This window comes from Balaenoptera musculus, chromosome X, assembly GCF_009873245.2.
Source record: "Balaenoptera musculus isolate JJ_BM4_2016_0621 chromosome X, mBalMus1.pri.v3, whole genome shotgun sequence".
Classification (NCBI taxonomy): Eukaryota; Metazoa; Chordata; class Mammalia; order Artiodactyla; family Balaenopteridae; genus Balaenoptera; species Balaenoptera musculus.
Window position 1 is genome coordinate 60,172,478 of NC_045806.1, and position 144,179 is coordinate 60,316,656.

The 144,179-nt window shown below is 36.1% G+C and overlaps 2 pseudogenes; both read left to right on the forward strand.

The window, feature by feature from the left end:
* Positions 1-38,216: 38,216 nt before the first annotated feature.
* Positions 38,217-55,101, forward strand: LOC118888481 (annotated as a pseudogene).
* On the forward strand, positions 54,593-101,058 carry LOC118888483 (annotated as a pseudogene).
* The last annotated feature ends 43,121 nt before the right edge of the window (positions 101,059-144,179 follow it).

Below are 144,179 nucleotides of genomic sequence, written 5' to 3' on the forward strand. Positions count from 1 at the left end.
AAAACAAGGTACAGAGATTTCCCATATACCCCTTCCTCTACACATGCAATGTTGCCCCCATTATCAACATTTCCCACCAAAGTGGTACCTTTGCTACAACTGATGAACCTACATTAACACATCATCATCCAGGGACTTCCCTGGTTGCGCAGTGGTTAAGAATCTGCCTGCCAATGCAGGGGACACGGGTTCAAGCCCTGGTCCGGGAAGATCCCACGTGCTATGGAGCAACTAAGCCCGTGCACACAACTACTGAGCCTGTGCTCTAGAGTCTGTGAGCCACAACTATTGAGCCCACGTGCCACAGCTACTGAAACCTGCGCACCTAGGGCCCATGCTCCACAACAAGAGAAACCTCCGCAATGAGAAGCCTGTGCACCGCAGTGAAGAGTAGTAGCCCTCACTCGCCACAACTAGAGAAAGCCCGTGCACAGCAAGAAAGACTGAATGCAGCTAAAAATAAATAAATAATAAATAAATTTATTAGGGAAAAAAACCACATCATCATCTAAATGCATAGTTTACATTGGGGTTCAGTGTTGCTGTTGTACATTATATGGGTTTGGACAAATTTATAATGACAATACATCCAAGATTAAACTATTATACAGACTCTCTGCCCTAAAAATCCACTGTACTTTCCCTGTTTATCTCTCCCTGCATCCCCTAACCTCTGGCCACCACTGATCTTTTTACTGTCTCTATAGTTTTATCTTGAATGATGGTTTTTTTCCCTCTTAGTTTTTCACCTTACTTTGGAGTTTCTGTCAACCTATGTTCGAGTTTCCTGATTATTCATTTGTGTTGAGTCTACTTATGAGCCCATTAAAGGCGTTCTTCATTTCTGCGTTTTTAATTTCTACCATTTTTATATGACTCCTTCTTATAGTTTCTACCTGTCTTCTGATATTACCTATGTGATCTTGTCTGTTGCCTACGTTTCAAACATATTATCCTAGTTATTTAAAATTCTCTGTTAGTTCCCACATCTCGTATCTGAGTCTGGTTTTGAAGATTGCACTTTTTCAGACTTTTTTATCACTTTATTTTTGTTTACATTATAATTTTTGTTGATAGACATGTTATGTAAGATAGTAGATACTGAAGTAAATATTTTTTATTCTTTGAGAAAAACATACCTTTCTTTTGTCTAGGCTATTAATGTGGAATTTTATATCCAATTAGTGAGAATTGGGTTGGTTTTGAAGCTTGTTACTATGGTTTCCCTCAGTGCACCAGAGATTTTGAACCATGTAATGATACTTTGTTTTCATGTCCCTGCTTGGCTTTGGGTTTCCTTCTTTGCACTGCTTCCCAGAGAGGGTCTGTCTCCTTCAGTTTTCCCCTGTGTATTATTTTAATTTTAAGCCAGCACTGTGATTCTGGGTCTTAGAGTATGGCCTTCACAAGTCTTCTTGCACCTTCATATTTAATGCTGTTCCCAGCTTGTATTCCTCTTCCTCCTCCAGGGCTAAAACTTTGTTTTTTCTCCCTTACCCAGATGTAGTTGGTTTCCACCACTGGGCTTCCCCACGTTGTGCATTTAGGCTTTTGTTCCTTAGGGGAGATAGGCTTGGTATTAATTTTTGTCTGCCCTCTATTCCTCTACCCAGTGCTTCAGGCCACAGGTTTTAGTGATCTTCCTTTGAGATTAAGAACTTTTTCTTTGGTAAGAGAGATAGGAGAGATGCTTCTGGGCAGGATTTCAGCCATAGTTGCTGCTCCCCTTCCCCAGATAGTACAGAGGGAATCTTTCTCTCTGATCTTCCTTGTGGCCACCTGTTGATAAAACTGCAGGCCAGTACGGCCTGACCCTTGGTTTTGAAACCTTGAGGGGCTTCTCCTTCTTGTGGAATCCCGCACTTGGCCATTAGCAGTTTATTATAATTTTTAGTTTAATATTCCTACCTGCTTTTATATGACTTACTGTGGCATTCGTTCCAGTAATCAATTGCTCATTCTATCTTTCCCTGTAGGCACCTTCCTTTCTCTAAATTTCTTTATAATTCTTTGCCACAATGGCTTAACTTCTGAGGTCAAGAAAATCAAGTTGTCAAGCTTTTTTCTTCTCCTAAGGAACATAGTGGTGCTTTTTCTAACTTTCTACATGTCTGAGCTTTGTTGTCTTTGTTAATTTTGTTTGTTGATGTTTTTCATTTTTTTCTTTTGCATTATTTGACCATTTTTTTTAGTATTGCATTTTAATGTTCTTTTTTAAACTTTTGGTTGCATCTCTTAAACTTGTTTTGCTGTTGTTGCTGTAGGGATTAGACTATACATACCTAGCAATCACCTAACAGTTTGTATAGATTTTATGTTTTACCACTTCAAGTAAAACACAGAAGCCTTAACATTCATATAGATCTCTTTATACTCCCCCAGTGGTTTTTTTAATAGTTGCCATGTGTCTTACATTTATATATTTTGAAAGCCCACCAGACTGTGTTATGATTCCTTTCATATTTTAGAGTCTTACATATTTTAAAGAATTTAGGAGGAGAAAAATAATCTGTTAGTTATTTACCAGTTCCATTGTTCTTCCTTCATTCCTAAAGATCCTAGCTCCCTCTGGACATTATTTACCTTCAAGAGTAAAGAGCTCTGTATCATTTCATCTCAATGCTGCTTGAGATGAATTCTCTTCATTTTCCTGCATCTAAGAATGTGTTCATTTCACCTTCATTCCTAAAGGACGTTTTCACTGGATAAAGAGGTGTTAGATAATGAAACCATTATCTACTTCTTCTTTCAGCACTTTAAATAAAGATGTTTTTCTACTATCTATGTCCTCCATCGTTTCTGATGAGAAATTTGCAGTTTTTTGAATCATTGTTTCCCCATAAGGAATGTGTTGTTTTTTGTAGCTGCTTGCAAATTTTTTCTTTATTTTTGTTTTTTAGCAGTTTGACTAATATTTTTGGGTGTGTTTTTCTTTCGGTTTATCTTGTTTGGGTTTGCTGAGGTGGTTGAATATGTGGATTTATCTTTCATCAAATTTGGGAAATTTTTGGCTGATACTCCTACGAACATTATTTGCCTGCACAATATTTATCTCATTCTGGCATTCTGAAGACTTGTATGCTAGACATTTTTATAATGCCCCATAGGTCCTGAGTCTCTGTTTTGTTTCAACCTTTTTTTTGTTGTTCTGTTGCTCAGAACAGTAATTTCTGTTGATCTGTCTTCAAATTCAAATTCAGTGACTTTTTTTTCCTGTCTCTATTCTGCTATTGAGATCTCAAGTGAATTTTTTTTATGTAGATGATGTATTTTTTAGTTAAAATTTTTCAATTTGGTTCTTTTTAAGCATTATTGAGGTATAATATCATACCATAAAAATTATTCATTGCATTTGCACAATTCACTTATTTTCAGTAAATTTGTATAGTGTGCAGCTGTCACCACAATCCAGCTTTAGGACATTTCACTATTTCCAAAAATTCCCTCAAGCCTGTTTATATTCAGTCCTGTTCCTGTCCTCAGCCCCAGGCTACCACTGATCTGTCTAAAATTAGCCTTTTCTGGATATTTCATATAAGTGAAATCATATAATATTTATTATACTGAGTTTGATCCCCCTTCACTTATTAAAATCTTTCTTCTTTTTTTTTTGGCCGTGCTGCACAGCTTGCAAGGTCTTAGTTCCCCAACACCAGGGATTGAACCCGGGACCATGACAGTGAAAGCACCGAGTCCTAACCACTGGACCGCCAGGGAATTCCCAAAATCTTTCTGAGGTTTATCCTTGTGGTAGCATATATCAGTATTTTATTCCTTTTTTAGAGCTGAATATTATTCAATTTTATAAATATACTATATTTTTGTTTTTCCATTTAGCACTTGACAGAAAGTTAAATTGTTTCCCCTTTTTGTTTTTCTTTTGGCTATTAATAAATGCTGCTGTGAACATTGATGTACATGTTCTTGTATGTTTTCATTTCTCTTGTGTAGATTTTTTGGAGTGGATTACCCGGGTCATAGGGTAAGTATTTATTTAGCTTTTAAAGAAACTGCCAAATTGTTTTCCACAGTGGCTGTGCTATTTTACATTCCCACCTACAATATATGAGAGTTCACATTTCTCCACATCCTCATCGTCACTTATTGCTGCCTGTCTTTTTGGTTATAGCCATTTTAGTTTGTGTGAAGTGGTATTTTGTTGTGGTTTTATTTTGCATTTCCTTAAACTCTAATGAGGTTGAACATCTTTTCATTTGCTTATTGCTCATTCATATGTATTTGAAGGAATAACATTTAAATCTTTTCCATTTCTAATTTTTTCCTTATTGCATTGTAAGAATTCTTTATATCTATAGAGTTTGGACACAAAGTTATCAAAAATACGATTTTCAAATATTTTCTCCCACTAGGTGGCTTGTCTTTTCATTTCCTATAGTGTCTATCTGAAGCACTAAAATTTTTAATTTTGATGAAGTCCAATATATCAGTTATTTTCTGTATCTAATCTTTTATCAATGTTGCACTGTCTTGATTACTGTAAATTTAAAGTAAGTTTTAAAATCTGGTAATGAAAGACCTAATACTTTTGTTGTTTTCCAGAATTGTTTCTGGTATTCCGCATTCTTTGCATTTAGGATCATTTGCCATTTTCCACACACACACACACAAAAGCCTGTTGGGATTTTGATATAGATTGCATTGACTTTATAGATCAGTTTGGTGAGTGTTGTCTTCATAATAATATTGCATGTTCCAATCCATGAACGTAGATTTCCATAAATTTCTTTCCATTTATATATCTCAATTTCTCCAAGCAGTGTTTTGTTGTTTTTAATGTATAAATCTTTTCTTTTGTTAAATTTATTCCTAAATGTTTTATTCTTTTTGATGCTATTCAGAATGGAGTTCTCTTAATTTCATTTTTGGATGATGGTTTATTGTAGTATAGAAATACAATTGATTTTTGGGTTTAAATCCTGTATCCTATTGCTTCCTAAACTTCTTTGTTAGTTGTGTAGTTTTATTATGGATTCCTTAGGATTTTCTACATATAGGATTATTTCACCTGCAAATAAGGGCAGTTTTACTTCTTTCTTTCTAATCTCATCTTCTTTAATTTTTTCCCCTTATTTACTGCCTAGAACTCCCAATACAGTGTTGAATAGAAGTGGTAGGAATGGGCATTCAGTCTTTCACCATTAAGCATGGTAGTAGCTATAGGTTTTTGTTTTGTAGATTTCCTTTATTAGGTTAAATCAGTTTCTTTTCTTTCTTACTTTTTTGAGTTTTAAAGTCTTGAATGAGCTTGGAATTTAGTCAAGTGCTATTTTTGTGTTCATTGAGATGATTATGTGGTTTTTCTTTTGGAATTCAATGTATTTAACTACACTTATTTTTGAATTATGAAACAGGCTTGTATTTCTGGGATAAACCTTACTTTGTCAAGATACATTACCCTATTTATATGTTGTTAGATTAGATTTGCTAAAATTTTGTTAATTGTTGCATTTACTTTCATGAGGGAGATTAGTTTGTGGTTTTCTTATGTCTTTGTGAGGTTTTAGTATCAGCCTGATTGTGGCCTAATTCATTAAACTGAGTTGGAGTGTAATACCTCTTCAGTTTTCTGAAATAATGTTGGAAGAATCCATGTTATTTCATCCTTACATGTTTAGTAGAATTCACCAGTGAATTCACTTAGCCTGATGTTTTCTTTTGGGGAAGATTTTTAACATTTATTGTAATGTCTTTAGGTTATATACATATATTTGAGTGAGCTTTGATAATGTGCATCTTTTAAAGAATATGTCCATTTCATTTCAGTCATTGAATTTATTGACATGAAGTTCATAAAATTCACTTATCATTTTTTTATATCTATGTAATCGGGTGATGTCACCTTTCTCATTTGTGGTAATGCTGTCCAGCTTTCTCTTTCTCTCTCTGTTTTCTCATCAGCCTGGCTAGAAGTTTATCAATTTTATTAATCTTCTCAAAGATCTACATTTTGGTTTCATTTATTTTCTTTACTATTTTATGTTATCAGTTTCATTGATTTTTTTTTTTTAGGCTGATTTTTTTTTCCTGCTTATTACCTTTAGTTTAATTTGCTCTTTTTCTAGTTTCTTAAGGTCAGGTCACTGAGTCAAGACTTTTCTTTCTCACATAGGGATTTTATGCTGTTTTCTCCTATGTACATCTTTGGTGACTTCCCACAAATTTTGATATATTGTTTTAATTTTTATTATGTTCAAAATACTTTCTAATTTCCATATTGATTTCTTCTTTGATCCATGAGTGTGCTATTTAGTTTGCATACATTTGGGGGATATTGGGGGATATTCCAGAGATCTTTCTGGATTATTATCTATTTTAATTCTCTTAGAGTCAAAGAATATGCTTTATATGATTTGCATTATTTTAAATTTACTTACGATTGTTTTATGGCCCTGATTATGATTTATCTTAAAAATGCTCAGTGTGTGCTTAAAAAAGAATGTGTGTTCTGCTGTTGGCTGAAGTGTTATATAAACATCAGCCAGGTCAAGTTAGTTGATTGAGTTGTTCAGTCTCTATCTTTACTGATTTTCTCTCCACTTTTTCTACCAATTATGGTGAGAAATATATTGAAATCTTTAAATATAATTGCAGTCAATCTGTTTCTCCTTGAAGTTCTATTAATTTTTGCTGAATTTATTTTGAGGCTCTGCATAGACTTTTGGCATTAAGTTTTTCTTAACCCTTTTATCATTATGAGATGAACTTCATCTGTGGTAATATTCTTTGGTCAGAAATCTGCTTTGTCTGCCCCAAAAGGCCTTGGTTTCTAGCAAATTAAGCCATGAAGAAAAAAAACTTGGAGAAAATGAGAATATGATCCAAATGATTGTTGATATTAAACTTGTTCAGGCTAGGTTAAGAGTGCAAGAAGTAGGAGAGTTGATGAAAATGTGAGGACTTTAAATTTTTTAATATCTCTGAAAATTCACTTTTTTTTCACTTGCGAAAATTACAGCCTCCAACTAAGGCAGAAACTTTTGAATCCTTTTTAAAGATAAATTTAAGTTTTAAAATAACTTTTATGGTAAAATACACCACAAACAGAATTTGAAAGAAAACTAATTTGTATTGCACACAAAAGGTAAAGGGTTTCTATCTCTGCTATTCCAAAGAGTTAGTAAGAAAAATAGTAGATTAATGGGTAAAAGATATGAATAGATAATTCCGTGGAAATGCCTATCCAAATCAATAATAAGCATAGAAAATATACTGAAGGAAATGCAAGTTATAAGTGCAATATCCTTTCTTATCTGCTAGATTGGTATAAAACTAAATAGACAACTACTATTGGCAGTGATGGGCAAAGGATACTTTTGTATGTTGGTTGTGGAACTGGAACTGTGAATTGTCACTCTCTTTTTTGGATCTGTAGGACCTTCCATATAGGAAGCCAAGCTCTTCTACTTTCTGGAGAGCACATTTCTTGCCTAGTATCACAGCAGTGGCTTTGAGTTCTGTCTTTGTTTCTGGTATCTGAGGAATTTCTTCTCTTCTCTTTGATCTTTCTTATGTACTTTTGTCAGTGTGTTCTATTTTATCCAGCATTTCTACTTTGAGTTGGGTGAGGGGAGGTTTCCCATAGCATTCTTAAGTTCACCATAGTGGCTGGAATTCATCTAAAAAATTGTCACCAAATTTGTTACCATATCACTCAGAGAGAGAAGTTGTCTTTCAGGTATTAAGGAGACAGGCAGAAATAATCAAATATAAAATTACTCATGGAATTAGCATTCATGAACCTTTCTTGAAAAAGGTATTTAACAGTGAAATATAGTCAACCACGAAGTAAATAAAAATATAAAAATTCATATTTTAAGGCAAGTCAAGGGAAATTTAAAACTAAAGCTTTTTCTCTGCCCTTTGACCTCCTGTCTCCCCTCTGCTATGCATTGTATATTTACATTATGCATCGACCAAACCTCCCCGTCAGCAGAAATACCTGCTCAGCCATAAAGAGCAACATTCTCCTAGCACCAACAAGACAACTCCTTAAAAGATAGCATTCCTTCTTAATCTTGTAAGGAGTCACAATGACCCACCACTTTGTACTTGCAGATCTGAATTGTGCAATCTATCTATGGCATTTAATGTACAGCTTTCTGTCTCAAAAAAACTGCTTTGACCTCTAATGGGTGGAACAGTTCTCAGAGCTTTCTGAGAGGCTGTTCCTCGGTTATAATCCTCAATTTGGCTCGAATAAAATTTTCCTTTTCTTTCAATAGTTGACTGTTGATTAATTTTTTGTCAATGACAGGAATAGAATTAACTGTTATAAAAGGGCTGGTGGTAAACATTGAATCCATGGTAAATGTTGAACTAGAGGAAAAACTGAGGGAGTTAAGGTTACACAACAAAATGTGTTATAAGCCCTGAAAGTAGAAATACACCAGCCACAGAAATTTGTCATTTTGTGAGTTGTAGAAGTAATTATCCTCATTCTTTTATTCTCATTCTTCATTGTATGGTGGTGTCAATACTTTAAAATTAACATGTGGTAAGAATATATATAATGTTTTACATGCTAATGATTTTTCATCCAAAAAAAATTAGGGTGTCATTTTGTAAGTTATATTTCTTGTGAAATAGCATGTGCAATTCAGCAAGTCCTTCACTGTCATTTTTCTTTCTCTCCTCTTTAAAACAAGTAAAATAAAATTGAACTATTTAAAATAAAAGCTCATATAATCCCGTTTTAAAACTTTGAGGTATAGTTCACATATATTAAAATGCATTGTCGGGAAGGAAGAAATTTTCCTCTATCCTTACAGGAAGCCTTTCCTCTATCCTTACTACACCTCTGGCTGGTCTAGTAATTAGATTGACATGATTTACAGGAGATTAACAGAAGAAAAATCAAACAAAAGTTTAATAACATGTATACATGGGACAGACCCAGGAATGTTGAGTAACTCGCCAAAATGGCTGAAGCCTTCATCTTAAATACCATCTTTAGCTAAAGACAAAAGAGGGTGTTGGGGGTAGTGGTTTGGGACTTCAAAGGGAAGGAAGGCAATTCACATGGAGATGGAAAAGCAAGCGTCTGGTATATAAATGCAGAGACAACCTGACACAGAGTGGACTCTTGATCCCTAGGCCCTTCTAAGTTTCCTCCCACCAGAGCTAGCTCATATTATTTGTGGATATCTTTGGTGATAGCTCTATTGCAGGAACAGGCCCTTGATCTAAATTCTTTAGGTAGTTTCAGGGTAAGTGTAATGAAAGTCTTCCAGAGTCTTCTGTTATTTAAAAATAATCAGCCTAAATTAATCCTCATGCCAAAGAGAAACATTTTGGGGTGGCAAATTTTGCACCCCTAAAGCATTGTAACCCTTCCATTTCCATCACCTGTGCAAGTTTCCTTGTGCCCCTTTCCAGTCAGTTCACCACTGCTTAGCAGCCACTTTGTGATTTAATCCTAGGTTAATGAAATTATTGGTAACTATGTTTTTAATCTACTTATTTTTTCTTTTTAATTTTATTTTTTGTACATTTTTATTTTAGTTTTATTGAGATATAATGGACATATAGCACTGTATAAGTTTAAGGCATACAACATAATGATTAGACTTAACATGCATCATTAAATGATTACCACAATAAGTTTAGTGAATATCCATATCTCATATAGATGCTAAATTAAAGAAATAGAAAAAAATTTTTTCTTGTGATGAGGACTCTTAGGATTTACTCTCTTAATAACTTCCATCTATAACATACATCACTGTTAATTTATGTTGTGCATACATAAATGTACATGTTGTAATGTACATGTTGTACATTACATCCCTAGTACTTATTTATTTTATAGCTAGAAGTTTGTAACTTTTGACTGTCTTCATCCAAACCCCACCCCCCCACCCCATCTCTGGTAACCACAAATCTGATGCCTTTTTCTATGAGTTACTTTGTTTTTGAAGTATAATTGACCCACAGTACTATGTTAGTTCCTGTTGTACAACATACTGATTTGATATTTCTGTATATTTCAAAATGATCTTCATGATAAATCTAGTTACCATCTATCACCATTCAAAGATATTACATAATTATTGGCTATATTTCCCACACTGTACATTTTATAGCTGTGACTCATTTATCGTGCAACTCTTAATCCCCCTCACCGATTTCTCTCCTCCTCTCACTCCCTACCCTCTGGCAACCATCTGTTCTCTGTATTTATGTTTCTGTATTGTTATGTTTGTTCATCTGTTTTGGTTTTTAGATTTCACTTAGCATAATATCCTCTAGGTCAAGATTTCATTCTTTTATTATGGGTAAATAATATTCCATTGTGTGTGTGTGCGTGTGTGTGTGTGTGTGTGTGTGTGTGTGTGTGTGTATCGCACATCTTCTTTATCCATTCATCTGTTGAAGAGCCCAGCGTGTCCCAAACCTGGTGTCAGCCAGCTGGTGAGCAGGCTGGATCCTAGGGCAGCTGACTGAGGGGTCCACAGTGTCTCAGAGCTGGTGTTGGCCTGCTGGTGGGCGGGGCTGGGTCCCAGGAATCCTGGGACTAATGCCAGTCCATTGGTGGGCAGAGCTGGGTCCCGGGGTTTTTGACTGCAGGGCCCTGGGGAATCCTGGAACTGATGTCAGGCCCTCTGGTGGACGGGGCTGGGACCTAGGGGGTCCCTGGGTTGATACCAGCCTCCTGGTAGGTGTGGTGGGTCTTGACACTGGTAGGCCATGGGGCTGTGGTGGTCCTAGCACTGGTGTCTGCCCACTGGTGGGCACCACCAGGGTCAAGGGGGTTCCGGGGTTGGTGCCCACCCACTGGTGTGTGCAGCCAGGGCCCAGGGTGTCCTGGGGCTAATGCCAGCCTGCTGGTAGGCAGAGCCAGGTCCTGATGTCTCTGGCTGCAGGGCCCTGGGGGTCCCAGAGTTGGTGTCTGCCCACTGGTAGGTGGGCTGGGTCTTAATGGCTGGCTGTAGGCCCTCAGAGGTCCCTGGGCTAGTGCTGGTGCACTGGTGGTAGCCCATGTCTGAGGGTGGCTGGTGCTCAAGGGGTCCTAAGGCAGCTAGTCTGCTGGTGGGTGGATCTGTGTTCCCATCTGAGTAGCTGCTTGACCTAAAGCATCCCAGAACTGATGCCGACAGGCTGGTGGGCGGGGCCAGTTCCATCCCTAATAAGCTAGAGGGAAGATTCCAAAATGGCGTTTTCCAGCACCAGTATCCTCCTGATAGAATGAGCTTCCCAAAATGGCTGTTGCCAGCATCTATGTCCTCAGGGTGAGCTCCAGTTGCCTCCTGCCTCTCGTAGAGCCTCTCCAAGATCAGCAGGAGGGTCTGATCCAGGCTCCTTTCAAATTACTGCTTCTTCCCAGGGTCTCAGAGTGTGTGAGATTTGGGGTGGGCCCTTTAAGAGTGGAGTCTCTTTTCTATCCTCTGGTTCTTCTGAAAGTAAGTCATCTAAATTTTTTAAATGAAATATTTCAAACGGAATATATTGGGAATGAGAAACTGCGTGCTTGTTACTACTACCCTGCTTTAACATATCTTAAATGTTATATTTGTTTCAGATTTTTAAAAACTTTAAACAGTACAGTCGAAGCCCCCTCTTCATCACACGCCACAAGTAAGTCCTATTCTGAAGTCGTATATCCTTACCATGTGTTTTTTTTAATACTTTTACTGCTTAGTTATATAGTAATGGTTTTTCCATGCTATTAAACTTTATTAAAATTCTATCATATTTTATGTATTCTACAACTTTGGTTTTTTCACTCATCATTATTTTTGAGATACAGGATATTCAGCCACTATGGAGTGGTATAGCCATAGTAGTTATTTACAATGTCTTTTCTGGTTGGTGCCATACTAGTTGTTAAATATTTTTAATATCTTACCCTGGGATTTATCTATACTGATAAATATATTAATCTAGCCAATTCATTTCAATTACTGTACCGTATTCCACTTGGTGAAAATACAATGGATCTATTAGCCTGTTGATGGATGTTTAGGTTATTTCCAGTTATTTACTATTAAATACGAAGCTGCAGTAAAATCTTTAGAGGACTTCTTATGCACATATGAGAATTTCTTTAGTATTTTTATTAAAGTGAAATTATGTGTATGTAAAGTGAAATATGTGTTACTCTCCAGAGTGATTGTTCCAATTTATGCTCTCACCAAAGAGTATGAGAATATTGGTTTCTCAGTAACATTTTCTTTCCTCTCCTTATCCCTTTTCCCCCGTGCTTATGCTTTTCAGCACTTTTGTTATTATTTCTTTAAAAAATTTGCCAACATCATGGATATGAAATTATATCTTGTGCTTTAATTTGCGTTTCACTAATTATTGGTGATGTTGAAGATCTTTTCATAGGCTTATTAATGATTCTGGTTTCCTTTTCTTAAGTTTCTTTTCACATCATTTACTGTTATCTATTGGGTTGTTTTGTCTTTTAATTTTGTTAATTGATTTGTGACAGTATTGTTTTTAATATTCTGGATTAAAATTTACAGTAGTTTTTAAAAAATGTTATGGATGTCATTCCTTTTTTAAAAATTTTTCATTCAAAAATATTTTTAAACTTATGAAAACTTACCAAAAATAATATAAGGAACACATGTATTCTCTTATCAAGATTTGTCTATTGTTTACATTTTCCACTACCAGTTTTATCTTTTGTGCTCTTCTCTCTCCACTCTGTATAAATGTTTTTTTTTTCTAGAACATTTGGCCCTTTACCCCTAAATACTTCACTGGATACTTTCTAAGAATAGGGTTGTTTTTGTTTTTTTTTATAACCATAATACATTTGTCTACCTCATTTGTCTAAACTGTCCTTCATATTTCATAACAATGTTCTTTATAGCATTTTTACCCCATGTAGTCCTGGATCCAGCCTAGAGATAAATATTATACTTAGATGTGCCAGTTTATTTTCCTAGGAGGGGCTTATCCCACGTCACACATCATTTATTAAGATTTCCCCAACGTTGCTGCCACTCGTTATCCCTACCTTGCCTGAACTCTTACAACAGTCAGACTAAAAACTTTGTTTTAGCGCTTAACTATACAAGGTAGTGCCATGAAGAAAGCATAGACTTTGCTGACAGCCAAGAGAATGCTGGAGTTCTCTCGGGATAAATTGACCAGCTGAAGAAATCAGACCAGTATTGACAGTTGGGAATCTCCATTGAAATGACCCAACCATGTCATTCTACCACGAAGAACAAAGATTAACAGGCCCCACCTATAATACCTAAAACTTCCAATCAGCTTTTCATTCCAGTCTCTTAGTTATGAACAGAGAACTATGGATCACTCCACATATGAAGAAAATCTTTAAGCAGAAAGGCAGAGACCAAAATGAAAAACCAACAGCAAGCAATTAAAGACAAACAAACAATGCAGAGAACAAAAGAAAATGTTTTAATTATAATAAATTCCTTTAGAGAGATGAGAGAAAACTTTGCATCCATGAAACAATAAAATGCCAGGACTTCCCTGGTGGCGCAGTTGTTAAGAATCCACCTTCCCATGCAGGGGACACAGGTTTGATCCCTGGTCTGGGAAGATCCCACATGCCGCAGAGCAACTAAGCCCGTGTGCCGCAACTACTGAAGCCCACACACTCTAGGGCCCTTGCTCCACAACAAGCAAAGCCACTGCAGTGAGAAGCCCATGCACTGCAACGAAGAGTAGCCCCCACTCGCCGCAACTAGAGAAAGCCCGCACGCAGCAACAAAGACCCAACTCGGCCAAAAAAAAAAAAGGACCATGTAAAGGAATATTTAGAGGACCAAAATGAGCTCTTAGAAATTAAAAACATGATAACATAAATGAAAAAGTCCATAAGTGGATTGAAAGATAAACCAAGGAAATGTCCCAGATAGTAGAACAAAAAGACAAAGCTATGAAAATAAGAGAGAAAAGTTAAGAAAATTAGTGGATTAGAACAGGATATCTAACATCCAAATAAAGGAGAGAGAGCAGAGAATATGGAGGAAAGGAAAATATTAAACAAAATAATTCAAAAAATTTTCTCAGAAATGTCAGATGTGCATTTTCAAACTGTATCAGCGCACTAAGTGCCCAGCATAGTGGAAAAGAAAGACCAAAAGCAAGGGACATAATTGTGACATTTCAGAACAATGGGAATCAAAAGAAGATCATAATAACTTGCACGGGGTGGGGCAGGGGGGGAACCACGTTGCATGAAAAGGACAAGAATAAATATATCTTTGAACTTGCCAGTAAAAGCACTGGAAGCTGAAGGACAATGGAGTAAACGATTTGAAAATATTTTTAACCTAGAATGTTATACTCAACCAAATAATCAAGTGTGAGAACAAAACAGTTCATTTTCAGACACACAAGTTCAAAAAAATTGTATCTCTTACACATCCTTTCTCAGAAAGCAAATGGAGGCTGTGTCACACCAAAACAGGGCAGTTAATTACAAGAGAGCAACATGGAATCTCGAAAACAGGAAACAAACACGGGGGTATAATGCAAAAGAGGACATTTCTGTTGGGAATGTGAAATGGTACAGCTACTGTAGAAAACTATATGGCAGTTCCTTAAAAAATTAAGCAGAATTGCCATATGAGCCAGCAATTTCACTTCTAGATATATTTTCAGAATAAGTGAAAGCAGAGACAGGTATTTGCACACCAATATTCATAGCAGCATTATTCACAATAGCCAAAAGGTTGAAACAACCTAAAAATTCATCAACAGGTGAATGGATAAACAAAATGTCATGTATACATACAATGGAATATTAGTCTTAAAAAGGAATGAAATTCTGATACATACTACAACATGGATAAACCTTGAAAATATTGTGCTAAGTGAAACAAGCCAGCCACAAAATGGCAAATACTGTATGATTCTACTTATATGCGGTACCTAGAATAGTCAGATTTATAGATACAGAAGGTAGCATAGTGGTCTAGGGGTGGGGGGCTGGTGAGGGAGAATAAGAATCATTGTTTAATTGGTGTAGTGTTTCAGTTTGGGATGATGAGATGGACGGTGGTGATGTTTGCACAAAAATGTGAATGTACTTAATGCCACTGAATTGTACATTTTTAAATGGCTGAAATAATAAATTTTGTTTTTTATACCAAAAAAAATATTATACTTAGTTGTCATGTCTTTGTAGCCTTCTTTAATCTGCAGCATTTCCACAGCCTTGTAAGACTGTAGTACAGTATGGCAACCAGAATATTCACATTGTTGATGATTCCATCACAGTGTAGTGAGATATTTTGAGATCATGAAAATATCTTGCACCCTATCAAAATATCCCCCTGGACTTAGCCTTTATCCTTGCCCATTCTTTACTGTGAAAGTTTTGCAACTCTAGTACTTCGTCCAGATTTACCAGTCAAGCCTCAGCATAATACTATAAGCACAAGACCTACCTTCTCTCTGATTATTTATTATTATGAGGGATTGAAATTCTTAGCTTTTTTCAATGGTTAATAATTCATTTTGCTTGTTAATTATTTTTTTGCTCAAAATGTTCTAGATATGGCCCATGGGAACCCCTTAAGACTATTTCTTATGTGCTTGTAATATGTCCCCAACATTTATTTGAACATTTCCTTACTTTTGTCATCATAAGACTCATACCTATCCTGCCTTATCCTGCAATTGTCTCTTTTTTCTAGGAGCCTTGGTTCCTTTTAGTGGAGGAATAGTATTTACAAACCAAGATCTCGGTGCTTGGTTGCTCATTGCTCCTGAGGTCTTTTCTTGTTAGCCCTTCCTACAGAGCTAAGAAGTACATACATATATATACACAGATACACAGATATATATACACTAAACATATACATATTTTATTTCTGTGTGGGTTCATACTGTACCTTCAGTTCTAATCCATCCCTATAGTGTTCTTTCTTGCTTTTCCCCATTCTATAATTATCTCTTCCTTCTATGCACAGTGAGAAAACTGGCTCCCAGCAACATCAAAAATATTTACGCAATTGTGCAGTCTTACAATGTATCTAAAGTATTTTCAAAATTGCTTCACCCAAAAGCCAATAAACAAACCCACTAAAAATAGTTAAGGGTTTATTTTCACTTCTGCTCTTGGCCCCCTGACACCCACCCCCCCATCCCCCAAGACTGAGGGTATACTGTCAGATACTGTGTTTATAAGATACTTGAATGCATCCTTTCTTCTTCCCTCCCTCCCTTCCTTCCATTCTTCCCCTTTCCTTGCCTATTTCCTTGCCCCTTCCTCTTTCTCTTTTTCCCATCCCATTTGCTTCCTTTTTTTCTCTCCATATGGTTATGGTGTAAACTCAAAATGTAACTATGTTCATTTGTTTAGTTTTAGTTTTCCTTCCATCACGTTCTTACTGATATAATTTTATTTTTTGAATATTTAGAGTAGTAATGTGCTTTTAATAAGTTAAAAAGTGTACAAAAGGTTACACTCAGAGAAGTGTCATTCTCTCCTGTATCCATTCTACCTCATTTGCCTCCCCATCCCTTATGGATGACTAAGTTCATTGTTTTCTGGTTTATTCTGCTGACACAGATATATGTTTTCTTATTTTCCCTTCTCACCCAATAGGTAGCATAATATATTTGTTCTTTAACATTGTATTTTGAGTTTTCCTTTTAATACTACTTTTTGGAACCTACTCCATATCAGTTCATAATATTCCTTTTTTATTTTTTGAATGTATGAAGCATCTGTAGTGATGTTCCTTATTTAATTCCTGATATTAGAAATTAGTTTTATTCCTTTCTTTATCAATCTAACTTATCAGTTTTGAGATTTTGTTTTTTTGTTTTCTCTATTGTTTTTCAGTTTTTTATTTCAGTGATTTCTGCTCTTACCTTTATAATTTCCTTTTGCTTGCTTTGAGTTTAACTTGTCTTCCTTTCTTACTTTCATAAGGTGGAAGTTTAGGTCAGGTGTAGGCAAAGTTTTTGTTAAAGGGCAGCATAGTATTTTAGCTTTATGGACCGTATGGCCTCTCACAATTGCTCAGCGCTGCCATTGTGGCAGAAGTTGGCCATAGATAATTTAAGTGAATGGATGTGGCTGTGTTCTGATAAAACATTATTTACAAAGACAACACAGGCCTGCGGGCTGTAAATCAGTGAACCCCCCCCACCCCCGCCCGGCTTAGATCATTGATTTGAGACCTTCCTTCTTTTTTTTTTTTTTTGGCTGCGTTGGGTCTTCATTGGTGCACGTGGGCTTTCTCTAGTTGCAGCGAGCGGGGGCTACTCTTTGTTGCAATACGCTGGCTTCTCTTGTTGCAGAGCACAGGCTCTAGGCGCGCAGACTTCAGTAGTTGCCACACGCGGGCTCAGTAGTTGCCGCACACGGGCTCTAGGGCACGCGGGCTTCAGCATTTTTGGCGTGCGGGCTCAGTAGTGGTGGCTCACGGGCTCTAGAGCGCAGGCTCAGTAGTTGTGGCGCACCGGCTTAGTTGCTCTGCAGCATGTGGGATCTTCCCAGACGAGGGATCAAACCCATGTCCCCTGCATTGGCAGGCGAATTCTTTCTTTTTTTTTTAACATCTTTATTGGAATATAATTGCTTTACAATGGGGTGTTAGTTTCTGCTTTATAACAAAGTGAATCAGTTATACATATACATATATCCCCATATCTCTTCCCTCTTGCGTCTCCCTCCCTCCCACCCTCCCTATCCCACCCCTCTAGGTGGTCACAAAGCACCAAGCTGATCTCCCTGTGCTATGCAGCTGCTTCCCACTAGCTATCTATTTTACATTTGGTAGTATATATTAGTCCATGCCACTCTCTCACTTCGTCCCAGCTTACCCTTCCCCCTCCCCGTGTCCTCAAGTCCATTGTCTTCATCTGTGTCTTTATTCCTGTCCTGCTCCTAGGTTCTTCATAACCTTTTTTTTTGGTTTGTTTTTAGACTCCATATATATGTGTTAGCGTATGATATTTGTTTTTCTCTTTCTGACTTACTTCACTCTGTATGACAGACTCTAGGTCCATCCACCTCACTACAAATAACTCAATTTCGTTTCTTTTTTCTGGCTGAGTAATATTCCATTGTATATATGTGCCATATCTTCTTTATCCATTCATCTGTCAATGGACACTTAGGTTGCTTCCATGTCCTGGCTATTGTAAATAGAGCTGCAATGAACATTGTGGTACATGACTCTTTTTGAATTATGGTTTTCTCAGGGTATATGGCAGGCGGATTCTTAACCACTGCACCACCACAGAAGTCCCAAGACCTTCCTTCTTTTCTAACATAGACACTTAAAGTCATAAATTTCTCTATTTAGCTGCATCTCACAGATTTAAAACATATTTTCATTATTATTCAGTACAAAATGTCATCTGATCTTTCTTGTAATTTTTTGACTGAGTCAATGTTCATTTAAAGGAATGTTTAATTTCTAAATATTTGGGGGTTTCCTGGTTACCTTATGGTTTGTGTTTAATTCTGTTGTGGTTAAAGAACATATTCTTTACAATCTTAATGTTTTTATTTATACTGGTACTGTATTATGGTCCAGAATATTGTCCATCTTGGTAAACCTACCTTGTACAATTGAAAATAATGTGCAGTATGTCATTTTTGTTGTATTATCTAACAATATCAATTGAATCTAGGTAATTGATAACGTTGTTCATATCTTTTATGCATGTATGCATTCCTGAATTTTTTTTTTTAGGTCTGTCGATTGCTGACAGGTTTAAAATTAGCAACCATGAGTGTGGAATTGCCTTTTGTCAGTCTTTAGTTCATGTATTTTGATGTAGTTCATGTATTCTGTTACTGAGTGCAGATACATTTATGATTGTTGTGTATTGTTGAATCAGTACTTTTTTTAGTCTGAGTCCTTTATTTATTTATTTATTTATTTTTGGCTGTGTTGGGCCTTTGTTGCTGCGTGCAGACTTTCTCTAGTTGCAGCAAGTGGAGACTACTCTTCGTTTTGGTGCACGGGCTTCTCATTGTGGTGGCTTCTCTAGTTGTAGAGCACAGGCTCTAGGCGCGTGGGCTTCAGTAGTTGTGGCACGTGGGCTCAGCAGTTGTGGCTCACGGGCTCTAGAGCACAGGCTCAGTAGTTATGGCGCATGGGCTTAGTTGCTCCACGGCATGTGGGATCTTCCTGGACCAGGGATTGAACCTGTATCCCCTGTATTGGCAGGCAGATTCTTATCCACTGAACCACCAGGGAAGCCCGAGTCTGAGTCCTTCTTGATTTCCAGTAATAAGTTTTGTTTTTAAATCTGTTTTATCTACTATTAATACAACTATTTTAGTGAACTTACGCTTATCGTTTCCTTCTGATATTGTTTTTCCACCCATTTCAGTCTATTTGTGTTTTATATTTAAAGTTCACCTCTGTATTTCATGTTTAGTTTATGTTAGTTTTTAAATCCATTTTTAACAGTCTCTGCCTTTTAAGTGGAGCATTTATTCCATTAACATTTATTGGAGTTATTGCCGTGTCTCTGCTGGGGTCTGCCATTTTATTTTTTGGCTTTCTATTTGTTTCCTCCATTATTAGCTTCTTTGTTCCTCCTTTCTTGCTTTTCTGGGAGCAGTTGAATTGTTTTAGAATTCCATTTTAGTTTTCCTGTTTGCTATTTAGCTTATGTTTTGTACATTATTTTTATAGTGGTCTTCCTATGAATTACAATGTTCATTCTTATGAAGAACTGAAAAAGTGTAACACATTCTCTAGAGAAAAGAAAACTCCAACTCTAAGGTAAACCAAAATTGTAAACTAGCATTTGAGAATTTTAAAGTGGGCATTTTTATTCTCAATGAAGTGAAACAACATATTTTCTTTTTTTTTATATTTATTTATTTTTATTGGTGTATAGTTGCTTTACAATGTTGTGCTAGCTCCTGATGCACAGCGAAGGGAACCAGCCATATGTATACACGTATCCCCTCCCTTTTGGATTTCCCTCCCATCCAGGTTGCTACAGAGCACCAAGTAGAGTTCCCTGTGCTATACAGCAGGTCCTTACTAGTTATCTGTTTCATACCCAGCAGCATATGTATGTCAATCCCAGTCTCCCAATTCATCCCACCCCTCCTTCCCCCCACAGTGTCCACACATTGAAACAACATATTTTCAATGCATGAAAATCTCAGCAGAAAAATGGGAACTCTCCACAAGGAACTCATGAAAAGGAAATAAATGGAAATGCTGGAAAGGAACAATATAATTTCTGAAGTGCAGAGTTCATTGAGGGGATTTAACTTCTGTATGTGTATAGACATGACAGAAGAAAGAGTAAGTGAGCTTGGAGCCAGATCAATAAAAATTATCTTAGGTGAGGAAAAGAGTAAAAAAAAGAATGAGAAAAACTGAACAGAGCCACGGAAACCTGTTAGATCACATCAGTCAAACATATGTGTAATTGGGATATCAGAAGAGATGAAAGAGAGAAATGGGGAAAAACATTTTTTAAATGAAAAATTCTCAAACTCCATTAAATGTAAAAATTTGCAGACAGAAAATGCTAAATATGAAGCGTGATAAAGGCAAAGAAGGCCACCTTAGGCACATCATAATTAAAGTGTCTGAAGCCAAACAAAAAGTGTAAAGCTTAGCAACAGAAAAATGACATATACATGGGCATAATGATCATATTACTTTCTGACTTCTCGTCAGAAACCATTTCAGCCAAACTGCATGGAACAGCACCTTTAAAGTTGTGAGTGAAAAAAAAAAAAGAAACCTGTCAACCCTTAATGTATATCCAGTGAAAATACTCAAAAATGAAGATGGAATAAAGGCATTTTCAATAAAAGAAAACTAAGAGTATTTGTTACAAATGGATCTATATTACACCACAAGATAAAAAAGTACTTAAGACAGAAGTAAATGAAACTTCTTGAAAACTTGGATCCTCAGAAAAGAATGAAGGGCATTAGAACTGGTAAATATCTGGGTAAATGCAAAGATTTTTTTTTTTTGCCTTTTCTCTCTTCATAGCTTTATAAAGCAAATACCTTATTAAAAATTAAAATTGTAACATCGTTGTATTAGGTCTATTATATATATATATGTATTATATATAAAAAGTAAAATAAAGAACAGGGGACTGTGAGCTTATAACATTGCAAGATGTTGTGAAGCAATACATTATTAACTGCAAATGGACTGTGATGTAGTAAGCTTTTACATATAGTTGGGTCTGTTTTCTGGACTTTTCTGTTCTTTCCATTGACCTCTCTATTCAGGGGCTAGTACCACACTCCTGATTATTTAGGCTTTATAGTATATTATAATAATTTGTCAGGTTAGTTCAATCATGGAGCTCTTTTTTTTCTTCAGTGTTTTCCTAGAAATTTATGTGGGTTTATTTTTCCAGTTGAACTTCAGGATCAATTTGTGTAGCTCTGTAAAACTAATTTTTGGGGATTTTGGGGGGAGGGTTTTATTAAATTTATAAAATTATGTTTATAACATTTATAAACTTATAAATGATGTCTTGAAGATCTTGGGACATCCTAATCCAAAAACAAGGGATGTCTTTTTATTTATTTAAGGCTCTTTTTGAATTTTTAATGTGTATTTTATAGTTATCTTTATATATATTTTAAACATTTTTTGACCTGCTTATTCATAATATTTTATCCTTTTTGTTGCTATTGTATTTGGGGCTTTACCATTATGCCCTCTAACACAGGGGTCAGAAAGTTTAAGGACCAAATCGAAGGTGTTTTATGCTTTTCAAGTCCTGGTCTTTCACACTACTTAACTCTGCCATTGTAGCACAAAAGTCACCTTAGACAATTAATAAATGAATGAGTGTGACTGTTTTCCAGTAAAACTTTATTTATAAAAACGGGCACCAGGACTTCTGTTTCAGAAAATGTGACATAGATACATTTTTCCCTGTTCCTCCACTCTTAAGTACACTATAATCCCTGGAAATAACTTAAGAGGCAACCCAAGGAGAACTCTGAAAAGTGGAAAGAGGAGCTCTGTTAATACGTTGGTAAGGTATGTGGGGAGAGGAGTAGCATTTAAATTCCTGTGATTAAGTCTCAGTCTTTTAGTAAGCCTGTGCCCCTTGTCTGTGACCTTACCAAGTGATTCTTGTTTTTTTCCCACTTTAGGTGAGACAGGAAGGCTAGAAAGGGCTGGATTTGGGTACTTCCCTTTCTCCTGTCAGAGGCTCAAAGGGACTGGAGTTGGGTATTTTCTTTCCTCTGTGTCAAAGGCTGTAGGGAACAGAAGTTGGGATTTCCCTTCCCCGAGGTCTGTTTGACTGTGATAAAATAAGTTTCCTTTGAGAGTGTGCCTTTTTTAAGGAGAACAGAATGCTCTGGGTGTATTTGAAAATGGTCCGGTTCAGAACTGAAAGAGTAATTCAACATTTGGAAGTCAATCATGTAACTAAAACTGAAAACATATTATCTCAATATGTACAAAAAGAAAAGCATTTGACATAATTTAAAACCTATTCATGATAAAAAAATGCTTAGCAAATTTGGAATAGAAGGCAACCTCATTAATGTGATAAATTGAATCTCCTAAACACTGATAGTAACATCAGTATCAACCATTAAAGACTTAATGGTTTCCCCTTCTATGAACAGGAAGTAGGCAAGTATGTTAGATTTCACCATGACTATTCAATTTTGCACTGGAAGTTCAAGCCAATACCATAAGGCAAGAAAAAACAATAAAGGGCATGCATTTCAGTATACTAACTGTGAATATTTGGAAATCAAAATTTAATTAACAGTACCATTTACAGTAGCACCCCACCCCCCAAAAACTCCCATGAAATATAGGCAAGTCTTGCTTTACATAGTATTGTGGGACTGTAAAAATGGCTGCTACCTGAAAGCAATATTTTTTTTTCCTTCTTTTTTTAAAAATAAATTTATTTATTTATTTATTTTTGGCTGCGTTGGGTCTTCATTGCTGTGCGCAGGCTTTCTCTAGTTGCGGCGAGCGGGGCCTACTCTTCATTGCAGTGCGTGGGCTTCTCATTGTGGTGGCTTCTCTTGTTGCAGAGTACGGGCTCTAGGCGCGTGGGCTTCAGTACTTGTGGCTCACAGGCTCAGTAGTTGTGGCGCATGGGCTTAGTTGCTCCGCGGCATGTGGGATCTTCCCGGACCAGGGATCGAACCCATGTCCCCTGCATTGGCAGGGGGATTCTTTTTTTTTTAATAAATATATTTATTTAATTTATTTATTTATGGCTGCGTTGGGTCTTCGTTGCTGCACATGGGCTTTCTCTAGTTGCGGCGAGCAGGGGCTACTCTTCATTGCAGTGAGCGAGCTTCTCATTGCGGTGCACGTGTTGCAGAGCACGGGCTCTAGGCGCAAGGGCTTCAGTAGTTGCAGCACACAGGCTCAGTAGTTGTGGCTCGTGGGCTCTAGAGCACAGGCTCAGTAGTTGTGGAGCATGGGCTTAGTAGATCGGCAGGCGGATTCTTAACCACTGTGCCACCAGGGAAGTCCCATCCAAGAATTCTTATATGGAACACAGTGATGACAGGGAACCAAGCAAATGTTCACCTAGTATGAGCATCAGTTACTCCCTATGCCCTCACACAGTGATATCCATGGGAGTTACTTCTTGCTCCCAGGCTATTATGTACCAGCTCCTAGGGTTTTCTGCTTTTTGAAGTTGTGTCTCATCCTTCACAGCCTATCAGGAGTCAACTCACAGCCTCCTCTCCAATGTTCTAATTTCAGGATTCTAAGTTTCTATGGGATTGTTGGCCTTGCTGATTTTCTTAAGAAGGTTTAGGCAGTTGCTTCCCTGTGGGCTATACAGCAATTTTCCAGTTCTATGACTCAGAAAGAGCAAGAGAAGGAAGGGCTCTCCTCTTCCATCCCCTTCACTTTGCTGAACGTCCCGACCCCCAGAGTGTCTCCCAGGATGTAGTGGCCGGTCTTCACCCACCCGTCGTGTTTCTGCTTCTCGGCTGTCACCATCATTCTCCAGGACGAAAGCAATATTAATTAATGGAAAAATTACTGTTGCTCCATTACCTAAAAAGTTTTTTTGTCAAAACATTAAAAATTCTCTTACTGTCAATCACAAATGTATAGGAAATTTAAAGCATTAGTTAATCTAACAGTTATTTACTATATTTTAATACGAAATGTTAGAAACATTTAAAATTAGAATGTTTTATTTCATTATAAAGATTATCAATAGTAGATTTAACAGTGCTTACTTTCTTCTCCTTGTATAATTTGTATATTAGGAGTGAGCATCTTTTCTATAGCTTGCTGAATAGTCATTCTTCTTTTTTTTTTTTAACATCTTTATTGGAGTATAATTGCTTTACAATGGTGTGTTAGTTTCTGCTTTATAACAAAGTGAATCAGTTATACATATACATATGTTCCCATATCTCTTCCCTCTTGCGTCTCCCTCCCTCCCACCCTCCCTATCACACCCCTCTAGGTGGGCACAAAGCACCGAGCTGATCTCCCTGTGCTGGGCGGCTGCTTCCCACTAGCTATCTATTTTACATTTGGTAGTGTATATATGTCCATGCCACTCTCTCACCCTGTCACATCTTACCCCTCCCCCTCCCATATCCTCAAGTCCATTCTCTAGTAGGTCTGTGTCTTTATTCCCGTCTTGCCACTAGGTTCTTCATGACCTTTTTTTCCCCTTAGATTCCGTATATATGTATTAGCATACTGTATTTGTTTTTCTCTTTCTGGCTTACTTCACTCTGTATGACAGACTCTAACTCCATCCACCTCACTACAAATACCTCCATTTCGTTTCTTTTTATGGCTGAGTAATATTCCATTGTATATATGTGCCACATCTTCTTTATCCATTCATCCGATGATGGACACTTAGGTTGCTTCCATGTTCTGGCTATTGTAAATAGAGCTGCAATGAACATTTTGGTACATGACTCTTTTTGAATTATGGTTTTCTCAGGGTATATGCCCAGTAGTGGGATTGCTGGGTTGTATGGTAGTTCTATTTTCAGTTTTTTAAGGAACCTCCATACTGTTCTCCATAGTGGCTATATCAATTTACATTCCCACCAACAGTGCAAGAGAGTTCCCTTTTCTCCACACCCTCTCCAGCATTTGTTGTTCCTAGATTTTTTGATGATGGCCATTCTGACTGGTGTGAGATGATATCTCATTGTAGTTTTGATTAGCATTTCTCTAATGATTAATGATGTTGAGCATTCTTTCATGTGTCTGTTGGCAATCTGTATATCTTCTTTGGAGAAATGTGTATTTAGGTCTTCTGCACATTTTTGGATTGGGTTGTTTTTTTTTTTGTTATTGAGCTGCATGAGCTGCTTGTAAATCTTGGAGATTAATCCTTTGTCAGTTGCTTCATTTGCAAATATTTTCTCCCATTCTGAGGGTTGTCTTTTGGTCTTGTTTATGGTTTCCTTTGCTGTGCAAAACCTTTTCAGTTTCATTAGGTCCCATTTGTTTATTTGTGTTTTTATTTCCACTTCTCTAGGAGTTGGGTCAAAAAGGATCTTGCTGTGATTTATGTCATAGAGTGTTTTGCCTATGTTTTCCTCTAAGAGTTTGATAGTGTCTGGCCTTACATTTAGGTCTTTAATCCATTTTGAGTTTACTTTTGTGTATGGAGTTAGGGAGTGTTCTAATTTCATACTTTTACATGTACCTGTCCAGTTTTCCCAGCACCACTTATTGAAGAGGCTGTCTTCTCCACTGTATATTCTTGCCTCCTTTATCAAAGATAAGGTGACCATATGTGCATGGGTTTATCTCTGGGCTTTCTATCCTGTTCCATTGATCTATACTTCTGTTTTTGTGCCAGTACCATACTGTCTTGATTACTGTAGCTTTGGAGTATAGTCTGAAGTCAGGGAGCCTGATTCCTCCAGCTCCATTTTTCATTCTCAAGATTGCTTTGGCTATTCGGGGTCTTTTGTGTTTCCATACACATTGTGAAATTTTTTGTTCTAGTTCTGTGAAAAATGCCAGTGGTAGTTTGATAGGGATTGCACTGAATCTGTAGATTGCTTTGGGTAGTAGAGTCATTTTCACAATGTTGATTCTTCCAATCTAAGAACATGGTATATCTCTCCATCTATTTGTATCATCTTTAATTTCTTTCATCAGTGTCTTATAATTTTCTGCATACAGGTCTTTTGTCTCCTTAGGTAGGTTTATTCCTAGATATTTTATTCTTTGTGTTGCAATGGTAAACGGGAGTGTTTTCTTAATTTCACTTTCAGATTTTTCATCATTAGTGTATAGGAATGCAAGAGATTTCTGTGCATTAATTTTGTATCCTGCTACTTTACCAAACTCATTGATTAGTTCTAGTAGTTTTCTGGTAGCATCTTTGGGATTCTCTATGTATAGTATCATGTTATCTGCAAACAGTGACAGCTTTACTTCTTCTTATCTGATGTGGATTCCTTTTATTTCTTTTTCTTCTCTGAATGCTGTGGCTAACACTTCCAAAACTATGTTGAATAATAGTGGTGAGAGTGGGCAACCTTGTCTTGTTCCTGATCTTAGTGGAAATGGTTTCAGTTTTTCAGCATTGAGGACAGTGTTGGCTGTGGGTTTGTCATATATGGCCTTTATTATGTTGAGGAAAGTTCCCTCTATGCCTACTTTCTGCAGGGCTTTTATCATAAATGGGTGTTGAATTTTGTCGGAAGCTTTCTCTGCATCTATTGAGACGATCATATGGTTTTTCTCCTTCAATTTGTTAATATGATGTATCACGTTGATTGATTTGCGTATGTTGAAGAATCCTTGCATTCCTGGAATAAACCCCACTTGATCATGGTGTATGATCCTTTTAATGTGCTGTTGGATTCTGTTTGCTAGTATTTTGTTGAGGATTTTTGCATCTATGTTCATCAGTGATATTGGCCTGTAGTATTCATTTTTTGTGACATCTTTGTCTGGTTTTGGTATGAGGGTGATGGTGGCCTCGTAGAATGAGTTAGGGAGTGTTCCTCCCTTTGCAATATTTTGGAAGAGTTTGAGAAGGATAGGTGTTAGCTCTTCTCTAAATGTTTGATCGAATTCGCCTGTGAAGCCATCTGGTCCTGGGCTTTTGTTTGTTGGAAGATTTTTAATCACAGTTTCAATTTCAGTGCTTGTGATTGGTCTGTTCATATTTTCTATTTCTTCCTGGTTCAGTCTCGGCAGGTTGTGCATTTCTAAGAATTTGTCCATTTCTTCCAGGTTGTCCATTTTATTGGCATAGAGTTGCTTGTAATAATCTCTCATGATCATTGTATTTCTGCAGTGTCAGTTGTTACTTCTCCTTTTTCATTTCTAATTCTGTTGATTTGAGTCCTCTCCCTTTTTCTCTTTATGAGTCTGGCTGATGGTTTATCAATTTTGTTTATCTTCTCAAAGAACCAGCTTTTAGTTTTATTGATCTTTGCTATTGTCTCCTTCATTTCTTTTTCATTTATTTCTGATCTGATCTTTATGATTTCTTTCCTTCTGCTAGCTTTGGGGTTTTGTTTGTTCTTCTTTCTCTGGTTCCTTTAGGTGTAAGGTTAGATTGTTTACTTGAGATTTTTCTTGTTTCTTTAGGTAGGCTTGTATAGCTATAAACTTCCCTCTTAGAACTGCTTTTGCTGCATGCCATAAGTTTTGGGTCGTCGTGTCTCCATTGTCATTTGTTTCTAGGTATTTTTTGATTTCCCCTTTGATTTCTTCAGTGATCACTTCGTTATTAAGTAGTGTATTGTGTAGCCTCCATGTGTTTGTATTTTTTACTGATCTTTTCCTGTAATTGATATCTAGTCTCATAGCGTTGTGGTTAGAAAAGATACTTGATACGATTTCAGTTTTCTTAAATTTACCAATGCTTCATTTGTGACCCAGGATATGATCTATCCTGGAGAATGTTCCATGAACACTTGAGAAAAATGTGTATTCTGTTGTTTTTGGGTGGAATGTCCTATAAATATCAATTAAGTCCATCTTGTTTAATGTATCATTTAAAGCTTGCGTTGCCTTGTTTATTTTCATTTTGGATGATCTGTCCATTGGTGAAAGTGGGGTGTTAAAGTTCCCTACTATAATTGTGTTACTGTCGATTTCCCCTTTTATGGTTGTTAGTATTTGCCTTATGTATTGAGGTGCTCCTATGTTGGGTGCATAAATATGTACAATTGTTATACCTTCTTCTTGGATCGATCCCTTGATCATTAGGTAGTGTCTTTCTTTGTCTCTTGTAATAGTCTTTATTTTAAAGTCTATTTTGTCTGATATGAGAATTGCTACTCCAGCTTTCTTTTGATTTCCATTTGCATGGAATATCTTTTTCCATCCCCTCACTTTCAGTCTGTGTCCCTAGTTCTGAAGTGGGTCTCTTGTAGACAGCATATATACGGGTCTTGTTTTTGTATCCATTCAGCCAGTCTGTGTCCTTTGGTGGGAACATTTAATTCATTTACATTTAAGGTAATTATCAATATATATGTTCCTATTCCCATTTTCTTAAATGTTCTGGGTTTGTTATTGTAGGTGTTTTCCTTCTCTTGTGTTTCTTGCCTAGAGAAGTTCCTTTAGCATTTGTTGTAAAGCTAGTTTGGTGGTGCTGAACTCTCTCAGCTTTTGCTTGTCTGTGAAGGTTTTAATTTCCCCATCAAATCTGAATGAGATTCTTGCTGGGTAGAGTAATCTTGGTTGTAGGTTTTTCTCCTTCATCACTTTAAGTATATCCTGCCACTCCCTTCTGGCTTGCAGAGTTTCTGCTGAAAGATCAGATGTTAACCTTATGGGGATTCCCTTGTGTGTTATTTGTTGTTTTACCCTTGCTTCTTTTAATATGTTTTCTTTGTATTTAATTTTTGATAGTTTGATTAATATGTGTCTTGGCATGTTTCTCTTGGATTTATCCTGTATGGGACTCTCTGTGTTTCCAGGACTTGATTAACTCTTTCCTTTCCCATATTAGGGAAGTTTTCAACTATAATCTCTTCAAATATTTTCTCAATCCCTTTCTTTTTCTCTTCTTCTTCTGGGACCCCTATAATTCGAATGTTGGTGCCTTTAATGTTGTCCCAGAGGTCTATGAGACTGTCCTCAGTTCTTTTCATTCTTTTTTTCTTTATTCTGCTCTGCAGCAGTTATTTCCAGTATTTTATCTTCCAGGTCACTCACCCGTTTTTCTGCCTCAGTTATTCTGCTATTGATCCCTTCTAGAGTATTTTTAATTTCATTTATTGTGTTTTTCATCATTGTTTGGTTCCTCTTTAGTTCTTCTACGTTCTTGTTAAATGTTTCTTGAATTTTGTCTATTCTATTTCCAAGATTTTGGATCATCTTTACTATCATTATTCTGAATTCTGTTTCAGGTAGACTGCCTATTTCCTCTTCATTTGTTAGGTCTGGTGTATTTTGACTGTGCTCCTTCATCTGCTGTGTGTTTTTCTTCTCATTTTGCTTATCTTACTGTGTTTGGGGTCTCCTTTTCACAGGCTGTCGGTTCGTAGTTCCCGTTGTTTTTGGTATCTGTCCCCAGTGGCTAAGGTTGGTTCAGTGGGTTGTGTAGGCTTCCTGGTGGAGGGGAGTAGTGCCTGGGTTCTGGTGGATCAGGCTGGATCTTGTCTTTCTGGTGGGCACGTCCACGTCTGGTGGTGTGTTTTGGGGAGTCTGTGGCCTTATTATGATTTTAGGCAGCCTCTCTGCTAATGGATGGGGCTGTGTTCCTGTCTTGCTAGTTGTTTGGCATAGGGTGTCCAGCACTGTAGCTTGCTGGTTGTTGAGTGAAGCTGGGTCTTGATGTTGAGATGGAGATCTCTGCGAGATTTTCGACGTTTGGTATTATGTGGAGCTGGGAGGTCTCTTGTGGACCAGTGTCCTAAAGTTGGCTCTCCCACCTCAGAGGCACAGCCCTGATGCCTGGCTGGAGCACCAAGAGCCTTTCATCCACATGGCTCAGAATAAAAGGGAGAAAAAATAGAGAGAAAGAAAGGGGATAAAATAAAATAAAATAAAGCTATTATAATAAAAAATAAAAAAATTATTAAGAAAAAATTTATTAAGAAATTTTTTTTAATTTTTAAAAATAAATTTATTAAGTTTTTATAATAAAAAATAAAAAATTATTAAGAAAAAAATTTATTAAGAAAAAAATTTTTTAATCTTTTAAAATAGAAATTAAGAAAAAAATTTAAAAAAACTTTTAATCTTTTAAAATAAAAAATAAGGGAAAAATTAAGAAATTTTTTTTTAATTTTTAAAAATAAAGTTATTAATTTTTTATAATAAAAAATAAATTATTATGAAAAAAATTTATGAAAAATTTTTTTTAATTTTTTGAAATAAAAATTAAGAAAAAAATGAAAAAAAATTTTTTAATCTTTTAAAAAAAATAGGGAAAAAATTTTTAAGAAAAAATTTATTAAGAAAAAAATTTTTTAAGCAAAAAAAAAAAAAAAAAAAAAAGACGGACGGACCAAACCCTAGGACAAATGGTGAAAGCAAAGCTATACAGACAAAATCTCACCCAGAAGCATACACATATACACTCACTAAGAAAGGAAAAGGGGAAAAATTAATATATCCTGCTCCCAAAGTCCACCTCCTGAATTTGCGATGATTCGTTGTCTATTCAGGTATTCAACAGATGCAGGTACATCAAGTTGTTTGTGGAGCTTTAATCCGCTGCTTCTGAGGCAGCTGGGAGAAATTTCCCTTTCTCTTCTTTGTTCGTACAGCTCCCGGGGTTCAGCTTCTGATTTGGACCCGCCTCTGCGTATAGGTTGCCTGAGGGCGTCTGTTCTTCGCTCACACAGGACGGGGTTAAAGGAACAGCTGATTCGGGGGCTCTGGCTCACTCAAGCCGTGGGGAGGGAGGGGTACGGATGCGGGGCGAGCCTGCGGCGGCAGAGGCCGGCGTGACGTTGTAGCAGCCTGAGGCGCGTCGTGCGTTCTCCCGGGGAAGTTGTCCCTGGATCACGGGAGCCTGGCAGTGGCGGGCTGCACAGGCTCCCGGGAGGGATGGTGTGGATAGTGACCTCTGCTCGCACACAGGGTTCTTGGTGGCAGCAGCAGCAGCCTTAGCGTCTCATTCCCGTCTCTGGGGTCTGCGCTGATAGCCGCGGCTCGCGCCCGTCTCTGGAGCTCGTTTAGGCGGCGCTCTGAATCTCCTCTCCTTGTGCACCGCGAAACAAAGAGGCAAGAAAAAGTCTCTTGCTTCTTCGGCTGCTGCAGACTTTTTCCCGGACTCCCTCCCGGCTAGCTGTGGTGCGCCAACCTTTTCAGCCTGTGTTCACGCTGCCAACTCCAGTCCTCTCCCTGCGATCTGACTGAAGCCCGAGCCTCAGCTCCCAGCCCCTGCCCACCCTGGCAGGTGAGCAGACAAGCCTCTCGAGCTGGTGAGTGCTGCTCGGCACCGATCCTCTGTGCGGGAATTTCTCCGCTTTGCCCTCCTCACCCCTGTGGCTCTGCTCTGCTCCGTGGCTCCGAAGCTTCCCCCCTCTGCCCCCTGCAGTCTCCGCCTGCAAAGGGGCTTCCTAGTGTGTGGAAACCTTTCCTCCTTCACAGCTCCCTCCCACTGGTGCAGGTCCCGTCCCTATTCTTTTGTCTTTCTTATTTCTTTTTTCTTTTGCCCTACCCAAGTATGTGGGGAGTTTCTTGCCTTTTGGGAGGTCTGACGTCTTCTGCCAGCGTTCAGTGAGTGTTCTGTAGGAGCAGTTCCACGTGTAGATGTATTTCTAATGTATCTGTGGGAAGGAAGGTGATCTCCGTGTCTTACTCTTCCGCCATCTTGCCCAGACCCCCCCTTCTTTCTAAATATGGATTTCCATCCAGCATTTCATCTTTCATGCTTTCAGTGTCATGAAATATTTCTGAAAGTTTCTTTAATGTAAACATTTTTGCTGGTGTGTCACTCCCTCTTGGACATCTTCATCCTTTTCAGCACAGTCACTATTCTCATTTGTACTGGTAAGTTACTACAGGTGCATATCTAAAGGTCTCAAATGATATTGTCAACATTTCCATGGTCAGCCAATTATGTTATAACTATGTTTACATTAAATTCAAATTTCCCTTCAGTGTTAACACTTTTTTTTCTTGGCCATTTCCTTTTTTGATTGTATATTTTGGAAGATGTCATATGGGTTCATCCCTGGAACACAAGGAGGCAACATGACTACATTTTTGCATGTAAACTGAATAACTGATATGCAGGGACTGATCACTGGTAGACTTCAAAAGAAGTAAGTGAGGTTTCTAGTTCCACATGTAAGGAGCTTGGAGCCACTCCATCCAAAAGATAAGTAAAAAACTGAACAGACTGAAAAATCACCAGTGCTTCTTGTATTTGTAAGAGAGGAGAGGACACAGGGCAAACTATTGCCCACAAGATTGGAGAGACGAGACAGGTGAATACAGGGAGTCATGGCTTACTGTAGCAGATGAGCGGAAACCGCTGCAGGAACCAGTGCCAGTATAGGAAAACCTGAACTGTAATTGTTAAATTGCTGGAGCCTCAGTGTGGACAAGTCTGAGAGGTAAAAACTCCATGGGGACCCAGTTGTAGAGGGATCTCCACAGTATTGTGAGATTTACCTCCAGGAGTACATACAGGAGGAAAATACCCTCGTACTTCTGTCAGGGGGAGAGAAAGGGGAATCATTTTGAAATAAGCCAGAGTACTCTGTTCTTAAGAAGACCTGACCTCAGAGGAAACTGTTTAACTAGAGCCTAACCTGCTGGGGTGTTATCATAGCCTAACTTAACCTGGGGAAGGGAAATACCCAACTCCAGCTTACTGTAGTCATCCTGTTCCACCCAAGGCAAGAAGAATAAAACTGAGAAGCTGTTGTGAAGTTAAGTAGTCCAGAGACATACGGTCACTGAAAGATCGAAATCTAATTATAGGACTGTAGAATGTTTCCCCTTCCCTCACGCTTCAGCATCCCATTACTAAAGCCTTGTTATAGCAGTTCCTTTTACATTGTATGTCGTGTCCAGCTATCAAGAAAAAATTACAAGGCATACCTAAAGGCAAAAACTTCAATTTGAAGATGCAGACCAAGGACCAGAACCAGAGATGGCAGGTATATTGGAATTATCACACCTGGAATTCAAAACAACTATGATTAATATTCTAGGGGCTCTAAATGGGTGAAGTAGATAGCATGCCAGAAGAGATGGACAGTGTAAGTAGAGAGTTGGAAATCCTAAGAAAGAACCAAAAGAAGTGATAATTATAAAAAACACTGTAATAGAAATGAAGAATGGCTTTGATGGGCCCCTTAGTAGACTAAACAAGGCTGAGGAAAGAATCTCTGAGCTCAAGGATATAGTAATAGAATTCTTAAAAACCAAAAGCAAAGGGAACAAAAGACTGAAGAAAAAAATAAAATATTGAACAACTGTGGCACAACCACAAAGTGTAACATACATGTAATGGGAATACAAGAAGAAGAAGTAAAGGAACAGAAGTTATATTTGAAGTAATAGTGACTGAAAATTTCCCCCAAATTAATGTCAGACACCACAGCACAGATCCAGGAAGCTCAGAGAAAACCAAGATAAATGGCCCAAAAACTATACCTAGGAAAATCGTTTTTAAAAGCTACAGAAAATTAAAGCTAAAAAAAATCCTGAAAGAAGCAAGAGGACTATGTTAAGGACTCTAGTGGGTGAAGTAGACAGCATGTAGGAACAGATGGGCAATGTAAGCAGAGAGATGGAAATCCTAAGAAAGAACCAAAAGAAATGTTAAATATCAAAAACACTATAAAAGAAATGAGGACACTTTTATAGTGGAATAAAAATAAGAATCACATCTGATTTCTCAGAAACGATAGCAAGAAAAGCATGGAGTGAAATATTTAAAGTGGTTAGAGAAAAAAACCTGGAAACTAGAGTTCTGTACTTTGCGAAGTTATCCTTCATAAGTGAAGAAGAAATAAAGACCTTCTCAGACAAACAAAAATTGAAGGTCCATTTTTTGCCAGTAGACCTTTCAGGAAACGTTAAAAGAAGTGCTTAGAGAGGAGGAAAGTGATAAAGGTTGGAAACTCGGATCTACATAAAGTATCGAAGAGCCTTGAAGAAGGAATGAGTGAAGGTGAATAAAAACTTTTTTTCTTATTCTTAATTGATCTAACAGGTAATAGTTTGTTAATAATAGCACTGTATTCAATCGTGTGTACTTTTATATATCATGCATATATGTTTGTGCTTATGTATACTTATGTATAAGTGAAATTAGTGAAAGCAATGATATAAGGTACAGGAGGGAGGAATTAGGATTATTTTGTTATTAAAAGGTACTCACACTACTGGGAAGTGATATAATGTTGTTTGAAAGCAGACCTGGATTAATTGTAAATGTATATTGCATTGTGGCAAGCACTAAAAAAAAGTTACAAAAGAAGTATTAGCTGATATGCTAATAAAGGGGAGAAAATTGAATCATATAAAATGCTCAGTTAAAACCACAAAAGGCCAAAAAAATTAAAAGACAAAAATAGGAACAGAGAAAAAGTGCAACAAATAGAAAACAGGAACAAATATGGTAGATGTTAATCCAGCTATATCAATAATCACTTTCAACATCAGTGTTCTAATTGCACAAATTTGGGAGTGTTCAGAGTAGGTCAGATAACAAGAGCCAACTATATGCTTCCTAAAAGAAATGAATTATAAAGACACATACAGATAAAAGTAAATGGGTGGAAAAAATATATCATGTTAACACTAGTGAAAAGAGAGTAGTAGTACCTCTATTAATTTCAGATGGAGCAGATTTCAAAGAAATTAAAGGTGTCAGGGATAAAGAAGGTCATTACATAATGATAAAGGGGTCAATTCTCCAAAAAGATATAACAGTCCTTCACGTGTATACACTTACCAACAGAACATCAAACTATTTGAGGCAAAACCTATGCAAATTACAAAGAGAAATAGATGAAACCATCTATTAGTTAGAGACTTCAACACCTCTCTTTCAGAAATGGACAAATCCAGCCAGCAGAAAATCAGTAAGGACATAGTTGAACTCAACACCACCATCAATCAGCTGAGTCTAATAAATATCTATAGACTACTTAATTGAACAACACTAAGATTACACATTCTTCTCAAGCTGACATGGAACATTCAGCAAAATGGAAAATATTTTGGGCCATAAAACACACCTTAACAAATTTAAAAGAATAAAATCAATATATGCTCTCAGATTGCAATGGAATGAGATTAGAAATCAATAATAGAAATATATTTGGAAAATCTCAAATGTGTTGAGATTAAAAACACTTCTGAATAACACATGTGTTAAAGAAGCAGTATCAAGTGAAATTTTAAAATATTTTTAATTAAATGAAAATGAAAACTCTACTTACCAAAATTTGTAGAAAGTAATGAAAGCAGTGCTCAGAGAATAATTTATAGCACTGGATATGTATTTATAGAAAACAAGAAACAACTAAACTCAATCTAAGTTTCTACCTTAGGAAACTAGAAAAAAGCAAATTAATCTAAAGTAAGAAGAAAAATAACAATTAGAGCAGAAATTAATAAAACTGAAAACAAGAAATACAAAAAATAAATGAATCCAAAAGTTGGTTCTTTCAAAAGATCCATGAAATTCATAAGCCTCTAGCCAGACTAAGAAAAATAAAACAGAGGACACAAATTACTCATATCAGAAATGAAAGGTGGGACATCACTACAGATCCTGTGGACACTGAAATGATAATAAAGGAATACTATAAACAACTCTGTGCCCACATATTTGATAATCTAAATGAAATGGACCAATTCCTCAAAAGACACAGTTTCCCAAAACTTACACAATAAAAATAGACAATCTCAGGAATTCCCTGGTTGTCCATTGGTTGGGACTTGGTTCTCTCACTGCCAGGGGCCTAGGGTCAATCCCTGGTCAGGGAACTAAGAACCTGAAAGGTGCATGGTGCAGCCAAAAAAAAAAAAAAAGATGAGTATAGAAAAAGTTACATTTAAAAAAATAGACAAGCTCCTTAGTCCTATATCTATGAAGGAAATTGAATCAATATTTAATAACCTTCCAAAACAGAAAGCACCAGGCCCAGATGGGTTCACTAGTAAATTCTGTAAGACATTTAAGGAAGGAATCATCCCAGTACTCTACAATCGTTTTCAGAGGATAGAGGCAGAGAAAATGTTTCCTAACTTATTCTGTGAGGCCAACATTACCCTAATAGGAAAATCAGGCAAAGACATTACAAGAAAACTGCAGACCAGTATCTTTCATGAACATAGATAAAAAGTCCTCAACAAAATATTAGCAAATCAAATACAACAATGTATAAAGAATTATGCATCATGAATAAATGAAATATATAATTGGTATGCAAGGTTGTTTCAGCATTTGAAAATTAATTAATGGTCAGATGCCAGTCGCTGCCCCTGCTGTCCTGGGAGTGTGCACAGGCCTCCAGACCTGCACACCCCATATCAAGGGGATAATGGCTAGCACACACTGAGGAAAGAGGCAGCAATCATCCAAACTAAAAGCAGCCCCTCCATTCTGGACAAGATGGCGGAGTAGAAGGACTTGTGCTCACCTCCTCTTACAAAAACACCAAAATCACGACTAACTGCTGAACAGCCATCAGTAAAAAAGGCTGGAACCTATCAAAAAAAATATTTTACATCCAAAGACAAAGAAGAATCCACAATGAGATGGTAGGAGGGACACTTTCATGATATAATCAAATCCCATACCTGCCAGGTGGGCAACCCACAAACTGGAAAATATATCAGGTTCTCCCACAGGAGTGAGAGTTCTGAGCCCTACATCAGGCTCCCCCAGCCTGAGGGTCTGACATTGGGAGGAGAAGCCCCCAGAGCATTTGGCTTTGAAGGCTAGCAGGGCATGAGTGCAGGAGCTGCATGGCAGTGGGGGAAACAGAGACTCCACTCCTAGAGGGCGCACACAAGGCTTCATGTGCACTGGGACCCAGCACAAAGCAGTGACTCCATAGGAACCTGGGCTAGACCTACTGGCGGGTCTTGGAGGGTCTCCTGGGGAGGCAGGTGTCGGCTGTGGCTCACTGTGGGGGCAAGGACATTGGTGGCAGAAGCCCCAGGGAATATTGATTGGTGTGAGCGCTAATGGAGGTCACCATTTTGGTGCTGAGACCTGGCCCCACCCAACGGCCTGCAGGCTCCAGTGCTGGGATGCCTCAGGCCAGACAACCAGCAGGCTGGGAACACAGCTCCACCCATCAGCAGACAGGCTGCCTAAAGTTGTACTGAGCTCACAGCCACCTCTAAACCCACCCCTTGAAATGGCAGGTACCAGTCCCTTCCACCAGGAAGACTGCACAAGCCCCTGGACCAACCTCACCCACCCGGGGGGCAGACACCAGAAGCAAGAGGAACTATGACCCTTCAGCCTGTGGAAAGGACACCATAAACACAGAAGGTTAGGACTTCCTTGATGGTGCAGTGGTTAAGAATCACCTGCCAAGGCAGGGGATGTGGGTTTGATCCCTGGTCCGGGAAGATCCCACATGCCACAGAACAGCTAAGCCTGTGTGCCACAACTACTGAGCCTGCACTCTAGAGCCCACGAGCCACAACTACTGAGCCCAAGTGCCACAATCACTGAAGCCGTGTGCCTAGAGCCTGTGCTCCGCAGCAAGAGAAACCATTGCAATGAGAAGCCCGCTCACAGTAGTGAAGAGTAGCCCCAGCTCGCCACAACTAGAGAAAAGCTGCACACAGCAACAAAGACCCAACTCAGCCAAAAATAAAAATTTAAATAAACAAATTTATATAAAAGCAAATTAAAAAAAAACCCACAGAAGTTTAGACAAAATGGGATGGCAGAGAAATGTGGTCCAGATGAAGGAACAAGATAAAACCCCAGAAGAACAGCTAAGTGAAGTGGAGATAGGGAATCTACCTGAAAAAGAATTCAAAGTAATGATAGTAAAGATGATCCAAGATCTTGGAAAAAGAATGGAGGCACAGACCGAGATGTAAGAAATGTTTAACAAAGAGAAGATTTTTATTTTGTTTTCAAATTTGCTTTATTATTATTATTTTTACATCTTTATTGGAATATAATTGCTTTACAATGTTGTGTTAGTTTCTGCTATACAGCAAAGTGAATCAGCTATATGTATACTTATATCCCCATATCCCCTCCCTCCCACCCTCCCTATCCCACCCCTCTAGGTCATCACAAAGCATTGAGCTGATCTCCCTGGAGGTAGAGATTTAAAGAACAAACTCTTAAACGGAGATGAACAATACAATAACTGAAATGAAAAACACACTAGAAGGAATTAATGGCAGAATAAATGAGGCAGAAGAACAGGTAAGTGAGCTGGAAGACAGTGGTGGGAATCAGTGCCACAGGACAGAATAAAGAAAACAGAATGAAAAGAAATGAGGGCAGTGTAAGAGACCTCTGGGACAACATTAAATGCACCAATATTCACATTATAGGGGCCCCAGAAGGAGAAGAGAGAGAGAAAGGACATGAGAACATTTTTGAAGAGAAAATTAATTAATGTAAACTCTTATATCAACAGGCTAAAAAAAGAAAAATCACATGATCATAGCAATAGATGCAGAAAAAGCATTTGACAAAATCCAACACCCATTTGTGATTAAAAAAAAAAAAAAAACCTTGCAATAAACTAGGAATGCAGGGGGAACTACCTCAGCCTGATAAAGATGATCTATCTACATAAAACCTACAGCTTGATACTAATGGTGAGAAACTAGCAGCTTTCACACCAAGATCAGATAAAAGGCAAAGATGTCCCCTGTCACCACTCCTTTTTAACATTGTACTGGATTCTAGCTAAAGCAAAGACAAGAAAAGGAAATTAAAGGAATACATTTTGGATAGGAAAAATATATAACTGACTTTGGTTGGAAATGACATGTTTGTCTATGTAGAAAATATGAATTGACAAAACAAAAACCAAAAATACCTTCCCAGAACTGAAACAATTATAGAAAGGTTTCAGGATACAAGGTTTTTCAGTCACTTTCGTAGACACCGGCAACAAACAAGTGGAATTTGAAGTTAAAAACACAGGTCTATTTACGTTCATACTCTCCAAAATGAAATTGGTATAAATCTAACAAAATATGTACAAGATCTATATGAGGAAAACTATAAAATTCTGATCATAGAAATGAACTGATTTAATGGAGATAGTATCAATACATGTTCATGGATAAAGAAGACTCGACATTTTCAAGATGTATGTTTTTCCCAATTTGATGAATAGCTTCAAGGTAGTCCTAATAAAAATTCCAGCAAGTTATTTTGTGGATATCAACAAACTGATTCTAAAGTTTATATGGAGAGACAAAATACCCTGCATTACCAACCTGTTATTCGAGAAGAAGAGCAAGGTTGAAAGATTCACACTACTCTACTTCAAGACTTATTTTAAAGCTACAGACAGTAATCAAGATATTGTTGTATTATTCCCCCCAATAGACAAATAGATTAATGAAACAGAATAGGTAGCCCAGAAATAGACCCAAGTGAAAATTGATATATATGACAAAAGAGCACATATATGATATATATGCCAGTATGGTAGTGGCACAAAAACAGAAATATAGATCAATGGAACAGGATAGAAAGCCCAGAGATAAACCCACGCACATATGGTCACTTTATCTTTGACAAAGGAGGCAAGAAGATACAATGGAGAAAAGACCGCCTCTTCAGTAAGTGTGCTGGGAAAACTGGACAGCTAAACGTAAAAGAATGAAATTAGCACACTCTCTAACATCATACACAAAAATAAACTCAGTGTTGATTAAAGACCTAAATGTAAGGCTGAATACTATAACACTCTTAGAGAAAGATATAACAGAACACTCTTTGACATAAGTCACAGCAACATCCTTTTTGACCCACTGCCTAGAGTAATGAAAATAAAAACAAAAATAAATGGGACGTAATTAAACTTAAAAACTTTTGCACAGCAAAGGAAACCATAAACAAAATGAAAAGACAGCCCTCAGAATGGGAGAAAATATTTGCAAATGAAGCGACCCACAAGGGATTAATTTCCAAAATATACAAACAGCTCATGCAGCTCAATATCAAAAAAAAAAAACAAAAACCAAACCCAATCATAAATGGGCAGAAGATCTAAATAGACATTTCTCCAAAGAAGACATACAGATGGCCACGAGACACATGAAAAGATGCTCACCATCACTAATTATTAGAGAAATGCTATCAAAATTACAATGAGGTATCACCTCACACCAGTCAGAATGGCCATCATCAAAAAATCTACAAACAATAAATGCTGGAGAGAGTGTGGAGAAAAGGGAACCCTCTTGCACTGTTGGTGGGGATGTAAATTGGTACAGCCACTATGGAGAACAGTATGGAGGTTCCTTAAAAAACTGAAAATAGAGCTACCATTTGATCTAGCAATCCCACTCCTGGGCGTATATCTGGAGAAAACCATAATTTGAAAAGATACATGCACCCAATGTTCATTGCAGCAGTATTTACAATAGCCAAGACATGGAAGCAACCTAAATATTCATTGATGGATGAATGGATAAAGATGTGGTACATATGTACAATGGAATATTACTCAGCCATAAAAAAGTACAAAATAATGCCATTTGCAGCAACATGGATGGACCTAGAGATTGTCATGCTGAGTGAAGTAAGTGAAACACAGACAAGTATCATATGATATTGCTTATATGTGGAATCCGTAAAAAAGGTTACAGATGAACTCATTTACAAAACAGAAGTAGAGTCACCGATGTAGAAAACAAACTTACGGTTACCAAGGGATAAAGCGGGGGAAGGGATAAATTGGGAGATTGGGACAGACATATACACACTACTATATATAAAATACATAACTAATTAGAACCTGCTGTATAGCACAGGGAACTCTACTCAATACTCTGTAATGGCCTATATGGGAAAAGAATATAAGAAAAAAAGGAGTGGATATATGCATATGTATAACTCATTCACTTTGCTGTACATCTGAAACTAACACAACACTGTATTAATAAAAATAATTTTTAAATAACAAAAAATTTAAAAAACCCAATTTAAAAAAATGGGTCAAAGATGTTAATAGACCCCTCACCAAAGAAAATATACAGGTCAAAATAAACATATGAAAAGACTTAATGTAAAAAACAAATGCAAATTTAACCATCAGTGTGATACCTCTGCACACCTATTAGAATGGCCAACTTCTGAAACACTGACCATACCATATTTTGGCAAGGATGTGGGGCAGCAGTAACTCTCCTTCATCACTGGTGGCGATTCAAAATGTTGTAGCCACTTTAGAAGACAGTTGGCAGTTTCTTAAAAAGTAAACATACTCTTACCATAAAATCCAGCAGTTGCGCACTTTGACATTTACCTGAAGAGTTGAAAACTGAAGTTCACACAAAAATCTACACATGGATGTTTATAGCAGCTTTATTCATAATTGACCAAATGTGGAAGAATTAAGATGTCTTTCAGTAGGTGAAGGAATAAATAAGCTGTGGTACATTCAGAGAATGGAATATTTAATTCTAAAATGAAATGATATATGAAGCCATGAAAAGACATGAATGATTCCTTCATATGTGCATATTATAAAGTGAAAGAAGCCAGTCTGAAAAGGCTATATAATGTATGATTCCAACTATATGACATTGTAGAAAAGAGAATACTATGGAGAATGTGAAAGGATCAGTGGTTCTCAGAGGTTGGGGTAGGGTGGAATGAACATGTACAGCACAAAAGATTTTTAGGGCAATGAAAATACTCTGTATGATATGTTAACGATGGATATATGTCACTATACATTCTATGTACCCATAGAATATACAACACTGAGAGTGAACCATAATGTAATCTGTGGATTTGGGTGATTAAGATATCTCAGCGTAGATTTGTCACTTGTAACAAATGTGCCATTCTGTTAGGGGACATTGATAATGAGGGAGGATATGCATGTGGTGCAGCTTGCATATGGGAAATCTCTACTCTCTCTTAAATTTTGCTGTGATCCTGAAACAGCTCAAAAAAATAAAAACCATAGGGGAAGAAACAAAGAGAAGAACAGAGAACTACAAAAACAAAAAGGAAACAAGTAATAAAATGGCAATAAGTACACACCTATCAATAATTACTTTAAATGTCAACGGACTAAATGCCCCAATCAAAACACACAGGGTGGGACTTCCTTGATGGTCCAGTGGTTAAGACTCTGTGCTTCCACTGCACGGGATGTGGGTTCGATCCCTTGTAGGGGAACTAAGATCCCCCATGCCGCATGGCACGGCCGAAAGAAAAAACACACATAGGGTGGCTGATTAGATATAAAAGCAAGACCCATCTACGTGCTGCCTACAAAAGACTCACTTCAGAGCTAAAGACAGACACAGACTGAAAGTGAGGGGTTGGAAAAAAGATATTTCATGCAAATGGAAACAAGAAAGTGAGGGTAATAATACTCATATCAGACAAAACTTTAAAGGGTATAACAAAAGACAAGGGCATGATAATATGATAAAGGGATCAATACAAGAAGAAATTATACTTGTTAACATATATGCACCCAATACAGGAGCATCTAAATATATAAAGTGAATATTAACAAACAAAAGGAGGAATTGGCAATAATATAAGGCAAAAGAAATAAAGCAAAAATAAACAAATGGGACCTAATTAAACTTAAACGCTTTTGCACAGGAAAGAAAACCATCAACAGAATGAAAAGATGACCTACCGAGTGGGAGAAAATATTTGCAAATGATATGACCAACAAGGGGTTAGTATCCAAATTATATAAACAGCTCGTACAACTCCATATCTAAAAAGCAACCCAATTAAAAAATGGGCAGAAGACCTGAACATTTTTCCAGAGAAGATCTACAGATAGTTAATAGGCAGATGAAAAGACGCTCAACATTGTTAATTATTAGACAGAGGTGAATCAAAACAACAATGAGATACCACCTCACATCTGTCAGAATGGCTAACCTCAAAATGTCTGCAAATAACAAACGTTGGCATGAACGTAGGGAAAAGGGAATCCTAGTACACTGTTGGTGGGAATGTAACTTGGTGCAGCCACTGTGGAAAACAGTATGGAGGTTCCTCAAGAAACTAAAAATAGAACTACCATATGATTCAGCAATTCCAGTCTTGGGTATATATCCAAAGAAAATGAAAACATTAATTTAAAAAGATACATGCACCCTAGTGTTCATAGCAGTACCATGTACAATAGCCAAGATATGGAAGCAACCCAGGTGTCCATCAATAGATGAATGGATAAAGAAGAGGTATATATATGTGTGTGTGTGTATATTATACACACACATATGCGTACACACACACAATGGAATATTAGCCATAAAAAAATGAAATTCTACCATTTGCAGCAATGTGGATGGACATTATGCTTAGTGAAATAAGTCAGACTGAGAAAGACAAATACTGTATGGAATCACTTATATGTGGAATCTAAAAATCAAAACAAACAAATGTACGTAGCAGAACAGAAACAAACTCATAATGTCGAAAACAAACTAGTGGTTATCAGTGCGGAAATGGAAGTGAGGAGGTGCAAGGTAGGGGTATGGGATTAAGAGATATGAACTCCTATGTATAAAATATAGAAGCAACAAGATATATTGTATAACACAGGGTATATAGCCATTATTTGGTAATAACTTTTAATGGAATATAATTCATAAAAATACTGAATCAATATGCTGTATATGTGAAACTAATATGATAATTGTAAACAACTGTACTTCCAAAAATAGTAGAGTATGAAAAAAAATCTTATTTTTCAAAAGCGACAATTAGTTAGTGATCATGATGTGCATTGGTTATTTATGTAATAATTTTTGGAATAAAGAGGTAGCAGGAATTTTTTTTTCACTTTACCCATTTACTCAGTTTATACATTATAGTAACTAAAATTCGACTGGTGTTATTTGCAGACAGGTATTATTTAACTAAACCCTGGTAACAGAAATTTGTGACTATTGGAACCGTGCAAAGAGTGCATTGCCTGTAGGAAAGTAAAATTATAGTGAAAATTTTGCTGAATCTCTGTGTGCTGAAAACAACAAAACATTGCCCAAATAACTGATGCAAAACAATTATTAATCAGTTGAAAACACAATATTCTTAATTCTCCCAAATAGATCTATATCTTTAATGGCCATCCTAATTAAGAATAAACTAGGATATTTTTCTAGATATTGACAACATGATTCTAAAATTTGTGGAATGGCATAGTCATTGAAACAGCCAAAATAATTTCAAAGTAGAAAATTATAGGAAAAGAAGTACACAATTTCAAATCTTAGTATACTAAACTATAGTCATGATATCAGTCTGGTTTTAGTCTAAGGATTGAGCCATCAATTAATAGAATAGAGGAGAGTTTACAAGTGGGCCCAAACAAATATGGTCCATAGATATTTTATGAAGTTTGAAGTTGATTTGATGGAAGTATGTTGTCATTTCAACAATTGATGCTGGTAATGATTTCCCATGTATATAATAAAAAATTGACCTCAATGTAGAAAAGATTAATGCACTTTATAAAAAATTAACTCAATGTGGTCATATGCTAAATTTAAAAGAAAATAAGTCTATTGTGTTTTTAAAATAAAACAAAAATTTTCTTTCCATGGACTAGGCAATAAATTTGTGGATAGGACACCAAAAGCATTATCCATAAATGAAAAAATAGGTGAATTTGACTTCATCAAAATTATAATTTTTCTCTCAAAGGAAAGTGCTAGGAAAATGAAAAAAAGAAGTCATAGAGTGGAAGAGTATATTTCAAACACATTTATGTAACACATAACATCTATCTAGAATATATGAAATGCTCTTAAAATTTGACGTTAGAAGAAGTAACCCGGTTTTTTAAATGTGCATAAGCTCAATAGATGTATATAAAGCATTTGGCAATATCGAACTCCTGTTCATATTAAAAACATCTCACAAACTAGGAATAGAAGGTTTCTTTCTCAATCAGATAATATGTATCTAGAAATAACCTACAGCTAACATACTCAGTGACTGAGTACTTTTCCTCTGAATTCAGGAATGAGACATGAATGTCTACTCTTATTTCTTCTATTTGACCTTACAGTAGAAATTTTATCCAGGTCAATTAGGTAAGAAAAATAAATTGCATCTAGATTGGAAATGAAGCACAAAAACTATATTCACAGATGAAATGATCTTGTGTGTGGAAAATCCTAGGTTAACCCACATTACATAATTAGACCTAATACATGATTTCAGAAAGATTGCATGATATAAGATAATACAGGAAAATGAGTTATATTTCTGTATAGTCGCAATGAATAATCTGAATAAATAAATAAATAAGAAAACAATTCAATTTACAATAGTATCCAAAAGAATAAAATGCTTAGGCATAAATTGAACAAAATAAGTGTAAGACTTTTACACTGAGAACCAGAAAAACCACATTGCAAGAAATTTAAGAAGAACTGAGCAATTTGAAAGATACCTCATGTTCCTTAATTGGAAGAATTAGTAATGTTAAGATGGTGTCATCAATGGAATTATGTGTCCCTAAAAGATATGCTAATATTCTAATCTCTGCTTTCTATGAATTTGACCTTATTTGAAAATAGGGCCTTTGCAGATGTCATTAAGTTAATCTGAGGTCATATTAGGGAGATTGGGTTTTTAATCCAATATGACTGGTGTTCTTAGAAGAGGAAAGGGCACAGAGAGACAGAGATACACAGGGAAAATGTCATGTAATTACAAAGGCAGAGATTGACATGATGTGTCTACAAGAACAGGAGCACTAAGGATTGATGGCCACACCAGGAGCTTAGAGAAACATTGAATATGTCCTCTCCTAGAGCCTTCGCAGGAAGCACGACTCTATGAATGCTTTGATTTCAGACTTCTATCTTATAGAACTGTGAGATTATTAATTTTACTTGTGTTAAGCTGACAACTTGATTTCAGACTTCTAGTCTCCAGAACTGTGGAAGAACTAATTTTTCTTTTGTTAAGCTTTCCAGTTGTTGGCTGTTAGGCAGCTATAGGAAATGAATACAATTGACAGTAGTCCCCAAATTGATCTAGAGATTTAGAGAAGTCTCTATCAATGTCCCAGCTGGCATTTTTGTAGAAATTGGCAAGCTGAGTCTAAAATTCATATGGAAATATGGATACAGAATAGACAAAGCAATCTTGAAAAAAACACATTAGAGAACTCATATTTCCTAATTTTAAAGCTTAGTACAGAGAACTAGTAATTAAGACCTCATTGTAAAATTGTATGGATAGATATATAGGTTATATAGGCATATGGGAGGACGGAAATGGAAAGTCCACAAGTATACCCACATATATATGATTAATTGATTTCTGACAAGGGTGTCAAGACACTGCAGTGGGGAATAACAAAATCTTTTCAACAGATAATGTTGGGACAAGTGGATATCCACATACAAATGAATAAATTTGGTCCAGCGACTTCACAGTTTGCAAAAATGAATAAAATATGAATCAAAAACCTAAATTTAAATGCTAACATTGCAACTCTTAAGAGAAAACATAGTTGTACACCTTCATGACCTTGGATTTGATATTAAGTCTAAAGCACAAGCAGCCAAATCAAAATACGGTAACTTTTGTCCTTGAAGAGATACTATCAAGAAAGTGAAATAAAGTACAATAAAAAGCATGAAGTACTGATACATTGTACAAAATGGATGAATTTGAAAATACTATTCAAGTGATGGAATCCAGACCCAAAATGCACCATATTGCATGATTCATTTATGTGAAATGTCTACGATATGAAAATTTATAAAGACAGAAAGTAGAGAGTTGTTTTCAGAGGCTAGAAGGAGTGGTCAGTGAGAAAGTAAAAAGTTGAATTTTATTGTATATGAATTATATCACAATAAAATAAATGTGCAAAAGATGGAAGTATACTTTTTCATTAAAGATAAAGTGATATATAAGCAAATGGAAAAATACTTAGCATCACTTGTCAGTAAGGAAATGCCAATTAGAAATCACTGTGATATCAATAAATCTCTACTAGAATGGCTGAGTAAAAAACCCCAGCATTTCCAAGTGCTGCTAAAGATATAGAATAAGTGGAAGTCTTAAGCATTGTTTATGAAATGGAACAGGTACTTTGTAAAAAGCAGTTTGTCAGTTTTTTATAAAATTAAGCCTATATGCTATAGCCAAGCAGTTGCTCTCATAGTTATTTATCCAAGTTGAAATAATAACCTTTGTTCTCATATAGAACTATTCATTAATGTATACCTTCACAACATAGCAGCTTTTTTGTCAGCCCAAACTTCAAAGAAGTTGAACGGCCTCCAACAGGGTAGTGGATCAATAAAATGTGCTACATCCATTTAATGTAGTATTACTTCGCAGTAAAGCATAATGAATTATTAATACATTTAACAATATAGATGAATCTCAAATGGATTTTGTTAATGTATTCAATAAAAGAATCCATACTGAAAATGCTGACATACAGATGATGTTTCAGCATACACAAAGTATAGTAACCAGAAGAAATTGATGTTTTCCTGAGGTTAAGTATGAAATGATGGGGAACAAAGAAGTGTTTTTTTTTTTTTTTGGTTACAGAAATGTTTCCTGATGCTTGGTGCTATTTAGATGAATCAATGCATTTTTAAAATAATAAACGTGGACACCAGAATATAAACATTTTACACAAACTTTAAAATACATTTTAAAAATAAAGGAAAGCCATTTTCTTCCTCCATACCACGCTGTCCTAATTTTTATTGTTTTGTAGTTTAAATCTTCTAACTTTATAATTCTTCTTTGATAACATCTCAATAGAGGGACCAACAACTTATTCCTTTAATGTGCCGGATGGTAAATGTCTTAAACCTGTGGACCATATTGTCTCTCTCACAGTGCTGAACTCTACTGTCATGTACAAAGCATGTAAATTGATGAGTACGGATGTGTTCCAATAAAAATTTGTTTACAAAAACAGGCTGTAGTTTGATGTCAATGTAGATGGGGGAGTAGAGAACATCAAAAATCTGTCCCATTACAGAAATAACAAGCTTCTAAATACTGTCAGAACAAATTTTGAACTACCATATGATCCAGCAAATCTACTCCTGGGTATATATCTGAAGAAAATGAAAATAAGAATTAGAAAAGATACATGCATCCCAATGTTCATAGCAGCATTGTTTACAATAGCCAAGATAAGGAGGCAACCTCAGTGTCTATCAACAGATGAATGGATAAAGAAGATGTGGTATATATACAATGGAATACTACTCAGCCATAAAAGAGAATGAAATTTTGCCATATGCAGCAACCTGAATGGGCCTAGAGAATATTATATTTCGTGAAGTAAGTCAGAGAAAAACAAATACTATATGAATCACTTTGCTGTATACCTGAAACTAACAGAATATTGTAAATCAACTGTATTTCAATAAAAAAATAGATTCAGATGGTGTTTGAAAATTTGAAGAGATCTATATAAATAAAGGGACTGAACAAGTAACCAAAATATAAAACCTGTCAGTAAAGACCTCTGTCATATGCCTGCACTGGTACATTCTACCAAATATTGTGTTGATAGTAATCACTCAGATTCTTAAAAAAAAATGGAAAGGAGGGAATACTTAGTTATTCTGTATGTCCACATTACTCTGACACCAAAGCCAAGTAAAACCATCACAAGAAGAGAAAATTAATTACCAGTATGTCTTAGAATATAGATTCCAAATTTTTCCAAAAAACTCTACAAAAAAGAATCCAACATCATTTTATCAGAATTATACACCATAAATAAGTAGAATTATTGCCAGTAATACAAGGATAATACGTCACATTAATGTAATGAGGGAAAGAAACCAAAGGATCATCTCAGTTAATACAGAGCAAGAATTTCATAAAAACCAACAAACCTTTCATGATTTCAGAAAAGAAAAAAAAAGTGAATTAGGAATAGGAAATTTCTGAACACGATAAATAGCATTTATGTAAAACACATAGCTAATATCAATGTCAAATGACTGAATGCTTTTCTCCTAAGATCATCAGCAAGACAAATGTACCTGATATCACCATTGCCGTTATATATTGTACTGGATATTGTAGCTCCAGCAACTAGGCTGGAAGAAGGAATGGAAGGCATAGTAATTGGAAAGTAAGAATTAAAACTCTTTTTATACTCCTATTATGTAGAAAATTCCAAGGAATTCACAGAAAGTTTCTAGAGATAATAAGATCAGCAAAATTAAACCATCAGCACTCAAAATTATTTGTATTTCTGTAGCTAATTACAATCTGAAAAGGAAATTTAAAAATTATTTTAAAAATCCATGTACCATAGTAGTCAATAGAATAAAATGCCTAGGAATAAATTTAGCCTGGAGTTGAAGTGTTTGTTCAGTGAAAACTGCAAAACTTTGCTGGAATAAATTAAGGAACATGTAAATAGATGGAAAGACATCCTGTGTAAATGTATTGTAATACAATATTCTTAAGATGTCGTACAACCCATAGTGATCAACAGATTCAGTGCAATTCCTTTCAAAATATGCATAGCCTTTTATGCAGAAATGGAAAAGCTGGTCCTCAAATTCATATGTAATTGCTAAGGTTTGTGAGTAACCAAATCAGTCTTGAAAAAGAGCGAAGTCAGAAGACTTGAATTCTGATTTCAAAACTTACTGCATAGCTGCATTAATCAAAAATGATACAGTCCTGGCATAAGTATGTACATATTGACCAATGAAATAGAATCAAGTTTCTAGAAATAAACCCATATACATATACCCAGTTGCTTATTGATAGGTTTCCAAGATCATTTAGAGGAATGAGTAGTCCCTTCAACAAATGGTGCTTGATAGCTGGATTTCCACACGCAGAGGAATGAAGCTGAACCCCTACCAACAAATGGAGCTTGGACAAATGGACTCAGCAATGAAGATGTACCATATACAAAATTAACTCAATGTGCATCAACATCCCAAATGTAAGAGCTAAATCTCTGTAACTTTTAGTAGAAAACATAGGAATAAACCTTCATGACCTTGGATTTGGCAATAGAATATTAGATGTGATATCTAAAGTCTAAGTACATAAATAAATAATAAATATATTAGATGCTATCAAAAATCAACACTTTTGTGCATGATAGGACATTACCAAAGAGGAAAAAGGCAACATGCAGAAGATGAGAAAATACAAAGCATATGCCCAATACAGGTTGAGTATCAAGGATGTGTTATGTATTAAAAACGAAAAAGCAAAACTTTTACATCTCAACAAGTAGACAACCCAATTAAAGAATGGGCAAAAACTTGAAAAGACATTTCTTCAAAGAAAATGTATAAATGGACAAAAAGCACATGAAAGATGCTTCATATTATTTGACATAAGTGAGGTAAAAGCAGAGCCATGAGATAATTTCATATCCACTAATGTGTTTGTAATTTTAAAAGCATGAAAAAGAAAAGTGTTGGCACGAATATACATAAATTGAATCTTGTCCACATAGCTGGTATTTAAAATGGTTCAGCTGCTGTGGAATACAGTGCAAATGTCCACAGAGACAATGAAATTTTGGTATATGCCTGCAGTGGAGTATTATTAAGCCACAGAAGTCATGAGGTACTGACAACATGCTAAATTTGGATGAACCTACAAAGCATTATGCTAAGTGAGTGAAACCAGACACAAAAAGTCACATGTTATATGATTTTATACATATAGACATTACTTTGAGAAAGAATTTTGATTATTTGCTGCCAGGAACTAGGAAGAGAGGGAATGTGGAGAAACTGCTTAATGACTATAGGGCTTTACTTTGTAGTGATGAAAATGTTTCCTACTAAATCATGTGAATGTGCTAAATGCCACTAATGTGTTCACTTTAAATTGTTATTTTTAAGTTATGTGAACGTCACCTCAGGAAATTATATTTTTAAAAATCTGCCAATAAAGAAGCCCAGTACTAAGTGGTTTCACTGGTGAATTCTTCCAGATGTTAAGGAAGAATGAATACCGCTCTTTTCAGCCTCTCTCCAAAAATACAATTGAGGGAACATTTTAAAATTCATTTTATGAGATAACATTTCCATGATACCAGTGTCAGACAAACACAAAGACAAAACCTATGGGTCAGTATACCTTATGAATATAAATGCCAAAAACCTTAAAGTACTAGTTAAAAATTGTGACAACATGCTAAAAGGGATTATACACCATGAGCAAAATGGGATTTTTTTCCAGAATTGCAAAGATGATTCATCATACACAAATCAATGTTACATACCATATTAATAGTAGAAAGGAAAAAAATAACACGTGATAATTCATTTCAAAGAAAGCATTAGACAAAATACATACCCGTTCATGATATATAAAGCTCTACAAACTAGGAATAGAATGGAATTTCCTCAACATGATGAAAGGCATTTATGAAAACCATGTAACATAGTTAAAGGGGAAAGATGGCTGTCTCCTTATGACCAGAAATAAAACTAGGATGCCTCTTGTATTCAACTTTGCACTAGAAGTTTCAGCCAGAACAATTAGCCAAGAAAAAGAATAAAATATATCGAAATTGGAAATGAAGATGTAAAATTGTCTCTATTCTCATGATATTGTCATACATACAGAAAATCCTAAAGAATACATGCAAAAAACTGTTAGATCTTATAAGAAATTCAGCAGTGTTTCAAGAGTATACAGAAAAATCGGTTATATTTTTGTGTACTAACAATGGACAATACATAAAGGCAAATAAGCAATTCCATTTACAATATCATAAATAATAAAATATGTAGGGTACATTTATTCAAATAGATGTGAGACTTGTAAATTGAAATCTACACAACATTGCTGAAAGAAATTAAACAAATGGAAAGACATCCTGTGTTCATTTATTGGAAAACATATTTAACATGCCATCAGCCCATAAGGCAATATACAGATTTAATGTGATCCTTATCAAAGTCTCAACTGCCTTTTTTTACAGAAACGGAAAAGCTGTACCTAAAATAAGTATGAAATTGCAAATAACCTGAATAGCCTAAACAATCTTGAAAACTATAAATTTGGATGATTTACACTTTTTTCAAACTATAACAAAGCAATAGTAATCTTGAACAGTATGATATTTGTGTAAGGATAGACATATAGGCCAATGTCATAGAAATGAGAGTTCAGAAATACAACTTATGGCTAATTGATTTTCCAAAAGGTTGCCAAGACCATTCAATTATGAAAGAGTAGTGTTAGCAGATGGTCCTTTGACAACTGGAGATCAACATATAAAAGAATGTAATTGGACTTTTAACTCATAACCTTTACAGAAATTAACTCAAAATCTATCAAAAGCTAAATATACAAGCTAATACTGTAAAAATCCATAATTGAAAATGTATAGTAAAATTTTCTTGATCTTTAATTTGGCGATCAATTCTTAGATATGACACTGAAAGTAAAATCATCAAAAGAAATAATAAATTACAGTATACCTCATTGCAGTTGGTTTTATTGCACTTTGGGTACATTGTGTTTCTTACAAATTTAAAGTTTGTAGCAACCCAGCATTGAGCAAGTGTATTGATACCATTTTTCCAACAGCATTTCCTCACTTTATATCTCTGTGTCATATTTTGGTAATTCTTGCAATATTTCAAAAATTTTCATTATTATATTTGTTGTGGTGATCTGTGATCAATGATCTTTGATGTTACTATTGTAATTGTTTTAGAAAATCACATACCACATCCATATAAGACAGTGAGCTTAATCAATGTTGTATGTGTTCTGAATGCTCCACTGACATGCCGTTTTCCTGTTTCTTTCCCTCTCCTCAGGCCTGTCTATTCCCTGAGAAACAACAACAATGAAGTTAGGCCAGTGGATATCCCTACAGTGGCCTCTAAGTGTTCAAGTGAAAGGAAGACTCGCACATCTCTCACTTTAAATCAAAAGCTAGAAATGATTAAGCTTAGTGGGGAAGGCATGTTGAATGCCTACACAGGCCAAAAACTAGGCCTTTTGTGCCAGTTAGCCAAGTTGTGAATACAAAGGAAAAATTCTTGAAGGAAATGAAAAGCGCTTCTCCAGTGAACACATAAATGATAAGCAAAACAGCCTTATTGCTGATACTGAGACAGTTTTAGCAGTCTGGATAGACGAACAGACCAGCCTCAACATTCCCTTAAGCCAAAGCCTAATCCAGGGCAAGGCCCTAGCTCTCTTCAATTCTATGAAGGTTGACAGAGATGAGGAAGCTGCAGAAGAAAAGTTTGAAGCTAGCAGAGGTTCGTTCATGAAGTTTAAGGAAAGAAGCCATCTCCATAACATAAGAATGCAAGGTGAAGGAATAAGTGCTGATGTAGAAGCTGCAGCAAATTATTCAGAAGATCTAACTAAGATAATTAATGAAGGTGGCCACACTAAACAACAGATCTTCAATGTAGACAAAACAGCCTTCTATTGGAAGAAGTGCATCTAGGACATTCATAGCTACAGAGGAGAAGTCAATTCCTGGCTTCAGAGGACAGGCTGACTCTCTTGTCAGGCTAATGCAACTGGTAACTTTGAGTTCAAGCCAGTTGTCATTTACCATTCTGAAAATCCTAGGGTTCTTAATAATTATGCTAAATCTACTCTGCCTGTGCTCCGCAAATGGAACAACAAAGCCTGGATGAGAGCACAGCTGCTTACAACATGGTTTACTGAATATTTTCAGCCTACTGTTGATACCCACTGCTCAGCAAAAAGAGATTCCTTTCAAAATATTGCTGCTCATTGACAATGCATCTGGTCACTCAAGAGCCCTGGTGGAGATGTACAATGAGATTAATGTTGTTTTTATGCCTGCTAACACATAATCCATTCTGCATCCTGTCGGTTAAGGAGCAATTTCGACTTTCAATTTTTATTATTTAACAAGTACATTTTGTAAGACAATACCTGCCATAGATAGTGTTTTCTTTGATGTTTTGGGCAAAGTAAATTGAAAACCTTCTGGAATGGATTCACCATTCCAGATGTCATTAAGAACATTCGTGATTCATGGGAAGAGGTCAGAGTATCAGCATTAACAGGAGTTTGGAGGACATTGATTCCAGCCCTCATGGATGACTTTGAGAGGTTCAAGACGTCAGTGGAGGAGGTAACTCCAAATGTGGTGGAAATTGGAAAAGAACCAAAAACTAGGAGTGGAGCCCGAAGATGTGACTGAATTGCTGCAATCTCATAATAAAACTTTAATGGGTGAAGAGATGCTTCTTATGGATGAACTAAGAAAGTGATTTCTTGAGATGGAGTCTACACCCATTAAAGATGCTTTTGAATATTGTCCAAATGACAAGAAAGGATTTAGACTATTACACAAACTTGGTTGATAAAGTAGTGGAAGGGTTTGAGAGGACTGACTCCAATTTTAAAGTTCCACTGTGGGTAAAATGCTACCAAACAGCATTGCATGTTACAGCGAAGTTGTTCGTGAAAGGAAGAGTCAATTGATGTGGCAGACTTCACTGCTGTCTTATTTTAAGAAATTGCCATAGCCACTCCAACCTTTAGCAACCACCACCCTCATCAGTCAGCAGCCATCAACATCAAGGCAATATCCTCCACAAGCAGAAAGGCAACTACTCACTGAAGGCTCAGGTGACAGTATTTTTTAGTTAAGGTATGTACATTGTTTTTTAGGCATAATGCCACTGCATACTTAATAGACTACAATGTAGTGTAAATATAACTTATTTTCACTGGGAAATCTAAAAATTCATTTAACTCAACTCATTTTACTGTGATATTTGCTGGAACAATACACTCACTATCTCAGAGGTATGCCCGTAGTTGGACCTTATCCAACTTACAAACGTGCACCATAGCACACTCTGAGGGAAGTGAAAAGACAGCTCATAGAATGGGAGAAAATACTTGGAAATTATGTTTTTGAGAACTTACTAGCATGAAGAATATATAAAGAACACTTCCAAGTAAAAAACAGAAGAAAAGTATAATTTAGAAATGCACCAAGGACATAAATATTTCTCAAAAGTTAATATACCAGGAGCCATAAGTACATGAAAAGAATTTTAATATTTTTACTTGAGAAATGCAATTCAAAATAACCATGAGATATCACTTCACATTTTGGGTATAAAATGAAAAATGGAAAATAATAAATGTTGCTAAGGATGTGGAGAAGTTGGGATTTTTGTTCTTTGTTATGGGGGGATGTCAAACAGTGAGGCTACTGTGCAAAACAGTATGGTGGTTCCTCAAAAATTTATAGAATCTCTGTGACCCACCAATTCCACACAAAGGTATATTCCTCAGTTAAAGGAATATTAATGTTCAAGTAGAAATTTTGTATGGAAATATGTATAGCCACACTATTTGCCATAGTCAAAGGGTGTGTAAATGGAATAAGACCCTTATGTGTCTGGTTTCTTTTACTTAGCACAATGATTAAGAGGAACATACATGTCATACTGTGTATCCATAATTCATTCCTGTTTATAGATGAATAATATTGCAGTATATGGACATACTACATTCTTTACACATCCATCACCTCATGGTGATTGGCACAGAAAACATTTGAAGAAATAATAATAATGTTTGGTGAAAGACATAAATGTGCAGATTCAATAAGCATTGTGACCTTGAAGAGAATAAACCCAAATGCATACTGATACACAGTGTAATCAAACGATGAAAGCCAATGATGAAGAAAAAATTTTGAAAGTTCCTACCAAAAATCAGTTTATTATTTATAGGGTAATGGTAATTTGAATAAATAACTGTATTTCTTACGAGATACTACAGAGTCCAGAAAATAGAACATCTTTAAAGTGCTGAAGGTAAAATGAATCCAGAAGTCTATCACTAGGAAAAATACCCTTTTAAATGAATTCAAGATTATTCTTAAATGAAGGAAAACCTAGATAATTTTTTATCACAAAAATGCTCTAAAATAAATGATAATGGTTTTCTTCAGGTAGTGACACCAGAGAGAAACTTGGTACTTCAAAGGGATAAAGTTTGAGCAAGTAACGGTAAATATCTGGGCATATACGATAACTGTTTTTCTCCTAAACCCTTTAAAAAGTACATGACTCTTGGAAACAAGATTATAACATTGCCTGAGAGGAATTTCAATATATTTAGATATTAAATTATGGTAACAACATAAAGCAGGTGTTGGGAGGTAATTTTAGCACAGGGCAGGTTTTTTGTTTTTCTTTTCTTTTTAGGTATTTTTAATTTATTTTATTTTTATTTATTTTTGGCTGTGTTGGGTCTTCGTTGCTGCATGTGGGCTTTCTCTAGTTGCGACGAGTGGGGGCTACTCTTTGTTGTGGTGCGCGGGCTTCTCGTTGCAGTGGCTTCTCTTGTTGCAGGGCACAGGCTCTAGGCGCATGGGCTTCAGTAATTGCAGCACGTGGGCTCAGTTGTGGCACACGGGCTCAGTATTGGTGGTTCGCAGGCTCTAGAGTGCAGGCTCAGTAGTTGTGGTGCACGGGCTTAGTTGCTCCGCGGCATGTGGGATCTTCCTGGACCAGGGCTCGAACCTGTGTCCCCTGCATTGGCAGGCGGATTCTTAACTGTTGTGCCACCAGGGAATCCCACAGGGCTGGTGTTTAAATTTATTGTTTTGCATTATCCAAATAATGATGTTTCATTCTGTGACAGAGGTTGGCATGACACTTTGCAATCTCTTAAAACATTTAGAATATCCATTTTGAGAAAAAGGCCCAACAAGCCTTGTTTGTCAGATGAAATTAGTATTTTTTACTAATACAGAAACATTAGCCCCAGAGTAATCTCATTTTTACTTTGAAATGTTGCAGCTTTCCCTCTCTGGTAATCTTTATCTCCTGCTCCACAACCTGAAGCAAAGCTTCAGTGAAAGCTGACTCCATGGGGGTGCTTAATTCATTAAGGTTCCTCTGCCTATTCCTTGAATGCAGTCAAGTCAGCATCATCTCACTGGCCAGGGTTTGTTTTAGATTATAGAATTGCCCTAGAGTTACAACTTGCAGGCAAAGGCAGAGCCTCTGCAATCACTAATACATCCTGTGGTACCTGGATTAATCCTTTGGGCCTATTGGAAAAGTTAATATACAGAGAATCCAAAATATTCAGGTTTCCTAAATTTGGGATACCTCACCTCTGATGCAAACCCATTACATGTGCAGAATCCACCTAGACCATTTTTCATTGCCCCCTTGGAATAAGGTGGAAAGCTTGAAGAACCAATGTGAACTCATGAAATCAATGTGAAGATGCTCATGCTGCTTACCATGTCATGAGTTATAAAATCTTCTGTCATTGAGGCATGATTTTCAGGTAGTGACACCAGAGAGAAACTTGGTACTTCAAAGGGATAAAGTTTGAGCTATTTATTCTTGTCTTCTGCCAGAATTCATAAAACTAACAGGCTTACTTTTAGCTTGTATGTATGACAAAATCACAGGACTATAGTTCATGACAAAGCAGATGGTAATGGGACCTATATGGTCCTAAGATTTATAGATTTTATTTAAAGTAGTAATATTTTAATGTTTAGTAGATGGGAAAATATCACCCATGTACATTTTAATCCTTAGGGAAACCTCTGAAATATATGTAAACCTACTAAAAATTATTAAATAAATTAAAATGGAATACTATAAAATATTCAAATCAAAAGGAATAGAGGAAAGAAGGAAAAGTAGAATTTTAAAAAGAGAGGAGAGACATAATAAAAAGATAGATGTAAATACATACAAATAAATATCTTAATTTTATATGGCCTAGGACTTTGGGCTCAAGATCAGGGGAATAGATGCACTTTCATATTTGCCAAAAACCCTGGATATTATATATCAAAGAAATACAAGAAGAATGAAAAGGGATGGAGATCAGCAAGAGACACTGGCACCCAAGAAAAGACATTACATTGAGTTTTTTTCTTTTGCCTAATATATCGCAGGTTAAGTGCTGAAGTATCTGGCAAATAGAAAGACCTGTGAACACAGACCAAAAATCAAAACAGAACAAATCCCTAGGAAAAGGATTCTCTAGCCAGTAGCAACCCATCAAATAAGACAACTTTTAGAAAGTATTGCCCTAGTACTTCCAAACCTAAGGGTAAAAATCACTGCTCCATCCACACCTCCATCAGCAAAGGCTGAGTGGCATCATAGCCTTCTCTCTTGCCAATCTACAATGAGACTCTCATCCACCCTCAACCAGTGTCAGGGTAGTATGAGAGAAAGCCTGTTGGACAGCAAAGCCTTTACTGCACAGTGGCAACACTAATCCCCATAGCATAAATAGAGGCCTTGTGGGCATCTTGGATTCATATCCACATCCAGCAGTAACAAAGAGCACTTCCCTCTCTACGTGGGACTTGTCAGATGAGGCCATGTGGTAAGCTAGTACTTTAACCACTCTCCAGCCCTATTGAGTTCTGTCCCAACCACCCATTCTGATATCTGTGGAGGACATGTGGTGAGGAGCATTGATATAATATGCTGTTCCCTCACACCTACATATGATCAGCAGTAATGAGCTTCCTCTCCCTCCTGGAGTTTAAAGAATGTCAAGGGGAGAACCTGTACATTCACTGTTAGATGGCAGAATCTCCATCCCTCACCAGAGCTGACTCACAGGAGGTCTGTAAAAAGAAGATTCAAATGAATTCCAGAATCATATGCCCAAAATGTCTAGTGTAAAAAAAGTCATAATCATGGGCCAGGAAATTTTCAACTTTAATGAGAAAAGACAATAAATAGCTGCCAACATAGAGATGACACAGATGTTGGAATTACCTATTGAAGACTATAAAGCAGCCCCCACAGGAATGTTTTAACAAGCAATTAAAAACACATTTGAAATAGAATATCAGAAAATCTCAGTAAGGAAAGAAGATATGAAGGACCAAGTGTTTAATTTCAGAACTGAAAAACATAAATGAAGTAACTAAATGGATGGTTTTAACAGCACAATGGAAATGACAGAGAAAAGACCCAGTGAACTTAAAGATAGAACAATTAAAATTATTCACAGAGAGCAAATAGGCTAAACATTTTTTTAAGCCTCAAGGGTCTTTGGGACAATAACAGAAGTTCCATGATTCCTGTCACTGGGGTCCCAGAAGAAGGTAAGAAAGAAGGTAAGTCCAAAATGTGTTTGACAATGACTGAAGACTCCTCCAATTTTTGAAAACACATAGATTCACAAAGCTTAATGAACCCCAAGTAGTAGAAACCCAAAGAAATCCATTCTGAGGCACACAATAGTCAAACCATTAAAAACAAAAGATACTCATGAAAGCAGCCAGAGGGGGCCAAAAACAAACAAACAAAAACTATTGTAGAAAAAGCCACAAATGATAGTAGACTTGTCCTCAGAAAATGTGGAGGCCAGAAAGAGGTGACTTTACATTTTTCAAGTCATGAAGGAAGGAACTGTCACCTAGATTTTTATAGTGGGCAAAGTTATCCTTTAGGAATGAAGAAGAAATAAACACATTTTCAAACAAATTAAACACAGGATAAATTGATGCTTCCAGACCTATTCTATAAGAATGGTTAAAGAACATTCTCCAAACAAGTGAAATGATAAATATTGGAACACCAGGAGGGACAAAAGAACAGTAGAAGGTGAAGACTGTTTAACACTGTGTAGCATGGTTCTCAAAGCATGTGGTGAAAATATTTAAAACTATTATAAATAGAGGGAAAAGAGACAAAAGTTCTCTACACTTATTACCAAGAGCAACTAAAAATCTCTAAGAAGAGATATACTCAAAAACACTAGATAAATCAATATGATATCCTAAAACGCACTCAAGTAAAAAATAGTAAGGAAAGATAAACAAATGAAAAACAGATGGAGCAAGCAAACAGCAATATAAATCGTGGAGTTAACCCTACCATGTCAAAAGTTATAATAAATGTAAATGTCTAATTATGGAACAATTATAATGTATATAATATACAATAATATATAATAAATTATAATATGGGTACAATTATAAGACAGAATGGCATAGAGGATAAATTTACGTGGCCAGTTATACATGCTATATATCAGTAAATCACTCAAAATATGGTGATATGTATAGTTTGGAAGTAGAAAGATGGAAAAAGCTAACCATGCAAATATGAACCTGAAGAAATTAGGAGTTCCTGTAAATTTCACCACAAAAAATCACAAGGGCCAGGAAGAGGCAAAACATGATAAAAGAGTCAACTAAGAATGTATAACAATCCTAAATTTTATGCATCAAACAACAGAGGTTGAAAATACAAAAAGTGGTAATGGATACAAAAATAATAAATGGAGTTGGCAAACACTCCTCTCAGTAGTGGATAGAATTAGACAGAAAGTTAGTAAAGGTAGAGAACTGATCAAAACTATGAATTACCCAGACTTAATTGACAGAAGTAACAGGCCATCCATATAATACCAAAGTAAATGTTCTCTTCAAATGAACATTTGAAATAAACAAATGTAGAAATGATACCATATTTTGTGCCACAAAGCAAATCTCAATATGTTTAAAAGCATTTCAACCATACAGAGTGTTTTCTGACCACAATAGTATTAAAGTAGAAATGCATAAGTGAAAGGTAACAGGAAATTTTATGAACACTTGGAAACTAGAAAACATACTTTTAAATAACCCACTGATGAAAGAAAATGTCTTTCAAGAAATACAAATACCTAAAAATGAATGACAAAAAAATATTAAATATGTAAGATACAGCTCAATCAGTGCTGTGAGAAACATCATTGAATACACACATCAGAAAACACAGAAAACTCAAAATCAGTGAACAAACACCTTAAGAAACTAGGAAAAGAATGGCAAATTAAATACAAAACAAGAAGAAGGAAGAGAATGAAAAAAGATAAGACCAGAAACTGATGAAACTGAATGCACAAAACAATAGAGAAAATGAAACATAAGCTGTTTCATTGAAAGGCTTGTTGAAATTAACAAACCTCTACCAAGACTGGGAAAAAAGTGAAGCCACAAATAGTTCAATAACGCAAGAGAAACAAGATATAACAATAAACTATGAAGACCTTAAAGAAATGAGAAAATATGAATAACTTGCCATGCTTGAGTTAGACACGTTAAATGAAATGGACCAATACCTCAAAGAACACAAATTACTGTTACTCACTAAAAGAAGTAAAATGAATAGTCCAATAACAACTTATTTACATTTATAATTTTAAAACTCCTGGAATAAAGATCTCCAGGCCCACTTTGTTTTACTGTAAAAACGAACTAAATATTTTCAGATTTATCACCAATTTGCATGTGATCTCTTTCAGAAAATAAAAAAGAAAAGCACTTCTTAACTCATTCTATAAGACTAGTGTTGCCTTTATATCAAAGGCAAAGGAACTTAATAAATAAATAAAATACATAAATAAACTACAGACTAATATCAGTTTAATATAGATGTACAATTCCTTAACAAATAGACAATTTGAATAAGCCCTTACATATTACAGAAATTAAATCGATAAATAACAACCTTCAATAAAGGAAAGCATAAGGCCTAGATGGATTCACTGGGGAATTCTATCATCTATTTATGGAAGAAACTATATCAATACCCTGCAAAGTCTTCCAGAAGATAGAAGCAGTAGGAATATTTCCTAACTCATACAGTGGGACCACAATTACCATATATCAAAATCAAGGACATTAAAAGAATACTACAAACCTGTATTTCATGAACACAGATATAAAAATCCTTAACAAAATATTATATCAAATCCAAATATGTAGTAAAATTTTTAAGCCGTGAACTTATGGAATTTATCCCATGGATGCAACATGGTTTCAACATTCAAAAATCAGTTTCTGTAATCCATCACATCAACAGGCTAAAAAAAAGAAAAATCATATGGTCATATAAATAGATGCAGTAAAAATCATTTGACAAAATTCAAAACCCATACATGATTTGTAAAACAATAAAGAAGAGTAACATCCTTAACCTGATAAAACCTTACTCAAAAAACGTACAGATAATATCATTTTTTAAAATTGTATTTTAAAAATGTTTTATTGAAATATAGTTGATTTACAATGTGTTAGTTTCAGTTGTACAGCAAAGTGATTCAGATATATATATATATATATATTCTTTTTAAGATTATTTTCCATTATAGGTTATTACAAGATATTGACTATAGTTCCCTGTGCTATACAGTAGGTCCTTGTTGGTTATCTATTTTATATAGAGTATGTGTATATTTTAATCCCAAAACCCTAATTTATTCCTCCCTCCCTCTTTCCCCTTTGGTAGCCATGAGGTTCTGTTCTGTGAGTCTATTTCTGTTTTGCAAATAAGTTCATTTGTATCATTTTTTAGATTCCACAAATAAGTGATATCATATATTTGTCTTCCTCTGTCTGATTTACTTCACTTAGTATGATAATTTCTAGGTCCATCCATGTTGCTGCAAATTGCGTTATTTCATTCTTTTTTCTAGCTGAGTACTATTCCATGGTATATATGTACCACATTTTCTTTATCAATTCATCTGTCCATGGAACCTTAGGTTGCTTCCATGCCTTGGCTACCAGAAATAGTGCTGCAAGAACATTGGGGAACATGTATCTTTTCGAATTAAGAGTTTTCTCTGAATATATGCCAAGGAGTGGGATCACTGGATCATATGCTAACTCTTTTTAGTATTATAAGGAATCTCCATACTGTTCTCCATAGTGGCTGCACCAATTTACATTCCCACCAACAGTGTACTAGGGTTCCCTTTTCTCCACATCCTTGCCAACATTTGTTATTCATAGACTTTTTGATGATAGCCATTCTGAAAGGTGTGAGGTGATGTCTAATTCTGGTCTTGATTTGCATTTCCCTGATGATTAGTGATGTTGAGCATCCTTTCATGTGCCTGTTGGTGACCTGCATTTCCTCTTTGGAAAAATGTCTATTTGGTTCTTCTGCCCATTTTTAAATTAGGTTGTTTGTTGTTTTTCTGTTGAGTTGTATGAGCTGTTTATATATGCTGGATATTAATCTCTTATCCGTCATATCATTTGCAAATATTTTCTCCCATTCTCTAGGCTGTCTGTTCATTTTGTTGATAGTTTCCTTTGCTGTGCAGAAGCTTTTTAGTTTAATTAGGTCCCATTTGTTTATTTTTGCTTTTATTTCCTTTGCTTTGGGAGAGAGACCCCAAAAGATATTTCTACTATTGATTTATCTCAAAAAGTGTTCTGCCTGTATTTTCCTTTAGGAGTTTTGTGGTTTCTGGTCTTATATTTACGTCTTTAGTCCATTTTGATATTATTTTTGTGTGTGGTGTTCGAGGATGTTCTAATTTTATTCTTTTACATGTAGGTATCTAGTGTTCCCAGCACCACTTATTGAAGAGACTGTCTTTTCTCCATTGTATATTCTTGCCTCCTTTGTCATAGATTAATTGACCATAAGTGCATAGGTTTATTTCTGTTTTTTTTAATTGAAAAATACTTGATTTATAATGTCATGTTAGTTTCAGGTGTACAGCACAGTGATTCAGTTTTACATACATACATACATGCATACATACATACATGTATGTTTGTATAACTGAATATATATATATTCTTTTTCAGATTCTTTTTCCTTATAGGTTATTACAAAATATTGAATATAGTTCCCTGTGCTATACAGTAGGTCCTTGTTTATCTGTTTTATATATAGTAGTGTATATATGTTAATCCCAATCTCCTAAATTATCCATTCACTCCCCTTCCCTTTGGTAACCATAAGTTTGTTTTGTAAATAGGTTCATTTGTACCACTTTTTTAGATTCCGCATATAAGCGTATCACTTGATATTTGTCTTTCTCTGACTTACTTCACTCAGTATGTCAATCTCTAGGTTCATCTAAGTCATAGCAAATGGCATTATTTCATTCTTTTTTATGGCTGAGTAATATTCCATTGTATATATGTTCCTCATCTTATATATCCATTCCTCTGTCAATGGACATTTACATTGCTTCCATTTCTTGGCTGATGTAAATAGTGCTGATATGAACATTGGGGTGCATGTACCTTTTCAGATTATGGTTTTCTCTGAATATATGCCCAGGAGTGGGACTGGTGGATCGTACAGTAGCTCTATTTTTAGTTTTTTAAGGAACCTCCATACTGTTCTCCATAGTGGCTGTACCAATTTACATTTCTACCAACAGTGCAGGAGGGTTCACTTTTCTCCACACCCTCTCCAGCATTTATTGTTTGTAGATTTTTTGATGATGGCCATTCTGACCAGTGTGAGGTGATACCTCATTGTTGTTTTGATTGCTTTTCTCTGATAATTAGCGATGCTGAGCATTTTTTCTTGTTCCTGTTGGCCATCTCTATGTCCTCTTTGGAGATATGTCTGTTTAGATCTTCTGCCCATTTTTTAGTTTGGTTGTTTGTTCTTTTGTTGTTGTGTTGTATGAGCTGTTTGTATATTTTGGAAATTAATTCCTGTTGGTCAAATCGTTTGCAAATATTTTCTCCCATTCTATAGGTTGTCTTTTCGTTTTGTTTATGGTTTCCTTTGCTGTGCAAAAGCTTTTAAGTTTAATTATGTCCCATTTGTTTATTATTGTTTTTATTTCCATTATTCTAGGAGACAGGTCCAAAAAGATATTGCTGTGGTTTATTTCAAAGAGTGTTCTGCCTGTGTTTTCCTCAAGGAGTTTGATGGTATCCAGTCTTACATTTAGGTCTTTAATTCATGTTGAATTTATTTTTGTGTATGGTGTTTGAGAATATTCTACTTTCATTCTTTTACAAGTAGCTGTCCAGTTTCCCCAGCACCACCTATTGAAGAGACTGTCTTTTCCCCATTGTATATTATTGCCTCCTTTGTCATAGATTAATTGACCATAAATGTGTGGGTTTATTTCTGGGCTTTCTATCCTTTTCCACTGATGTACATACCTGTTTTTGTGTCAGTACCATACTGTTTTTATTACTATAGCTTTGTAGTATAGTCTGAAGACAGGGAGCCTGATTCCTCTAGCGCCATTCTTCTTTTTCAAAATTGCTTTCACTATTTGTGGTCTTTTGTGTTTTCATACAAATTAAAAAAATTTTTGTTCTAGTTCTGTGAAAAGTGCCATTGGTAATTTGATAGGGATTGCATTGAATCTATAAATTGCCTTGGGTAGTATGGTCATTTTAACAGTATTGATTCTTCTAATCCAAGAACACTGTATATCTTTCCACCTGTTTGTGTCATCTTCAATTTCTTTAATAAGCATCTTATAGTTTTTGTAATATAGTTCTTTTACCTCCTTAGGTTTATACATCCTAGGTATTTTATTCTTTTTGATGCAGTGGTAAATGGGACTGTTTCCTTAATTTCTCTTTCTGATAGTTCATCGTTAGTGTATAGGAGTGCCAGAAATTTCTGTATATTTTGTATCCTGCAACTTTGCGAATTCATTGACGAGGTCTAAGAATGTTCTGGTGTCATCTTTAGGATTTTCTATGTATAGTATGATGTCACCTGCAAACAGTGGCAATTTTACTACTACTTTTCAAATTTGGATTCCTTTTACTTCTTTTTCTTCTCTGATTCGTGGGTTAGGGCTTCCAAAACTATGTTGAATAAAAGTGGTGAGCGTGGGCATCCTTGTCTTGTTCCTGATCTTAGGGGAAATGCTTTCAGCTTTTCACCATTGATTGTGGTGTTAACTATGGAGTTGTCACATATGGCCTTTATTATGTCGAGGTATGTTTCCTCTATGCCCACTTTCTGGAGAGTTTTTATTATAAATGGATGTTGAAGGGCAATATCATTCTTAATGGTAGTTAAATAGCCAATTTTCTGCTAAGATTGAAACAAGGCAAGGATGTCTTATCTCACCACTCCTTTTATATGTCATTCTGGAAGTCCTAACTCAATAGTACAAGAAAAGGAAATAATGTATAAACAGATTGGTTAGGAAGAAATTTGTCTTTTTCAGAGATGATATGAATGTCTATGCAGAAAATCCTAAAGTATCAAGAAAAAACATCCTGGAACTAAGTGATTATAGCAAAGTTGTATGATATAAGGTTAATATACAGAAGTCAATTGATTTTTTATTTATAAGTGATTAACGAGTACAATTTGAAATTAAAAATACAATACCTTTTATATTAGCACTTCTCCCCCTGGAAATGAAATACTTAGATATAAATCTAACAAAATATATACAGGGTCTTTTTGAGGAAAACCAGAAACGTTTGATGAATGTAATCAAAAACTAAATAAATGGATAGACATTATCAAGTTGTCAGTTCTTCCCTACTTGATCTATGGATTAAATAAAATCCCCAATAAAATGTTAGCAGACATTTTGTGGATATTGAGAAACTGATTTTGAAGTTCATATGGAGAGGCAAAAGACTCGGAATTACCAGCACAAACATTGATGGAAAAGAGCAAAGTCAGAGAACTGAACCTACTCATCTTTAACGTTTTCTATCAAGACAGTGTGGTATTGTCAAAGAATAGACAACTAGGTCAGTGGTATAGAATATAGAGCTGAGAAATATATCTGCATAAATATAGTCAACTGATCTTTGACAAAGGAGGTAAGGCAATATAATGGAGCTAAGATGGTATCTGTGACAAGTGTTGCTGGAACAACCAGACTTACACATGTAAAAAACAAAATCTAGACACAGATCTTACACTCTTCACAAAAATCAACTACAAATTGGTCATAGACCTAAATGTGAAACTATAAGACTCCTAGAAGGTTACATAGGAGAAAACCTTTGGTGATCTTTGGTTTCGCAATGACTCTCTTGGTACAACACCAAAGTCACATTCATGAAATAAATAATTGAAAACCTGGATTTTGTTAAAATTAAAAAGTTTTTCTTCGCAAAAGTCGATGTCAAGAGAATAGGAAGACAAGCCAGAGACTGGTAGAAAATATTTGCAAAAGATACATCTGATAAGAAACTATTATCTACAACATGCAAAGAACTCTAAAAGTTCAATAATAAGAATACAATCTGATTAAAAAGTAAGTGGAGGAACTAACATACATCCCACCAAAGAAGATATACAGATGGGAAATATGCATATGAAAGATTCTCCACATCATACGTTATCAGGGAAATGCAAATGAACATAAAAAGGAGATACCACTGCACACGTATTAGAATGGTCACAATCCAGGACACATAAAAAACCACCTTCTGGTGAGGGTCTGGAGTAACAGGAACTCTTGTACATTGCTGGTGGGAATGCACAACAGTAAAGCCACTTTGGAATATAGTTCAGTGGCTTCTTAAAAAAGTAAGCATACTGTTACCATGTAATCTGCCAATTGTGCTTATTGGTATTTACCCATAGGAGTTGAAAATTTATGTCCCCACAAACACCTGCACATGTATACTTGTAGCAGCTTAATTCATTAATGCCCAAATTTGGAAGCAACTAAGATGTCCCTCAGCAGGAAAGAAAATGCAACTAGAATGGATTAAACAATTTATTAAAAGAATTATATAGTGACTGTTATCTCTACCTGATTTTTAAAATTTATTTCATTTTTATTTTATTGAAGTATAGTTGACTTACAATGATTCAGGATTATAGCAAAGTGATTCTGTTATGTTTGTGTGTGTGTGTGTGTGTGTGTGTGTATATATATATATATATACACATACATACATATATATGTTCTTTTTCATATTCTTTTCCATTATTTGGTTATTACAAGGTATTGAATATAGCTCCCTGTGCTATACAGTAGATCCTTGTTGGCTATTTTATATATAGTAATATGTATTTCTTAGTCCCAAATTCACAGTTCATCCCTCCACCCCTTTCCCCTTTGGTAACCATAACTTAGTTTTCTATGTCTGTGACTATTTCTGTTTTGCAAATAAGATCATTTGTATCATTTTTTTACATTCCACATATAAGTGATATCATATGATATTTGTCTTTCTTTGTCTGACTTACTTCACTTACTATGATAATCTCTAGGTCAATATGTGTTGCTGCAAGTGGCATTATAATATTCTTTTTTATGGCTGAGTAATATTCCATTGTATATATGTTTCACATCTTCTTTATCCATTCATCTGTTGATGGACATTTAGGTTGCTTCCATATCTTAGCTATTGTAAATAGTGCTGCTATGAACATTGGGGTGCATGTATCTTTTTGAATTAAGAGTTTTTGTTTTTTCTGAATATATGTCCAGGAGTGGGATTGCTGGTTCAAAGAAACCTCCATACTGTTTTCCAAAGGGGCTACACCAATTTACATTCCCACCAACAGTTCTCTACCTGATTTTAAAGCATTAAATTGTTACCATTATTAAGTCTGCATGGTTTTGATGGAGGGAAAGAGACATATATCAATGAAACAGAATAGAGAAGCCAGAAATTGATTTGCAGAAATATACCCAGCCTATTTTTCATAAATTCCTAAAATCAATTTAATGAAAGAAAGACAGTCTTTTTTATACTAGGTTCTGGATCAGTTAAACACGCATACATTTTAAAAGTGAACCTTGAGCTAAACCTCATATCTACCCAAATTAACTCAAAATGGATCATGGATTTAAATGTAAAATGCAAAACTATAAAACATTTAGACCTAACTATAGGAGAAAATTTGTTTGACTTAGCTCTTGGCAAATTGTTCTTAATGATGAGAGCCAAAACAAAATCCATTTAAGAAAATGAATCGATAAATTGGATGACATTAAAATTTTACACTTTTGCTCTGCATAACTCCCTATGATGAAAATGGAAAGATAATTTGCATTGTCAGAGAAAATACTCACGAACCACTAATATGTCATTGGGCATGTTCCTATTTATATATTCTATACTCAACAATAAAAATATAAACCATATAGCTAGAAATTGGGCAAAAGGTATGTAGGAGAATTTTACTGATGAGGCTGGAGAAATGTCACTAAGGACATGCAAAGATATTGCAAATTGCTAGCAGTTAAGAGAAATGCAAGTTAATAGCAGGATGAGATACTATTACATACTTGTTACAAGAGATAAAATACATAACATTGACCATAAAAAATCCTGAGGAAGATGTGGAGAAACTGAAACTCTCATACATTCCTAATGGGTAAATCAAATTTATATCCATTTTTGAAAACATTTTTTTTAAGGTTGCTAGTTTGTTTTTTTTTTAAGCTGGTTATTATTTTAATTTTTTATTGAAGTATAGTTGATTTACAATGTTGTACAACAAATGGATTCAGTTATATATATATATATATATATATATATAGTATACACACACATTCTTTTTTAAAATATTCTTTTCCATTATGGTTTATCATAGGATATTGAATATAGTTCTCTGTGCTATACAGTAGTACCTTGTTGTCTATCCATTCCATATATAATAGTCTGCATCTGCTAACCCCAACCTCCCACTCCATCCCTCCCCCAACCCCTTCACCCTTGGCAACCACCAGTCTGTTCTCTATGTCTGTGATTCTGTTTCTGTTTCATAGATAGGTTCATTTGTGTCATATTTTAGATTCCACATGTAAGTGATGTCATATGATATTTGTCTTTGTCTGACTTACTTCACTTATAGTGATAATCTCTAGTTGCTTCCATGTTGCTGCGAATGGCATTATTTCATTCTTTTTATAGCTGAGTAATATTCCTTTGTATATATGTACCACATCTTCTTTATCCATTCATATGTTGACGGACATTTAGTTTGTTTCCATGTCTTTGCTATTGTGAATAATGCTGCTATGAAGATAGGCGTGCATGTATCTTTTTGAATTATAGTTTTCTTGATATATGCCCAGGAGTGGGATTGCTGGGTCATATGGTAATTAATTCTATTTTTACTTTTCTTAGGAACCTCCATACTGTTTTCAACAGTGGCTGCATCAATGTACATTCCCACCAACAGTGTAGGAGGGTTCCCTTTTCTCCACACCCTCTCCAGTATTTGTTATTTGTAGACTTTTTAATGATGCCAATTCTGACTGGTGGGAGGTGGTACCTCATTGTAGTTTTCATTTGCATTTCTCTAATAATTAGCAATTTTGAGCACCTTTTCATGTACCTATTGGGCATCTGTATGTCTTCTTTGGAGAAATGTCTATTTAGGTCTTCCGCCCGTTTTTGGATTGGCTTGTTTGTTTTTTTGTTGTTGAGTTATATGAGCCGTTTGTATATTTTGGAAATTAAGCCCTTGTCGGCCTCATTGTTTGCAGATATTTTCTCCTATCCTGTAGATTGTCTTTTTCTTTTGTTTATGTTTTATTTGGCTGCACAAAAGCTTGTAAGTTTGATTAGGTCCTTTTTTTTTTTTCTGCCACGTTGTGCGGCTTGTATGATCTTAGTTCCCTGATCAGGGATTGAACCCATGCCTTCAGCAGTGAAAGCATGGCATCCTAACCACTGGACCACCAGGGAATTCCCCGGTTTGTTTACTTTTGCTTTTATTTTTATTGCCTTGGGAGACTGACCTAAGAAAATATTGGTATGATTTATGTCAGAGAATGTTTTGCCTATGTTCTCTTCTAGGAGTTTTATGGTGTCTTGTCTTATGTTTAAGTCTTTAAGCCCTTTTCAGTTTATTTTTGTTTAAGGTGAGAGGGTGTGTTCTAATTTCATTGATTTACATGCAGCTGTCCACCTTTCCCAACACCACTTAATGAAGAGACGGTCTTTTTCCCATTGTATATTCTTTCCTCCTTTGTGTAAGATTAATTGACCATAAGTGTGTGGGTGTATTTCTGGGCTCTCTGTTCTGTTCCATAGATGCATATGTCTGTTTTTGTGCCAATAACATGTTGTTTTGATTACTGTAGCTTTGTAGTATTGTCTGATGTCTAGGAGGGTCATGCCTTCTGCTTTATTCTTTTTCTTCAGGATTGCTTTGGCAATTCTGGGTCTTTTATGGTTCCATATAAATTTTAGGATTATTTGTTCTAGTCCTGTGAAAAATCTCATGGGTAATTTGATAGGGATCACATTTAATCTGTAGATTGCTTTGGGTAGTATGGCCATTTTAGCAATATTAATTCTTCCAATCCAAGAGCATGGGATATCTTTCCATTTCTTTGAATCATCTTCAACTTCCTTTATTAATGTTTTATAGTTCTCAGCATATAAGTCTTTCACCTCCTTGGTCAGGTTTATTCCTAAGTATTTTATTTTTGGTGGTGTGATTTTAAAAGATATTGTTTCTTTACATTCCCTTTCTGATATTTCATTGTTGATATAAAGAAATGCAACCTTTGTCTGTATGTTAATCTTGTAACCTGCTACTTTGCTGAATTTGTTTATGAGTTCTAGTAGTTTTTGTGTGGAGTCTTTAGGGTTTTCTATATATAGTATCATATCATCTGTATGTAATGACAATTTTACCTCTTCCCTTCCAATTTGGATACTGTTTTTTCTTTTTCTTGTCTGATTGCTGTGGAGAGGACTTCCAATACTATGTTGAATAGAAGAGGTGAGAGTGGACATCATTGTCTTGTTCCAGATTTTAGTGGGAAGGCTTTCAGCTTTTCACTACTGAGTATTATATTGGCTATGGGTTTGCCATAAATAGCTTTTATTATCTTGAAATATGTTCCCTCTATACCCAATTTGGTAATAGTTTTTATCATGAATGGATGTTGAATGTTGTCAAATGCTTTTTCTGCGTCTATTGAGATGATCATGTATTTTTTGTCTTTTGTTTATGTGGTGTATCACATTGATTGATTTGCATATGTTGAACCATCATTCTGAACTTGGGATGAATTCCATTTGCTTGTGGTCTGTGATCATTTTTATGTGTTGTTGGTTTCGGTTTGCTAGTATTTTGTTGAGAATTTTTGCATATGTTTTCATCAAAGATATTGGCCTGTAATTTTCTTTATTGGTGGGGTCTTTGTTTGGTTTTGGTATCAGGGTGATGGTGGCTTCATACAATGTCTTTGGGAGTGTTCCCTCCTCTTCAGTTTTTTTGGAAGAGTTTGAAGATAATCAGTATAAGTTCTTCTTTGTATGTTTGGTAGAATTCATCTGTGAAGACATCTGGTCCTGGGCTTTTGTTTGTAGGGAGTTTTTAAATTACAGATTCTGTTTCACTTCTAGTGATCATTCTGTTCAAATTATCTATTTACTCTTGATTCAGTTTTGGTCGGCTGCATGTTTCTAGAAGCTTGTCCATTTTTTCTAGGTTGTTGAATTTGTTGGCATAAAATTGTTCATAGTATTTCCTTATGTTTATTTTAAAAAATATTTTAATAGTTTCTTTTAAAACTGAACACATGATAAGACTCAGCAATTGCAATCATGCGATTTTTTATGTCAGAGGAATGAAGCTTACATCTGCACACAAATCCCTGCATTTAAATATTCACATCACTTTTATTTGGAATAGCCACAAACTGAAATCAACCCATATGTGCTTCAGTAGGTGAATGGTTAAAAATTTTGTGGTATATCCATACCATGAAATACTACCAAGCAATAAAAAGGAATGAACTATTGTTACACACAAAATCTTGCATGGGTCTCACAGGTAGTATGGTGAAGGAAAAACTTATTTCAGATTGTCACATATGCATCATTCCTTAACAAAATTATTCACATGGAAAAAGATTATTGTTTGTCATCTTTTAGGCGTGTCATAAGGTGGGAGTGATTATAAAGGAGTAGCACAATGGATATCTTTGTAATGATGGAATAGTTCTGACTTAGATTGTTGTGGGTGTTACACTAAACTACATATGTGATAAAATAACATGGAATTATACATACACTTTGTACCGATGTTGATTTTCTGGTTTTGATATTCTACTATAGTTACATTAAAATATTACCTTTATAGAAAAAGAGGTGAGAGGTCTGAGCAAACTTTTATTACTGTCTTTGCAATGTCTTGTGTCTCCATAATTAAATATAATTTTTAAAAAATACATCACCTAGAAAAATCCCAAAGAACACCCACTTTAAATAGAGTAATAAAGATATGTAATGTGTAACAGGAAGAAAATGATAAACTATGTGAAATGGGTAGAATGGTAAGACTACAGAATGGAGAAAATTACCTGGATTATTCTTTTTTTTTCTTTTTAATATCTTTATTGGAGTATAAAGGCTTTACAATTATACAGTACTGTTTTTTTAGATTCCATATTTGTGCGTTAGCATATGGCATTTGTTTTTCTCTTTCTGACTTCACTCTGTGTGACAGACTCTAGGTCTATCTACCTCATTACAAATAACGCAATTTCATTCCTTTTTATGGCTAAGTCATATTCCATTGTATACATCTGCCACACCTTCTTTATCCATTCATCTGTTGATGGACATTTACATTGATTCCATGTCCTGGCTATTGTAAATAGTGCTGCAAATTTGTGTTCAATGCTGAACATTGTGTTACATGTATCTTTTTTTTTTTTTTTTTTTTTATTTGGCTGTGTGAGTCTTCGTTTCTGTGCGAGGGCTTTCTCCAGTTGCAGCGAGCGGGGACCACTCTTCATCACGGCGCGCGGGCCTCTCACCGTCATGGCCTCTCCTGTTGCGGAGCACAGGCTCCAGACCCGCAGGCTCAGTAGTTGTGGCTCACGGGCCCAGTCGCTCCACGGCACACGGGATCCTCCCAGACCAGGGCACGAACCCGCGTCCCCTGCATTGGCAGGCAGACTCTCAACCACTGTGCCACCAGGGAATCCCACATGTATCTTTTTGAATTATGGTTTTCTCAGGGTATATGACCAGTAGTGGGATTGCTGAGTCATATGGTAGTTCTATTTTTATTTTTTTAAGGAACCTCCATACTGTTCTCCATAGGGGCTGTATCAATTTACATTCCCACCAACAGTGCAGGAGGGTTCCCTTTTCTACATACCCTCTCCAGCATTTGTTGTCTCTAGATTTTTTGATGATGGCCATTCTGACCAGTGTGAGAGGATGCCTCATTGTGTTTTTAATTTGCATTTCTCTAATGATTAGTGATGTTGAGCATCTTTTCATGTGTTTGTTGGCAATCTGTATATCTACTTTGGAGAAATGTCTATTTAGGACTTCTGCCCATTTTTGGATTGGGTTGTCTGTTTTTTTGATATTGAGCTGCATGAGCTGCTTGTATATTTTGGAGATTAATCCTTTGTCAGTCGCTACGTTTGTAAATACTTTCTCCCATTCTGAGGGTTGCCTTTTCGTCTTGTTTATGGTTTCCTTTGCTGTGCAAAACCTTTTCAGTTTCATTAGGTCCCATTTGTTGATCTTTTTAAAATTTTCATTACTGTAGGAGGTGGGTCAAAAAGGATCTTGCTGTGATTTATGTCATAGAGTGTTGTGCCTATGTTTTCCTCTAAGAGTTTTATAGTGTCTGGCCTTACATTTAGGTCTTTAATCCATTTTGAGTTTGTTTTTGTGTATGGTGTTCAAAAGTGTTCTACTTTCATTCTTTTACATGTAGCTGTCCAGTTTTCCCAGCAACATTTATTGAAGGGACTGTCTTTTGTCCGTTGTATATTCTTGCCTCCTTTGTCAAAGATAAGGTGACCATATGTGCTTGGGTTTATCTCTGGGCTTTCTATCTTGTTCCATTGCTCTATACTTCTGTTTTTGTGCCAGTACCATACTGTCTTTATTATTGTACCTTTGTAGTATTGTCTGAAGTCATGGAGCCTGATTCCTCCAGCTCAGTTTTTCTTTCTCAATATTGCTTTTGCTACTCAGGGTCTTCTGTGTTTCCATACAAATTGTGAAATTTTTTGTTCTAGTTCTGTGAAAAATGCCATTGGTAGTTTGATAGGGATTTCATTGAATCTGTAGATTGCTTTGTGTAGTATAGTCACTTTCACAATGTTGATTCTTCCAATCCAAGAACATGGTATATCTCTCCATCTGTTTATATCATCTTTGATTTCTTTCATCAGTGTCTTTTAGTTTTCTGCATACAGGTCTTTTGCCTCCTTAGGTAGGTTTATTCCTAGGTATTTTATTCTTTTTGTTGCAATGGTGAATGGGAGTGTTTCCTTAATTTCTCTTTCAGATTTTTCATAATTAGTGTATAGGAATGCAAGAGATTTCTGTGCATTAATTTTGTATCCTGCAACTTTACCAAGTTCATTGGTTAGCTCTAGTAGTTTTCTGGTGGCATCTTTAGGATTCTCTATGTATAGTATCATGTCATCTGCAAACAATGACTGTTTTACTTCTCCTTTTCCAATTTGTATTCCTTTTATTTCTTTTTCTTTTCTGATTGCCGTGGCTAGGATTTCCAAAACTATGTTGAATAATAGTGGTGAGAGTGGACATCCATGTCTTGTTCCTGATCTTAGAGGAAATGCTTTCAGTTTTTCACCATTGAGAATGATGTTTGCTGTGGATGTGTCGTATATGGCCTTTATTATATTGAGGTAGGTTCCCTCTATGCCCACTTTCTGGAAAGTTTTTTTCATAAATTGGTGTTGTATTTTGTCAAAAGCTTTTCCTGCATCTATTGAGATGATCATATGTTTTTTCTCCTTCAAGTTGCTAATATGGTGCATCACATTGATCAATTTGCATATATTGTAGAATCCTTGCATTCCTGAGATAAACGCCTCTTAATCATGGTTTATGATCCTTTTAATCTGCTGTTGGATTCTGTTTGCTAGTTTTTTGTTAAGGAATTTTGCAGCTATGTGAATCAGTGATATTGGCCTGTAATTTTCTTTTTTTGTGACATCTTTGTCTCGTTTTGGTATCAGTGTGAGGGTGCCCTCATAGAATGAGTTTGGGAGTGTTCTTCCCTCTGCTGTATTTTGGAAGAGTTTGAGAAGGATAGGAGTTAGCTCCTCTCTAAATGTTTGATAGAATTCACCTTTGAAGCCATCTGGTCCTGGACTTTTGTTTATTGGAAGATTTTTAATCACAGTTTCAATTTCAGTGCTTGTGATTGGTCTCTTTATATTTTCTATTTCTTCCTAGTTCAGCCTTGGAAGATCATACCTTTCTAAATATTTGTTCATTTCTTCCAGGTTGTCCATTTTATTGGCATAGAGTAGCTTGTAGTAGTCTCTTAGGATGCTTTGTATTTCTGTGGTGTCCTTTGTAACTTCTTTTTCATTTCTAATTTTATTGAGTTGAGTCCTGTCCCTCCTTTTCTTTGTGTGTCTGGCTAAAGGTTTATCAATTTTGTTTATCTTCTCAAAGAACCAGCTTTAATTTTACTGATCTTTGCTATCATTTTATTTCTTTCTATTTCATTTATTTATGATCTGATCTTTATGATTTCTTTCCTTCTACTAACTTTGGGCTTTGTTTGTTCTTCTTTCTCTCGTTGCATTAGGTGTAAGGTTAGATTGTTTGAGATTTTTCTTGTTTCTTGAGGTAGGATGGTATTGCTATAAACTTCCTGCTTAGAACTACCTTTGCTGCATCCCTTAGGTTTTGGGCCATTGTGTTTTCATTGTCATTTCTTTCTAGGTATTTTTTGATTTCCTCTTTGATTTCTTCAGTGATCTCTTGGTTATTTAGTAATGTGTTGTTTAACCTCCATGTGTTTGTGTTTTTTATGTTTTTTCCCTGTAATTTGTCTCTAATCTCATAGTGTTGTGGTCAGTAATGATGGTTGATGTGATTTCAGTTTTCTTAAACTTACCGAGTTTTGATTTGTGCCCCAAGATGTGATCTATTCTGGAGAATGTTCCATGTGCACTAGAGAAGAAAGTGTATTTCGTTGTTTTTGGATGGAATGTCCTATAAATATCAATTAAGTCCATTTAATCTAATGTGTCATTTAAGGCTTGTGTTTCCTTATTTTCTGCTTGGATGATTTGTCTATTGTTGTAAGTGGGGTGTTAAAGTCACTTACTATTATTGTGATACTGTTGATTTCCCCTTTTATGGGTGTTAGCATTTGCCTTATGTATTGAGGTGCTCCTATGTTGGGTGCATAGATATTTACAATTATTATATCTTCTTCTTGGATCGATCCCTTGATCATTTTGTAGTGTCCTTCCTTGTCTCTTGTAATAGACTTTATTTTAAAGTCTATTTTGTCTGTTATGCGTATTGCTACTGCAGCTTTCTTTTGATTTCCATTTGCATGGAATATCTTTTTCCATCCCCTCACTTTCAGTTTTTATGTGTCCCTAGGCCTGAAGTGGGTCTCTTGTAGACAGCATATATATACGGGTTTTGTTTTTGTATCCATTCAGCCAGTCTGTGTCTTTTGGTTGGGGCATTTAATCCATTTACATTTAAGGTAATTATTAATATGTATGTTCCTATTACCATTATCTTAATTGTTTTTGGTTTGTTTTTGTTAGTCTTTTCCTTCTCTTGTGTTTCTTGTGTAGAGAAGTTCCTTTAGCAGTTGTTGTAAAGGTGGTTTGTTGGTACTACATTCTCTGAACTTTTGCTTGTCTGTAAAGCTTTTGATTTCTCTGTCGAATCTGAATGAGATCCTTGCTGGGTAGAGTAATCTTGGTTGTATGTTCTTCCTTTTCATCACTTTAAACATATCTTGGCACTCCCTTCTCGCCTGTGGAGTTTCTGCTGGAAGATCAGGTGTTAACCCTATGGGGATTCCCTTTTATGTTATTTGTTGCTTTTCCCTTGCTGCTTTTAATATTTTTCTTTGTTTTTTAATTTTTTTAGTTTGGTTAATATGTGTCTCGGTGTGTTTCTCCTTGGGTTTATCCTGTATGGAGCTCTCTGCACTTCCTAGACTTGATTGACTATTTGTTTTCCCGTGTTGGGGACGTTTGCCACTATAATCACTTCAGATATTTTCTCAGACCCTTTTTTTTTTCTTCTTCTTCTGGAATGCCTGCACTTCAAATGGTGGTGTGCTTAGTGTTGTCCCAGAGGTTTCTGAGGTTGTGCTCCATTCTTTTCATTCTTTTTTCTTTATTCTTCTCTGTGGCCGTTATTTCCACCATTCTCTTCCAGGTCACTTATCTGTTCTTCTGCCTCAGTTATTCTTCTATTGATTCCTTCTAGAGTATTTTTAGTTTCAGTTATTGTGTTGTTCATTACTGTTAGTTTGTGTTTTAGCTCTCCTAGGTCCTTGTTAAACATTTCTTGTATTTTCTCTGTTCTGTTTTCGAAATTTTGGATCATATTTACTATCATTACTCTGAATTCTTTTTCGGGTAGTTTTCCTATTCCCTCTTCATTTACTTGCTCTTTTTTTTCTATTTTATTTATTGATTTTTTTAACATCTTTATTGGAGTATCATTGCTTTACAGTGCTGTGTTAGGTTCTGCTTTATATCTTGTGCGTTTTTATCTTGCTCCTTTTCCTATAAGATATTTCTCTGTCTTTTCATTTTGTCTAGTTTACAGTATTTGAGGTCTCCTCTCTGCAGGCTGCAGGGTCATAGTTCATTTTGCTTCTGTTCTCTGCCCCTGGTGGTGATGTTGGTCCAGTGGCTTAAGTAGGCTGCCTGATGGGAGGGACTGGTGCCTGCTTTCTAGTGGGTGGAGCTGTGTCTTTTCTCTTGGATTAGCAGGGCCATGTCAGGTGGTGTGTTTTGTGGTGTCTGTGAACTTAGTATGACTTTAGGTAGTCTGTGTGCTGATGGGTGGGTTTGTATTCCTGTCTTGTTTGTTTGGTGTGAGGCATCCAGCGCTGGGAGCTGATGGAAGTTGGGTGGAGCTGGGTCTTGGCTTCAGATAGAGGCCTCTGTGAGAGCTCTCAGCGGTTAATCTTCCCTGGGGCTGGGAATTCTCTAGTGGTGCAGCGTCCTGGACTCAATGCTCCCACCCCAGAGCCTCAGGCCCAACTTCTGGTCAAGGGACCAAGACCCCGCAAGTTGCTCATCCCAGCAATAAAGGGGCTTAAAATAACAAAAGACTAACAAAACCCCAGAGAAATGGTAAAAAGTAAAATCAAGCAAAGAGAAACAGAAACAAGGAAACATGAACACACACAAAAGAAACAAAAGCAGAACCAAAGAAATCAAAAAGGAAGAGAACAACCAGACAAACAAAATAACCCAAGAACAAAATCAAACAATTAAAAAGAAAACTGACAAAAACACAAAACCAGAAAACAAAACCAAAGCAGAGTGCCAACTGACGAATGAAGCAAGGAAATAAAACAAACCGACAAAAATGATTAAAAGAAAAAAAGAAAACGAGAAAAGGGAAAGAAGACAGAACAACAGAATAGCAACGTTGAAATAGAAATATAAAAAAGAAAAAATAGAAAATACATTAAAGAAAAAAAAGCCAACCAATCCCCAGAGAAATGGTAAAAACAAAATCAAACAGACAAAAACAGAAACAAGGAAACACACACACATAAAAGAAACAAAAACAGAGCCAAATAAAACAAATAGCAAGAGAACAACCAAATAGAAGAACTCAAAAACAAAATCAAACAATTAGAATTAAATCTAACAAAAACACATAACCTAAATACAAAACCAAAGCAGTGTCCCAACTGAAGAAAAAAGCAAGGAAACAGAACAAACCGATAAAAATGATTAAAAATAATAAAATAAAATAAAAGTAAAATAAAAAGGGAAAAAACACAGGACAATAGAAAAGCAAAGTAGAAATAGAAATATTAAAAAAATTAAAAGCTATGTTATAAAACATGGAGATCCCAAAAGACTAAATAAAAAAAATACTAAAACAACAGCTAACAAAAAAAAAAAAAAAAAGCCAGAACCAACAACATAATGAATCAAAACATAATGAAATTAATAATAATAATTATGTTTCCCTGGGGTCTCTGCTGTAAGTGTCCTAGCACACACTGTGAGTCACAGCCCACCTCCGTTTCCCCAGGGTCTCTCCTGTGCCTCTGGGCTGGTCTGTGGACCTCCTTTGGGCCCTGTGGGGACCACTCAGACTCTGTTCTGGCCCAATTCCTGTGTGCGCTTGCCCCCAAAGTCCACAGCTGCCAGAGCTTGACCATTTTCATTTGTGGGAACACTCATTGTCTACTCAGATATTCCATAGATGCAGGGTCTAACTAGCTGATCACAGGGATTTAATCTTCAGCTTGTGCAAGTGATGGAAAGATATTCGATTCTCTTCCTTAGTCACCCCATCCCTGGGGTTCAGCTTTGCTTTTATCCCCATCTCTGCGTGTGGTCCACCCACAGGAGTCTGGTCCTGTGGCTGCCTTGGAGCTCTTGGGTCTGCCCCTGTGAGGACCGTGCACAGAGGTGGTATGACTGCTTGGATTGCATGAGCCCCAGTGGCACCAAATGTGCAGGGAAGCAGGCGGCCACGGGCGCGAGAGATATGGCCCTCTCTGGATTATTCTTAATTTAGGATGCAACTAACTATAGTTTTCAACATAAGTGAAACAAAGAGTGAAAAGAGATATAGAAAGATCCACAATTATTCTTGGAGAATTTAACTTTCCTCTCTCATTATTCATCAATTATTATTATTAATTCATTATTTTATTCATATATTAAAACATGTAGCAGAAAATATCATGGATATAGAAGTCTGAACACTATAAATCAACTTGACTTAGATGACATTTATGGAACACTCCACCTAACAACTGTAGATTGCAAGTTCACTTGAAACATTCAGCAATATTCACCATGTGCTCGGCCAAAAGGAAATTTGATCAAATGTACTATGATCATAATCATAGAAAGTGTTATTTGTGGCAATAATGGAATTAAACCAGAAATCAGTAACAGAAACATCTGGTACGTCTTCTACTGTTTGGAAATTAAGCAACAACCTCTCCAAATCTAATTGGTATAAGAAATTAGATTTGTATAAGAATTAGATTAGAAAGTATTTTGAACTGAATAAAACAGACATACAGCATATCAAAACTGGGATGTTTCTACACAGAACTTGAAATTTTTAACGTTAAATTCTTACATTGGTATTCAAGAAAGGCTTTAAATCATTAGAAATTTCCCCTTGAAGCAGGTAGAAAAAGAACAAATTAAACTGAAAGCAAGTGGTAGTAATGAATAATAAATATGGGAGCTAAAGTCAGTGAAATTGAAAAAAGAAAATAAGTAAAATTAGCAAAAGCAAACCTTTTTAAAAATCAATAAATTTGATAAGCTACCTGCCATAACCTCCAAGAAAAAAAGACATAACAAAATTACCATTATCATGAATAAAAGATGTGACGTTATTACAAACCCTAAAGGCATTAAAAGATATTAAAACACCAACTAATTTCCCCAAGAACAGATAATTTGAATAGGCCCATATTTATGAAAGAATTATATAATTTGTATTTAAATAACCTTTCAACTTCAAAATTTTGGTGGAAGAAATCAATGACCTAAATTAATTGAGAGACATACTGTGTTCATGGATTTGAAGACTCATCATAGTAAGGATGCTAGTTCTCCTCAAATTTATCTGTACAATTAACAGTATTCCAAACATGATCATAGCAGTTAGTAGTATACTGTCTACCTACTAAATAAATATTTTCAATAAATATTTTTGTATGATCGAGTGATGAAATAAGTGACCAAAAAATACATTACAAATAAACTTTTTGTAGAACTTATTTTTTAGCTTAAGACTCTTCTGTATATCAGTTTTCCATTTGTCAAATTAGTGTAACAATTGTGAGATCTTAGTTTTTTAAAATGATTCAGTGCAAGGTATTATATGGATATAAAATATATTTAATTGAACTCAGTATGATGACCTACATCTTGATATTTCCTATATTTTAAAACATTTTATATATGATATTCTGTTATACATTTTCTTATTTGGTTCCCCAGAACTTTAGTATTTCTTCATATTCCTACTTTGCACATATTTTTTAAATGGAAAATGGATGAGAAGTAGTATTATGTAGTTGACTACTGGATTAATTTTATGTGTTGTTGAGAATTTAAACTACTCCATAATATTGCTGCCTTGGCATCCATTTTGTATGTTTAAGTACCCTGCAGGGGCCTTAAGTTGACACTAGCCCCTTCAAAGAATGCATGCCCTATATAACAGCAGGGGCACAAGTAAATGTAAGGTCCTGATATGACTCCCCCAACTGCCCTTGTAGTAAGCATTCTCGTCCAAAGCCTCCCCCTTGTGCACCTTTTATATTAGACTCAAGAAGCTTTCCAAAGCCTGTTTCTTTTTGGTTTGAATTGACCAATTCAGCCCTAGCCTGGGAACTCTTGCGGTCTTTTGTTGAACTGTGACTCACCATCTGACATCCTGAGGCTCTACTTGACAAATGTTAATTTAACAAGTCACAACTTGTGTCAGTTTGACTGCACTAAGTGATGCCCAGATAGCCGGTAAAGAATTATTTCTGGGTGTGTCTGTGAGAGTCTATCCAGAAGATTTGTATTTGAATCAGTAGACTGAGTAAAGAATATCCGCCCTCAGCAATGTGCCAGAATAGAACAAAAAGGCAAAGGAAAAGTGAATTCTTTCCTGCTCTCAGACATTGGAGCTCCTGGTTCTCAGGCTTTCAGAGTCCAGGATTTACACCACCACCTCTCTTCTCCCCTAGAGTTTCAGTCTTGGAGTGGGAGTTACATCATTGGTTCCCCTGGTTCCCAGGACTTCAGACTTGGACTGAATTATACAACCAGCTTTCCTGAGCCTCCAGCTTGCAGACAGCAGATCATGGGACTTCTCAGCCTCGGTTGCCACATGAGCCAGTTCCTATAATAAATTTCTTCATATATTTGTTTTATATCCTTCTGGTTCTGTTTCTAAGGAGAACCCTGACTAATATAACTACTTTATATGAATGTGTAAAGTGAAGGAGTAGAAAAAACACCACTTTGAAATTTAAATCTCAGAATTAGGGTGCTCAAATTAATTTTTAAAGACATACTTTCAAGTATTAGATTTAAAATCTCATTTCTATTTCATAATATCTTCAAAAGTTAACCTTAAAATGTTAGAGCATGTGGCACATATATACAATGGAATATTACTCAGCCATAAAAAGAAATGAAATGGAGGTATTTGTAATGAGGTGGATGGAGTTAGAGTCTGTCATACAGAGTGAAGTAAGTCAGAAAGAGAAAAACAAATACAGTATGCTAACACATATATACGGAATCTAAGGGAAAAAAAAAAAAAAAGGCCATGAAGAACCTAGTGGCAAGACGGGAATAAAGACACAGACCTACTAGAGAATGGACTTGAGGATATGGGGAGGGGGTGGGGTGAGATGGGACAGGATAAGAGAGTGTCATGGACATATATACACTACCAAATGTAAAATAGATAGCTAGTGGGAAGCAGCCACATAGCACAGGGAGATCAGCTCGGTGCTTTGTGACCACCTAGAGGGGTGGGATGGGGAGGGTGGGAGGGAGGGAGATGCAAGAGGGAAGAGAAATGGGAACATATTGTATATGTATAACTGATTCACTTTGTTATAAAGCAGAAGCTAACACACTATTGTAAGGCAATTATACTTCAATAAAGATGTTTATAAAAAAAAAAAAATGTTAGAGCAATTATAATTAGAAAAATATACCAGTAGAGCAATTATACCTCAGTATGGGAAATTTATTTGAGAACCATTATAACCACTTGACAGTGTTTTTAAGCTGAGCCATATTCATGATAACTTATTCCAAAAATAATATATTTTCAAATGTATTTACAAGTGTCTGTCATCAAGATTTTTGTAGACTATTAGAACTAAAGTTAATGTTTTGGTTTTTACTGTAACAATGTTAAACATGCCAATTATAGAAGAGTAAATTGCAGGCATTAATAAAAATATTGAAAAGTAAGTAAAGATAAACTATTGTACATATATATATAGTAGTTGGATATCTTCTTAGGTCTGGGAAATATCAGTTCTAAATAACAGCAACTCTTGGTCCTGTGGTTTTTAAAATAGGTTTGTGGCAGACAAACCATAAGGTAACCCCCAATATTTTCTTGTCTACTAGTGTTTACACCTTTGTCTATTCTCCTCCCCTTGTGTGCACACAGTACCTGTGACTTCCAACCAATAGCAAATTCTAAACAATGGCAGAGGTGATGGAATGTCATTCACTTGATTAGGTTATGTTATGTGACCAAAAGTCACTTCTATGATTATATCATGTTATATAAGACTCTATCTTATATCAGACTGGAGGAAGAAACTCATTGCTGGTTTGACAATGTAAGCAATTATGTTGGGGAGACACATGGGAAACAGGAACTGTGTGCATCATTTAGGACCTGAGGGCAGCCTCCTGCTGGCAGCCAGCAAAATGTCTGGAAATTTGGTTATATAGCCACAAGAACATGAATTCTGCCAACAATCTGAATGAACTTGGAAGTATATTCTTTCCCTAACTATTCCTCCAGATGAGAACCCAGCCCAGCCAACACCTTGATTACAGTCTTGTGAGACCCTAAGCAGAGGAGGCAGCTAAGCTGTCCCAGATCCTTGGCCAACACATAACACGATATAAAAAATGTGTGTTATTTAAAGCTGTTAACTTCATGGTAATTTTTAGCCAGGAGTAGAAAACGAATATAAAGTTTAATGTGAAGCTGTCTATGTCTAGAATGTATTCGAGTAGTCTTTAACCTGTTCTTCTACAAATATCATTTTTGATTAGCTTTGGAAAGGATTATTATCTAGTATATTTTTCAGGAATGCTCCTAAAATTTTAAAACTTTTTCTTTACAAGTAGGTTTATGAGCTATCTACTGTTGTGTAAAAAAATTGGCCCAAAATATGAAGGCTTAAAACTACAAACATTCAGGCTTCCCTGGTGGCGCAGTGGTTGAGAATCTGCCTGCCAATGCAGGGAACACGGGTTCGAGCCCTGGTCTGGGAAGATCCCACATGCCGTGGAGCAACTAGGCCCGTGAGCCACAACTACTGAGCCTGCGCGTCTGGAGCTTGTGCTCCACAACAAGAGAGGCCGCGATAGTGAGAGGCCCATGCACTGCGATGAAGAGTGGCCCCCGCTTGCCGCAACTAAAGAAAGCCCTTGCATGGAAACGAAGACCCAACACAGCCAAAAATAAATAATAAGTAAATAAATAAATAATAAAAATAAAGGAATTCCTTAAAAAGAAAAAAACTACAAACCTTAATTACCTCACAGTTGTAAGGGTTAGAAATTCAGGTATAGATTAGCTAATAGTTCTGGCATGGCATTTCTCAGAATATTGGAGCCAGGGAGTCTGTTGAGACTGGAACCATCTGAAGGTTTGACTGGGTTGTGGGATTCACTTATAAGATTGCTCAGTCACATTGCTTTTGGTAGGAATATTTCATTCCTTCTATGCAGGCCTCAGCATATAGCAGTTGGCTTTTCCCAGAGTGAATAATCCAAGAGAGAGCAAGGAAAAAGCCTCCAATGCCTTTTGTGATATAGTCCTCCTGAGTTGTGTACCATCACTTGTATTTTGTAGCCACCTCCTATTGCTATTGTGGTGAGAGCAAGTGTTGGGAGGATCTGCTTGAAACACTGTGTGATGTTAATCATCTTTGTGTGAGTGGTTTGTCCCCAGTAAATTGCATAATAGTAAAAAGTGATTTCTCCTTGTTTTTGTGTATTTTTCATGTTTAGTGCAATACAGTAAACCTTGTATAACATCATGGGACCCATTCGAAGTGCCACTAGTGATGCTGGAAGTGGTCCCAGGAAGCAGAGAAAAGTCGTGACATTACAAGAAAAAGTTGAATTGCTTGACATGCACCTGCCATTTCAAGATAAATCCAGTATAAGGACCATTGTAAAAACAGAAAAGAAAAGGAAATTCATAAAATCCTTGCTGTGGCTAGCAACAGACCTAAAAACCTTGCACTTTTTGTGAAATAACTTTTTATCTCCTATTGAAAATGCAGCTTCTATGTGGGTGCAGGATTGGTATAAAAAAGTCATGCCTATAGACTCTAATATGATTCAAAATAAAGCAAAGTCACTATATGGCAAAGCAAAATGAAGGTGAAGGATGTAAAGCTGGAGAATTTAATGCCAGCAAAGGATGGTTTGATCATTTTAGAAAGAGGTTTGGCTTTAAAAATGTCAAGATAACAAGAGAACCAACTTCTGCTAATGAAGAGGCAGCAGACAAGTTCCCAGATACCATTAAGAAAGTCACTGAGGAGAAAGGATGTCTTTTTAAAAAATATGTATTTTATTTATTTTTAATTAATTTTTATTGGAGTATAGTTGCTTTACAATGTTGTGTTAGTTCCTGCTGTACAGCAAAGTGAATCAGTTATACATATACATATATCCCCTCTTTTTTAGATTTCATTCCCACTTAGGTCACCACACAGCCCTGAGTAGAGTTCCCTGTGCTATACAGTAGGTTCTCATTAGTTATCTATTTTATACATAGTAGTGTATATATGTCAGTCCCAATCTCCCAATTCATCCCACCCCCGTTCCCCCCTTGGTATCCATAAGTTCTTTACATCTGTGTCTCTATTTCTGCTTTGCAAATAAGTTCATCTGTACCATTTTCTAGATTCCACATATAAGTGATATTATATGATATTTGTTTTTCTCTTTCTGACTTACTTCATTCTGTATGACAGTCTCTAGGTCCATCCGCATCTCTGCAAATGAGCCAATTTCATTCCTTTTTATGGCTGAGTAATATTTTTTTTTTAATTAATAGCTACTCTATTTATTTATTTATTTATTTATTTATTTTTAGCTGTGTTGGGTCTTCATTTCGTGCGAGGGCTTTCTCCAGTTGCGGCAAGCGGGGGCCACCCTTCATCGCGGTGCGCGGGCCTCTCACTATCACGGCCCCTCCCGTTGCAGGGCACAGGCTCCAGACGCGCAGGCTCAGCAGTTGTGGCTCACGGGCCCAGTTGCTCCACGGCATGTGGGATCTTCCCAGACCAGGGCTCGAACCCGTGTCCCCTGCATTAGCAGGCAGATTCTCAACCACTGCGCCACCAGGGAAGCCCATATGGCTGAGTAATATTACATTGTATATATGTACCACATCTTCTTTATCCATTCCTCGGTTGATGGATGTTTAGGTTGCTTCCATGTCCTGGCTATTGTAAATAGTGCTGCAATGAACATCGGGGTGTATGCATCATTTCAAATTATGGTTTTCTCTGGGTATATACCCAGTAGTGGGATTGCTGTGTCATATGGTAGTTCTATTTTTAGTTTTTTAGGAACTTCCATACTGTTCTCCATAGTGGCTGTACCAATGTACATTCCCACCAACAGAGGAGGAGGGTTCCCTTTTCTCCGCATCCTCTCCAGCATTTATTGTTTGTAGATTTTTTTGATGATGGCCGTTCTGACTGGTGTGAGGTGATACTTCATTGTAGTTTTGATTTACATCTCTCTAGTACTTAGTGATGTTGAGCTTCTTTTCATGTGTTTGTTGGCCATCTGTGCGACAGTCAGGTATGGGCCTGACTCTCCAGCACCATCCATTTTCAGGGCTAGTTAATTTGGCAAGTAAGTTGTTACACACTCCTTAGCGGATTCCAACGTCCATGGCCACTGTCCTGCTGAAAGGATATCTTTTTGAACAGGTTTTTAACGCAGACAAAAGTGCCCTATTCTGGAGGGAAAATGCCACAAAGGACTTTTATTAGTAAGGAAGAGAAGCAAGCATCAGAATTTAAGGCAGGAAGGGGTAGGATAACTCTACTGTTTTGTGCAAATGGAGTCGGGTTTATGAACAGGACTGCCTTTACCTATAGAGCAGCTAACCCTCGAGCCTTGAAGCGAAAAGATAAACACCAGCTGCCAGTCTTTTGGTTGTACAACAAGAAGGACTGGACGACAACCCTTTTTTCTGGATTGGTTCCATTAATGCTTTGTCCCTGAAGTCAGGAAATACTTTGCCAGTAAGGGATGGCCTTCTGAGGTTCTTCTGATATTGGACAATGCCCCTGGCCATCCAGAACCCCATGAGTTCAATACTGAGAGCGTCAAAGTGGTTTATGCCCCAAATACACGTCTCTAATTCAGCCTCTAGGTCAGAGGGTCATAAGGACCTTTAAGGCTCATGACACACAGTACTGTATGGGAAAGATTGTCAACGCTATAGAAGAGAACCACGATAGAACATCATGAAAGTCTGGAAGGAGTACACCATTGAAGATGCCATCGTTGTTATAGAAAAAGCCATGAAAGGCATCAAGCCCAAAACAATAAATTCCTGCTGGAAAAAAACTGTCCAGATGTTGTGCATGACTTCACAGGATTTATGACAGAGCCATCAAAGAAATCATGAAATAGATTGTGGATATGGCCAAAAAGAAGGGGGGGTGGGTGGTGAGTGATTCAAGATATAGATCTATGGAGAAATTCAAGAGCTAACAGACACCACACCAGAGGAATTAACAGATGACAACTTGATGGAGATGAGTGCTTCTGAACCAGTGCCAGACGACAAGTAAGAAGACTTAGAAGCAGCACCAGAAAACAAATTGACATTAGACAATCTAGCAGTGTTCCAGTTATTCAAGACTGCTTTTGACTTCTTTTATGACAGGGACCCTTATATGATACAGGTGCTGAAACTAAAGCAAATCTTGGAAGGAGGATTGGTACCATATAGAAACAGTTTTAGAGAAATGAAAAGGCAAAAAAGTCAGACAGAAATTATGATGTATTTCTGTAAAGTTGCACCGAGTTTGCCTGCCTCTCCTGCCTCCCCTTCTGCCTCTGCCATCCCTGAGACTGCAAGACCAAACCCTCCTCATCCTCCTCAGTCTAGTCAATATGAAGATGATGAAGATGAAGAATTTATGATGATCCACTTCCACTTAATGATAGCAAATAATCATCATGCCCTACAGTTTAAAAACTTATCTATTGTGTATGTCTGTGAGTGTCTTCATGTGAAAATCTAATAAACTTACAGCAAAAACTCTATGAGACCTTTTTTGTCACCATCGTCATCATCATCCCCTAAGTATTCATTGTATATATCATCCCATACAAGACTTGTATTGAGCTGGGTAACCTATCCTTACATAGGCATAATGTGAATGACATTTAATATAAAATTAATAGTGGGTTAGTTTTCTTACTGTTTTATAACTTTACATTCAAAGAATTACATTACAGTATGCCTCTCATTATTGGAGAAACTGTGCATCAGCCTTATCATCACAGGTAAGTGGTTTTTTAAAAGTGTAATAACATTTCCAATACTGTATTATGAATGTGACTAATATTGTATACCACAAAATTTTTATAACATTTCATTCATTAGTGTATAGGCTATCATTGATTACACTAGGCTACCATAAAGCAATCTTTGTTATCAATGCGTGAATCATTATACCTGTAAATAAATATTAATTTCTTTATTCACATTGTTTCATTTTTGATGTCTAGTGTTAATAATATGTATACCATCTACAGTGTTTTGTATCATATAAGACTGTTGTAGGTACTCACAGATGATTCATCTTGTAAACAGATGATGTAAACTTATGGTATCAATTAATATATTACAGTACTGTAAATGTATTTTCTCTTTCTTATGATTTTCTTAATAACATTTTCTTTTCTCTAGCTTACTTTATGGTAAGGATGTAGTATATAATACATATAGCATACAAATATGTATTAATTGACTGTTTATGTTATCAGTAGGACTTCTGGTCAACAGTTGGCTATTAGTAAAGTTTTTAGGGAGTCAAAAGTTATTTGTAGGTATTTGACTGAATGAGGGTTTGGTGCCCCTAGCCCCCACATTGTTCAAGAGTCAACTGTATTTATGTAATAATGAGACCTCTATAAAAAGAAATGTGTAAAATGAAAGGAATATTGAAATAATTATGCAACTATGCAAATAACTACTCTGTCTCTTTTCCCTTTCACACACACACACACACACACACACACACACACACACATTCATGCCCTTATTCAGTTTTGCTAGTATACTTTTAGTGGTTATTTATATTATTATTTTAAACTCAACAAACTGTGGGATGATAGTTTTAATTGATGGGAAAGAATAGCATGCTTGGTGTAAATTTAAAAAGCATCTCATTATTTATTTAAGTGGTATGCAGGTTATAGCTTAGTTAGGTAATTGAGTAACTTGGTCATTCTAATGTTTTTTCCATTCCAGCTTCAGTTAAAAAGTTTGGAGATTAATAGCAGATTTGTTATAAGTAACAGCTTACCACATACATTAGTAATGTGGTTTGTAAACTCATTGAAAGATTGTGGTAGCTGAAGTAAAACAGTCATGTTGCTATACAGAGTGGTGTTTTATCTTCTCCTTTCTCTAAGCATCTCAGCTTTGAGTCATTCCTGAAGAAGGGTTTAATCACATTCCAGCAAGTCTCTTCATCTTTGACATCCATCTGCACTGCTGAGCTCTGTGGACCTGGTCTTATACTTGGTTTGGTTTCTGTAGCATCTTTATTAAGCTATAAAAAAGGAGAATGAATATTAACAAACCCATTAAAATATTATAGAGGGTTGAGAAAAATACAAGTAGACTAAAATGCAAGGACAGAATCCTTCAGTAAAGACCCATGCATGTTAATATCTCCGAAGTAAAAGAACCACAAGTAGATAGATTCAAATGACTGTTGAGAGGAACTGGGGAAAATACAACAATAATGCAGAAAACGGCTTAAGGACAGTGATCTAAAAACATATTCACTTGCATGTGATTTAGTAAGAAGAAACAACATTATTAAGAAAGCTTAAATTAACTAAGTGAAGTAATTTAGGAAGAGAAAGACAAATACCATATGATATCACTTATATGTAGAATCTAAAATATGACACAAATGAATATATCTATGAAACAGAAACAGACTCACAGACATAGAGAGCAGACTTGTGGTTGCCAATCAGGAGGGGAGTAGGGGAGGGAAGTGTTGGGAATTTGGGATTAGCAGATGTAAACTATTATGTATAGGATGGATAAACAACAAGGTCCTACTGTATAGCACAGGGAACTATATTCAATATATTGTGATAAACCATAATGGAAAAGAATATGAAAAAGAACATATATGTATAACTGAGTCACTTTGCTGTACAGCAGAAATTAACACAACATTGTAAATTAACTATACTTCAATAAAATTTAAGAAAAAAAGAATGCTTGTATTAAAAGGCTACCATTTAAAATGAATTTGAGGATTTTTTTTCTTACAGCAAAAAAAAAAAAGTCACTAAAAGATCAATAAGCAGCATTAATAAAAAATCCTGGGGAGAGGTGAGAATCTAATTTCTATAGCTGCCATATTATAATATTCAAAATGTCCACTTTTCAAGAAAAATCTAAAAGACATTTTAATAAAAGAAAATATGGGACTTCCCTGGTGGCACAGTGGTTAAGAATCTGCCTGCCAATGCAGGGGACACGGGTTTGAGCCCTAGTCCAGGAAAATCCCACATGCCATGCAGCAACTAAGCCCATGCACCACAACTACTGAGCCTGTGCTTCAGAGCCTGCAAGCCACAACTACTGAGCCTGCGTGGCACAACTACTGAAGCCTGCACACCTACAGCCCATGCTCCACAACAAAGAGAAGCCACCTCCATGAGAAGCCCACACACCGCAATGAAGAATAGCCCCTGCTCGCCACAACTAGAGAAAGCCCGCATGCAGCAATGAAGACCCAATGCAGCCAAAGATAAATAAATAAATTTATTTTTAAAAAAATGGCACATTAACAGGAGAAAAATCAATACAAACATGCTTGAGGGAGCACAAATGATGTATTTCTAGACAAAGACTTTAATTTGGTTGTTTTAAATGAGTTTAATAGAATGAGTTTTGAAGTGTTCAAAGAGCTAAAGGAAACTATTATCTAACAAACTAAAGAAAAGTATGAGAAAATGTCTCACCAAAGTGAGAATATCAATAAAAAGATAGAAATTATAAAGAGTAACTAAATAGAATATTTAAACTTGAAAAGTATAGTAACTTGAATTCCTTTTATTTCTTTTTCTTGTCTGATTGCTATGACTAGGACTCCTGATACTATGCTGAATAAAAGTGGTGAGAGTGGGTGTCCTTGTCTTGTTCCCAATCTTAGAGGAAATGCTTTCAACTTTTCACTGTTGAGTATGATGTCTGCTGTGGGTTTGTCATATATGGCCTTTATTATGTTGAGGTATGTTCCTTGTATGCCCACATTTTGGATAGTTTTTATCCTAAATGGATGTTGAATTTTGTCAAAAGTTTTTTTTGCATCAATTGATATAATCATATGGTTTTTATTCTTCAATTTGTTAATGTGGTGTATCACATTGATTGATTTGTGCATGTTGAAAAATCCTTGCATCCCTGGGATAAATCCCACTTGGTCATGGTGTGTGATCCTTGTAATGTATTGTTGGATTCGGTTTGCTGATATTTTGTTGAGGATTTTTACATCTATGTCTGTCAGTTATATTTGTCTGTAATTTTCTTTTTCTTGTGATACCTTTGTCTGGTTTTGGTATCAGGGTGATGCTGGCTTCATAGAATGAGTTTTGAAGTGTTCCTTCATCTGCAGTTTTTTGGAACAGTTTAAGAAGTGTAGGTGTTAACTCTTCTTTAACTGTTTGGTAGAATTCACCTGTGCAGCCATCTGGTCCTGGACTTTTGTTTGTTGTGAGTTTTTAAATTACTGATTCAGTTTCATTACTGGTAATTGGTCTGTTCATATTTTGTATTTCTTACTGGTTCAGTCTTGGAAGATTGTACATTTCTAAGAATTTGTCCATTTCTTCTTGGTTGTTCATTTTATTGGCATATAGTTGTTTGTAGTAGTCTCTTATGATCCTTGGTGTTTCTGTGGTGTCGATTGTAACTTCTCCTTTTTCATTTCTTATTTTATTGATTTGGGCCCTCTCCCTTTTTTTCTTGATGAGTCTGGCTAAAGGTTTATCAATTTTGTTTATCTTAAAAAAAACAGCTTTTACTTTCATTGATCTTTTCTATTTTTTTTAGTCTCTATTTCATTTATTTCTGCTCGGATCTTTATGATTTCTTTACTTCTTTTTTTTAAACATCTTTACTGGAGTATAATTGCTTTACAATGGTATGTTAGTTTCTGCTTTATAACAAAGTGAGTCAGCTATACATATACATATATCCCCATATCTCCTCCCTCTTGCGTCTCCCTCCCAACCCCCCATCCCACCCCTCTAGGTGGTCACAAAGCACCAAGCTGATCTCCCTGTGCTATGCAGCTGCTTCCCACTAGCTATCTATTTTACATTTGGTAGTATATATTAGTCCATGCCACTCTCTCACTTCGTCCCAGCTTACCCTTCCCCCTCTGCATGTCCTCAAGTCCATTGTCTTCATCTGTGTCTTTATTCCTGTCCTGCTCCTAGGTTCTTCATAACCTTTTTTTTGGTTTGTTTTTAGACTCCATATATATGTGTTAGCATATGATATTTGTTTTTCTCTTTCTGACTTACTTCACTCTGTATGACAGACTCTAGGTCCATCCACCTCACTACAAATAACTCAATTTCATTTCTTTTTCTGGCCGAGTAATATTCCATTGTATATATGTGCCACATCTTCTTTATCCATTCATCTGTCAATGGACACTTAGGTTGCTTCCATGTCCTGGCTATTGTAAATAGAGCTGCAATGAATATTGTGGTACATGGCTCTTTTTGAATTATGGTTTTCTCAGGGTATATGCCCAGTAGTGGGATTGCTGGGTCATATGGTAGTTCTATTTTTATTTTTTTAAGGAACCTCCATACTGTTCTCCATAGTGGCTGTATCAACTTACATTCCCACCAACAGTACAAGAGGGTTCCCTTTTCTCCACACTGTCTCCAGCATTTATTGTTTGTAGATTTATTAATGATGGCCACTCTGACTGGAGTGAGGTGATACCCCATACTTCTTTTTTTTAATTAATTAATTTTTGGCTGCATTGGCTCTTTGTTGCTGCATGTGGGCTTTCTCTAGGTGCAGTGAGTGCAGGCTACTCTTCATTGTGGTGTGCAGGCTTCTCATTGCAGCGTCTTCTCTTGTTGCGGAGCTTGGGCTCTAGGCACGTGGGCTACAGTAGTTGTGGCATGCGGGCTCAGTAGTTGTGGCTCATGGGCTCTAGAGTGCAGACTCAGTAGTTGTGGCACATGGGCTTAGTTGCTGCATGGCATGTGGGATCTTCCCCGACCAGGGATTGAACCCATGTCCCCTGCATTGGCAGGCAGATTCCCAACCATTGCTCCACCAGGGAAGTCCCGATTTCTTTACTTCTAATTTTGGGTTTTATTTGTTTTTCTTTCTCTAGTTCCTTTAGGTATAAGGTTATGTTGTTTGATATTTTTCTTGTTTCCTGAGGTAAGCTTGTGTCACTATAAACTTCTCTCTTAGAACTGCTTTTGCTGCGTCCCATAGGTTTTGGACTGTTGTGTTTTCATTTTCATTTGTCTGTAAGTAGTTTTTTAAATTTCCATTTTGTCTTCTTCAGTGATCCATGGGTTGTTTAGTCCATATAGTTTAGCCTTCACATGTTTGTGTTTTTTGCAGTTTTTTTCTTGTAGTTCATGTCTAGTCTCATAGCATTGTGGTCGGAAAAGACGCTTGATATGATTCCAATTTTCTTAAATTTACTGCAGCTTGTTTTGTGGCCTAGCAAGTGATCTATCCTGGGGAAAGTTCCATGCACACTTGAAAAGAATGTGTATTCTGCTGCTTTCGGATAGAATGCTTTATATATATATATGTATATCAATTAAGTACAACGGGTCTAATGTGTCATTTAAGGCCAGTATTTTATTGTTTATTTTTTGTCTGGATTATCTATCCATTTATGTGAGGGGGGTGTTAAAGTCCCCTCCTTTTATTGTGTTACTGTCAATGAGAAAAATGAACACAAGCATACTACTAAAGGAAATCATCAAACTAAATGGGGAGAAACTAAAAGAAGAAGAAAAGAACAGGGAAAACTGACAAAAATAATCAGAAAACAGGTATAAGTACATACCTATCAATAATTACTTTAAATGTCAGTGGACTAAATGCTTCAATCAAAAGACATAGGGTGGCTGGATAAAAAAAAAAGACCTATCTATATGATGCTTACAAGAGACTTCAGAACTAAAGACACATGCATACTGAAAATGAAGGGATGGAAAAAAGATACTTTATGCAGATGGAAATGATAAGAAAGGGGTGGTAGCAATAATATCAGAAAAAATCTTTAAAGCAAAGTCTAACAAAAGACAAAGAAGGGCATTATATTATGATAAAGGGATCAACACAAAAAGTGTATATTTTACTTTTTAACATTTATGAATCCAATGTAGGAGCACCTAAGTATATAAAGCAAATACAGATATAAGGGGAAAAATTGACAATACAATAATGGCAGGGAACTTTAGCACCCCAATTTCATCAAAGGACAGATCATCAAGCCCTAAAGATTTCACCAAAAAACTATTATAAATAAGAGATGGATTCAGTAAAGTTGCAGAATAGAAAATTAATACACAGAAATCTGTTGAATTTCTATACAATAATAATGAGCTATCAGAAAGAGAAGTGAAGAAAACTATCCCATTTACAGTTGTATCAAAAAGAATAATACACCCAGGAACAAATTTAATGAGGTGAAATACCTGTACTCTGAAGAGTAGAAGATATTGTTGAAAGAAGTTGAAGAAGACACAAATAAATGGAAAGATATTTCCTGCTCATTGATTGGAAGAATTCACATTGTTTAACTGTCCATATTATTTAAAAGAATCTATACTTTCAGTGCAATTCCTGTCTGAATCTTAAGGACATTTTTCACAGAAATAGAACAAAAAATTCTAAAGTTTATGTGGAACCACAAAATACCCCAAATATTCAAAGCAACCCTGAGAAAAAAGATCAAATCTGGAGGTATAACACTCTCTAGTTTCAAAGTGTATTACAAAGGTATAGTAATCAAAACAGCATGGTATTGGCAGAAACCCAGACATATGTGGACAATTAATTTATGATAAAGTAGCAAAGAACATACAGTGGAGAAACAATACTCTTTTCAGTAAATGATGTTGGGGAAACTTGACAGTCACATGCAAAGCAAAAAGAAAAATGAAACTAGATCACCTTGTTTCACCATAAACAAAAATCAACTGAAAATGGATTGTATGTAAGCTTTGAATGTAAGAACTGGAACCATAAAACTAGAATAAAACATAGGCAGTATGCTCTTTGAAATCAGTCTCAGCATTATCTTTCTGGATATGTCTCCTCAGGCATGGGGACCAAAACAAAAATAAACAAATGAGACTACATTAAACTAAATAGTTTCTGCCTATCAAAGGAAATCATCAACAAAACAAAAAGAGAACCTACTGAATGGGAGAAGATATTTGCATATCGTATATCCAATAAGGGGTTAATATCCAAAATATATAAAGAATTCATAGAACTCAAAAACAAAAGCAAACAACCTGATTAAAAAGGGGGGGGGCAGAGGAAATGAATAGACATTTTCTAAAGAAGACATACAGATGGCCAACAGGCACGTGAAAAAATGTTCAACATCAGTAATTATTAGTGAAATAAATATCTAATAAAGATAAATACATGGAAAATTGTGTAATGCCAATTTTTATTTTCTACATGATTGAAAAGATAAATGGATTAAAATTATCATTCTATTTATTGGGCACATAATTTATAAATATGTAGTCTATGTCATCAATGATAGAAGGAGGGAAGGACAGAGCTCTACTGGAGCAGAGGTTTTGTATGATATTGAAATTAAGGTGGTATACATTCTTTTTTGTTTTTTAATTGAAGTGTAGTTGATTTACAATGTTGTGCCAATCTCTGCTGTACAGCAAAGTGACTCAGTTATACACATATAGACATTCTTTTTTAAAATATTTTTTTCCATTTTGTTTTATCCCAAGACATTGGATATAGTACCCCTTGCTATACAGTAAGACCTTTTTGTTTATCCATTCTAAATGTAATAGTTTGCATCTACCAACCCCAAATTTCCAGTCCATTCCTCTCCCTCCCCCCATCCCCCTTGGCAACCACAAGTCTGATCTCTATGTCTGTGAGTGTGTTTCTGTTTTGTAGATAGGTTCATTTGTGCCGTATTTTAGATTCCACATATAAGTGATATCATATGGTATTTTTCTATTTCTGACTTGCTTCACTTAGTATGATAATCTCTGTTTGCATCCAGGTTGCTGCAAATGGCATTATGTTGATCTTTTTTGTGGCTGAGTAGTATTCCATTGTTTATATGTACCACATCTTCTTTATCCATTTTCTGTCAATAGACATTTAGATTGTTTCCATATTTTGGCTATTGTTAATAGTGCTGCTGTGAACATTGGGGTGCATGTATCTTTTTGAATTATAGTTTTATCCAGTTATATGCCCAGGAGTGGGATTGCTGGATCATATGGTAATTCTATTTTTAGTTTTCTGAGGAACCTCCATACTGTTTTCCATAGTGGCTGCAGGAAATTACATTCAAGGGTGGTATACACTCTGATTAGACTGTTATAACTTTAAGGTGCTAAATGTAATGATCAGTGTAACCACAAAGTACCTATGTATAGAGTACACACTAAAAGTAATGAGAAGGGAATCAAAATGTTTCACTAGAAAAAAAATCATCCAAACACAAAAGATGTCAGTAATGGTAGGAAATGAGTTACAAAAATGCCATAAGGCATATAGTAAACAAATAGCAAAATGGCAGAAGAAGTACCTCCTGATTAATAACTACTTTGAATATAAAAGGAATAAAATCTTTAATCAAAAGACATAGCTTGGCAGAATAGATAAAACATGATCAAACTCTATTGTATCTAAAAGAGACTCATTTTAGATCTAACACACAAATATACTGACAGTGAAAAAGACTCCATGCAGATAGTAACTGAAAGAGATCAGGGGTGTCTATACTAATATGAAATAAAGTAGATTTTATTTTTTATTTTTATTTTTTTTAATAAAGTAGATTTTAAATCAAGAAGTTTATAGTAGACAAAGGAAGGAATTATATATTAATAAAATATTCAATTCAACAAGAAGACATAACAATTGTAAACATTTTCAAACCTAATAACAGATCCTCAAAATGTATGAAGGAAACTGGACAGAATTGAAGGAAGAAATAGATAGTTCTTTGTAAGAGTGAGAGGCTTCAATACTTCTCTTTCTATAATGGAAATAGCAACCAAACAAAATAAGTAAGGAATTAGAGGACTTGAACAACTCTGAACCAAATACACCTAACAGACATATATAAAGTACATTCTACACAACAACAGCAGATTACACATTCTCTCACATGCACATGGAACTTTCTCCAAGACAGAGTATATTTTAAGCTACAAAACAAGTCTCAATAGATGTAAAAAGATGGTTATCATACAAAGTATCTTCACTGACCACAACAGGATGAAGTTAGATATCAACAACAGAAGGAACTAATAAAATCACAAATATATTAAAATTAAACAACACACTCAAACAGCCAATTTGTCAAATAAGAAATTGTAATGGAAATTAGAAAATACTTAGAGACAAGTGCAAATAAAAACACATTAAAATTATGCTATGCAGTGAAAACAGTTGTTAGAGGAAAATGTATATCTGTAATTATGTAAATCAAAAAAGAATAAAGGTCTCAGATCAGTAACCTAACTTCACACCTGAAAGAACCAGAAAAAGAAGAGGAAACTATCCCAAAGGTAACAGAAAGAAGGAAATAATAAAGATCAAAGTGGTGATAAAATAGAGACTAAGCAAACAATAGAGAAAATTAATTAAATCAGAAGACGGTTCCTTGGAAAGATAAACAAAATCACCAAACGTTTAGTAAGACTAAGAAAAAACAGGGAGAGAGAGTACATACAAATAACTAAGATGAGAAATGTAAGTGGTGACACGACAACTGACCTTAACAAAATTAAATGAATTGTAAGAAAATAGTATGAAAAATTGTACAGCAAATTAGATAACTGGGAAGAAATGGATAAATTCCTTGAAATACACAATTCACCTAAACTGATTCAAGAAGAAATAGAAAATCTCAACAGACCTAACAAGTAAAGAGAATGAATCACTAACATAACACCTGACAACAAAATTAAGTCCTGAATTAATTTTGGTGATTTCCACCAAACATTTAAAGAAGAAATAAAAGCAATACTTTTAGTACTCTTTCAAGAAATTAAAGTATTTCCTAACTCATTCTATGAGAACAGCATTACTCTGATACAAAGCCAAATAAAGACATAACAAGGAAGAAAATTATAGATCAATATCCCTTATTAATATAGACGCAAAAGTCCTCAACAAAATATTAGAAAACCAAATCCAGTTGCATATTAAATGGATTACTCATCATGACCAAGTCAAATTTATTCCAGGAATGCAAGGGTGGTTCAACATAAGAAAATCAATCAATGTAATACATGATGTGAATAGAGCAAAGGGAAAAAACCCCTCACGATCATCTCAATTTATTCAGGAAAGGCATTTGACAAAATCCAACATCCTTTCTTGATAAAGACTCTGAAAACTGGGAATATAGGGAAAATTCCTCAACATGATACAGGACATTTATGAAAAACCCACAGTTAACATCATACTCATTGATGAAAGACTGCAAATTTTACCCCTAAGATCACTAACAAGACAAAGATACCCACTTTCATCATTTGCCATTCATGTCTTACTGGAAGTACTAGCAATAGCTATTATACAAGAAAAAAGGGGGCATCAGCACTGGAAATGAAGGGGTAAAGCTACCTCTATTCACAGATTATATGATCTAATCTTTAGAAGATCCAAAAGAATCCACAAGAAAGCTAGTAGAACTAAAAAGCAAGTTCTTCATAACTGCAGGGTACAAATGAAAACAAAAATCAGATGTATTTCTGTACACCAGCAACAATCCAAAAATGAAATTAAGAATGGAATTCCATTTATAATATCTAAAAACTTAAATCCTAGGAGAGAAAGGAAATCTTGGGGAGCTGCCATCTGCACCTCCATGACCAGCACAGCCATGCCAGAGCCAACAGGAGACCCAGGCCATCACCCCATTGCTGCTGCTTCTATCCACCTGCTTCCACGTCCTTGGACTCCTTCCAACAGCTTGCTAAAACATGATGGATTACTATGAAGTTCTATGCATGCAGAGACATGCTTCAGCCAAGGATATTAAAAAGGCTTATTGGAAACTGGCATCAGCATAGCAACCAGATAAAAATCTTGAGAAGAAAAAGAGGAGAGAAAATTCAAATAGCCAAGGTATATGAGGTGTTATCACATATTAAAAAATGGGACATCTATGACAGATATGCCAAAAACAATTAAATGATGGAGGTGGAAGTCATTTTGACAGGCCATTTGAGTTTGGCTTCAGATTCCTTAATCCAGATGTTGTCTTCAGGAAATATTTTGGTGGAAGAGACTTTATTTGACCTCTTTGAAGACCCACTTGAGAACATATTTGGTAATTGCAGGGGCCCCATGGAAACAAAAACTGGGGCACAGGGTCACTTTTCTCTGCCTTGAGTGGATTTCCATCTTTTGGAGGTGGATTTTCTTCTTTTGACACAAAATTTACATTGTTCAGTTCACTACATCATGGGGGCCTCACTTCATTCTCTTCCATGTCATTTGGTGGTAGTGGGATGGGCAATTTCAAATCTATGTCAACTTCTACTAAATTAATTAATGGCAGAAAAATCACTACAAAGAGAATTGTCAAGAATGTTGAAGAAAGATTAGAAGTTGAAAAAGATGGCCAGTTAAAGTCCTTAACAATAAAATGTAAGGAGCAGCAGCTATGCTTGGATAAGGAGTAATTGCATGCATTTAACTGAAATGTTAAACTATAAATATAGGAACATTTGTTGAAGATTTAAAATGAATTCAACTTTTAGTATAACTGTACCTAATGTAAGGTATTTATAAACAGTTCACTGGAGCCCCTATTTGTCATATGCTTTCGAGTTTATTGTTGGGACCACATAACAGTTCCATATTTTTTGGTCTTTAAAATTGTTGTAAATCTGTATATGCACATTGCTTTTTTATTAAATGTAATCTAAGGTGGCTTTGATTCTTTTGTACACTAACACCAGCACAGACCTTCTTTTACATTGTGTTTGAAACATGAGCCAAGTAGTGTCAGTCTGCTGTAAAACCAATATTGCCAGGATGAATCTTACACACACACACACACACACACACACACACACATACACAAATTCAATTTTTTTCAGTATTTAGTAGTGAAAGACATTAATGCATTAATAGTAACACACTTTTGATTTAATATAAATTGAGGATGTTTTCTACTTGTGCATGAATGCTGGCAACTTAGTACATTTTGACAATTGTTTAAACATGTAATGATAAGCTTAGATTTAAAAAAGTAAAGCTGGTAAGCTGGGTCTTCGTCATTTGCTTTAAAAAAAGAATGGAAATGTAAATGTGTTTGATGCACTCTTTCCTGAGTGGGACCTGTAAAAACTTAATTAATTTAATTAATTTATGAATTAAATTCTCAGTAATAAATTTAGGCAAAAGGCTAGTACACCAAAAATTATAAAACATTTTGCTGAGAGAAATTAAAGAAGAACTAAATAAATGCAAAGACATCCTGTGTTTATGGATTGGAAAACTTAATACTGTTAAGATGAGAATGCTACTCAAAATGATCTACAGATTCAATGCAATCATCAGAATTTTAATGACTTTTTGGGTAGAAATCAAAAAACCCATCCTAAGATTCATATGGAATCTCGAGTCCATGTTAGCCAAAACAATCTTGAAAGAGATGAATAAATTTGGAGGACTTGCAATTCCAAACTTCAAAACTTACTACAAAGCTACAGTAGGTAAAACAGGATGGTACTGGTGTTAAGGACAGACATAGAGATAGATGGAATAGTATATAAAGGCCAGAAATAAACCCTCACATATATAATCGATTTGTTTTTGACAAATGTGCCAAGACCATTTAGTAGGGAAAGGACAGTTTTTTCATAATTGGTGCTTGGAAAACTGCATGGATATTCACATGTAAAAGAATGAAACTCGACCCTCATACCATATACATAAATTAACTCAAAATGGATCAAAGATCTACATTTATATTGCAAAACTTTAAAACTCTTAGAAGAAAACACTGCAGAAAATCCTAATGACATTGGATGTGGCAATGATTTCATGAATATGACACCAAATGCACAAGAGATAAATGAAAAAATAATGGGGCTTCATGAAAATTAAGAAATTTTATGCATCAAATGATCCTATGAAGAAAGCAGAAAGACAATCTGAAGAATGCTATGGAATATTTTCAAACCATAAATCTGATAAGAGATTAATACCCAGGATACATAAAAACATTTAAAACTCAACAATAGAAAGACAAACAAACCCACCCAAAATTGGGTAAAGGTCTTAAGTACACATTTCTCCAAAGAAGATATACAACCTGCTGATAAGTTCATGAAAAGATGTTGAACATGATTAGTCATCAGGGAAATATAAATAAAAACCACAGCGAGATACCATTTCACACCTACAAAGGATGTCTATAATTTTAAAAAAAAAGAAAACAAGTGTTGTCAAGAATATGGAGAATTTGGAATCCTTGTGCATTTCTGGTGGGAATGTAAAAAGGTGTAATTGCTATGAAAAACAGTGGCAATTTTTCAAAAGGTTCAATATAGAACTACCAAATGACACAGCAATTCCACTCGTAGGTTTATATCCAAAAGAACTCAAAACAGGAACTCAGATATTTGTAACAAGTTTCATAGCAGCATTATTCACAATAACCAAAAGGTGGAAACAACCGAAGTGTCAATCAACAGGTGAATGGATAAACTATATGTAGTATATTCATACAATGGAATATCATCCTGTCATAAAAAGGAATTACATTTTGATATACGATATACCATGGGTGAACTTGAAAACATTATGCTTAGTGAAATAAGCCAGATACAGATGAAAATATAATATTGTATCCTTTCACTTTTATGACACACCTAGAATAGGCAAATTCATAGAGACAGAAAGTAGAACAGAGATTACCAGAGGCTGGGGGCAAGGGATGGGGTTAGAAGCTCAAGTTTTTGTTTAATGTGTATGGGGGTTTTGTTGGGATGATGAAAATGTTTTGGGTACTGATTTAGTAGTGATGTTTACAAAACATTGTGAGTATATTTAATGTCACTTACAAGTGATTAAGATGATAAAAAATTATGTATATTTTACCACAATAAAAATGAAAAAGAAATTAAGGCATTTCCAGATCTACAAAAACTGAGATTTTTTTTACTAGCAGACCTGCCCTTCAACGAATGCTAAAGAGAGTCCTTTAGTTTGAAATATATGGATACTAGACAGTAACTCAACTCGACATGAAGAAATAAAGAACAGCAGGAAAGGTAACTAAATAGGTAAATTTAAAAGCCAGTATTATTGTATTGTTGGCTTATAACTCCTTTTTCCCTATATGATTTAAAAGACAGTTGCAAAAAGCAGTAATTATAAATCTGCATTAATGGGAACACAACATGTAAAGATGTATTCTGTGGCAACAGAAGCATACAGATTGGGAGAGGAATGGAGATATATAGAAGCAAAATGTATACTATTGAAATTATGTCAGTGTTACTCTGAACTAGATTGTTATAAATTAAGATGTTAATTGTAATCCTAAGGCAACCAGTAAGATAATGATTAAAAGATACAGTAAAAGAAATGACAAGGGAATGAAAATAATACACTAGAAAATATCTATTTAATACTAAAAAAGGAAATAAGTATGAAGAAACCAAAAAGACATAAGATGTGGAACATTAATATCCAAATGCTACAAATAAGTCCTTCCTTATCCATAATTACTTTAGATGTAAGTGGATTAACCTCTCCAATTAAAAGGCAGAGATTGGCAGAATGGATTTTTTAAAAAAATGATCCAACTAAATGCTGTCTACAGATACTTTAGTTTTAATGACACAAATTGTTTGAAAGTAAAAATATAGTGTATGGAAACAGTACTCACAAGAGAGCTGAAGTTCATATGCTAATATCAGACAAAATAGACTTTGAAATGAAATTGTCACTAGAGAGAAAGGACTTTTTTTTTTGGCTGTGTTGGGTCTTCATTGCTGCACGCGGGCTTTCTCTAGTTGCAGTGAGCGGGGGCTACTCTTCGTTGTGGTGCATGGGCTTCTCATTGCGGTGGCTTCCCTTGTTGCAGAGCACGGGCTCTAGGTGCACGGGCTTCAGTAGTTGCAGCACGTGGGCTCAGTAGTTGTGGTGCGTGGGCTCTAGGGCACACAGGCTTCCGTAGTTCTGGCACGCAGGCTCCATAGTTGTGGCTCACAGGCTAGTTGCTCCATGGCGTGTGGAATCTTCTGGGACCAGGGATCGAACCCGTGTCCCCTGCATTGGTAGGCAGATCCTTAAACACTGCACCACCAGGGAAGTCCTGAGAAAGGATATTATATAATGATGAAATCATCAATCCCTGGAAAAAATATAATAATTTAAGCACCTCACAACAGAGCTCCAAAATATATAAAGTAAAAACGGAGAGAATGGAAGGGAAAAATAGGTAATTTAATCATAAGAGTTGGATATGTCAATACCCTACTTTCAATACTGGACAGAAAAAGTAGATAGAAGATCAGCAAGGAAATGTAAGACTTGAACATCCCTAATTACCAAGCAGACCTAATAGTTACCTATAGAACACTTCACCCAATTTCATCAGAATATTATTCTCAAGTGAACCTGGAACATTGTGCATGATAGATTGTATCTTAAGACATTAACATGTGTTAATAAATTTTAAAAGGATTTAAATCATACAAAGTAAGTGTTGTAATTAAAGTGAAATGAAATATGAAATTAGTAACCGAAGGAAATTTAGAAAAACCACAAAATGTGGAAATCAAGCAACACACTACCAAATAAGGAATGGGTTAAAAAAGAAATCATAAGGGAATGTAAAATGGTGCATTTGCTGTGGAAAATAAGTTTGGCAGTTGCTCAAAAAGGTAAAATAAAGTTACTTTATGACACAGGAATTCCTCTTCTAGTTATATATCCAAGAGAAATGAAAACATATGTCCATACAATACTTGTACATGACTGGTTATAAGAGCATTATTCATAATAGCCAAAAAATGAATATAACCCAAATGTATTCAATACATTAAATGTTGGATGGACAAACAAAATTGATGTGGACAAATAAAATGTGGCATAACCATCCAAAGGAATATTATACAGAAATAAAACGAAATGAAGAACTGATATATGCTGCAAGATGGATAAACCTTGAAAACTTGCTAAGTGAAAGAAGCCATATACAAGAGGCTACACATTCTATGATTCCATTTATATGAAATAATCAGAATAGACAAATCTGTAGAGACAGAAATCTATAGAGATAGAAATCTGTAGAGTAGTTATTGCTATCAAATGGGAGGAGAGACAAACTAGGACTAACTACTAATAGGTATGGCTTGGTTTTGGGGATAGGGGTATCAATAGAAATGTTCTGGAATTAGGTAGTGGAGATGGTTGCACAACCTAGTGACTGTCCCAAAAACCAAGGAAGTGTACCCTTTAAAGTGGTGAATTTTACCTCAGATAAAGTACATGTGAATTTTAAAACCCTATAGGTCCCCCATGTGGCCACAAATTATTTACAATCCTCCCACATGCAAAATACACTTACCCACTACAAAGGCCCACAAAAGTCTCATCTCACTATACCATCAGCTCAAAGTCCGTGAAATCATCATCTAAATCAGATCCATGCACAGATGAAGTTTCTCAGGTATACTTTCTTAAGTAAATCACCTCAAGTATAGTTCTCCTTGATCTGAATTATGTGCACTCCATTTGCCCAACATACAGGGTCAAGACTGATAAAGAAAACCCCTATGGGTATTCCTATTCAAATAGGGAGAAAATGTGAAGCAAAAAGAAGAACATAGAAATTCTGAAATCCAGACAGGAAAATTTTGGAAATTTCTTCATTAAGGACTCAGCCCCATTCCTGCCCAGGAATGGCTCAGTACTTACTCATTGTTCTTGGTTCCACCCTTTGAGTCATCCTTCCTTTTATTTGCTAGGTAAGCTATATTTTCAACTACGTAGTTTTTGTGGTTTGCTCCCTGCTAGTAGGTTTCGGAGGTTCAAAGTCCTTTTTTCCTTTTTGTTGTGTTTTTGTCCCTGTCAGTGAAAGTTGGTGGTATGTCAGGAAATGTAATTCTTTTAAAATCATTTTGGTCTCCTATGAATAAACACCACACCCTGAATTTCTTCCAATTAAACCCTTCTTCACCCTGGTCTTATGTCAGGAGGGTTGTATAATAAAGTTTTTATGTTTCTTATATACTCTTGTTTGATGAAGGTACACTCAGGCACACCCTTAAACTCTAAAGTGCTTTTTTTGTTCAACTTAATATTCTAAAGCAGAACATTCTATCCTTTTGATGCCTTAACAAAGGATTTTAGAGCTATACCCTCAGCTTCACCTTGAGAGCATACAGTATTTTTCTGGCAGGACCCTGGATTTGATCGTTACTTGGAAGCCGTTTCTTAACTTCAACATACTTTGCCTTTAGGAGAGACTGAGAATTTTCCAAACCGTTAGGTCTAAACTTGTTCATGATTAATACTCCTTCTTTTTTCTTAGTTTTTTAAGGAACCTCCATACTGTTCTCCATAGTGACTGTATCAATTTACATTCCCACCAACAGTGCAAGAGGGCTCCCTTTTCTCCACACCCTCTCCAGCATTTATTGTTTGTAGATTTTTTGATGATGGCCATTCTGATCGGTGTGAGAGGATATCTCAAAGTAGTTTTGATTTGCATTTCTCTAACGATTAGTAATGTTGAGCATGCTTTCATATGTTTGCTGGCAATCTGTATATCTTCTTTGGAGAAATGTCTATTTAGGTCTTCTGCCCATTTTTGGATTGGGTTGTTTGTTTTTTTGATATTGAGCTGCATGAGCTGCTTGTAAATCTTGGAGATTAATGCTTTGTCAGTTGCTTCATTTGCAAATATTTTCTCCCATTCTGAGGGTTGTCTTCTGGTCTTGTTTATGGTTTCCTTTGCTGTGCAAAAGCTTTTAAGTTTCATTAGGTCCCATTTGTTTATTTTTGTTTTTATTTCCACTTCTCTAGGAGCTGGGTCAAAAAGGATCTTGCTGTGATTTATGTCACAGAGTGTTCTGCCTATGTTTTCCTCTAAGAGTTTGATAGTGTCTGGCCTTACATTTAGGTCTTTAATCCATTTTGAGTTTATTTTTGTGTATGGTGTCAGGGAGTGTTCTAATTTCATACTTTTACATGTATCTGTCCAGTTTTCCCAGCACCACTTATTGAAGAGGCTGTCTTTCTCCACTGTATATTCTTGCCTCCTTTATCAAAGATAAGGTGACCATATGTGCGTGGCTTTATCTCTGGGGTTTCTATCCTGTTGCATTGATCTATATTTCTGTTGTTGTGCCAGTACCATACTGTCTTGATTACTGTAGCTTTGTAGTATAGTCTGAAGTCAGGGAGCCTGATTCCTCCAGCTCTGTTTCTCATTCTCAAGATTGCTTTGGCTATTCGGGGTCTTTTGTGTTTCCATACAAATTGTGAAATTTTTTGTTCTAGTATGACCCAGCAATCCCGCTACTGGGCATATACCCTGAGAAAACCATAATTCAAAAAGAGTCATGTACCAAAATGTTCATTGCAGCTCTATTTACAATAGCCAGGACGTGGAAGCAACGTAAGTGTCCATCAACAGATGAATGGACAAAGAAGATGTGGCACATATATACAATGGAATATTAGCCATAAAAAGAAACGAAATTGAGTTATTTGTAGTGAGGTGGATGGACCTATAGTCTGTCATACAGAGTGAAGTAAGTCAGAGAGAGAAAATCAAATACCGTGTGCTAACACCTATATATGGAATCTAAGAAAAAAAAAAGGTCATGAAGAACCTAGGTGCAAGACGGGAACAAAGACACAGACCTACTAGAGAATGGACTTGAGGCTATGGGGAGGGGGAAGGGTAAGCTGTGACAAAGTGAGAGAGTGGCATGGACATATATACACTACCAAACGTAAAATAGATAGCTAGTGGGAAGCAGCCACATAGCACAGGGAGATCAGCTCAGTGGTTTGTGACTACCTAGAGGGGTGGGATAGGGAGGGTGGGAGGGAGGGAGACGCAAGAGGGAAGAGATATTGGAACATATGTGTGTATATATATATAACTGATTCACTTTGTTATAAAGCAGAAACTAACACACCATTGTAAAGCAATTATACTCAAATAAAGATGTTTAAAAAAAGTACTCCTTCTTTCAGTTTCTCTCTCCTCTCACATTTTACTATAAGCATCAAGAAACCAGGTAGCAACTTTAACACTTTGCATATTTTCTTCTCTCCTTGTTATTGCAGGCAACAATGTTGATAAAATGTTGCCTTAATCTGCATAAAAGTTCTTTATGAGATATATGACTTGCAATTATTTTCTCCCTATCTGTAGCTTGACATTTCTTCCTTTAGTGATTTTTTAAAGAAAGTCACATTTAGGTATAATTGACATATATGTAAAGTGCATATGTTTAAAGCATACAATTTGATAAGTTTTTACATATGTGAAACTCATATTCCAGATAATGAGCATATCTATCATCAGGAAAAGTCCTCCTGCCTGTTTTATAATGCCTTCTTCCCACCCCTCAACAACACTGCCATATATCTACTGGTAACCACTGACCTGTTTTTGGTCAGTAGAGAATAGTTTGCATTTTAAAAATTATATAAGTTAAATAGTGCAGAATATATTCATTTTGGTTTGGCTTTTTTCATTCACAATAATTTTTTGAGATTCATACATATTTTTGCATGTATCAATATGGTTATACCTGTTGGGTTTTTACTATTTAACTTTATTAATTTTATCATGAATGCACACAAGAGGTAATCTGATTCAGAGTCAGATTTCTTATTAATTATCTTACAGTAAATAATAAGTGAGTAGCCTCTTGCCCCAGATCCTATCCCTGGAATGACACGAGGAAGTCCAGTGTAGCTGGACACTCCATGGAGCAGGAGACTGAGAACAATGGATTTTCTCCATTTATATACAGGAGAGAGACAACCATCTACTTCCATCTGGAAAGAACAGAAAAAGAAAACTTTTGCTACTTTGAGATGGAATGGAAGGGATCCTAGGTTCTCATATATCTTTTTGGAACGTAAATATGTCTTCCAAAAGCCAGATAAATGCAAATGTCTCTGACTTTCACAACCTAGAAATCTGCCCAAAGTCTGGTATTCATACCTTTTGAAAGACAAATGCCTATCAAAGTAATGCTCTAGTCTTGCCAGATAATTTTTTTCAAGTCATCTTCCACTCCTACTCAGACCTTTTGTTGAGAAGGGTTGGGTGCAAGAATGACAAAAGGCTTTTCAAAGAAAAGCTTTTTCATATAAATTAAACAGAGTTAAGTCTAAGTCTTGTAAGCCCTTTTCCAGCTCATCAGACTTGGGGTCATTGTTAGGAGGAAGAAAGATAAAACATGATCAGGGCAAAATATAAAATATTCAAAATATTTCAAAATTGATTTATATGATCCCCTTTCATCCACAATGGTGTGTTGGACTCATGCTCCTGTGTTCTGAACTCTTGTAAATTGTTGGCAAAGTAAGGATTGGATATTAATTCTTTTTGAGTACTGCCTTGATTTCTGGTTCCAGCTTCTGTTGGTTTAATGGTCTGACCATTCAGTGATCTCTGTAAATGGATTGATGGTTCATAAAGATCTTGTCTCTGTTGGGTAAAAGACAACAGAAAATCTCATTAAGGTCTTTTGTCTATTTTAAGTTTAATTTAATTAATAATTCATTTCCACCAAAGGGGCACAGCTCTTTGATATTGTCCAGTGAGTTTTAAAATTTTCTGCTGAAATGTTAAAATTAAAACTAAAAACTCTGTGTCTGTATGTATGTGTCTGGGAGTATGTAATATTTTCCCATCTCCACATAGTATTATCAAATTTTATTATAAAATCTATTAAAGGAGCTAAAAGTACAAAATTCTTAAGAAAAAACATAGAGGTAAATCTTCATGGACTTGAAATTGGCATTGGCCTCTGAGATATGACACCAAAAGCAGAAGCAACAAATGAAAATTGGATTTCAACAAAATTAAAGATTTTTTGCATCAATTTTTAATTGAGATATAATTGACATATAACATGATATTAGTTTCAGGTATGCAACATGATTTGATATTTATATATGTTGTGAAATGATCACCACAATGTCTAGTTAGCATCCATCGCCATACATAGTTACAAATTTTTTTTCTTGTGATGAGGACTTTTAAGATCTACACTCTTAGCAACTTTCAAAAATGCAATACCATATTATTAACTGTAGTCACCATGCTGTACATTACATACCCATGACTTATAACTGGAAATTTGTACGTTTTGATCCCCTTCATTCATTTCTCCTACCCCCCAGCCCCCACCTCTGGCAACCATCAATCTTTTCTCTGTATCTATGAATTTTGTTTGTTGTTGTTGTTATATAGTTGTTTGATTCCACATTTAAGTGAGATCATATGGTATTTGTCTTTTCCTGTCTGACTTATATCACTTAGCATAATGCCCTCAAGGACCATCCATATTGTTGCATGTTGTGTAGGGTGTAAGGTAGTAGTCCAGTTTCATTTTCTGCATGTGGTTGTCCAGTTTTCCCAACACCATTTATTGAAGGGACTGTCCTTTCCTGATTGTATATTCTTGGCTCTTCTGTCATAAACTAATTGACCATAATTGTGTGGGTTTATTTCTGGCTTCTCTATTCTGTTTCGTGTATCTCCATTTTTAAAAAAATAATACTTTTTCATACATTTTTATCCTACTTGGCCACATTCTTTCTAAACTAATTTGGGTTTACTGATTGAATAATCTAGCATTGCTTCTGCTTAATGTTTAAGATTATAAAATATGTAAATTTGTAATAACAAACTTGAATCATTATTCTGACAAATATTATTTCAAAAGTAATTATATTTTGTAGTATGTCAGCTTGAAGATCTCCAAAATATTCAGGTAACTTAAGACCTTAAACTGATGCTAAATTTATCTAAATAATGTATATTTGTTAGATACTAAGATAATTTTTAAGAAAGATAAATACTGAAACTTCAATTACTAGCCTTAATTTTAGGTTTATTTACTTTTTGCCCCTGTATTCATATGGTAGAGGATATCCTATGTAATATACCTTTATATATAGAGAGAGATATATATATATACACTTAATGAAAATGTCCATTTTTGCCACTTGTAGATGATGTACTAGAAAGATGCTTTATGGATATAGAGTACTACGGAAGGTTCATGGGAAGGGAATTTTATTTGTCAGTGTCAAAGTTGGCTAACATTTGATAGGTTTATTTAAAATATTTTCAAAAAGAATTTTAGCATCAAATATTATACTAATACAAATCTAAAGTTTTGTTTTCTTTCTGCTAAAACAACACAATTTTCTTGAAATATTGGCCTACTCTCTTCTAATTTACATTTTAAAAATTGAGGTGATATTCACATAACAGAAAACTAACCATTTTAAAGTGAAAATTTTAGTGCAATTTAGTTCATTCATAATGTTGTGCAACCATTACCACTATGAATTTCCAGAATATTGTCATTGACACAAAAGAAAACCCTTTGTCACACCCCATTTCCCTCTCCCCGCAACTCTTGGCAACCACTAATCACTTTTCTGTATTATGGATTTGCCTTTTCTGGATATTTTATATAAATGGAATCATGTGATATGTAACCTTTTCTGCTTGGCTTCTACTTAGATTGAAGTTTTCAAGGTTCATCTATGTTGTGTATCATGTAACAGTATTTCAATCTATTTATGGCTAAATATTTTTTATAGCTGAATATGGATATACCACATATTCTTACCATTCCTCTCTGCATGAAATTTGTGATGTTTTCACCTTTGGCTATAGTAAATAGTGCTACTATGAACATTTATGTACAAGTTTTTGTTTGAATACAGGTTTCCAATTCTTTTGGCTAGATATCTAGGAGTGGAATTGCTGGGTCATGGGATAATTCTATGTTTAGCTTTAGAGTAACCACCAAACTGTTTCCCACAGTGACTGATCCGTTTTACATTTCCACCAGCATTGTACAAGTGTTCCAATTTTTCTACATCCTCACTGACACACTACTTTCCACATTTTTCTCATATAGCTGTCTTAGTGTATGTGAACTGGTATCTCATTGTGCTTTTGATTTGCATTTTCCTAAGGATTAGGATGTTGAGCATCTTTTCATGTGCTTTTTAGGCATTTGTATGTCTTCTCTGGAGAAACGTCTGTTCAAGTCCTTTGCCCATTTTTATTTTTTTATTATTTTTAACATCTTTATTGGAGTATAATTGCTTGACAATGGTGTGTTAGTTTCTTCTTTAAAACAAAGTGAATCAGTTATACATATACATATGTTCCCATATCTCTTCCCTCTTGCATCTCCCTCCCTCCCACCCTCCCTATGCCACCCCTCTAGGTGGTCACAAAGCACAGAGCTGATCTCCCTGTGCTATGCGGCTGCTTCCCACTAGCTATCTATTTTACGTTTGGTAGTGTATATATGTCCATGCCACTCTCTCACTTTGTCACAGCTTACCCTTCCCCCTCCCCATAGCCTCAAGTCCATTCTCTAGTAGGTCTGTGTCTTTATTCCCGTCTTGCCACTAGGTTCTTCATGACCTTTTTTTTTGTTTTCCTTAGATTCCATATATATATGTTAGCATACTGTATTTGTTTTTCTCTTTCGGACTTACTTCACTCTGTATGACAGACTGTAGGTCCATCCACCTCACTACAAATAACTCAATTTCGTTCCTTTTTATAGCTGAGTAATATTCCATTGTATATATGTGCCACATCTTCTTTATCCATTCATCTGATGATGGACACTTAGGTTGCTTCCATGTCCTGGCTATTGAAAATAGAACTGCAATGAACATTTTGGTACATGACTCTTTTTGAATTATGGTTTTCTCAAGGTATATGCCCAGTAGTGGGATTGCTGGGTCGTATGGTAGTTCTAGTTTTAGTTTTTTAAGGAACCTCCATACTGTTCTCCATAGTGGCTGTATCAATTTACATTCCCACCAACAGTGCAAGAGGGTTCCCTTTTCTCCACACCCTGTCCAGCATTTATTGTTTGTAGATTTTTTGATGATGGCCATTCTGACCAGTGTGAGATGATATCTCATTATAGTTTTGATTTACATTTCTCTAATGATTAATGATGTTGAGCATTCTTCCATGTGTTTGTTGGCCATCTGTATGTCTTCTTTGGAGAAATGTCTATTTAGGTTTTCTGCCCATTTTTTGATTGGGTTGTTTGTTTTTTGATATTGAGCTGCATGAGCTGCTTGTAAATCTTAGAGATTAAGCCTTTGTCAGTTGCTTCATTTGCAAATATTTTCTCCCATTCTGAGGGTTGTCTTTTGGTCTTGTTTATGGTTTCCATTGCTGTGCAAAAGCTTTTAGGTTTCATTAGGTCCCATTTGTTTATTTTTGTTTTTATTTCCATTTCTCTAGGAGCTGGGTCAAAAAGGATCTTTCTGTGATTTATGTCACAGAGTGTTCTGCCTATGTTTTCCTCTAACAGTTTGATAGTGTCTGGCCTTACATTTAGGTCTTTAATCCATTTTGAGTTTATTTTTGTGTATGGTGTTAGGGAGTGTTCTAATTTCATACTTTTACATGTACCTGTCCAGTTTTCCCAGCACCACTTATTGAAGAGGCTGTCTTTTCTCCACTGTATATTCTTGCCTCCTTTATCAAAGATAATGTGACCATATGTGCGAGGGTTTATCTCTGGGCTTTCTATCCTGTTGCATTGATCTATATTTCTGTTGTTGTGCCAGTACCATACTGTCTTGATTACTGTAGCTTTGTAGTATCATCTGAAGTCAGGGAGCCTGATCCCTCCAGCTCCATTTCTCATTCTCAGGACTGCTTTGGCTATTCGGGGTCTTTTGTGTTTCCACATAATCTGTGAAATTTTTTGTTCTAGTTCTGTGAAAAATGCCAGTGGTAGTTTGATAGGGATTGCATTGAATCTGTAGATTGCTTTGGGTAGCAGACTCATTTTCACAATGTTGATTCTTCCAATCGAAGAACATGGTATATCTCTCCATCTATTTGTATCATCTTTAATTTCTTTCATCAGTGTCATATTTTTCTGCATACAGATCTTTTGTCTCCTTAGGTTTATTCCTAGATATTTTATTCTTTTTGCTGCAATGGTAAATGGGAGTGTTTTCTTAATTTCACTTTCAGATTTTTATCATTAGTGTATAGGAATGCAAGAAATTTCTGTGCATTAATTTTGTATCCTGCTACTTTACCAAATTCACTGATTAACTCTAGTAGTTTTCTGGTAGCATCTTTAGGATTCTCTGTGTATAGTATCATGTCATCTGCAAACAGTGACAGCTTTACTTCTTCTTTTCTGATTTGGATTCCTTTTATTTCTTTTTCTTCTCTGATTACTGTGGCTAAAACTTCCAAAACTATGTTGAATAATAGTGGTGAGAGTGGGCAACCTTGTCTTCTTCCTGATCTTAGTGGAAATGGTTTCAGTTTTTCACCACTGAGGGCGATGTTGGCTGTGGGTTTGTCATATATGGCCTTTATTATGTTGAGGAAAGTCCCCTCTATGCCTACTTTCTGGAGGGTTTTTATCATAAATGGGTGTTGAATTTTGTCAAAAGCTTTCTCTGCATCTATTGAGATGATCATATGGTTTTTCTCCTTCAATTTGTTAATATGGTGTATCATGTTGATTGATTTGCATATATTAAAGAATCCTTGCATTCCTGGAATAAACCCCACTTGATCATGGTGTATGATCCTTTTAATGTGCTGTGGATTCTGTTTGTTAGTATTTTGTTGAGGATTTTTGCATCTATGTTCATCAGTGATATTGGCCTGTAGTTTTCTTTCTTTGTGACATCTTTGTCTGGTTTTGGTATCAGGGTGATGGTGGCCTCATAGAATGAGTTTGGGAGTGTTCCACCCTCTGCTATATTTTGGAAGAGTTTGAGAAGCATAGGTGTTGGCTCTTCTCTAAATGTTTGATAGAATTCGCCTGTGAAGCCATCTGGTCCTGGGCTTTTGTTTGATGGAAGATTTTTAATCACAGTTTCAATTTCAGTGCTTGTGATTGGTCTTTTCATATTTTCTATTTCTTCCTGGTTCAGTCTTGGCATGTTGTGCATTTCTAAGAATTTTTCCATTTCTTCCACGTTGTCCATTTTATTGGTATAGAGTTGCTTGTAGTAATCTCTCATGGTCCTTTGTATTTCTGCAGTGTCAGTTGTTACTTCTCCTTTTTCATTTCTAATTCTATTGATTTGAGTCTTCTCCCTTTTTCTCTTGATGAGTCTGGCTGATGGTTTATCAATTTTGTTTATCTTCTCAAAGAACCAGCTTTTAGTTTTATTGATCTTTGCTATCGTTTCCTTCATTTCTTTTTCATTTGTTTCTGATCTGATCTTTATGATTACTTTCCTTCTGCTAACTTTGGGGGTTTTTTTTGTTCTTCTTTTTCTAATTGCTCTGGGTGCAAGGTTAGGTTGTTTATTTGAGATGTTTCCTGTTTCTTAAGGTAAGATTGTATTGCTATAAACTTCTCTCTTAGAACTGCTTTTGCTCTATCCCATAGGTTTTGGGTCGTTGTGTCTCCATTGTTATTTGTTTCTAGGTATTTTTTGATTTCCTCTTGATTTCTTCAGTGATCACTTGGTTATTAAGTACTGTATTGTTTAGCCTCCATGTGTTTGTATTTTTTTACAGATCTTTTCCTGTAATTGATATCTAGTCTCAAAGCGTTGTGGTCAGAAAAGATACTTGATATGATTTCAATTTTCTTAAATTTACCAAGGCTTGATTTGTGACCCAAGATGTGATCTATCCTAGAGAATGTTCCATGAACACTTGAGAAAAATGTGTATTCTGTTGTTTTTGGGTGGAATGTCCTATAAATATCAATTAAGTCCATCTTGTTTAATGTATCATTTAAAGCTTGTGTTTCCTTATTTATTTTCATTTTAGATAATCTGTCCATTGGTGAAAGTGGGGTGTTAAAGTTCCCTACTATGATTGTGTTACTGTCGATTTCCCCTTTTATGGCTGTTAGTATTTGCCTTATGTATTGAGGTGATCCTATTTTGGGTGCATAAATATTTACAATTGTTATATCTTCTTCTTGGTTCGATCCCTTGATCATTAGGTAGTGTCCTTCTTTGTCTCTTGTAATAGTCTTTATTTTAAAGTCTATTTTGTCTGATATGAGAATTACTACTCTAGCTTTCTTTTGATATCCATTTGCATAGAATATCTTTTTCCATCCCCTCACTTTCAGTCTGTATGTGTCCCTAGGTCTGAAGTGGGTCTCTTGTAGACAGCATATATACGGGTCTTGTTTTTGTATCCATTCAGCCAGTCTGTGTCTTTTGGTGGGAGCATTTAATCCATTTACATTTAAGGTAATTATCGATATATATGTTCCTGTTCCCATTTTCTTAAATGTTTCGAGTTTGTTATTGTAGGTGTTTTCCTTCTCTTGTGTTTCTTGCCTAGAAAAGTTCCTTTAGCATTTGTTGTAAAGCTGGTTTGGTGGTGCTGAACTCTCTCAGCTTTTGCTTGTCTGTGAAGGTTTTAATTTCCCCATCAAATCTGAATGAGATCCTTGCTGGGTAGAGTAATCTTGGTTGTAGGTTTTTCTCCTTCATCACTTTAAGTATATCCTGCCACTCCCTTCTGGCTTGCAGAGTTTCTGCTGAAAGATCAGCTGTTAACCTTATGGGGATTCCCTTGTGTGTTATTTGTTGTTTTTCCCTTGCTTCTTTTAATATGTTTTCTTTGTATTTAATTTTTGATAGTTTGATTAATATGTGTCTTGGCATGTTTCTCTTGGATTTATCCTGTATGGGACTCTCTGTGTTTCCAGGACTTGATTAACTCTTTCCTTTCCCATATTAGGGAAGTTTTCAACTATAATCTCTTCAAATATTTTCTCAGTCCCTTTCTTTTTCTCTTCTTCTTCTGGGATCCCTATAATTCGAAAGTTGGTGCATTTAATGTTGTCCCAGAGGTCTATGAGACTGTCCTCAGTTCTTTTCATTCTTTTTTCTTTATTCTGCTCTGCAGCAGTTATTTCCAGTATTTTATCTTCCAGGTCACTCACCCGTTTTTCTGCCTCAGTTATTCTGCTATTGATCCCTTCTAGAGTATTTTTAATTTCATTTATTGTGTTTTTCATCATTGTTTGGTTCCTCTTTAGTTCTTCTACATTCTTGTTAAATGTTTCTTGCATTTTGTCTATTCTATTTCCAAGATTTTGGATCATCTTTACTATCATTATTCTGAATTCTGTTTCAGGTAGACTGCCTATTTCCTCTTCATTTGTTAGGTCTGTTGTTTTTTTACCTTGCTCCTTCATCTGCTGTGTGTTTTTCTTTCTTCTTATTTTGCTTATCTTACTGTGTTTGCAGTCTCCTTTTCACAGACTGCCGGTTCGTAGTTCCTGTTGTTTTTGGTATCTGTCCCCAGTGGCTAAGGTTGGTTCAGTGGGTTGTGTAGGCTTCCTGGTGGAGGGGACTAGTGCCTGTGTTATGGTGGATGAGGCTGGATCTTGTCTTTCTGGTGGGGAGGTCCACGTCTGGTGCTCTGTTTTGGGGTGTCTGTGACCTTATTATGATTTTAGGCAGCCTCTCTGCTAATGGATGGGGCTGTGTTCCTGTCTTGCTAGTTGTTTGGCATAGGGTGTCCAGCACTGTAGCTTGCTGGTCGTTGAGTGAAGCTGGGTCTTGGTGTTGAGATGGGGATCTCTGGGAGATTTTCATCATTTGGTATTACATGGAGTTGGGAGGTCTCTTGTGGACCAGTGTCCTGAAGTTGGCTCTCCCACCTCAGAGGCATAGCCCTGATGCCTGGCTGGAGCACCCAGAGCCTTTCATCCACAAGGCTCAGAATAAAAGGGAGAAAAAATAGAAAGAAAAAAAAAAGAGGTAAAGTAAAATAAAATAATGTAAGATAAAATACAATAGCGTTATTTAAATAAAAAATAATTATTAAGAAAAAAAGAAAAAATAAAAAAACGGATGGACAGAACTCTAGGATAAATGGTGAAAGCAAAGCTATAGAGACAAAATCTCACACAGAAGCATACACATACACACTCACAAAAAGAGAAAAAGGGGAAAAACTAATATATCTTGCTCCCAAAGTCCACCTCCTCAGTTTGGGATGATTCGTTGTCTAGTCATGTATTCCACAGATGCAGGTACATCAAGTTGTTTGTGGAGCTTTAATCTGCTGCTTCTGAGGCTGCTGGGAGAAATTTCCCTTTCTCTTCTTTGTTTGCACAGCTCCCGTGTTTCAGCTTTGGATTTGGACCCGCCTCTGTGTGTTGGTCGCCTGAGGGCGTCTGTTCTTTGCTCACACAGGACGGGGTTAAAGGAGCAGCTGCTTCGGGGGCTCTGGCTCACTCAGGCCAGGGGGAGGGAAGGGTACGGATGCGGAGCTAGCCTGCGGTGGCAGAGGCCGGCATGACGTTGCAGCAGCCTGAGGTGCGCCGTGCGTTCTCCCGGGGAAGTTGTCCCTGGATCATGGAACCTTGGCAGTGGCGGGCTGCACAGGCTCCCCAGAGGTGTGGTGTGGATAGTGACCTGTGCTTGCACACAGGCTTCTTGGTGGCGGCAGCAGCAGCCTTAGCGTTTCATGCCCGTCTCTGGGGTCCACGCTGATAGCCGCATCTCGCGCCCATCTCTGGAGCTCGTTTAGGTGGCACTCTGAATCCGCTCTCCTCGCGCACCAGGAAACAAAGAGGCAAGAAAAAGTCTCTTGCCTTTTCGGCAGCTCCAGACCTTTTCCCGGACTCCCTCCCGGCTAGCTGTGGTGTGCTAACCCCTTCAGGCTCTGTTCTCGCCGCCAACCCCAGTCCTCTCCCTGCAATCTGACCAAAGCCCGAGCCTCAGCTCCCAGCCCCTGCCTGCCCCGGCGGGTGAGCAGACAAGCGTCTCGGGCTGGTGAGTGCTCCTCGGCACTGGTCCTCTGTGCGGGAATTTCTCTGCTTTGCCCTCCGCACCCCTGTGGCTGTGCTCTCCTCCGTGGCTCCGAAGCTTCCCCCCTCCACCACCCGCAGTCTCTGCCCGTGAATGGGTTTTCTAGTGTCTGTAAACCTTTCCTCCTTCACAGCTCCCTCCCATTGGTGCAGGTCCTGTCTCTATTGTTTTGTCTCTGTTGCTTCTTTTTTTTTTTTTCCCCCTACCCAGGTACGTAGGGAGTTTCTTGCCTTTTGGGAGGTCTGATGTCTTCTGCCAGCGTTCAGTGGGTGTTCTATAGGAGCAGTTCCACGTGTAGATGTATTTCTGATGTATCTGTGGGGAGGAAGGTGATCTCCACGTCTTACTCTTCCGCCATCTTCCAGGAACCCCCTGTTGTTAATTTCTCATTTTATTTTGTCGTAGTTGGAGAAGAGACTTGTGTTGTGGCCTAATATTTTCTCTATCCTGGAGAATGTTCCATGTGCACTTGAGAATAATGTATAAATTGTTCTGTATATATCTGTTCTGTATAGTTGGTTATGCTGCTATTCAAGTCCTTTATTTCTTCATTATTCTTCTGTCAGGTTGTCTTACTCATTTGTAAAAGTGATGTATTGAAGTTTCCAACTACTATTTTATAACTATTTCTCCATTCAATTCTGTCAGTTTTTGCCTTATATATTTTGAAGTTCTGTTATGTGTGTATATGTTAATAATTGCTATGTCTTCTTTAAGGATTGACTCTTTTATTAATATATAATTTCCTTCTTTTACTTTTTTGACAGTTTTTGAATTTAACTCTATCTTGTGTGATATTAATATAGCTACCCAAGCTCTTTTCTGGTTACTATTTGCATGAAACATCTTTTTCCTCAATTTCACTTTCAAACTTATTTGTGTCTTTGTATCTAAAATATGTTACTTGTAGACAGCATATAGTTGGATCATGGTTTTGAATTGATTAGTTAGTCTCTGCCTTGTAATTGTGTAGTTTAAATCTTTTACATTTAAAGTAATTACTGATAAGAAAAGCCTTGTGACATTTTACTGTTTGTTTTGTATATATTTTATAACTTTTTTATTCCTCAGTTCCTCTGCGACTGCTTTATGTGTTTACTTTTTTCTAATGTATCATTTCAATTCATTTCTCTTTTTTTTCTTTTTTGTTTTAAATTTATTTATTTATTTATTTTTGGCTGCATTGGGTTTTCATTGCTGCATGCGGGCTTTCTCTAGTTGTGGCAAGTGGGGGCTACTGTTCATTGCGGTGCACGGGTTTCTCATTGCGGTGGCTTCTCTTGTTGTGGAGCACGGGCTCTAGGCACACGGGCTTCAGTAATTGTGGCATGTGGGCTCAGTAGTTGTGGCATGCAGGGCCTAGAGCACGTGGTCTTCAGTAGTTGCAGTGCATGGGCTCAGTAGTTGTGGTGCGTGGGCTCTAGGGTACCTGGGCTTCAGTAGTTGTGGCTCACAGGCTCTAGAGCGCAGGCTCAGTAGTTGTGACACATGGGCTTAGTTGCTTTGTGGAATGTGGGATCTTCCAGGACTAGGGGTTGAACCCATGTCCCCTGCATTGGCAGGTGGATTCTTAACTACTGCACCACCAGGGAATTCCCTCTTTTTTCTCTGTATATATTTTAGTTATTTTCTTAGTGGTTGCCCTGGGGCTTACAATTAACATCTTAAATTTATAATAATCTAGCTCCAATTAAAACCAACTTAATTATACTAATTAAGTATACAAAAATTCTGCTCCTGAACAGTGCCATCCTCTCCCCTTTATGTTGTTATTGTCACAAATTACATCTTTATATATTGTGTACCCTTTAACACATATTTATAATTACTGTTATATGCATTTATCTTTTAAATTACATGGGCAAAAAAAGAAAAAAGAAGAATTGCAAATCTAAAGTACTATACTTGTTTTATCTTTTATCTATATAGTTCCCTTTCCAGTGTTAATTATTTCTTTATATATTTTTGCATCACTATCTAGTATCCTTTCATTTCAGCTAAGGATTCTCTTTAGCATTTCTTTTTGGGCAAGTTTACTAGTGACAAACTCCCTCAAGTTTTGTTTATCTGGGAATACCTTAATTTTTCCTTCATTTTGGGAGGATGGTTTTATCTGATAAAGAATTCTTGTTTGACAGTATTTTTCTTTCAGCACTTAAAGTATGGTGTTGGAAGCCATCCAGACGCTGCAACGCCATGACAAGGTCATGGCGCGCTCCAGTGCGGTTCCGCCTTGCAGTTCTGCACTGGAGCGCCCCATGACCTTGTCATGGTGTTGCAGCATCTGGATGGCTTCCGACATCTCCCCCTTTTTTATTTTTTAAAATATAGGTATGTAATTCCACAGATACTTGTTTGATGCTTTTTTGAATTATTCTGAAGATGACTGGAAATAAAAATATACAAATTAATATTATTCCTCCAATAATGGCCACGTTAATAAAGAGGGAGAAGATGGTTTTTTGAGACACAAATTTTTCAATATTCTCAAAAAAATCCAAGGCTGATGTAGCAGGGGAAATATTTAATTTAGCAGTAGCAAGAGTATGTATTTGCTTATGCAATTCATTTAAATCTAAACTAATATCTGAATCATTCCAAACTCCCAATATATGATTTCTTATCTTATCCCAATTATGTAAGAAGTATTAACTTGTGCTGGAGTTACACAAATCCACTTATAATTTTTATGACATTTCAATGCTAATTTAACTTTTAAGGCAGTTAACTCTTGACCTATATGTAATACAGCTTCTTCTAACACATCTAACTTAGCTTCTAAATTCCTATCTATTGTTTCCTGTATAGCTAAAGTTAAGGATACATTCTTAGATAACTCATTTTCATGTTTAACAGTATGTACTTCCTGAGTTAAAGCTATTGTTGATAAGGAAAATGATGCAATAGTAGTAATCAAAGCTGATATACCTAAAATCAAAGCTGCAACAAATCTTTTTGGTCTTTTAAATAACGCTTTTGTCTCTTCTAAAACTTGCATTCCATACTCTTCATACCAAGGTTCTGTTAATTGCACAGGAACCATAATATATGATGGCCTTTTTAATATTAACACCACCTGTGCATTCATCATTGGATTAACACAACTTGCCAACATACAATTTTTACATTGAACATTATATACAGTATCATTATATTTTATTTTTATATCCCTATAATTGTGAGACACCAAAAATACATAAGGAGCATATAAACATGTCTGTAACTCTATCATAACTTTATTTTTTGGCCTTTTAAGGGTTATAGGAGCAGAACTAGCTACAATTTTCTATAACTCAGGTTGATAAAAATTTACTCCTTTAAGTACTCCTGTTAATATTGAGGGTACCCATCCTCCAACATGAACTCTATTTACTTTCATGTAAGGTGGAATAATAGAGTTCTCCCAATCATAGCGGGAAGCATGTTGGTAATATTTTCTATAATCTCTGGTGGGATCAGGGTGACTCCAGTCATATATTTTTTGTATATCATAATGATTTGCCATACCCATTCTGCTTCTATACATGCATTGTCTCCAATTAGGAAATCCAGTCAAGGGATCTAAACCTTGTCCTGATTCTAATTCCTCTTTTAAAGTTCCTGTAACATTACAATCACCATATCTATCAGGATGTTTAGCCATATCAAGATGATTTGTATCAAAACCTGGCATTCTCATTAATAGTGACCATAATAGTCTTTTTCCTCTTTCTCCTGGAGTATCAAACATTTGTCCTCTCAGGGAGGTAGGAATACAATTATGCTTTAAGGATGAATTTTGTAAATGTAGGGAGGCTGGAAAATTAAACCATATAGGTGAGGAAGCAGACTTTCCCACAAAAGTAAAATTATCATTCATTTTAAAATTATTATATGCCTGAGAGTTTAAAGGTCCATTAATAAAATCAGGTCTATTAGTTGAAACGGGAGGTATTTCCTCTCCCCATGTAACTACTTGTAACACAGGAGGATCAGGTACATAAGCCCAATATGCATCTTTCAACCCAGCAGCCATTCCACCTGTTACCTGGCAGGCGATAATCGCAAGCATAGCCACTAACAAATTTCCTGGATTTACCATAGCTCCCTGTTCCAAAACAACCTTCTTAGCCTCTCCTGTCAAATGTTTTATTTGTCCCCATGTAGGGGGATTTGTTGTTCTCGTAGAGAAAGCAGAACGTTTTCTAGGAGGAGGTGACAAAGATTGCTTAGCTGGTGAAGATGGCGGCGGTGGCGGCGCAGGACGAGATCTATGAACAAGAACAGGGCGTCCTACAACAGGTCTAGGACGAAAAATTATTGGTGGCTGTTCTGTAAGGGAAAGTCCTTCTAACTGCAGCAACAGGGGATTTTCATATCTCGGCGGAGGTATTTCCTTCGTTGGGTTCGACGATATAGTTTCTTTTTTGAAGAGAAGGCGACTTGTCGAAGGAAATGGAGGTGAGGGTGGTAAAACCGACATGTCTGATCAATCGGTCAGGCACCCACAAGGGAGAGTCTGCGTCCTGCGGAAAAATACAAGCATAGCCTCTACCGCTGGTTAGTAACACATCTGGTCCTTTCCATTGGCTAGTAAGTAAATCCTTCCATTTTACCATTGGTTTTGGTTTTGTATAATCAGGATTCCAGTGTCTTAGCATTGCTGTATTTCCTTGTATTTAAATTATGAAGTAAATTATCAGTATTTAAATTATTAAGAACAAACATAGCATGCTGTAAGATATGATGTGGAGAACTATGTTTAAATTCTCCTTGTTGTAGCTTTGTAATTTGAATTTTTAAAGTATGATAAGCCCTTTCCACAATAGCTTGACCTTGGGGATTATAAGGAATTCCTGTAGAATGTGAGATCTTAAATGCTGCACAAAAATCCTTAAAAGCCTTAGATGTATAAGCAGGTGCATTATCTGTTTTTAAAGCTTGAGGATTGCCTAAATATGAAAAACAATAAAACAAATGCTGTACTACATCTTTAAATGCTTCTCCTGTCCGAGCAGAGGCTATTATAACATGTGAATATGTATCCACAGTAACATGTACAAATGAAAGCTTCCCAAAACTCGGCACATGAGTAACATCCATTTGCCATAATTTATTAGGGCTCAATCCTCTAGGATTTACTCCCATAGGCAATATAGATTGTGTTGAAGGGCATTGTTTACAATTTTTAACAATTGTCTTAGCGACTTCCCTAGGGATGTGAAACTGATATCTTAATGCAGCAGAATTCTGATGATGTAAGCTATGTGATTGTTTTGCTTCCTCTAGATTACTTCCTATAATAGTTTTAGTCAAAAGATCTGCTTGATTGTTTCCTGCAAACAATCCTCCAGGTAAATTAGAATGAGCCCTTATATGACCTACATAATAAGGTAAAGATCGTGACCAAATTTGCTTCTGTAAGCGTATCAAAAGGTCAAATATTGATGGTTTTTGTTCCGGTAAAATCGCAGTCTCAATATGAGGAAATAGTCTAACCACATACTGCGAATCTGAAAATAAATTAAATGTCTCCTGAGAGAGTTCTGCAAAAACGTGAATAACCGCAATAAGTTCTGCCTTTTGAGCAGAAGTCTCAGAAGTCTGTAACACTTTTGATTTTCCATTTATAACCATAGCAGCTTTTCCATTTGAGGACCCATCTGTAAAAACTAATTGGGCTTCTTTAATAGGATTTTTTGCATTTAATGTGGGAAAAATAACAGGATGTTTTGCAAAAAACTGTACCAAAGGATGACCAGGGAGATGAAATTTTATTTGTCCTGTATAATTTTCTAAGGCAATTTGCCAATCCTCATTAAACTGCAATAGATCATTTAATTGATCTTTATTATATGGAATAACAATATTATCCATTTCTTTTCCAAATAATTCTCGGCTTCTTTTACGTCCCTTCAAGATCAAAGTTGCTATTGAAGCAGGATAAGCAGTAACAATCTTTTTTGGAGTAACTGGCAAATGTATCCATTCCAAAGGCCCATCTTGCCAAAGGACTCCTGTAGGAGATATAGGGGTTGACAATATTAAAAAATCCCAAGTCTTTCTTATGTCAATTCTCTGCAAAAAGCAATCATTCATAGCCTTTGCCACTGTTTGTAATGCTTTTTGTGCTTCAGGAGTAATTTCTCTTGAGGAAACTGGGTCAGAGTTCCCTTGTAAAATATTAAATAAGGGTTTTAATTGAGCAGGTGTAATTTTTAAATAAGGCCTGATCCAATTTATATCCCCTAACAACTTTTGAAAATCATTTAAAGTCTTTAAATGATCTTTTCTTAGGCTAAAAACCTGAGGAGTAATAACTTGAGTATTAATAATTCTTCCTAAATAAGTCATAGGAGGTTGCACCTGAATTTTTTCAGGGGCAATTTTTAGTCCAGATTTCTGCAAAGTAGCAGTCATTTGTTGTAATATTTCTTGCAATAAAATTCTATCAGGATGAGCAATTAATATATCATCCATATAATGAATAAGATATACATTTTTATATCTTTCTCTTATTTTATAGCCATATCTACAAATTTTTGACATAAGGTAGGGCTATTTTTCATACCTTGTGGTAAAACTTTCCATTGATATCTTTGATAAGGCCTCTGAAAATTAATAGAGGGAACACTAAAGGCAAATCTTTTTCTATCTGCCATATCAAGAGGGATAGTAAAGAAACAATCCTGTAAATCAATAATGATTATATTTTAATCCTTTGGAATTGCTACTGGCGAGGGTAAACCAGGCTGTAAAGTTCCCATATCTTCCATAGTATCATTTATAGCTCTCAAATCTTGTAATAATCTCCATTTGCCAGATTTTTTCTTAATAACAAATATAGGAGTATTCCAAGGGCTGTTAGATAACTCTATATGACCAGCTTCCAATTGTTGCTGAACTAAAGCCTGAGCAGCCGACAGCTTTTCAGCAGTCAAGGGCCATTGTTCAACCCAAACTGGATTATCTGATTTCCAGGTAATGGGGTCAGCTGTTTGAACAGTGACCTTATTCATAAATTTTGATAACATTTGATGTGTAACTATATCATCTGGACTATATAACAACATTCCCATTTGGGATAAAATATCTCTTCCCCATAATGTTATTGGTAATGAAGTAATTACCTAAGGATGAAAAAGTCCTTTTTGCCCTTCTTCATTCGACCATGTAAGAATCTGAGAACTTTTGGCCACAATTGGTGCTTTCCCTAAACCCAATAATTCATTTTTTGAGGTTTTTGTAGGCCATGCAGAGGGCCAATCCTTACCTGATATGCAAGATACATCAGCTCCTGTATCTAATAGACCCTGAATATCTTTACCATTTATCTTAAGGGTTTTAATAGGTCAAGTTTGAGTAATTTCTTGTACCCAAAAAGCCATGTCACTAGACCCGAAACCTTGATTATTTCTAGATTGCTGAGTGACTGATTTACCCATGACGTAGTAAGGTAATAACAATAGTTGAGCTAATCTCTGACCTTTGTGAATCTGTTGTGTTTTTACAGGCGGTGATATCATCAATTGAATTTCCCCAGTATAATCAGAATCTATTACACCTGGTAATACTGTAATACCTGCCATTGATGTTGAACTCCTTCCTAATATGAGCCCCAAGACCCCTTCAGGTAAGGGTCCTTTGATTCCAGTTGGAATCTTTACTGTAGGAGAATCTGGGGTTAAAATTGTTGAGGTGGAGGAACTGAGGTCCAGTCCCGCACTACCTGGGGTTGCTCTGAAGAGTTCTGAGACTGATTGCAATGGGGAAGGAATGGATTCATCTGTTCGGGGCACATTGGAGGTTGAGGTAGTGGGTGAAGAGGAAGAGGATGGATAGATGGCTGTATTGGCTTTGCTTGCATTGGAAATGCCCCAATCATTTTTGGGGCCTGAGGCTGGCCCCTCTGGAAGTTTCCCTGATTCCCAGGGTTAATGGGCTGCAGTATCCTACCATCCCTATGAAATTTGCTCTTACATTCTTTTTGCCAATGATAGCCTTTCATGCATCTAGGACACAGTGATTTTGGAGATGGAGACATAGGGACTCCCGGTGAGGAAGACTCAGCATTAGGCATACTATTCATTGGGGCTACTGGGGCTGCAGAGGATCCATATGGACAATTTCTACTAATATGTCTAGACTGACCACAAGAATAACACTTACCCATAAAAGGCCCAATTATATTTGATGTTGTCTTTTTTCCTTGATTCATGCTTTGTATAACTTGAGGATAAGGCTCTCCTCTTAATGCAGCTGCAATTGCAGCTCCCTGCAGAAATGCTGGGCCTACGTCTGCACACTGTTTTACATAATCTGAAGTGCTTCCTGTCTTTCTAATAGGTCTTAACAATGCTTGACAAGTATTATTTGCATTTTCAAAAGCCAATTGTCTTATTAAAATTTCTGCAGCCTCCTGATTTGAAATAACACGACTTACTGCCAAGCCAAGTCTAGAAACAAATTCTTCATAGGGTTCATCACCTTTCTGTTTTACCTCTGCTAAGGTAGTAGTCTTGCCAGATATCGGAGGCAAGGCTTTCCAAGCATCAACTGCACAACTTGTACACTGCATTAGTACTTCCTTTGGCAGATGCATTTGCTCCTGAGCAGTATCATAATCTCCTGCGCCTAATATCATGTCCAAAGTCAATCTTCTCCTGCCATGACCTTTATTTATAGCTGCCTGCTTTTTAGCTAAATCTTCATATTCAGTTTTCCAAAGCAAATATTGTCCTCCTGATAAGCAAGATTTTGCCACTTGAGTGCAATCATATGGAGTCATCCATTTACTGGCTAAAGCCTCCAAAATGGTTAAAGTATAAGGAACAAGTGGACCATAGTCTATGCAGGCAGTTTTTAATTCTTTCATAAGTTTATAGGGTAAAGGTTCCCATACTACTTCATCATTGAATTCTCCCTCAAATATTACTGGAAAGCATCCAGCAAAGTCTGGATCCTCTAAAGTATGAAATCTATTACCTATTGAGGAAATACGAATTCCCCTTGCCCTAGATTGCATTTTATTAACAGGAAGAGGAGGAGGAGGCCTTGAGGGCAATTCTTCTTTTAATTTATGTCTGAAATCATTCAGAGGTGGATACAGAGATCTATTATGAGGAGTTGCTTCCGATTTCACTACGGGAAATCCCCGTGGATCTGGATCTCTATGATAAGCTGCAGCAGCTTCATCTAAATCAGCCTGATCAGCCAGAGGGAGAAAATCATCATCATCTCCATTTCCCCCTATAATATCACCTGTCTCAAAGGATGCTGCCAAAATATTTTCAACAGACTTAGCTGGAGGAACATTTGGTGCAGAAGGCTCAACATCAGACTCTATAGAATGAGGTGGAGTTATTGCTGGGGCTTTATGTTTTTCATGTGTAGGATCTAAACTATCTCTAATTAAATTCCATAATGCAAAAGTATCCACAGGAACCTTCTCTGGGCCATGATAAGAATAGTGAACTCTTAAAGTTTCTCCTATTTTCTCCCAAGTTTTTAAATCCATAGTCCCTTCCTCGGGGAGCCAAGGGCATTGCTCCTGCAAAGTCAAAAAATCCCTGTAATTGCTTTCTTGAAATCTTTACACCCCTACTAGACAACATACATTTTATAATATCCAAGAACATTTGTCTCTCTTTAGAAATTGAATGTCCCATAATTACTCACCCTTCACTTACCTTGCTATCCTCTGCAAGGGGGTCTGCAGCACCCTAGGTGAGAAGCCTAGCTATCCCGAAGATATCTAACATTTACCTTTCAGGTCCCTGTTCGGGCGCCACTTGTCGGAGTCCTGCTCCAACAGGATCCAGGATACCCCAAAAGGATGGACAGCGTCAGCGATGAACAACAGGAAGGAGACTGAGACTCGTGGACTCAGCCAAGTAAAAATAGCACCATCTCGTCCTTTCTTTATTTCATATACTCATATATAGATTACAGTAGAATTACATAAATCATTAACATACATTGTAATACTATTGTTTTGAGTCGAAAGAATGAATCATTTTGAATCCACAAAGATTTCCTTAAAAGATTACGTAAACCATACCTTTTAGTTTCTAGATTTTCTCATAAGATAAATTCCAAGGTTACCATTACGTACAGTACATGTTCTAAGAATTATTCTTGGTGGTTAACCAACCTTAACACCTAAGTCTAAATATATCCTTATATTCTATATATCCCTAGCCCCCACATAGCTTTTCCTACATTCCTTTTTTATAATGTCATTAAAATATCTAAAATATATTTTACAATTTCTATTTTGAATATTGCTACTCAAAGGCAATTTAATATAGCAACAAACAATATTAGGATCCCAATAATCTATTAAAGAATAACTTTCCAAATCATTTCTATTTGTCCCTAATCTAGAACATATCTGTTCACCAGTTAATTGATCAAATATCATTAAACTACCATTAATATTGAACCACAAATTATTATTATCATCATAAACACCCTCATATGGCCATATCTCTAGGGAGGATGGTGTTTTCCAAAGAAACATTTCCCTATGTCCAGATTTAGTCACTGTTTCCCAATGTCCCTCTTTAGGCACCGGGCCTTGCCATACAGTACTCAAAGGGGGAGTCAGGGTAGTTTTTCTTCATCTAGGAAATCTAAGATTTTTCCTTGGGGCAAATCCTGCCACACTTAAATTTACATATATAGAAATTATAAGTATTGCTTTTACGAGGAGTGTAGTCCACCTTCCACGTGCGGTTCCGCCTTGCAGTTCCACACTGGAGCGCCCCATGACCTTGTCATGGCGTTGCAGCGTCTGGATGGCTTCCAACAGTATGGTATCACACTGCCTTCTGTCTTCTATGTTGTTTTATTTGCACTTTGTATGTAGTTTATTCAAGAAAAACAACATGAAATGCTAATTAATAAACTCCTACCCAAAGAAAAGATTTTTAAGAATAAATGATATAGTTTTGAACATATTTTTAACAACTTAATTCTATGTTTTCTGATGAGAACCCAGTCATTAATCTTATTGAGGATCCCAAGTGATGAATCACTTTTCTCTTGCTGCATTCCAGATTCTCTTTTTATCTTTGGCTTTCAACACATTGATTAGAATGTATCTCACTGTGGATCTGTTTGGGTTTATCCTACCTATAGTTCATTGAGATTCTTGGATATATGGTTTCATGTCTTTTATCAAATTTGGGAAAATTTTAGCCATTACTTCTTCAAACAGTCTTTCTGCTCCTTTCTCTTCTCTCATTCTGAGATGCGCATTATCCATATATTGGTATCCTTTATAGTTTCCCACAGGTCTTTAGGGCTCTCTTTATTTTTCTTCATTTTTTTTCCTTTCTGCTACTTAACCTGGAGAACTTCAAGGGACCCATGTTTATATTTACTGGTTCTTTCTTCTGGCTGCTTAAATATCTTGTTAAAACCACCTAGTACATTTTTCATTTTAGTTATTTTACCTTTCACCTCCAAAATTTCTATTTTGTTCCTTTTTGTATTCTTTGTTTGATGAGACGTTGTTCTCCTGTTTTCCTTTCATCCTTTATCTATGGGTTTTTTTAAATGTCTTTGAACATATTTAAGATAGTTGATTCAGTGTTTTTGTCTACTAAGTCCAGTGTCCAGGTTTACTCTGTTTTTATTGATTTCTTTTTCTTCTTGTGAATGGACCATACTTTATTGTTTTTTTATATGCCTTCTAATTTTTGTTGAAAACTTAGCATTTTGTATATTATAATACAGCAACTCTGGAAGTCAGCTTTTCCTCCCCTCTCCAGCATTTGTTGTTGCTGCTTGTTGTGAGTTGTGGTTGTTTCTTTTAAAGTGACTTTTTGAAACTACCTTTGTAAAGACCATACTCTTTGTCATATGTGATCACTAACATATTTACTATGTTAGGTTAGTGGTCAGGAAGCAACTGTAAAAATGTTTTTATTTTGGTAAATATATATATAACATACATTTTGCCATTTTAACCATTTTTAAGTGTACAATTCAGTGGCATTGATTACTTTTTCAGTTTTATGCAACTGTCAGTACTGTTTATTCCCAAAACTCAGCTAGTGAGTTGACAAATATTTCCTTAAATGCCTAAAGCCCCCCAAAAATGTCTTAGATTTTGAAGATCAGCTCTGTGTTAGCAAACACATTCAATGCTTATCCATACAATTTAAACTCTGCTTTGTCTTCACTTTCTGCTTGTACAGAGCCTAAATATCATCAAGAGGTCTAAACTTTGGGTCTTCTCATGTATTTTCTAAGCATACATCCAACTCTGGGTATCCTTGTGAACTTCTAGATTCTCTAGTGTTTGTGAGAGCTTTTCACATTCCTTGTTCCCCCATGTATATCTTTCCCTAAGCCTCTTCCTGTCAGGCATTTCTGTCTGTTGCTTGCCGTGTTTGGTATCACTTGCCCGAGATGTCTGTGGATAGTATATTTGCCTTTAAATTCTTTTGACAACATTTCCTAGGTGATCACTCCAGCCCTGAGAAAGTTCTGTGGTGGGCAAAACAAAAGAAAGCCCCTGAAACCCTCCTTTACGGAGCCACCAGGCAGATCAAAACACATAATCATAGTTCTTTAAGAAAATGTTCCATATTTTCCCTCTGGCACCAGTAAAAAATTCCATGAATGTGGGCCACTATCACCAAGCTGGGAATGAGAGATGGTACATGGTTACATCACAATACCACAATGCTCTCTTATAAAATTTAGTAGCTTCTTTCTTCATTTAGCATTAGAGTGGTTGTTGTAAATTTTTAAATTAGATTCCAGAGTTCTGGAAAAGTTGATTCTGACAATTTTTTCCAACTAAATCATTGCTAGAGTGAAGGGATGGAGTTTTTCAGTTCTCTACACTGACATTTTTGGTGACATAGTCTTCTCACATTTGAAAGAGCTAAATTTCTTTTCCATTGTGTTACCTCCTATATTTCCTTTAAAATATTTTTATTGTCACTTTGGTCAAATAGGTAGCCAAGTATTGTTTCTTAGTAACCCATGATCCTATTTTAATCATGTGTTCAATTTTTCTGACAACTTTTCATATTTTGCCTTCTCTTATGGGCTGAGTTTTGTTCTCCCAAATTTATATGTTGAAGTCCTAACCCCCAGTACCATGGAATGTGACTGTACTTGGAGATAGAATTTTTAAATAGGTAATTAAGATTAAATGGATTGGGCCCTAAGTCAATATGATTGGTGTCCTTTAAGAAGAGGAGATTAGAACACAAACACACACACAGAGGCAAGGCCACGTGAAGACACAGGGAGAAGGCCACTTACAAGCCAAGGAGAGAGGCCCTCAGAAGAAACCAACCCTGCTGACACCTTGATCTTGGACTTCTAGCCTCCAGAACTATGAAGAAATAAATTTTTGTTGTTTAAGCCACCCAGTCCATGGTACATTGTTACAGCAGCCCTCAGAAACTAATACACCATCCCCAAATTAGAATTGAATCCTAAATGATATCTTTTACACCTAAAAGTATCTGAGTTTTCTCAGAATGCCCCTGGAAAATCAAAAGGTGTTGTTCTTTCATCTTTAAAAAAGAGAGGTGTTATAATTAATTTTATTTGTTATGTTACAGTTGATGAATTGCATGGAAATCATTGTTAAATCATAAGAAATACTTAGTATTCCCTACGTTAAATTGGTATAGGTAAAATATTATTAACATATATTTCACAAACTTTATGCTATATGGAAAATTTCTAGAGAATTTTCATTGCCCTTGCTGACTGTGATATAGTTCTATTTGTCACTGTCCTGGTACTGCTTTTCCTGATATTATACAACTACAGTCTATTTTTATAGTCATTCTTTCAGTTATTGTTTTAAATGTTAACTTGGTCACAACTTTATTTCTTTAATTTGAATCTAGCATATTCAAGGCTAGTGTTTTTCCATCAGGGATTCTTGTTACTCACCTGTGGAGTTTTACTAATATGCATATGTTTAGAACCTACATCAGACTTACAGAAGCACTTTATTTGATAATCTTGGTGTATGCTATTTGTACACTTGGTATATTCATGATATATCAGGATTATATGTTATATCTCAAGTTTTCTTTGAAAAATAATGTTTATTTTATTAATCATGTAATGTTCACTGTCTTCTTTGAAAATTGGGTTGGCTAATCATTATGTTTATAAATTTTTTTCTAAGACTTTAAAAATTGACTTTATTATCTTGTTTTGCATGCTACACCAACAACCAAATTTCCTTTTCATTTGCATTATTCTTTTAATGAACTCTCATTAGATTTTCACTTTTGAAAATTATTAGTAATAATTTACTCACAGCCACTTTAAGACTTTTGTTTCTACAGATAATTTCTGATTTCTCTGATGCTTCTTTGAAAGCTCTTGTAATCAGCTACAGGCCTGAGTGCTTTGTATTCAGTTGAAGGATTGTCTCAGATCCCGGTGGAAAGGACTGTGTATTTGGGCTCAGGCTTCTGATGGCATCATTTAAAAAACTTTGAAACTGTGCTTGTGGAATGCATCAAGATTTTCAGAACTCTAGTCAAGAAGCAGATATGAGGAGACTACTAACCCATGATTGATTAGAACAAGAATTCATTACTACGATGGAATGAACTGATGAGCAATGGTTGTGGCTTTTATTTTTACTTTTTAGAATACTGTTGATGTTTTAATGTTCTTTTTTCTGGATGTAGGGAAACCTTTTCTTTTTTCTTAAGCTATCTATAAATTATAATAATCATGTATATTGTGCTTTTGTAAACAGAAATGAACAATTTATCTTTTCTCCTTGCCTGACCTTTCCCTAATTCAGAAACTCTTATTTGGGTATTATTTTTATGGCAATATAATTACTTGCATAGGTTAAAAAGGACTCTTTCCTCCTTTTTAACAGGACATAATTGGAAACGTTGGTTATGCAACCAAGGCCTTCTCTGGAATGTCATATTTGAAACCAATGCTCATTTAATCAGATATGACCAAACTTTTTAAAGGATATAAAGGTTGGCTTAATGGAAGCATGGCTTATACAGCCCTAGGGGAAAATGCCTTGGAACCTGGCTTACAGTTTCCAGTCTTTCAGGTGAATAAGGAAGGTCACTTTCTGGCAGGCCCAGGAACTTTTAGATATTTTGGGGACTTCTGGAAGAGAAGACTTTCCTTAAATTTTTAGGTAATATGGGTGCAATCTGGTGGTGAATTTTTGGCTTACCTTTTCTATCCTCAATAGGTTGGTTTTTTAAAAAAATATTTTTAGAAAAATTTTAGGTTCACAGCAAAATTGAGAAGAAGGTACATAGACCTCCCATGTACACCCTGTCCCCACACATGCATAGCCTCCCCGACGATCAACATCCACCATCACAGTGGTATATTTGTTACAATTGATGAATTTACATTGGCCAATCCTAATCATCCAAAGTCCATAGTTTACATTAGGGTTCAGTCTTCTACATTCTATGGGTTTGGACAAACGTATCCATGGGTTTGGACAAGTATCCATCATTATAATATAATGAGTATTATATTATACAGAGTATTTTCACTGCCCTAAAAATCATGTGTTCTGCCTACTCATCCCATCCCCCCCCAACCCATGGCAACCACTGGTCTTTGTATTATCTCCATGGTTTTGCCTTTTCCAAAATGTCATGTAGTTGGAATCATACAGTGTAGGATTTTCAGATTGGCTTCTTTCACTTAGTAATATTCATTTAAGGTTTTTCCTGTCTTTTCATGGCTTGATAGTTCATTTGTTTTTAGCACTGAAAAATATTCCATTATCTGGATATACCACAGTTGATTTACCATTCACCTAATGAGGGATATCTTGATTGCTTCTAAGTCTTAGCAATCATGAAAAAAGCTGCTATTAACATCTCTACTGGTTTTTTGTGTAGACATAAATTCAATTACTTAAAAAATTCTATACATTTACTGCCCCCCCCATTTTTTGGTGTCACAATTACATATTTTTATATTGTATATTCATTAACAAAATATTGTAGCTACACCTATTTTGTCTTTTAACCTGTATACTAGAGTTCAAAGTGGTTTACACACTACCATTTCAGTATTAAAGTATTTTGTTTTTGTTTTTTAAATGAATTTATTTATTTTTGGCTGCTTTGGATCTTTGTTGCCGTGTGCGAGCTTTCTGTAGTTGCAACGAGTAGGGACTACTCTTCGTTGTGGTGTACGGGCTTCTCATTGCGGTGGCTTCTCTTGTTGCAGAGCATAGGTTCTAGGCATGTGGGCTTCAGTAGTTGTGGCATGTGGGCTCAGCAGTTGTGGTTCGTGGGCTCTAGAGCACAGGCTCAGTAGTTGTGGTGCATGGGCTTAGTTGCTCCATGGCATGTGGAATCTTCCCAGACCAGGGCTCGAACTTGTGTCCCCTGCATTGGCAGGCGGATTCTTAACCACTGCACCACCAGGGAAGTCCCAGTATTAAAGTATTTTGAATTTGACTCTATATTTACCTTTACCAGTGGATTTATACTTTCATATGTCTTCATGTTACTGATTAGCATCCTTTAGTTTTAGCTTGAAGAATTCCCTATAGGAGTTCTTATAAGTCAGGTCTAGTGGTGATAAATGTTGTCAGCTTTTGTTTATCTGGGAAAGTACCTTTCCTTCATTTCTGAAAGACAACTTTGCTGGGTATAGTATTCTTGGTTGATAATTTTTTCTTTGAGCACTTTGAATGTATCATCCCACTCTCTACTGGACTGCAAGGTCTTTGCTGAGAAATCTACCTATAGCCTTATATGGATTCCCTTGTATATGATGAGTCATTTTTCTTTTGTGGCTGTTATTTATTTTTATTTTTATTTTGGCCATGCCGTGTGGCAAGTGGGGTCTTAGTTCCCTGACCAGGGATTGAACCTGTGCCCCCTGCAGTGGAAGTGCAGAGTCTTAACCACTGGACTGCCAGGGAAGTTCCTTTTTTGCTGCTTTTAAAATCTTCTGTTTGTCTCTGAGAGTTTGATTATAATGTTTCTGGGTGAGGATATCTTTGGGTTCAATCTGTTTGGTGAACTTTGAGTTTCATAGACCTGGATGGCCATATCTCTCCCCAGATTTAGGAAATTTTCAGCCATTCTTTCTTTCTTTCTTTCTTTCTTTCTCTTAACATCTTTATTGGAGTATAATTGCTTTACAATGGTGTTCTAGTTTCTGCTTTATAACAAAGTGAATCAGTTATACATATACATATGTTCCCATATCTCTTCCCTCTTGTGTCTCCCTCCCTCCCAACCTCGCTATCCCACCCCTCTGGGTGGTCACAAACCACCGAGCTGATCTCCCTGTGCTATGCGGCTGCTTCCCACTAGCTATCTATTTTACATTTGGTAGTGTATATATGTCCATGCCACTCTCTCACTTTGTCACAGCTTACCCTTCCCCCTCGCCATAGCCTCAAGTCCATTCTCTAGTAGGTCTGTGTCTTTATTCCCGTCTTACCCCTAGCTTCTTCATGACCTTTTTTTTTCCCTTAGATTCCATATATATGTGTTAGCGTACAGTATTTGTTTTTCTCTTTCTGACTTACTTCACTCTGTATGACAGACTGTAGGTCCATCCACCTCACTACAAATAACTCACTTTCGTTTCTTTTTATGGCTGACTAATATTCCATTGTATATATGTGCCACGTCTTCTTTATCCATTCATCTATTGATGGACACCGAGGTTGCTTCCATGTCCTGGCTATTGTAAATAGAGCTGCAATGAACATTGTGGTACATGACTCTTTTTGAATTATGGTTTTCTCAAGGTATATGCCCAGTAGTGGGATTGCTGGGTCGTATGGTAATTCTAGTTTTAGTTTTTTAAGGAATCTCCATACTGTTCTCCATAGTGGCTGTATGAATTTACATTCCCACCAACAGTGCAAGAGGTTTCCCTTTTCTCCACACCCTCTCCAGCATTTATTGTTTGTAAATTTTTTGATGATGGCCATTCTGACCGGTGTGAGATGATACCTCACTGTAGTTTTGATTTGCATTTCTCTAATGATTAATGATGTTGAGCATTCTTTCATGTGTTTGCTGGCAATCCGTATATCTTCTTTGCAGAAATGTCTATTTAGGTCTTCTGCCCATTTTTGGATTGGGTTTTTTTTTTTGTTGTTATTGAGCTGCATGAGCTGCTTGTAAATTTTGGAGATTAATCCTTTGTCAGTTGCTTCATTTGCAAATATTTTCTCCCATTCTGAGGGTTCTCTTTTGGTCTTGTTTATGGTTTCCTTTGCTGTGCAAAAGCTTTTAAGTTTCATTAGGTCCCATTTGTGTATTTTTGTTTTTATTTCCACTCCTCTAGGAGGTGGTTCAAAAAGGATCTTGTTGTGATTTATGTCATAGAGTGTTCTGCCTATGTTTTCCTCTAACAGTTTGATAGTGTCTGGCCTTACATTTAGGTCTTTAATCCATTTTGAGTTTATTTTTGTGTATGGTGTTACGGAGTGTTCTAATTTCATACTTTTACATGTACCTGTCCAGTTTTCCCAGCACCACTTATTGAAGAGGCTGTCTTTTCTCCACTGTATATGCTTGCCTCCTTTATCAAAGATAAGGTGACCATATGTGCGTGGGTTTATCTCTGGGCTTTCTATCCTGTTCCATTGATCTATATTTCTGTTTTTGTGCCAGTACCAAACTGTCTTGATTGCTGTAGCTTTGTAGTATAGTCTGAAGTCAGGGAGCCTGATTCCTCCAGCTCCATTTTTTCGTTCTCAAGATTGCTTTGGCTATTTGGGGTCTTTTGTGTTTCCATACAATTTGTGAAATTTTTGGTCCTAGTTCTGTGAAAAATGCCAGTGGTAGTTTGATAGGGATTGCATTGAATCTGTAGATTGCTTTGGGTAGTAGAGTCATTTTCACAATGTTGATTCTTCCAATCTAAGAACATGGTATATCTCTCCATCTATTTGTATCATCTTTAATTTCTTTCATCAGTGTCTTATAATTTTCTGCATACAGGTCTTTTGTCTCCTTAGGTAGGTTTATTCCTAGATATTTTATTCTTTTTGTTGCAATGGTAAATGGGAGTGTTTTCTTAATTTCACTTTCTGATTTTTCATCATTAGTGTATAGGAATGCAAGAGATTTCTGTGCATTAATTTTGTATCCTGCTACTTTACCAAATTCATTGATTAGCTCTAGTAGTTTTCTGGTAGCATCTTTAGGATTCTGTATGTATAGTATCATGTCATCTGCAAACAGTGACAGCTTTACTTCTTCTTTTCCGATTTGAATTCCTTTTATTTCTTTTTCTTCTCTGAATGCTGTGGCTAAAACTTCCAAAACTATGTTGAATAATAGTGGTGAGAGTGGGCAACCTTGTCTTGTTCCTGATCTTAGTGGAAATGGTTTCAGTTTTTCACCATTGAGGACCATTATTTCTTTAAATATGTATTTTGCCCCTTTCCTCCCCCCCTTCCTTTGGAACTCACATAAAGTGAATATTGTTTCTTTTGATGATGTTCCGTAGTTCATATAGACTTTCTTTAATCTTCCATTCTTATTTCTTTTTTTCTCCTTTACTGGGTAATATCAAGAGATTTGTCTTCAAGTTTGCTGATTCTTTCTTCTGCTTGATTGAGCCTACTGTGAAGCTCTCTACTGTATTTTTTATTTCATTTATTGTATTCTTCAGCTCCAGAATTTCTGTTTATTTTAAATTATTTCTTTTTATTGATATTCTCATGTTAGTTCATGCATTATTTTTCTTGAGTTCATTGAGTTGTCCATCTGTGTTTTGTTGAATCTCACTGAGCTTCCTTAAAGCATGCAGAGCAGCAGCAGTATGACCCCTGTGATGGAGTGTCAACACCCTGACTCAGGACACAGGGGATGGGGCAGAAGGCAACAGAAGTGCTCCCTGGTGATGGCAAGTGAATGCCATGACTTAGAACTCAGATAGTGGAGCACAGAGCAGTAGCAGTTATTCCTGTTGATGATGGGTCAAAGCTTTGAGTTGTGATCCAGGAGTTGGGGACAGAGCATTGGTAACTCCAGTCTTGTAGATGGTGAGGCTCTATGGCATGCCAGTTACAGAGAGTGGGACAGAGCAGTGAATGGGGCCCCTGGGTGCAGGTCTTAACTCAGCAAGAGCTCCAGCCTTAGGAAGGAGATGCAGCAGAGGGGACTTTGGGCAGCTCTGTCAGCTGGGTTCAGCATTGGTGAAGACTGTGGGGGCCTCAGTTAGCAAATGCTGCAATGTCCAGAGTGGTAACTAGACTTGCTGTGTTTCTCCTGCTCTTCTTTTACCCATGGGGTGAAATCCCTCTGAAGGGATCCCTCTTGGCACCAAGCTGCTCTAGACTCAGGGATGGGGGTATGCAGGTAAAATGCTTCCTATGTTTCTTCATGTGGCCATCCTCGGTTTTTATGCTCCACAGGGTTTCTGCTCTGAAGTCCAGAATTTTCACAGAGTATTTTCATTGGTTTTTACTTGTTTATTTTTTGTTGTTTTTGTGGGGAGACAAGCATTGGGACCTCCTAGCCCATGCTTTTGCTGATGTCACCTGACCCATTTTCTAATTGGATTGCTTTATACTGTTGAGTTTTGAGAGTTTGTTATACATTCTACATATGTTCTAGTATTTTTTCTGCTCCAGTCCCTATCTCCATTCTTTCTGGTACTCAAATTACATACATTTTGGTGCATTTAATTGTGTCCCACATTTTTGTGAGGCTCTGCTTACTTCCCTTCATTATTTGTTCTTTTATTCCACAATTTTTATTAATCAATCTCCAAGTTAATAATTCTTTCATCTTCCAGCTTTAATCTACTGTTGCTCCTATTTAGTGATACTCTATATTTGAAGAGACATGTCCATCATATGTTTCTTTACTTCCTTAAGCATAGTTCCATATATATGTATATATAATGTATATTTATAATAACTACTTTGATATGTTGATCTGCTAAGTCTGACACCTGGGCCTTCTCAAACCAATTTCTGTGGCACACTCTCTTTCTTGTTCATGTGGCTGATTTTCCTGTTTCTTTGCATGTCTCAATTTTTTTCTTGAAAACTGTATATTTTAGAGTATATATTGTAGCAATTCTGAATAGGACTTATTGTGTGTGATTTATTTGTTTAGTGGCATGCTTGGACTATTTCTTCAAAACTTATTTCCCCTACAGTGTGCACCCTCTGGTGTCACTCTTTAGAGGATGTAGCCTTGGGCAAATAGACAGTCACCCTGGTATAATGATAGTTTTAGCAGCACTGTTTTTTACCATCTTTTTACCTGATTTTTCTGTATGCCCTCTCTGTCTCTCTTGATATCACACCTAGCTGTTAGGTTTCAATAATTGCTGCCTGATTGCTTTATTAGTTTTTACAATACCCTGGGGAAATAATTGCTTGTCAGTCTGACCCAATTAAATTTTGGCCCCTTTGTAGGGATAGACTTTTTTTTTTTTTTTTACTTCTGTGCCTTTATTTTTTTTTAATTAATTAATTTATTTGGTTGCACTGGGTCTTAGTTGTGGCAGGCAGGCTCCTTCGTTGCAGCTTGCAGGCTCCTTAGTTGTGGCTCACTGGCTCCTTAGTTACAGCACATGGGCTCCTTAGTGGCAGCAGACGGGCTCCTTAGTTGAGGCTCCAGGGCTCCTTAGTTGCAGCTCGCCAGCTCCTTAGTTGTGGCATGTGAGGTCCTTAGTTGCAGTACATGGGCTCCCCAGTTGTGGCATGTGAAGTCTTAGTTGTGGCATGCATGTGGGATCTAGTTCCCTGACCAGGGATCAAACCCAGGCCCCCTGCATTGGGAGCACAGAGTCTTATCCACTGTGCCACCAGAGAAGTCCCTATGCCTTTTTTTTTTATTGAAGTATAGTTGACTTATAGTATTTTTTTTTGAAGGATATTTATTTTACTTTTTTTTTTTAAAGGAATTCCTTTATTTTTATTATTTATTTATTTATTTATGGCTGTGTTGGATCTTAGTTTCTGTGCGAGGGCTCTCTCTAGTTGTGGCGAGCGGGGGCCACTCTTCATCGCGGTGCGCGGGCCTCTCACTATCGCGGCCTCTCTTGTTGCGGAGCACAGGCTCCAGATGCGCAGGCTCAGTAGTTGTGGCTCACGGGCCCAGTTGCTCCGCGGCATGTGGGATCCTCCCAGACCAGGGCTCGAACCCGTGTCCCCTGCACTGGCAGGCAGATTCTCAACCACTGTGCCACCAGGGAAGCCCCGACTTATAGTATTTTATTAGTTTCAGGTGTACAACATAGTGATTCAAAATTTTTATAGATTATACTCCATTTAAAGTTATTACAAAATATTGGCTATATACCCTGTGCTGAACAGTATACCCTTGTAGCTTAATTTATTTTATACATTGTAGTTTGTACCTCTTAACCCTCTGCCCCTATCTTGCCCCTCCCCCCTTTCATCTCCCACTGGTAACCACTAGTTTGTTCTGTATATCTGTAAGTCTATTTCTGTTTTGTATACTTATTCATTTATTTTATTTTTTAGATTCCACATATAAGTGGTAACATACAGTATTGTCTTTCTCTGTCTGATTTATGTCACTAAGCATAATTCCCTCCAGGTCCATCCATGTTTTTGCAAATGGCAAAATTTCATTCATTTTTTTACAGCTGAGTAGTATTCCATTGTATATATATACCACAACTTTTTTATCCATTTATCTGTTGATGAACACTTAGGTTACTTCCATATGTGAACAGTGGGGTGTAGATATCTTTTCTGGTTAGTGTTTTTATTTTCTTTGGATATATACCCAGGAGTGGAATTGCTGGATCATATGGTTGTTCTATTTTAGTTTTTTGAGTAACCTCCATACTCTTTTCCACCGTGGCTGTACCAATTTACATTCCCACCAACAGTGTGCAAGGGTTTCCTTTTCTTCACATCCTCACCAACATTTGTTATTTGTGGTCTTTTTGATGATAGCCATTCTGACAGGGGTGAGGTGATATCTCACGGTGGTTTTGATTTGCATTTCTTTGATGATTAGTGATTTTGAGCATCTTTTCATGTGCCTGTTAGCCATATGTATGTCTTCTTTGGAAAAATGGCTATTCAGGTCTTCTGCCCACTTTTTTTTTTTTTCTGCCCACTTTTAAAGTGGGTTGTTTGTGTTTTTTAAAATATTGTGTTGTATGAACTGTTTATATATTTTAGATATTAACCCCTTATTGGTCATATCATCTGCAAATATTTTTCTCCTACTCAGTGGGTTGTATTTTTGTTTTGTCCATCATTTCCTTTGATGTGTAAAAGTTTTTAAGTTTAATTAGGTCCCATTTGTTTATTTTGGTGTAGGGATAGTCTTTGATGCCAGTTTGTAGGATTTTTTTTTTTTTTGAGCCCAGGAGAACTCTTCATAGTTGTCTCTTTCCTTGATACTGCCTGTTGAAATTTTGGCAGGTCAGTGGTTTAGCTTGTTGCTCTCATGGAGCTATCACCCTCCTCTGAATTGCTTATTACCGAAATCTCCATTGCTTCCAACAGTGCCCTTAAGCTTAAACTCCCCCTCCCACCCCATCTCTGTTCCAAATAAAGTTTATTCCTCTGAGGACAAATATGGAGTTCTCTGTTCTTATGGTCTGCCTCTCCTCCTGTAAAAACCTTTAAGCCACTGCTCCAGAATTAGAGATAGAGACAGTTGCCTGCTTATGTAAAGTGACATCACTGCTTTACCTATGGGGTAGTGGGTGGGAGTGGTTTTCTCTGGTCTTCTCAGTTTGCCTCTCTCTCCTATAAGCCCTACATTCTCCCTCTTCCACCCTGTAAGCTAAGTGTGAAGAGCATAATCTGGGCATGCTTTTTTTGTCCTGATGTGCTTGGGGTAGAACTACCACCTATGATGGAGGTGGTATATAGTATATAGGTATATAGTAAGGAAGCCTGATACCTCTCAGCCAGTCTTCCATGGAAAAGTGCTTCTGTAATGCAGACCTGACTGGGATGAGAAATGCTGGAGACCTATCCCTCCTGGGAAGCTACCACATATGGAAATTGCCTCAAGGACATACAGCAAATGGGGATACATTTATTAAAGAAACTATTCTAAATCTCAGTTCAAAAATCAAAATCCATGACATTTTATCCCTGCTTGTTTTAATTTTCAGTAGTTACGGTTTTATTACTAGTGGGAGGGTCCTTAGGGTGCTTCTCACTGCCATTCCAGAAAGGCTTTTATGTAATTGATTTGTGTTTGTTGATCTTGTATCCTGAAACCTTTCGGAATTCACTCATTGGTATTAGAAATTTTTTTTTGTAAGTTCCACCATGTCCTCTGCAGGGGTGACAGCAGACATCCTTGTTTCAAAAAGAAGACTAGGGATAAAGAATTTAATCTTTCAGTATTAAGTAAGAAGTTAGCTATAGGTTTTTATAGGTATCCTTTATCAAGTTGAGGAAGTTCCCCTCTATTCCTATTTTTTGAGGTTAATATTTATTAGTGGACATTAGATTTTTCAAATGCTTTTACTACATCAATTGATATGATCATGTGACTTTTCATCATTAGACAGCTAATATGATGTATTACATTATTGATTTTCCAATACTGAATGAGCCTTGCATCCCTAGATTAAACCCCATTTAGTCATGTTGTGGATTTCCTTTTATATATTGCTGGATTTTATTTGCTAATATTGTAAAAATTTTTGCATCACTATTCTTTACGGATATTGGTCTGTAGTTTTCTTTTTCTGTACTATCCTTGGCTGTTTTTGTTATTGGAGTAATACTGGATACATAGAATAAACATCTAGCCTCCATAGTATCTGATAAGGACTGTGATGTCATTTAAAATTTTCCTCTGTAAGTAATGTGTCATTTCTCTCTCGCCATTTTCAAGATTTTTAAAAAATTATTTGTTTTCAATGTTTCACTATGGTGTATCTTGACCTGGGTTTCTTTGGGATTCTACTATTTGGGATTTGCTATGCTCCTTAAATACATAGGCTCATATAGGTTTTCAAATTAGAGAAAATTTCCACCATTATTTCTTTTTTTTTTAATTTTTAAAATTTATTTGTTTATTTATTTATGGCTGTGTTGGGTCTTCGTTTCTGTGCGAGGGCTTTCTCTAGTTGCGGCAAGTGGGGGCCACTCTTCATCGCGGTGCGCGTGCCTCTCAGTATCGCGGCC